The 144,179-nt window shown below is 41.6% G+C and overlaps 5 protein-coding genes across 9 annotated transcripts; 2 read left to right on the top strand and 3 right to left on the bottom strand.

Moving 5' to 3' along the window:
- Positions 1 to 2,484: 2,484 nt before the first annotated feature.
- Positions 2,485 to 5,075, top strand: LOC135555786 (nucleoside diphosphate kinase A-like). Its single transcript, XM_064988517.1, has 5 exons — positions 2,485 to 2,593; positions 4,014 to 4,143; positions 4,222 to 4,323; positions 4,481 to 4,593; positions 4,826 to 5,075. The coding sequence occupies exons 2-5, from the start codon at positions 4,018 to 4,020 to the stop codon at positions 4,941 to 4,943; spliced, it is 459 nt and encodes a 152-aa protein (XP_064844589.1). The 5' UTR covers positions 2,485 to 2,593; positions 4,014 to 4,017; the 3' UTR covers positions 4,944 to 5,075.
- A 906-nt stretch (positions 5,076 to 5,981) lies between these two features.
- Positions 5,982 to 21,473, bottom strand: LOC135555787 (MBT domain-containing protein 1-like). Its single transcript, XM_064988518.1, has 17 exons — positions 21,327 to 21,473; positions 20,067 to 20,268; positions 19,721 to 19,854; positions 18,036 to 18,168; positions 17,742 to 17,824; positions 16,346 to 16,463; positions 15,933 to 16,067; positions 15,469 to 15,557; positions 14,990 to 15,224; positions 14,616 to 14,671; positions 14,410 to 14,514; positions 14,140 to 14,287; positions 13,882 to 13,964; positions 13,266 to 13,500; positions 12,741 to 12,812; positions 10,854 to 11,048; positions 5,982 to 10,610 (listed from the first exon to the last, which is right to left on the bottom strand). Exons 1-17 carry the CDS (start codon positions 21,345 to 21,347, stop codon positions 10,486 to 10,488), a joined length of 2,169 nt encoding a protein of 722 aa, XP_064844590.1. The 5' UTR covers positions 21,348 to 21,473; the 3' UTR covers positions 5,982 to 10,485.
- Positions 21,474 to 27,517: 6,044 nt separating this feature from the next.
- On the top strand, positions 27,518 to 51,727 carry LOC135555788 (zinc finger protein 646-like). 4 transcript variants are annotated; one of them, XM_064988519.1, is made up of 7 exons: positions 27,518 to 27,890; positions 37,654 to 40,440; positions 40,896 to 40,970; positions 41,159 to 42,277; positions 43,392 to 44,299; positions 48,909 to 49,295; positions 49,417 to 51,727. In XM_064988519.1, the coding sequence occupies exons 2-7, from the start codon at positions 37,850 to 37,852 to the stop codon at positions 49,893 to 49,895; spliced, it is 5,559 nt and encodes a 1,852-aa protein (XP_064844591.1). In that variant the 5' UTR covers positions 27,518 to 27,890; positions 37,654 to 37,849; the 3' UTR covers positions 49,896 to 51,727. The 4 variants fall into 4 exon arrangements, with proteins under 4 accessions (XP_064844591.1, XP_064844592.1, XP_064844593.1 ...); XM_064988521.1 differs by having other exon boundaries at positions 27,519 to 27,890; positions 48,909 to 49,321; positions 49,417 to 49,503; XM_064988520.1 differs by lacking the exon at positions 40,896 to 40,970.
- Positions 51,728 to 53,836: 2,109 nt separating this feature from the next.
- LOC135555790 (syntaxin-1B) lies at positions 53,837 to 115,030 on the bottom strand. The gene is made up of 10 exons (XM_064988523.1): positions 114,734 to 115,030; positions 84,340 to 84,414; positions 81,848 to 81,947; positions 76,128 to 76,202; positions 69,777 to 69,850; positions 65,683 to 65,791; positions 64,068 to 64,141; positions 63,648 to 63,785; positions 62,081 to 62,191; positions 53,837 to 61,534 (listed from the first exon to the last, which is right to left on the bottom strand). Exons 1-10 carry the CDS (start codon positions 114,761 to 114,763, stop codon positions 61,454 to 61,456), a joined length of 867 nt encoding a protein of 288 aa, XP_064844595.1. The 5' UTR covers positions 114,764 to 115,030; the 3' UTR covers positions 53,837 to 61,453.
- A 4,424-nt stretch (positions 115,031 to 119,454) lies between these two features.
- LOC135555791 (perforin-1-like) lies at positions 119,455 to 123,724 on the bottom strand. Of its 2 annotated transcripts, none has more exons than XM_064988524.1 (4): positions 123,697 to 123,724; positions 122,182 to 122,701; positions 121,145 to 122,014; positions 119,455 to 120,806 (listed from the first exon to the last, which is right to left on the bottom strand). In XM_064988524.1, exons 2-4 carry the CDS (start codon positions 122,691 to 122,693, stop codon positions 120,500 to 120,502), a joined length of 1,689 nt encoding a protein of 562 aa, XP_064844596.1. In that variant the 5' UTR covers positions 122,694 to 122,701; positions 123,697 to 123,724; the 3' UTR covers positions 119,455 to 120,499. The 2 variants fall into 2 exon arrangements, with proteins under 2 accessions (XP_064844596.1, XP_064844598.1); XM_064988526.1 differs by having other exon boundaries at positions 120,659 to 120,806; positions 121,152 to 122,014.
- Between the last annotated feature and the right edge of the window lie 20,455 nt (positions 123,725 to 144,179).

Below are 144,179 nucleotides of genomic sequence, written 5' to 3' on the forward strand. Positions count from 1 at the left end.
CATGCAATTCTTCTCATTTTGCTATGGGACAGAGAGAAACTCCCCCACAGTCGGCAATTCAACCACGATTACCACAACTTTAGATAGATGTCCACGAGATTAATTTAGCCCCCCCAAAAAATGTTTTAACTAACATGGGCTAGTTGAGTGACTGTCAGTGACTGACATAGCAAGAGGAAAATTGCTGATGCAAAACCACATCTTTAAGTTGCACCTTGTGTATTCTACTGTACTAACTGTCAACAGTAAGTTGAGACCACGACAGTTACAAAAAAAAAAATGGATCCGTGGGCCTACACAAGGGGATCCGCGGCCGCCAGTTGCCCATCTCCGTGTCCCAAATGGCACCCTTTTCCCTATATAGGGCCCATAGGGTTCTGGTCAAAAGTAGGGCACTATGGAAAATGACACAATTTGGGATGCACTCAAAGTCTATTTTACAGTTTCCTTGATGTTAGAAATTCCAGAGCTAACACTAACTCACCCTTTCATGCATATTCTCAGTAAAAAGAATCCATTTCCTGCAAAAGGGGTAAATAGATGAGTACTGTTAGTTTTAATAATTATCTAACCCTTGACCTCTACAGAACTTTCATAGTTTCATAGTTTTTATGTCTTCACTAAAAAATATAAAGAAACACCCTGGAATGTGTAGGTGTGTCCAAACTTTTGACTGGTACTGTACATGTGTAACGGATGTGAAATGGCGAGCTGAGTTAGCGGTGTGCGCTAAATAGCGTTTCAATCGGTGACGTCACTTGCTCTGAGACCTTGAAGTAGTAGTTCCCCTGGCTCTGCAAGAGCAGCGGCTTTTGTGGAGCGATGGGTAACGACGCTTCGAGGGTAACTGCTGTTGATGTGTGCAGAAGGTCCCTGGTTCGCGTCCGGGTATGGGCGAGGGGACGGTTTAAAATTATACTGTTACACATGTACACTACAAACACACCTTCTGATTGGTTCTTTGCCGGTTGCAGAACATACAGTATAGGGAATAGGAGGCAAGCATGGGGAAAACAAAGAGCAACCTACTTCTCACTCATCTCCTCCCCTAAGAATTTGGGTTCTGAGGAGGAGCTTCTCTGGGCCAAGGATAGGTTGCAATGAGAAGTCTGATGTGGCTCCCATGTGTTAGATGGGCCGGCTAAGTCCTGATCACCCTTCTGCATCTCTCTCTCTTCTTCAGTCTCCTGTGACTGAGATGGGCCGGCAGATTCTGGATCAGCCTCCTGCATCTCTCTCTCTGCTTCAGTCTCCTGTGACTGAGATGGGCCGGCTGATTCTGGATCAGCCTCCTGCATCTCTCTCTCTGCTTCAGTCTCCTGTGACTGAGATGGGCCGGCTGATTCTGGATCAGCCTCCTGCATCTCGCTCTCTGCTTCAGTTTCCTGTGACTGAGATTTTACATATCACCTTCCTCAGACTCTCATTAATTAGCCTACATTATTTATCAAAAGGTTATTTAACCTTTGACCTCTGACCCTGGAATCTCTTCAGAAAGTCCTCTATGCATAATGTCACCTTGGTGATCACCTTTACCCAACTACTCACTATCCCTGATTTTTGCAGATGGCAAGGCTTACCTTGCCTTTCAAAATGTGTGATATAAAAAAAATCTGAAAAACAAAGCCTACCTCAACTTCTTTCTTCTCCATATTATCACCGGATGTATCGCCCCAAAACATTATGATGCAATTACATTGCAATAAAATGCAGATTAATACATTTTCGACCACCAACAACGCCAACTTGATGACTGAATGGATGGTCAAATGTCTGATCTGTTTCAAACATATGGAAGGCGTTCCATACGAACACGATCACTTATGACGTATTTGAAACACGTCACAAACGTAATTGTGCGGTAAATGCAACAGTCAACAGGTGGCAGCAAAATCAACAGTGAAATAACAGATACCAGACTAGACAACTGAGCGTTACAATACTTTTCCAGTCAAATCAATTCTGCCTCCATAAAAAACGTTGCTCCGCCTCGGACCTCAGAACAGCCATTGTCGCGAGTTGTCACACAATAATTCCCGGGTTCTCAAGCATTATTGCATAAATGCCAACAACAGATACTAGACTAGACACTATTCCAGTCAAATAAAGTCTGCTTCATAAAAAAAAAAACATATGTCTCGGCCACCACAAGCAGACTTAATTAAAAATGCGTAAAGGAAAATTGTTTAAAAGTGTGTTTGTAAAATGTGAGGCAATATATTATATATTTACACCTACGCCTGTTTACACCCACCCTTTGCAAAATATACCACTTTGGTTAGTCTGCTGATATCAACCTTTTGTGTTGCGATGGTACATCATTTGCACTTCCCATTGTCTAGACTCGAATATTTGACAGCACATGTCGATATCACCTTGAACTGTTGTGTGGCGCTAGAATGCACAAAATAACATTGGTGATTAATAGGCAAGCAACATGTCAATCCATTTTTGACCTCATCCAAGCCCCACCCATTCACTCGGCAGCCTTTATAAACTAGCTGTCATCAGTTCTTGTCCTTACTGATTGTTTCCCTGCCTTGAACGGTTGTCTCCTGGGTCTTCTGTCAGTCTCTTCATCTCAACTTTAAAGGTATGCTACTTGAATGGTGGCGCCACAACTCCCTTAATTTTGCATTAAATCACAGCGTTGTGTTTTACGCGTCTTATCGTTGTCGAGCTATTCCTTTTAAGCTTTTAGGAATTTGGTGGCTCAGTCTCGCCTGTGTTTTGCCTTTCACATTGATTAACGCTAGCCAACTGTTAGCTAGGATGCCAAGTAACGGCTTGGTTCTTCGCCCGTTTCGACCTAACTCGCTAGCTAATTGACATGCATTGTGTGACGCTTTAAAGTTAAGTCCCATCCTAATAGTAAACCAATGACTTGGATCAGTCATATATTAACTATCGATAACATGCTATCTCGTAAACACCGGGGATGTGCATTTCAGTTTCACCGGACGTGATTGGCTTGCGTGGTGTTATCAGTTCATTTACAAAGCAAACTAGTTAAGCCTTGCGGTTTACCTTAAGCCAATTTATTTGTCGCTTTCGTGTTACAATAAGCTCAGTTGTAGGTGGCAAGTACTTGACAATTCGACTTTAATCTACTTGGACTTTATTTCGATTAACGGCAGTGGCAAACCGGGCCATGTGGCATTTTACTAAATATGCCTGCTTTCAACAATGGGATGTGCTCAAGTTAATGTCTTTAACGTCCTCCGTAGCTCGCTTAGAAAGTTAATGTCAGTGTAACTCGGATTTGCGTTAAATCTGGACTTGGCCAGTTAACGTGAACTGCTTTTCGTTGGCCCTTCAAGCAATTTAACAATCTCGATGTAAGAATGTTAACTTCTGTCAAATTCGCTTATCTGTGCGCAGTTCGTGTGGTTGTGATTTGATTAGATGACTGTCATTTTAATGTACTTAAGTCGGTAGGTTATTGAATTTCTATTTTAAAAAGCTCAGAAGTGATGCTTGCGCTAGAGTTCAACACTGCATTGTCACACTGCTGCAGCATCTGGTTGCAGTCGAATATAGTGAACCGTACTTTTCATAGATCTAAACATAAAACAGCTCAAGCCTGAGCTCACTTCGCACTACCATTAACTAAAATACAGTACCAGTAAAACAAACCCCTCGTTTGCCCATGTATGTAACATGAGTTGCGCATTGGCAATGAAACAAATTCATACTAAATACCCCATAGGAATGGGCATGTGGGAATACTTTCCGCAGGATGGTGATAAGAATAGATTTGTACTGGCCTTGGCCACTATCCCACTAGGTACAGTACATCTGTTCACTCCATAGCAGTCGAGGTGACATTGAAGAGCTGTCAACTGGCGGTACATTGATAGAAGGTTGAGTTGATGTATTGTGCAGAGTGGCCTGGCTTACTCCATCCAATTCAGGGGCCATTTGTATATCCACAACCACAAATTAGGCAGTTTATTCATTGTTAAAGTGCATTTCTCTGATAGCCCACTAACATCTCTATCCTCCTGTTGCAGCACCATGGCAAACACCGAACGTACCTTCATTGCCATCAAGCCCGATGGTGTCCAGAGGGGGCTTGTGGGGGAGATCATTAAGCGCTTTGAGCAGAGGGGCTTCAGACTTGTGGCCATGAAGATGATCCAGGTATGTGAGTAACTGCATCTTTTCAGAGGTGTGTCTTGTATGGTTCAACGGCATTGAACTGAGTCTTTGTGATTGCAGGCATCTGAGGACCTTGTCAAGCAGCACTACATTGACCTGAAGGACATGCCCTTCTATGGTGGCCTTTGCGCCTTCATGCACTCTGGTCCAGTTGTTGCCATGGTAACTATCCCCCAGACACTACTCGCAGGCCTCTTCAAAATGCTCGCTCACTGCTAATGCCACCCTGAACACAATACTTCAGGTTCTCTTGAGCAGTGATTGTGATAGAATGTATTGTTCCACTCAAGCCTCAATTTTACCCTCCCCCTGCGTTCAGATCTGGGAAGGCCTGAACGTTGTGAAGAACGGCAGACTGATGCTGGGCGAGACCAACCCTGCAGACTCCCAGCCCGGCAGCATCCGCGGTGACCTCTGTATCACGCTTGGCAGGTAAGTGTCCACTGATGCCTGTCCATACAGAATCTCATATGGGAAGATACAAACCAATTTGAGTAGTGGGTGCAGCATAAAAATGTGTAGACCATCGTTGGCCAGGAATCTGATTAAAATATTCATGCTGTAATGGATTTTCTGTGTAGAGATGTCTTCCGCAGTGGCTCTAGTTCCAATAAACTTAAAGCCTGTTATCCACATGATGCTGATATGCCTTCTGCCATTACAGGAACATCATCCACGGCAGTGACTCCCTTGATAGTGCCAAAAAGGAGATTGGCCTGTGGTTCAAGCCAGAGGAGGTGGTTGAGTACAAGAGCTGCCAACATGGATTCCTGTATGAGTAAATAAAATGGACTTGGAACTGGAACCGTCTTATCGCAAACCATTCTGAATGCTGTAGATCTGGAATTGTTCATGTACCTTGTGACTTGAAGGCACTTAAAAATGTCAATAAAAAAAACAATCATGAAGTGGAACATGCAAGGCTCGCCTAGTTTGTGATTAAAGCGTTGATTTCATGAATTGGTATTATCCTCTGGCTTCTGTTCAGTTGGTGTGGGCCTCTATTGAAGAGGCTTCAACATTCATAAATGGCAAGGCATGCTGTTGGCTATCCTTCACAATTTGCAAGATGTTTACATGTCATTTGTCTAAGGTGTTACTGTTCAGGGTGCCCTCTAGTATAGCTGATAATGCTCTGCTGTGAGGGGGGGCTCTAACTGTGGGTTGACTACCTAATTGGGTCAGCTTAATTCTACAACCGTGATAGTTCTGATACCTGTTTTCCATTGGGCAAGCCTGACAGGTTTTGGTAGACGTTAACTGTTTGGTCAACATTACAGCATCTTATTGTGCAGAAAATATTTGCAATGTGATGGTTAGGTATTGTAGACTACACCCTTCTGGGTGTTTGACTTGCCAAAGTGGGATGTTAACCTATATGCCTGCTATATTGGTTCCCTGTTGAATTGGCTCAACTTGGTAACATTAACGATAGCAGGGGTATTCAACGCTTACCCTGTGAGGTCTGGCACCTGCTGGTTCTGTTCTACCTGAATTGCACCCACCTGGTGTCCCAGGTCTAAAACTGATTTTTGTGGGGGGGAGCAGTTTTTTTTAACTTCCCCAGTGTCCAATAAGCTGGCGGCTGAATGTTAGTCCAGTATGAAGCAAGTTGGCATTGGCTCAACTTTAGCTCAATGATGACCTCCATACCAGGCTGTATCAGGAAGGCCATAATTGTCACTCCAGCCACCCTAGTCATACTGTTCTCTCTGCTACATGGTAAGTGGTACCGGAGTGTCTAGTCTAGGTCCTCATTGCCATAACCCTGAAGTATTCCGTTAATGGTGTAGTTAAAACAATGGACGCTGGCATTTTTATGCAGTGTAGAAAGTAAATTTAATTTACAATACTTTTTCCACAAACATGCTGCAAAATTCAAACATGTTAAATCAAAGTAAACATCTAAACATTTCTTTACTTTTGTATTTGATATACTGTAGCTTAGTAAACTTCATGTCCACAACACATTTACCATGGAAACCAAGGAACAAAAACATACTTGGATGAGGAAAAAATAATTTCTCACAAGTGCCATGCAAAGAATGTTTTGGCAGTTAATACAAATCTTTCATAGTTGTATCCAAAATACAAGAGAACTGAATTTCTCCATGGCCACAGTTTATGAAAATCCTTTAATTCTTAAAAGGTTATGAATATCAAATATATATATATATAGCACCATAAAGACAATGAAGGGGTTTCACAATAGAAACAAGCACACAGACCCATGTTAGTGCAAAGACCAACAGTTACACATAAACCAAGATCAACTAGTTAAGCACAAGAGGACATGTTCACACTGCTGCATGCACATATTTTGGTTAACACACCCTCAAAGTCTTTTCTTATATTGATTATAATATTGATGAAATAATGCATTTGAACGTCATGATCAGAATAGTGTAGCCCTATATTTTGTGCGTTTCTTTTCTTCATTCAAATACCATTAATTCTCGTGTTTAACATTTGTGTTACAAGGACGATGGAGACAAGGTTTGTCACCTCAAAACAGTCATACCATATATTAACAATGTAATGTATATTTCCACCATTCAGTCTTTGATGCACAGTCTAAAGTTTGAGTGAAAGTACAGCTCAAAGCTTAGGATCTCACTGCATTAGGAGAGTACTGTGATAAGACGTTATTGCTTGACAGTGACCTTAGGCAATCTTTGGCATCACCATGGTCACCTGAGCTGGTTTACACCAGCCAATGCGTAAAATGTACATTTTCATTGAGACTAATACTTGTTTGAGTTTCACTCAGGGCCAGACATTGAAACAAACAGTAACAACAGTAAGACAAATCGACAAAGCTAACATTTAACTGAACTTTTGGAGAAAAAAAAATAGTTCAAGAAACACCTACACATGATCAAACAGTGACAGACAGTTAAATCCTACCTCTAGAGACAAAATATATGACAAATCCACTTGAAATGGGACCTTGTATCACATTCAGATAGGTCTCTACATGAGTGAGATGGTTTACCAAGTGACACATGTACTTTAAAGACCGATCTTGGACTAACACATTTTGTTAATATTGTTGACCACATCAATCTCTGAAGCCTAATTTCAGCATGCCAACAGCCAATGACAACACCTTTCTCAATAACCATAACGACGAAGAAGCCTATAATACAATACGCTAAGATTTCCTGAGAATAAATTGTCAACCTTACTGGTATATAAAGTGAGACAATGGAGTGCAGTCGGTATTTGATAAAGTATGTAGATTATAATCCCTCATATGGCACAAAATAAATCACCATATGTTTGTAAATTGGCTCTGTTATATACTGTATGCTTTGTTAATAAATATTTAATGTGATATATTTTGTTTTATAAATCAATATTGACATTCATTTAATATCTCCCAACGAAATGATGGCCTATGAATAACATGTGTGATCATGAGTCAGTGAGTGTGACAATTTAACACAAGCCCACCAATCACTTACTAAGAAATATGCACACAAAGTGATTTAAATTGTCATGGAAATCACCTTGATGTGTGGATTGACCAGAACCTGACTACCTTGCAGCAGGAGATTACATTCAAATTCTAAAAGAGGAAGAGCAAACATAGCATTATTTTGAAGATTTTCTTTTACAAAAGGCAGTACATTCTCTATTTAGATAAATGGTTCTCATGTTGTTGATGGTAGTGAAGTGATGAAACACTAATGATGATAATGATGAACAATAGCCCAACTCTTACAGTGGCTTGAATATTTCCTCGACTCACATTTATAGTATCGCTCTGAATTATGACATAATTCATGTAGAATAATGCTACATACATTAGATATAACACATTTCAGATAGATCTCTGTACTATTTGACACAAGAGTCAAGCTTTGCATATCATTGTGTAGTAAACTATGATAGAACTAAATATTACCACAGTGAATGACCTGTTTTTCATAGAGTAGAATTTTTAGATTTGACAAATTTGCCTGCAATCAACTGGCCAAGAGGAGTAATATTTGTAAACATACTTTAAATAAGGCATGGTAAATATAGTGTGGGAAAAAGATCGACCTGAGATTTGGGGTCGTCCACATTCTCCATGGTAAATGTCCCAGTGATAGCCGTCATTCATGATTGGCTATCACACAAATGGAACACAAGATCCAGAGATTGTGGTTAGGTGCTCAAATCTTAGTTGAATGTGTGCAACTGGTATGAAGCTGATTGGTGGGGTGTTTCTACTTTATATCTGAGTGATTGTTTTTTTTACCAGTAAGGTTTAGTCCATTCAATACCGACATACAGTTGAAGTTGGAAGTTTACATACACCTTAGCCAAATACATTTAAAACTCAATTTTTCACAATTCCTGACATTTAATCCTAATAAGAATTCCCTGTCTAAGGTCAGTTAGGGTCACCACTTTATTGTAAGAATGTGAAATGTCAGAATAACAGCAGAGGAGAGAATGATTAATTCAGCTTTTATTTCCATCATCACATTCCCAGTGGGTCAGAAGTTTACATACACTCAATTAGTATTTGGTAGCAATGTTGTTAAATTGTTTAACTAGGGTCAAACGTTTTGGGTAGCCTTCCACAAGCTTCCCACAATAAGTTGGGTGAATTTTGGCCCATTCCTCCTGACAGAGCTGGTGTAACCGAGTCAGGTTTGTAGGCCTCCTCGCTTACACGCGCTTTTTCAGTTCTGCCCACAAATGTTCTATAGGATTGAGGTCAGGGCTTTGTGATGGCCACTCCAATACCTTGACTTTGTTGTCCTTAAGCCATTTTGCCACAACTTTGGAAGTATGCTTGGGTCCATTTGGAAGACCCATTTTCAACCAAGCTTTAACTTCCTGAATGATGTCTTGAGATGTTGCTTCAATATATCCACATACTTTTCTTTCTCATGATGCCATCCATTTTGTGAAGTGCACCAGACACTCCTGGAGCAAAGCACCCCCACAACATGATGCTGGCACCCCTGTGCTTCACGGGTGGAATGGTGTTCTTCGGCTTGCAAGTCTCCCCCTTTTTCCTCCAAACATAATGATGGTCATTATGGCTAAACAGTTCTATTTTTGTTTCATCAGACCAGAGGCCATTTCTCCAAAAAGTATGATCTTTGTCCCCATGTGCAGTTGCACAAGATTAGTCTGGCTATTTTATGCCGGTTTTGGAGCAGTGTGGCTTCTTCCTTGCTGAGCGGCCTTTCAGGTTATGTCGATATAGGACTCGTTTTACTGTGGATATAGATACTTTGTACCCGTTTCCTCCAGCATCTTCACAAGGTTCTTTGCTGCTGTTCTGGGATTGATTTGCACTTTTCGCACCAAAGTACGTTCATCTCTAAGAGACAGAACGTGTCTCCTTCCTGAGCGGTATGACGGCTGCGTGGTCTCATGGTGTTTATAGTTGCGTACTATTGTTTGTACAGATGAACGTGGTACCTTCAGGCGTTTGGAAATTGCTCTTTATTTTCTGAGGTCTTGGCTGATTTCTTTTGATTTTCCAATGATGTTAAGCAAAGAGGCACTGAGTTTGAAGGTAGGCCTTGAAATATATCCACAGGTACACCTCCAATTGACTCAAATGATGTCAGTTTGCCTATCAGAATCTTCTAAAGCCATGACATCATTTTCCAAGCTGTTTAAAAAGGCACAGTCAATTTAGTGTATGTAATCTTCTGACACACTGGAATTGTGATACATCAAATTATAAGTGAAATAATCTGTCTGTAAACAATTGTTGGAAAAATGACTTGTGTCATGCACAAAGTAGATGTCCCAACTTGCCAAAACTATAGTTTGTTAACATGAAATTTATGGAGTGGTTAAAAAACTAGTTTTAATGACTCCAACCTAAGTTTATGTAAACTTCCGACTTCAACTGTACATACACCCTGTTTTTTGGAAAATCTGATTATATATACACTCAAACATCACATAGTTTATCCATCAAAAGATTACCCTACCTCAAAGTAACGAATACGAGAGATGCACAAAAAGATCTCGGATTTGAAAAAGTCGTACAAAAACTTTTTTTTTTAAGTACAAAAAACTGAACTTAAACTTGTTGTTGTCATTTACGCACCTCTTTTTTCCCCTTTATTTTCTACTCTCCCCGTTTGCGCTGTCTGTTTGGAACTAGTCTTTGAGCCGCTCTGTCCTGAATCTCTCTATGGGCACAGCTTGGAGCACTTGGTGACCTTCCATGTTAATGTTGTGGGGATGCCACCCAGGGCCCATGGTCTCTGGTGCTGTGGAGAGGGAGGGAGTGGACAGGCTCCTTCTTGCCCCCAGGCTGGCCCTCCGGTGGTGGGTGCAGCAGTGCCCCACGGAGGCTCAGGGCTCCTGTTTGATGTAGTAACTGCAGCCGGAGCCGTTGTTCTCTAGGTCAGAGGCTGTGCCCTGCGGGAAGTTGAACTCGTCCGTCTCCTGAACCTCCTCCTTCAGCTGCAGCGTTACCCCTTTAAAAAAAAAAGTAGAGTAGGAAAGATGGGGAATTTAAAGACAGGAAGGAGAGGAAGAATTATAAAACTCAGGAGATAAAGGAGAAAATAAGTTGCCTTATCAAGATGGTTGATGTTGAGATGGGGTAGAGTCCTTGGACAACGACACTTTTCAGTTTCAGCAGCGGACATCCCTACCCAACTACCAGGCTTAACATGGGTTTCTAATTTGAGTTCAGTTGGTAGGGTGGCTTCGGTTACCTGGCTTTCCATTGGGGCCGAGTTCCTGGGCTGCCGAGGGAGGCTGTGCGTTCCCCAGGGCAGATGCCGGCGTGGGAGGAGATGGGTAGTCTGGCGGGGTCATGTTCTCGTCTCCAGATAGGTTCCTCTGGGGCACTCCACTCAATACCACCCCCGACAAACTCACTGGCCGCTTGCCAATGGGGATCTTCCTCTCTAAAAAATCAAGACAACGGTAAAATAGTTTATCAGCTCTGCTGTTACCTTCATGTCTCTTATACCTTTGCTGTTTTTGACGTGTGACTACTTATTAATGATTAATAACATAAGGTAAAATTGAAATATTCAAATCTAGGTAAAAATGTCGTAGAAATGTAAGTTATTCAGGAAAGCTTGATGTTTATTTTTATTTATTTTTATTTTTTCACCTTTATTTAACCAGGTAGGCTAGTTGAGAACAAGTTCTCATTTACAACTGCAACCTGGCCAAGATAAAGCGTAGCAATTTCACACATACAACAACACGGAGTTACACATGGAATAAACAAAACATACAGTCAATAATACGGTAGAACAAAAGAAAACAAAAAGTCTATATACAGTGAGTGCAAATGAGATAAGTTAAGGAAATAAATAGGCCATGGTGGCGATATAATTACAATATAACAATTAAACACTGGAATGGTAGATTGGCAGAAGATGAATGTGCAGGTAGAGATACTAGGGTGTAAAAGAGCAAAATAAATAAATAAATAGCAGTATGGGGATGAGGTAGGTAGATAGATGGGCTGTTTACAGATGGGCTATGTACAGGTGCAGTGATCTGTAAGCTGCTCTGACAACTGGTGCTTAAAGCTAGTGAGGGAGATGTGAGTCTCCAGCTTCAGAGATTTTTTCAATTTGTTCCAGTCATGGGCAGCAGAGAACTGGAAGGAAAGACGACCAAAGGAGGAATTGGCTTTGGGGGTGACCAGTGAGATATAGCTGCTGGAGCGCGTGCTACGAGTGGGTGCTGCTATGGTGACCAGTGAGCTGAGATAAGGCGGGGCTTTACCTAGCAGAGACTTGTAGATAAGCTGTAGCCAGTGGATTTGGCGACGATATGAAGCGAGGGCCAACCAACGAGAGCGTACAGGTCGCAATGGTGGGTAGTGTATGGGGCTTTGGTGACAAAACGGATGGCACTGTGATAGACTGCATGCAGTTTGTTGAGTAGAGTGTTGGAGGCTATTTTATAGATGACATGACCGAAGTCGAGGATCGGTAGGATGGTCAGTTTTACGAGGGTATGTTTGGCAGCATGAGTGAAGGATGTTTTGTTGCGATATATGATGCCGATTCTAGGTTCGATTCTAGCCGATTTTGGATTGGAGATGCTTAATGTGAGTCTGGAAGGAGAATTTACAGTCTAATGTAATGTCTGGCATGACTAACAAAGACTGAAGGAACATAAAAACCAGCATACTATAAAAAGATCTACACTATGGGCCTACATAATCAAATTATTTGTATATTATTGCAGTCATTGAAGATTTTTAACAGCTTCACACTGGTACGAAAATTCAATCTGGTGTAGGAGGGTTTTGACTTGGTTTCAATGCTGTTTTAGTGTGAATAGAGATGCAGAGCAACAACCGTGAAGATCCACGGTGAGTGCAGCTTTGCCCTTAAATAAAGTGGCTCAGTCGGTAGAGCATGGCGCTTGCAACGCCAAGCGTCGTGGGTTCGATTCCCGCTAGGGCCACCCATATGTAAAAGTAGTGGCCCCAGCCGACTTGTAAGTCGCTTTGGACAAAAGCGTCTGCTAAATGGGATATATTATTATTATATAAGAAAGCAAGAGGGAAAGGGGAGGGTGCAGGGGAGGAGGCAGAGGCACGGGGCAAAACGAGGGGACGGATGACCCACTTTTCTTTTGGCCTTTGTACTGCTGGGATTTCTTCTTCTGCTTTGTCACACTCGGAGGGAGCTCTCTAGAGGCTGAAAAAAAGCACAAACCAGAGAACAACTCATTCATTCATACATTTGTCTCAACTCATTCAAAAAAATGCAATGCTTTAGCTCAATTTTCCTACATTACTAGAATTAGTTTCAGATTAAAGGTTTGCGTAGAAGTCACAGTGTTTTGGTTATCTGAAGGTTTCTGTGTTTTGCTTAAATGAAGTTTGATGTTTTGACTGTCTTGGTGAGTGTTTTTTGTATTTAGCAGTTCTACCTGTATTGGTAGTTTTGGTTATTTGGGAGATTACAGTCAAGGTCATTTGGGGGATGATGCAAATTAAAAATCTGACTTGGTTTTCAAAAAGGTTGTTTTGGGCTACACTAGAGCTAGTTCAAACCTTGCACTAAGAAAATGTATATCTTTGCCCATCTTTGTCTGTGTAAAAATGCTGAAAAATCCCAATAAACAGAATATTTAAAAAAAAAACTCACCTAGCACAGCTGGTGGCTGTAGTTGGTAGCCAGTCAGCTGACACCAACCCACAGGGTAGAGGTCAGGTGATTCACAATCCACCCACTGATCATACTCGTCCTCCCAGCCGTCAAAATGGATGCGCAGCAGTCTATATACAATACGTGTCACTGTGGCAACACACACCAGCCGGGGCTCCATCAGGTCCACAGCCTCCAGCTTCATGCCAGGGCGGAACCCATGGTTTGGAACCTCCTTTAAAGTCAACAAAGAGAAGGGGACATTCAGCTGGTGGACTCAGGGAATTTCTCATAACACTACAACTACAACCAAGCAAAGTTGTACATTGGTGGGCTACTAGTCTTAACTTCACTGCACTCAGATGCCATTGGTCTTTCTTATCCGGACTAATATCCTGTAACGACTACACTACTGACAGAAATCAAGAAATTTGAAAAAGCCAAGGTGCATCAACAATCAAACTTCAAATAGATGAAAAATGTAAAGGATTACTCAGACAGCAAGTAGTTGGTTTTGACAACAGATTCAGCCTAACTAACAGACTGAGAACAAAAGTAAAGAGTCAAAATGACTTAACAGGCAAAATAGCTAGCAGACAAAGCTGAACAAGGTTACCTTGTTAAAGAGCTTCACCGGAGCTGCCACTGAACCCGTTTCCCTGAGGTAGTCAAACCATCTGAATGGGAGTTTTGTGTACCCTGCAGAAAAGACTTACTCATTGAGGCTACAAGTAACAGCAACTGGCTGGCCAATTGAAATAGCCACTGTGAGGTAAGAATCAATGGTGCGCACTCTCTTGGTACTACAAATAAACTCAAATAGACAATTGTGATTATGCTTTTACCACACAATGTAATGTAATTCAGTATGTACCACGTGGAGGGGTGAGTTCAATTGTGTTGATTTCACAGAATCCAGCAGGAAAGATAGAGGGAGAGGTGGAGTGATAGCAGAACCAGTCAGAGCCATCAGCTGCCTCGGAACCATCAATTCCGATCATGAGGTATCCATCCGCCAAGACCTGGAAGAAGAGAAGACAGGGAGGGTGAATGTGTACAACTCTGTTACACGTGCAATGTCATTTGTCTTTATTTCCCTCATTTCTCTGTCAGTCATATTTCTCATCACGATTATAGTGCTTACCTTTCTAACAGTAGCAATACAAATAGCTGATAGATTCAGAGGGTCAATAGCCTCCAGCTTCATGCCGTCTTTAAACCACTCCCCGCTCTGGTCAACATCCTTCACCTGAGAGAGATTGTGCCACGTATCAAACAAATGTCAGAGACCAGAAAAATATTTGAATCAACCAAGTCAAGTGGCAGATTGAAACATTTATTTGAACTCACCTTCACAAAAAGCTGTCCTGGGGCATCTACTTGGCCATCAAGTTTCTTTGAAACATCTGAAACAAGGAAGAGTATCGGTCATTAATGGACAACAATCAAACCCTAAAAGTCCATATAAATCATACAAAAACAACTAGAATCTTAAAGTGCCTAAGTGTTTCACCCATGTTGAGATTTTCAGGATCCTTAAAACACTAAGCAAATATTTACCCTTATGTGTCAGACCCTCATGTGTCAAACCCTCATGTGTCAAACCCTCATGTGTCAGACCCTCATGTGTCAGACCCTCATGTGTCAGACCCTCATGTGTCAGACCCTCATGTGTCAGACCCACGTGCCTAGTCTCGCGTGCCCACCCCACTATGGTCACTGACCCGATCTCTTGAAGCGGTGTCCGATGCCGCGGGACCAGCCGATGCTGTGTATCAGTGGGCTGTACATGTGGCACCAGAAGTCATCCGAGCCGTCCGAGCACTCCTCGTAGACGAGCCGAAGTCGACCGCCGATCACCTGCTCTACCAGGGCCACCCGTGTCCGGCACAGGTGAGTCTTATCCACCACCTCCACACGCATCAGCTTCTTAAAGGGGAACTGCATGCTCTGCTGCACCTGGGGAAGGGCGAGGAGGTGAAGATTCTACAAGGATACTTGACAATCCAGTTAGGCATTATAGCATATGTCACTATATAATAATACATGCAATGCATGTTTGTACTGGTAGTGGCATAAGGTTATTAGCATTGCATTTGTGGAAATAATACAAGCCTATTCATCTTCTCATATTGATATTTGATGCATGTTTGTACTATGAGTGAGGTGTTGGAGTGTCTTGTGATGAAGAGTTGTAGCTCACCTTGGTGGAGAAATCAATAGGTAGAGTCTTTGCTCCTGTTAGGCATTTCACAAGAAACGCTTTCCAGTTGGTGCACTTGTGCTGAATGGCTAAGGTGAAACAGTCAGACAATGTTTGGGAAAGATGATGCCACCTGTGATGAAATGATTCTCTCAAACAGGTCAGAAATGATAAATGACTTAACACTTGCCCCACCACTTGTAACAGAGCATATATCCTTATCTTGGCAAAACAAAGTAAGGTACTATAATTTGTTCTAATTACCTTTCAGAGAACAGACTACGCATGCCGTGTACATAACAAAATACAGTACCTTGTTTAAAAAGAGTACTGAGCACTGATTTGGTGACCTTGAGCATAATTCAGGAAAGGTGCTTTGCAAAATAAAGGCATTATCATTATTATCCTTATGGCCACAAATATCCTGGCTGTGTTTTCTAAGTGACTCCCTCTGTTACTCTTACACTTGGGAGGAACCAGGGGCTTTCCTCCTGCTGCACACCAGCCCACCGGGTGGATGTCAGGGACACAGATGTTACACCAGAAATCCCTGCCAGAGTCACCATCAAACCCCTCGTACCGTAGCAGTGCCTTAAAGCCTGCGGAAAGAAACACAATGATGTATTAAGATTAGGAAAACCACTGATTTTCTGCTCATTTTGTTCCTGAAATACCATTAAAAATGAATCATAAGAGTAGTGTTGGATGAGAGAAGTATCTATGTTTCCAAGCATTGTGTGTAGGTTACATCTAAGTGTAACATGTCTATGTGTAAACAGAGTTTGATGAAAACAATGCAGAGAAAGTACCCCGTCATCTATGAATCCAACCAGGTACATTTCAGAGTGAAGAGGATTCTCTGGGGCTTCTTTGTTACCTGCTAATTTGATAACTCCTGCTATCCAGTACACTTTCATTGGCAGGCCGCTGTCTGTATTGGGCACCTCTACCCTCACCCCTTCTGCAAGGTCACCCCAAGAAGTTCCCATGGGAACCTAAGGCAGAGAAGATAACACACGCTGAACATAGAGAACGACATCGCAATACAAATATGTCCGCTCAAAAAGGACTGCTATTAATTAAAACAATCAATGGCAAGCTAATACTCTTCATTGTCACCTATCCTCACAATTAGTGCAGCTTCAACAATGTAAAAAAATGTTATACACACACACAGTTGAAGTCAGAAGTTTACATACACCTTAGCCAAATACATTTGAACTCAATTTCACAAATCCTGACATTTAATCCTAGTAAAAATTCCATCTTAGGTGAGTTAGGATCACCACTTTTTTTAAGAATGTGAAATGTCAGAATAATAATTTCTTTTGTTACATTCCCAGTGGGTCAGAAGTTTACATACACTCAATTAGTATTTGGTAGCATTGCCTTTCAATTGTTTAACCTGGGTCAAACGTTTCAGGTAGACTTCCACAAGCTTCCCACAATAAGTTGGGTGAATTGTGGCCCATTCCTCCTGACAGAGCTGGTGTAACTGAGTCAGGTTTGTAGGCCTCCTTGCTGGCACACGCTTATTCAGTTCTGCCCACAATTCTTTTATAGGACACACACACACACACACACACACACACACAGTGTCCGGTGTATGTGACAATAAAACATAAATATATATATATTTATTTATGTTTTATTGTCACATACACCGGAGAGGTGTAGTAAAATGCGCCTTGAGCAAATCAGGATTAAGTGCCTTGCTCAAGAACACAGACAGGTTTTTCACCTTGTCGGCTTGGGTATTCGAACCAGTGACCTTTCGGTTGCTGGCCCAACGCTCTAACCGCTAGGCTACCTGCCATCCCAGAGTCCCGCCCAGATGCAGAATGACACCGTATTTCCAAAACATCCAGATGAGCTATTCATCACACTGTTTGATTGGTCAGTAGGGATGAGGTATATTCTAACATACTTTCTCTGTTGAGTTTTGTTGTACTGGAGCATAAAACATCTTACAGGGTTACAAATCAACACATTCTAATATCTAGAAGAATCTACTTCTTTATATCAACCAAGAAAGGCCCAAGCTGAAATTCAATTACTTCGTATTTATTGTAATATTAGTCCCTTAAAAAGTAGTCGTCATGAGAGGCAACCATAGACGCTTGCATCTTTTATCCACTGAGTGTGATCGCTACTTTAAAAGTATAATGTTACTTAAGATATACCATATTGGCTGTGTCTACATGTTCTGACTTCCACACACTGTCACTTTTCACCAGCAACCATTTGGAGTGTTTGAGCTGAGCGTTGCTTACATGTTTGAAACAGCCGACAGGTGCCCCGTTAATGTCGCCGGTGCCTATGTAGCGTCCCCAATCAAAGCCTTTCACAGGAATCACTGCAACCACCACAAGTATCGTCATGAGAGAACACAACTCAATCAACGACCACCTTATTATCATCACCTTCTTTGTTTACAGTGAGAAAGATATCATCTCAATCTAGTCCCTAGTAGAATCATCTTTGAAGACTGTTGCACCTATACTGTAGTCATTTGTAATTGGTAATAAATACATTTCACGTGTCATGGACTTTTACATGGAACTTACCCGTTTTTGATTTGACTTGATTCTGTTGGTTGGCTTGGTACTGTTGGTTGGCTTGGTACTGGGCATAGGCAGCCAACTTCGCCATGAGAGGCTGCTTCTGTAATACTTTAGCCTTTTTCGTTGGTGGTTTACCCTTTGAAAATAATAATAAAGGAACAAATATTGGAGAGAGATAGAAGAAGAATCATACAAGCCAGGCAGGTTTCCTTTGTCCCAGGTTTATTCGACAAAAATAAATCATTGCGACGTGTGTAATGGAAACGGCAGATTATAGGATACATTGTCTGAAGATCAACAACACTTGTATCAGTTCGACTAAGATGGATATATTTTGTCTAACTTTCTTTACTGCAACAAATTATGATGGAAACGGTGTACCTATTGCTGTCTAAATCTATTTTTTAAACTATTAAAATTGTGTTTGTTTTTTTGCTGGACAACGATTGTCCTGAATTTCAAGAATGCCTGGACTGCTATACCTTACGTTACTGGTTGGCTGGATGCAAGTTTCACCATGACTATGCTAGGTAAAGTCCCGCCTTATCTCTGCTCGCTGGTCACCATAGCTGCACCAACCTGTAGCACGTGTTCCAGCAGGTATATCTCACTTGTCACCCCCAGAGCCAATTCCTCCTTTGGCCGCCTCTCCTTCCAGTTCTCTGCTGCCAATGACTGGAGCAAACTATAAAAATCTCTGAAACTGGAAACACTTATCTCCCTCACTAGCTTTAAGCACCAGCTGTCAGAGCAGCTCACATATCACTGCACCTGTACATAGCCCATCTGTAAATAGGCCAAACAACTACCACTTCCCCTACTGTATTTATTTATTTTGCTCCTTTGCACCCCAGTATTTCTACTTTGCACACTCATCTACTGTCAAATCTACCATTCCAGTGTTTTAATTGCTATATTGTATTTACTTCGCCACCATGGCCTATTTATTGCCTTTACCTCCCTTATCTTACCTCATTTGCTCACATTGTATATAGACTTATTTTTCCACTGTATTATTGACTGTATGTTTGTTTTACTCCATGTGTAACTCTCTGTTTTGTTATATGTGTCAAACTGCTTTGCCTGCCTGGTTCTCAACTTGCCTGCCTGGTTAAATAAAGGTGAAATAAATAAATAGAAATGACACGGACCATTGCAATACGTGGGAACATGATAGTTATTAGAATATGACAAATATTAGTAAATTGTTGCAGTATATCCATCCTGGCTTTTGCGGGCTACCTGAGACATGAAACACATAGTTGGGAGGGCATCCAGGCTGTCAACAATTTATTAATGCTCAATTTGCCTTAAAGGTTAATGGAAACACTAACTACTTCATTTGTATATATATTTTTTTGGTGTGACATCATTACGTCCAGCTGTTTTTATCGACAATATAGTTAAATGGAAACACAATGTAGCAGGCAATTGTTGCATCTATTTTCTATACAAACTTTCCAAATGTCAAAAAAATAAAATAATAATAATAATAATAATTACTGGACCAGTTAATGGAAACATAGCTACTTATAGATACACATAGGTTGATGCACAGAGGAAGGAATTAAAATGAAATAAATACAACCTGTTTACACAACTTTTCAATGTCAATTCAACTTAAAAATGGTGGTTATAGAGGAACATACAAGGACAATAGAAGTAGACTTAGTGCAGTTTGCTGTTACCTGCAGTCTGGCCAGTATGCTGGCTTTTTTAGAGTTGGATGAGTAGCTCCTTGAACAGGATACACTGCAGAAGCGCTTGGTTTTGGAGTAGAAAGCATCTCTCACTCCCACCATCCCACACATCTCACAGGTGGCTGTGGAGAGTGAAACACACACACACACACACACACACACGAGGGATAACGAGGTGTGAGTACTGTTCAGTCGAAGAGATGGCCATATCATAGAACGCTAAAATCTCAGTTCAACCCTGTAATAAGTGGTTATTTATTGCCTTTACCTCCCTGTAATAAGTGGTCACCAGTGATTATGTTCAATAGGCAGAGGCAGTCACAGTACTACTAACCCATTCCTGCCTTCCCATCGGGGTAGGTGTAGACCTGGCCGTTAGTCTTGATGATGGGCAGGCTGGCAGGGAGGGAGGGCACCTCTTCATCACTGTCCTCAGAGCTCGAGCTACTGCTAGAATCCTCACTGCAGCTGTCATAGCCATCGAACATCCCAAACGAGTCCCGCCTCTTCCTTTCTGAACGAACAGTCCGTTCAGCCTGTAGGAGAGAGAGGATTGTGTCAGATAGAGATAGCACAGTGCAGTCAATGCAGTCTCACTTATCCGCATGCCACTGCAGGTGGTTGCTTTGCATGATAACCTACTGCTAATTTTTAAAAAAAACTGAAAACGGCAAAGCAATCACTGCATCCATAAACCTTTTTAGATAAGTGTTTATATAGAGGTCCAAGAGGATATGTAGCCTATGTGTAATGTTTCCATGCAACACGGACAGAATTCAGATGAAGAATGAAGGGGATTTTGAAAGTATAACATGTCAATTCAATAGCTACATACCAATTAATTAATATATGAATAACACTGCATTGAACCAACATGGAAATTGCTGAGAGCTCAACATGTTAACCAATTATAACCGTAACACCCACCACCAAATATCTGGTGGTAGCTCACCTACCATTTTTACACTAAAACAAGTCTGTTCTCAGTGATCAAAATAGCGACATATTGTGACAGCATACAGCAAGTAAGCTACATGCCAAACGTTTTGCACTGCAGTAACCGATAGCTAATGTCATCGGTGGTGCACCGCCCCCTTTCTATTCAGAACCTCTGTTGCCAAAGCACAATATTGAAATGACAGCTGCACGCGCTGGCTCATGACCTGATATCCCAGGAATTAGTCTGCAAGACACCACAATACAGCGTCAAAAATCACTGCAGTGCGGTCTATTTAACATGACGGGCCTGCCTTCTTGCAATGATTTGCTAGCCAGCTAACGTAACGTTAATGGTAGCTGCTGAATCTTGCGCCGTTATACAAGCGGACAAGCTGCCCTAGAAGGTTGGAAGATTGCTGAAGATGCAGCACCACAGCTTGCCATCAACAGCGGCTAGCTGTATTAAACAATTGAAAGGCAGGCAATGCTGGAATAAAGCTGTCTGTTTTATTTTCTGCGGCTACAGTAACTAGCTGGCACTACTGTTGCCTCGCCTACCTAGCTAAACTAGCTGCTGCAGTCTGACAACCACAACAAAGAAAGGGGATATAGGATTACACCAGAGATGTACACAGAACACAATAATAGCGCTCACCAAATCTCTTGCGTTTTCCATCAGCCCTTCATGCAGAGCGTTTTCTATTTTCTCTTGATACAGTGGCGAGACAGTGAAGAGAGGAAAGTTAATGGTAACCTAACATGCAAAAATAAACTCCGCTAGCTAGCGAGCATAGCATATCAACAAAATTATCATATTTCAAAAACGCGCATGCGCGGAATACAGCCGCTATTTCCTGATTGGGCAAGAAACTCTTCTTCATCTATATAGCATGCAGGTTAGCCAAGTAAAAGTACTTTACCGCCATCTACTGTACTGTATGCACATACATACAGTATAATGCATTACAGTAAATACACTACATGGCCAAAAGTATATGACACCTGCTCGTCGAACATCTCATTCCAAAATTATGGACATTAATATGGAGTTGGTCCCCCATTTGCTGCTATAGCAGCCTCCACTCTTCTGGGATGGCTTTCCAATAGATGAGGGAACAATGCTGCAGGGACTTGCTTCCAATCAGCCACAAGACCGTTCGTGAGGTTGTGCACTGATTTTGAGCGATTAGGCCTGGCTCGCAATTGGCATACTAATTCATCCCAAAGGTATTCTATGGGGTTTGTAGTATCTGGGATCTACATCTGTTTATATTAGTTACTGTGCTGTTACTAAGCAGTAATGCACATGCGCACTGGGGTGCCGGGGAACTGTAGAGCACGAGGGGTTTTGACTAAATGAAAACTAACTGTACTCCCATCTCCTGCCTGGTCATTTCTCCACAACACAAATATTAAATATTATCCTTCCAAACCGATCTTGACAAACCATTTCTGTATGAACCTCATTTTGTGCATAGGGGCATTGTCATGCTGAAACAGGAATGGGCCTTCCCCAAACTGTTGCCACAAAGTTGGAAGCACAGAATCGTATAGAGTGTCATTGTATGCTGTAGTGTTAAGATTTCCCTACACTGGAACTACGGGCCTAGCCCGAACCATGAAAAACAGCCCCAGACCATTATTCCTCCTCCACCAAACGTTATAGGGCGGCAGGGTAGCCTAGTGGTTAGAGCGTTGGACTAGTAAGGTTGCAAGTTCAATTCTCCGAGCTGACAAGGTACAAATCTGTCGTTCTGCCCCTGAACAGGCAGTTAACCCACTGTTCCTAGGCCGTTATTGAAAATAAGAATTTTTCTTAACTGACTTGCCTAGTAAAATAAAGGTAAAAAATAAATAAAAATAGTTGGCACTATGCATTCGGGCAGGTAGCGTTCTCCTAGCATCTGCCAAACACAGATTAATTTGTCGGACTGACAGATGTTGAAGTGTGATTCATCACCCCAGAAAACGTGTTTCCATTGCTCCAGAGTCCAATAGCGACGAGCTCCAGCAGAGGCTTGGCATTGCGCATGGTGATCTTAGGCTTGTGTGCGGCTGCTCGGCCATGGAAACCCTTTTCATGAAGCTCACGGTGAACAGTTCTTGTGCTGACGTTGCTTTCAGAGGCAGTTTGGAGCTCGGTAGTGAGTGTTGCAACCAAGGACAGACAATTTTTACGTGCTACGCACTTCAGCGGTCCCGTTCTGTGCGCTTGTGTGGCTTTCCACTTAACGGCTGAGCCATTGTTTCTCCTAGACGTTTCCACTTCACAATAACAGCACTTACAGTTGACCGAGGCATGGCCGAAATTTGACAAACTGACTTGTTTTATGACAGTGCCACATTGAAAGTCACTGAACTCTTCAGTATGGGCCATTCTACAGCCAGTGCTTGTCTATGGAGATTGTATGGCTGTGTACTCGATTTTATACCTGTCAGAAACGGGTGTGGCTGAAATAGCCGAATCAACTTTTGTATATATAGTGTATGTCTGTACCAGTATGGAAATGTTGGTCATTATATGAAATGCAATATATTTCTGAATGATTACCCAGTGTACTCTATAAATCAATTAATGAAGAAATAAGGCAGAGTTTGGGAGAGGGGTATGAAAAATACTCAAAATATCCCTTTGAGCATGGTCAAGAATTAAGCAGTGGATGGTCTATCATCCTAGACCCAGTAGATCAGGCCAACATCACTGAGGTGCATGGCTCAACACCCAGTGGCCAAAACCTTCCATTGAGTTTGCAACAGAGTAGTGAAGTAATAAAGAAGTGCTTGATGGAGCAAAGAACTGTCAAACCTTTAGGCCTATCTAACCAGCATCAGCCAGACAGAAGAAAACCTTACCACTGTAGAGAAGATTACCTTTGACCTTGCTGGATGAATACATCAGCAAATGCCCGAAGCTATACTAAAGATATAAAATTTTTTTTTTTATCAAAAAGTATATATTACAGTATTTATCTTGGGAATCTTGGGAATAGACTGTTCGCTCTGCTAGTGCACAGCAAGCAGTACCTATGCACCAAGTCTGGAACCAACAGGACCCTGAACAGCTTCTACCCCCAAGCCATAAAACTACTAAATAGTTAACCAATAGCTATCCGGACTATCTGCATTTACTCTTTTTGCAACTCTCCTCATATACGCTGCTGTTATTTTTTATTATACATCCTGTTGCCTAGTCACGTTATACCTACCTAAATGTACATATCTACCCCAATTGCCTTGTACCCCTGTACATCTACTCGGTACTGATATCCTGTGTATTAGCAGTCATGGAAAAAGTACCCAATTGTCATACATGTGTAGGAGTATAGATATCTTAATAGAAAATGACTCAAGTAAAAGTGAAACATACCCAGCAAAATCCTACTTGAGTAAAGGTTCAAAAGTATTTGGTTTTGAATATACTTAAGTATCAAAAGTAAAAATATAAATCATTTCAAATTCCTTATATTAAGCAAACCAGATGGCACGATTTTTTTTTTTTTTTTAATTTACGGATAGCCAGTGCCACACGCCAACACTCAGACATAGATAGCCAGGGCCACACTCCAACATCCGGACGTAATAATTATGTCTGAGTGTTGGAGTGTGGCCCTGGCTATTCGTAAATGTAAAAAACAAGAAAATCGTGCCATCTGGTTTACAAACAACAAAGCATTTGTGTTTAGTGTGACGCAGTAGGGATGACTAGGGATTTTCTCTTTAAGTGTGTTAATTCAACCATTTTCCTGTCCTGCTAAGCACTCAAAATGTAACGAGTACTTTTGGGTGTCAGGGAAAATGTATGGAGTAAAATATCCCTTTGCATGTTATACCAGTTGCCCAAATTTGGTCATACCATATAGGTCATCATATGAGGTTGCAAATCAAAATAAAACATTCCCAATTATTCAAATGTAAAGCTATACATTTTAGGTAATTGACCCATTATTGTCTGTCCAATAGACTCTACATTTACAATGAAACTCGTAGGTGTGTTTAATGGGATGTGGAGCTTTATGGTGGGTGCAGGGCAATGGCGTCTTTCGCCCTGGGCTTCCGAGGCCGAAACCTTTTGATGGTCTCAAAACTGCACAATTGCAGGTTGTACGTCTAAAATTAGTTCCATAACGGTGCATCACTTACACACTAAGTAGTATGCCATAGAGAACAGCTTTGTGACTGTCATGGTTTCACCATTACTTTACTGAAAACCGCGTAACCCTAGCCCAAACCGTTCAAAGATATGATCCATTTTACTGGAGCTATATTGAGTGTTTTTTTTCTGTCGCGAATTTGCGAGATAAACAATGTCCCAGGCCATAATAAAACTAGGCTACTCGCAAACCGCTAATTCGTTTAGGGTGCACTCGGAAAGTATTCAGAACCCTTGACTTTTTCCACATTATGTTACGTTACAGCCTTATTCTAAAAATGGATTCAATACATTTTTCCCTCATCAACCTACACACAATACCCAACAATGAAAAAGTGAAAACAGATTTTTAGAATTTTTGCAAATGTATTAAAAACACAAAAAAACAGAAATACCATATTTATATACGTTTTTAGACCCTTTGTTATGAGACTCAAAATTGAGCCCAGGTGCATCCTGTTTCCATTGATCATCCTTGAGATGTTTCTATAACTTGATTGGAGTCCACCTGTGTTAAATTCGAGTGATTGGACATTATTTGTAAAGACACACACCTGTCTATATAAGGTCCCACAGTTGACAGTGCATGTTAGAGCAAAAACCAAGCCATGAGGTCAAATTAATTGTCCGTAGAGCGCCGAGACAGGATTGTGTTGAGGCACAGATCTGGGGAAGGGTACCAAAAGATGTCTGCAGCATTGAAGGTCCCCAAGAACACAGTGGCCTCCATCATTCCTAAATGGAATAAGTTTGAACTACCAAGACTCTTCCTAGAGCTGGCTTCTGGCCAAACAGAGCAATCAGGGGAGAAAGGCCTTGGTCAAAGAGGTGACCAAGAACCTGATGGTCACTCTGACAGAGCTCCAGAGTTCCTCTGTGGAGATGGCAGAACCTTCCAAAAGGACAACCATCTCTGCAGCACTCCACCAATCAGGCCTTTGTCGTAGAGTGGCCACACAGAAGTAAAAGACACATGACAGCACGCTTGGAATTTGCCAAAAGGCACCTAAAGACTCTCAGACCATGAGAAACAAGATTCTCTGGTCTGATGAAACCAAGATTGAACACTTTGACCTGAATGCCAAGTGTCATGTCTTGAGGAAACCTGGCACCATCTCTACGGTGAAGCATGGTGGTGGCAGCATCATGCTGTGGGGATGTTTTTCAGCAGCAGGGACTGGGCGACTCGTCAGGATCGAGGGAAAGATGAACAGTGCAAAGTAAAGAGATCCTTGATGACAACCTGCTCCAGAGTGCTGAAGACCTCAGACTGGGGTGAAGGTTCACTTTCCAACAGGTTAACTACCCTAGGCACACAGCCAAGACACCGCAGGAGTGGCTTGGGGACAAGTCTCTGAATTTCCTTGAGTTGCCGAACCAGAGCCCAGACGCTCCCCATCCAACCTGACAGAACTTGAGAGGATCTGCTGAGAAGAATGGGATAAACTCCTCAAATACAGGCGTGCCAAGCTTGTAGTGTACACAAGAAGACTCGAGGCTGTAGTCGCTTCCAAAGGTTCTTCTGTGTTCTTGGGGACCTTCAATGATGCAGACATTTTTTGGTAGCCTTCCCCAGATCTGTGCGTCGACACAATCCTGTCTTGGAGTTCTATGAGTAATTCCGCATGGCTTGGTTTTCATTCTGACATTCCAAAGCGTGTTTTTGCCTTGTCATTATCGGGTGTGCAGATTTATTTTATTTTACCTTTATTTAACTAGGCATTAACTAGGCACACCTGTTAATTGAAATGCATTCCAGGTCACTACCTCATGAAGCTGGTTGAGAGAATGCCAAGAGTGTGCAAAGCTGTCATCAAGGCTATGGTTGCTATTTTGAAGAATCTAAAATCTATGTTAGGTACTACTAAGTGTTAGGTACAACATGATTCCATGTGTTATTTCATAGTTTTAGTCTTCACTATTATTCAACAATGTAGAAAATAGTAAAAAATTAAAAAAAAACTTTGAATGAGTAGGGTGTCCAAACTTTTGGCTGGTACTGTCTATAACATAACTGGTTTAGATTATTAAATATCCCTACAATATTGATAATTATAATGATATACAATAATAATAATAAAACAAATTATGATAAATATTTTACTCAAATGCAGTATCCTATAACCAGGCTTATGTGGCTACCTCCAGGCTCCTAGGTAACTATACATTTTCAAAGCAAAAATAGAAATCTCATGGATGAAAGATTAATGTCACTGATTGAGCCATCATAAATGACTGCAATTGCTTTGAATGACGGTTAGGAAGGCTACATCTGTGGGCCAAGAAATATATATGCCTTAGAAATACTAATAGACTCACTAACACAATGGCATAAAATGTATTCGATGGCTGTGAATTGTAAACTGATACACGTGATTCTATTTTACATGCAATAATGTTGCATGTGAATCACTTCAAACTATATTTGGAACAGGCTAATAAAAAACAGATTAGATCACAGATCACAATGTGAAGCACATTGGACAGCCTGAGAAAATCAACTATAGGTTACCAAGTGTTGCAATCTAATAAACTAAATCATTTTGGAGTATTATACTATCACTCACAAACCATGAAAGAAACGATTATAGTAATTTACAATATCATATAGACATAGTGACCTCAGAATGTCATTTCCTTCATGATCCACGAAGCAAAGGCTGTTTTCACGGAAATCTATTCTGAGCAGCTCCTGCACCAACTGTGGACGTTTGTCTGATTTTGATTAACAACACGAATGAGGGCACCCGAGCAAAATGGACAAGTTATAGTTTCTGGAGAGCAAAATACAGTACAGCATGCAACAACGTAATCTGTTTAAAAAAGATAGGTGTTTGATGCAGACTAAAATGTTATTCTGCGCATGATGACGCGCAAAAGTACGTATGTCTCCGCTTCACACCGCTAGCTAGCAGGAAGTATGTTGAATCCGAGGAGAAAAAAATGACCGAAGAACCAAAGTCGGTTGTTGATCTGAAAAAAATAACAAGTCTCCTAAATGAGAACGCAAATGCTGCGGTTTTTGGATTCGGCATCATTCTCTCTGGTGCAAAGAACGTCATTAAACGGGTAAGTCGAGTGCGTAAAACGTATTTATATATATATAAAAAAACATGGTTTCCATCAATGGGCCAGAGTGTATTTGTCGAGATCTTTGTTGGTTCTAGGCTAGCGCACGTTAGCCAGCAAGCTAACCTTTGCGTGCCACGGTTATTTGGCTTGCTTAGGCATTAATTACCCCTAAAATAACATGGTCAGTGTATATAACAAGGGAATATACATACATTTATGCAGTGTGCGCATCAATTTATTTGAGCTTGAAAAATGTAGAGTTAACGACTTCCGTTTTCCTTGTATTTTTTTTTAGCATCGTGGGGGGGGTGTAACGTTACTTAGCTAGGCGGCCGCGCTAGCTATTTTGTTAGGTCGGTGCAGATTATTACATTAGTTTGATAGTTGGCCAGGTTAAATGCCCCTTAAGGTGAAGTAATGTCTCACATTTAGCTACACTTGTATAAAAATAATACTATGCATTTATATGATCCGAAGTAATGTATTTTCACGACTTTACCCAGCTAACAGGCTAATGTTTGCACAGCTAACTAAAATGCGGCTAGTTTACTAGCTAGTTGCAAATAGCTTCTAAGAAAGCAATTTATGGAAATTGAGTCGTTTTTGTTATTTTGGGGCAACGCGTATAAACGTTATATTTTAACATTGAATAACTCGATGTTTCAGTTAACTATGCATTTATGATTAAAATGTCTTAATAGTTTATGCTTTCTCGGTCCTCCGGCCTTGACGTTGCCTAATTTGGGGAGTCGTTCGATGGAAAAGAGCACGGAATGTCTCGCGGATCGGCGGTAAAGATGCCCTGCTTTTGTCCTGAAAAATTTACGCTGTGTGAACTCCGTGACAAGCCAAGGTCAGGGAGCACGTTAGAATCGCCTCCCACCACGAAGTCAGATTATACTTTATTAAAATGATTTCGAATTACAGGCTCTTGGGCCTCCCTATTATCAAAGAAAAACGTTAATTGTTGAAATGTGCTCCAGACCCCGAGCTCTCAATCAAAACAATGCACGTGTAAACATCGAGTCACACAGAAAGTATTTGTAAAGATATTAACCTAGCTGAACGGTGTATGTACAGCTATCTGAAATGTGTATATTGATATTCTTTCTTTTTTCTTTGTGGTTCCTTGCCCTCAGGCTGTTTATAGTATCCTGCAAACCGTTTTTGCACGGTAAAGATGTTTGTGATTTCACTGTTTAAAATAGTTTGATTTCCTTCTGCTATCAAATTAGTTTAGCTTGTTTGCTAGGCTAACTACTTTTGTGCATACTAGGTAGTTAATTATGTTTTAAAGTTAGACAGTGTAAATATATATTTTTCTGTTTGCATTTAGTTGCAAATGGGAATTAGTCAGTGAAGGTAACATTATTCCAAACTTGTTTATGCTTCACCTCCCCATTTCTGTCTCTTATGTATTAATAATTATTCTACTTGCATCATTTACACCACGTTTGATAATGGCCAATTGAACTTAAGTGTGAACATTCACATTATATTTTCCTCCCCAGAGAGAACCAGAAACCCTGGCTTCTACAGGCCAGAGATTTATGAATTCACTTTTTACACCATGGGCCCATTGTGATGTTTGTTGTTGTTGCATCGCATAAGTTAAGCAATCAAGGTTTTAATTCTCATGCCTTGCTCGCTGGATATTTCTATATAAATCTAGATCCCTCCCACCCTGCTATCTGAATAGACATGCATTTATTCCAACCTGGGCCCAGCTCAGCAATGAATATATAAACTCAGCAAAAAAGGAAACGTCCCTTTTTCAGGACCCTGTCTTTCAAAGATAATTCATAAATTCACGGTCATTTAGACACTAACAGCTTACAGACGGTAGGCAATTAAGGTTACAGTTATGAAAACTTAGGACACAGAAGAGGCCTTTCTACTGACTCTGAATAACACCAAAAGAAAGATGCCCAATGTCCCCGCTCATCTGTGTGAACGTGCCTTAGGCATGCTGCAAGGAGGCATGAGGACTGCAGATGTAGCCAGGGCAGTATTGCAATGTTTGTACTGTGAGACGCCTAAGATGGCGCTCTCCAGGGAGACAGGACAAACAGCTGATCATCCTCGCAGTGGCAGACCACGTGTAACGACGCCTGCACAGGATCGGTACATCCGAACATCACACCTGCGGGACAGGTACAGGATGGCAATAACAACTGCCCGAGTTACACCAGGAATACACAATCCCCTCATCAGTGCTCAGACTGTCCGCAATAGGCTGAAAGAGGCTGGACTGGGGGCTTGTAGGCATGTTGTAAGGCAAGTCTTCACCAGACATTACTGGCAACAACATCGCCTATGGGCACAAATCCACTGTCGCTGGACCACACAGGACTGGCCAAAAATTATCATCACTGACGAGTTGCGGTTTTGTCTCACCAGGGGTGAGTGTCGGATTCGTGTTTCTTGTTGAAGGAATGAGCGTTACGCCGAGGCCTGTACTCTGGAGCGGGATCGATTTGGAGGTGGCGGGTCCGTCATGGTCTGGGGCGGTGTGTCACAGCATCATCGGACTGAGCTTGTTGTCATTGCAGGCAATCTCAATGCTGTGTGTTACAGGGAAGACATCCTCCTCCCTCATGTGGTACCCTTCCTGCAGGCTCATCCTGACATGACCTTCCAGCATGCCACCAGCCATACTGTTCGTTCTGTGCGTGATTTCCTGCAAGACAGGAATGTCAGTGTTCTGCCATGGCCAGCAAAGAGCCCGGATCTCAATCCTGTTGAGCACGTCTGGGACTTGTCCGATCGGAGGGTAAGGGCCCCCCCCCCCGAAATTTCCGGGAACTTGCAGGAGCCTTGGTGGAAGAGTTGGGTAACATCTCACAGCTAGTACTGGCAAATCTGGTGCAGTCCATGAGAAGGATATGCACTGCAATACTTAATGCAGCTGGTGGCCACACCAGATACTGACTGTTACTTTTGATTTTGACGCCCCCCTCTGTTCATGGACACATTATTACATTTCTGTTAGTCACATCTGTGGAACTTCTTCAGTTTGTCTTGTTGAATCTTGTTTTGTTCATACAAATATTTACACATGCTAAGTTTGCTGAAAATGAACACCGTTGAGAGGACATTTTATTGTTTTGCTGAGTCTATATGCTTCAAAGTGTAAACAACAGATGACCGACAACCCAAACTGTAGAGGAAGTGCTATTTGTGACGTTAGACCCATCTGGTATTTCTCTATACAGATCTTGGTGAGCCTAGCACACCCAGATGGCCTGGCATCAGAGCCCCTGGGTCAGGGTACCATCCCAGAGGTTATGAGGCTTTCACTTTAACATTAGAGCTGTAAGACTAACCCATGCAGGTATAAAGTGTATTCTGTTGAGGTCACTTGACTACAGGAACAAATACTGGTAGGCCTATGTCAATAAGCCATTCTGGAATAGGATGCCTTATTCAAATATAGGTTGGGGGGGAATGGTGGAAGGCTCTAGTATAGTGGATTGAGCCTATATTAGACTACCAGGCCTATGTTACTGAAAATGACCAATGTGATATTTGACCCATTTTTTTTTATTATTTGAGTGTTGTGTGCAACTGCCATATCAATCTTGCATTAGCTTATTTTAGGGCCAACTTCTCAAATTTGGATGATATCACAGAGCTTACATTGATTTTTCACAATGTGAAATTATGAAATGGAAGTATTCCACAAACCTTTATATTGTCTTTTGTGCTGTAAATGTAAAAACTATAGGTGTGTGGTTCTCAAGATTCTGCAGGAAGAACTTGGCACACGACACATTGGACAGCCTGGATGCGAACACAAGCTGCAAACGTGCCACATCTAATAAAACTTAAGCCATGTCTAAAAGTTGTCACAACACAAGCCTTTATTTAGCACATATGCCTAAATACTAAGACTTTGAATCCACACTGACAATTGGCAGTAGATGATAAATCATATGTATGCATAAAATCTAGGTTAATTTTAACAAATGTATTATTCATCAAACATTGGCAAAACATAAAGCAATATAATCTATAAATGTGAGACAACATATCTTGAGGTTTTGAACTGATCATGTATTTTTACCCCACAAAGCATAAGTGTTGAATGTTAAACGGGTAGTACAGTTGAAGATGAGATTTTCCTTTTTTCCCCATTTATATTTCCACGCAGGTCAAAATAACACAGAAATTGTGATAATGCCCCTTTTGTTTAAGAGCTGTTTATAAAAAATAAAAAAAGCCTGGCATTTCAGCCTGTTCAGGTGGGATGGAACTTTTGGCCCACAACATGACGTCACAATGTGATCTGAGTATAATAGACCAATGACTGTTCATCTGATGTGGGTGGGCTCTAGACCATCCTATCAGCCTTTCAGGGCTGTGTATGTAAAAGTCGTCCAATTTGTTTCCTAACGCCTACATGATCAGACTGATGATTTCGAGACATACAGTTGTGGATTTAAAAATACAATTCCAAAGACTACATTAGGGCTTTAAGAATAATGATTGACTTCCTGGTAGATTTGAAATCTCCAAAGCCCTGTAAGAGATAATCTATACAATGATGAGTCTTGTTTCCGCCATAATAATAATAATAATAATATATCCCATTTAGCAGACGCTTTTGTCCAAAGCGACTTACAAGTCGGCTGGGGCCACTACTTTTACATATGGGTGGTCCCAGCGGGAATCGAACCCACGACGCTTGGCGTTGCAAGCGCCATGCTCTACCGACTGAGCCACACAGGACCCTAACAATGGCAGTTGTTGTCAGAAAGGTGGGTGAAGGGGGGGGTGGGACCGGTCAGGTGGGACCGTTCTAGCCAATGAGAGGGCAGATATGCGTGATCAAAACAAACAACTCGATACAATTTCATTCAGTTATCACTACATTCGTAACAACCTAAACATTATGAAACTTATTTTCAATCAAATACTCCTCACTTAGCAAATTAGCAATCACATTTTTTGTTGACCAAATCCACACACTCTCATAGATCTTGATACAAAAACTCCCCACTTGGTCTGCTTATCGCTGTATTCGCCTGTGGACCAAGTGATGGGAGTGGAGCCTCTCGCTTTGCCTGTTCTTCCTATCAGGGGTATTTTTGGAAGAGCAGATTGTCGGGGTGACGGAGCATAATGATTTTCAATGCAAATTGAACACAACTTAGCCCCCCCATTGGCCCGCGGGCCACCTGTTTTCGACCCCTATCCTGGACACGTGATCTGAGAGGATTGAACAGGTGGAGGAAATATGGCAATCTCTTGGTAGATATTGCCTCTTAGATCTGTGTCTAGGGCAGTGATATAAAAAATTTAACTTTGAGGTCAGGACTACTGTTGGTTTTCTGTTCGACCTGATAATTCATTGCATACACATGGTGTACCAGGTCTAAATCAGTCCCTGATTAGAAGGGAATAATTTACAAAAGCAGCAGTACTGGGTCTAGGGACCTCAAACTAAGCTCTGGACCTTCAAAGCCATTGTTTCCCTCTAATAAGGGACTGATTTTGACCTAGGACACTGTGTAATTATCAGGTAGAAAAGAACCAGCAGCCTCTAGACCCTGTAGGCATGTGGCCCTGGTCTAGGGGAAATGGGGCTAGGGGTTGGCCCAATCCCAATGCACTTGTGGATATCTGAGAAGATTTGATTGTCATAAGAAATATGGTGAAACTTACCCCTGGTCTATCAGAGGCCAAAGTGGAGCTATTGCCATGTTACTTACAGTACACCTATCAAATCAGATCTCCACAGGTGTATAGGGGCCAATTTGGGATTGGGCCATTGTTTCTGGACAAAATCTAAATTTCAGGACCATTAAGCATGAAATGCAAAGAATCAAACTGCCGATAGGTAGGTACCAAAATGAGAGGCGGTTCCTTCTCTTGCTAGAAGAAAAGCGGTACCTGCTGCATGCTGACCCGGTAGCGACGGACCTGCCGTTTTCTACTTGTAGAATCGCAATGCTCGTCAGTGGCCAACAACTTTAAAACCTACCCCAACCAGGAACCGTAGCTAGATGGCAGCATTTGCACAACACTGAAAGCACAAACCACCGCATTTCACTATGGCAAGGTGACTGGGAATATGGCAGAACACAAACAGTAGTCATTCCCTCTGTAAGGGAATCAAACAGGCAAAACGTCAGTATAGAAACAATGTGGAGTCACAATTCAACGGCTCAGACAGGAGATGCATGTGGCAGGGTCTACAGACAACCAAGGATGACAAAAGGAAAACAAGCCACACCGCGGACACTGACGTCTTGCTTCCGGACAAGCTCAACACGTTCTTTGCCCACTTTGAGGATAACACAGCGCCACCGACGCAGCCCGCTACTGAGGGCTCTCTTCCGTGGCTGACGTGAGTAAGACATTAACCCTTGCAAGGCTGCCAGCCCAGATGTCATCCCAAGCTGCATCCTCAGAGCATGCGCAGACCAGCTAGCTGGTGTGTTTATGGATATATTCAATCTCCCTATCCCAGTCTGCTGTCCCCACATGCTTCAAGATGGCCACCATTGTTCCTGTACCCAAGAATGCAAAGGTAACTGAACTAAATGACTCGCCCCATTTCACTCACTTCTGTCGTCATGAAGTGCTTTGAGAGACTAGTCAAGGATCATATCACCTCCACCTTACCTGTCACCCTAGACCCACTTCAATTTTCCTACCACCCCCATAGGTCCATAGACGATGCAATCGCCATCACACTGGCCTATCCCATCCGGACAAGAGGAATAGCTATATAAGAATGCTGTTAATTTACTTTAGCTCAGCATTCAACACCATAACACCCTCCAAGCTCGAGGCCCTGGGTCTGAAACCCACCTTGTGCATTTGGGTCCTGGACTTCCTGACGGGCTGCCCCCAGCTGGTGAAGGTAGGAAACAACACTTCCACTTTGCTGGTTCTCAACACTGGGGCCCCGCAAGGGTACATACTCATCCCCCTCCTGTACTCTGTTCACCCATGACTGCGTGGCCAAGCACACCTCCAATTCAATCATCAAGTTTGCAGATGACTCAACAGTAGTATGCTTGATTACCAACAACGACGAGACAACCTACAAGGGGGAGGTGAGGTCACTCAGAGTGTGGTGCCAGGAAAAGAACCTCTCACTCAACGTAAACAAAACAAAGGCTATGATTGTGGTCTTCAGGAAACAGATGATCGAGCACCCCCTATCCACATCGACGGGACAGTGGAGAAAGTGGAAAGTTTTAAGTTCCTCGGCGTACACCTCATGGACACTGAAATGGCAGAAGAGGCATTGAAGCGCCTCTTCAACCACAGGAGGTCAGTACAGGTGAATCGAAGCTGGGACCGAGCAACTGGGAAAAACAGCTTCTATCTTTATTTTTTTTTCACCTTTATTTAACCAGGTAGGCAAGTTGAGAACAAGTTCTCATTTACAATTGCAACCTGGCCAAGATAAAGCAAAGCAGTTCGACACATACAACAACACAGAGTTACACATGGAGTAAAACAAACATACAGTAGAAACAAGTCTATATATGATGTGAGCAAATGAGGTGAGATAAGGGAGGTAAAGGCAAAAAAGGCCATGGTGGCAAAGTAAATACAATATAGCAATTAAAACACTGGAATGGTAGATTTGCAGTGGAAGAATGTGCAAAGTAGAAATAAAAATAATGTGGTGCAAAGGAGCTAAATAAATAAAAAGCTAAATAAATAAAAAGCTAAATAAATACAGTAGGGAAAGAGGTAGTTGTTTGGGCTAAATTATAGATGGGCTATGTACAGGTGCAGTAATCTGTGAGATGCTCTGACAGCTGGTGCTTAAAGCTAGTGAGGGAGATAAATGTTTCCAGTTTCAGATATTTTTGTAGTTCGTTCCAGTCATTGCCAGCAGAGATTGGTTTTGGGGCTGACCAGAGAGATATACCTGCTGGAGTGTGTTCTACAGGTGGGGGATGCTATGGTGACCAGCAAGCTGAGATAAAGGGAGACTTTACCTAGCAGGGTCTTGTAGATGACATGGAGCCAGTGGGTTTGGCGACGAGTATGAAGCGAGGGCCAGCCAACGAGAGCGTACAGGTCGCAATGGTGGGTAGTATATGGGGCTTTGGTGACAAAAACGGATGGCACTGTGATAGACTGCATCCAATTTATTGAGTAGTGTATTGGAGGCTATTTTGTAAATGACATCGCCGAAGTCGAGGATTGGTAGGATGGCCAGTTTTACAAGGGTATGTTTGGCAGCATGAGTGAAGGATGCTTTGTTGTGAAATAGGAAGCCAATTTGAGATTTAACTTTGGATTGGAGATGTTTGATGTGGGTCTGGAAGGAGAGTTTACAGTCTAACCAGACACCTAGGTATTTGTAGTTGTCCACGTATTCTAAGTCCGAGCCGTCCAGAGTAGTGATTCCATCATACTGTTAAATAGCCATCACTAGCACACAAAGGCTGCTGCCTATATACAGACTCGAAGTCATTGGTCACTTTAATAATTGGAACACTAGTCACTTTAATAATGTCACTTTAATTTTTACATATCTTGCATTACTCATCTCGTGTATATACTGTATTCTATACTATTATACTGTATCTTAGTCTATGCTGCTCTGACTGCTCGTCCATATATTTATATTGTCTTAATTCCATTCCTTTACTTAGATTTGTGTGTATTGGGTATATGTCGTGAATTACTTGTTAGATATTGCTGAGCTGTCGGAACTAGAAGCACAAGCATTTCGCTAGACCCGCAATAACATCTGCTAAACACATATATGTGACCAATAAAATTTTACTTGATTTTGAGCCAATCAGAGAGCACGAACCCCCACATGGGGGAGTCAACAGGAGTGATAACAAAAAGGGCAAAAAATTGCAATTTCTCTGTACATCCATGGATGAGCCAGTCACACTTCATTTGCAATGTAGGCTATGGGATGGTAGCTAGTTAAGTACACAGATGCAATGCACACAACACTAAATACTTCCCCCAAGCTAGCTAACCAGGATAGCTATATTCTAATTTAATCACAATGGATTCTTTTCCATGAAACAGCTTCCTGTGTTAGCTGCCGGGTTAATACATTGTCCTGAGCTAGCTAGCTATGTTGCGCTGGTTAGCTAAACATTTGGCTATGGGCTGGCACTGGCCATATGGGATTATGGAGAGTGAATTGAATTGTTTCATCTTGTTAGGTAGTTATCTAGCTGTGGCCATCTGGCTAGTATCAACAAGGGCATTCTACAAAATAGCAACATCAGCGCAGCTAGCTAGCTAACATTGGAATCTAGTCCATAAACTAAGCAACACACACAGACATGCATTGCCAAACAACGCTACTGCCTTCTTCTGGTTTGTAGTATTTTAAGGCTTTGTGGCTGATGACTTCGAGGTTTTTGCTCTGTCTACACAAAGAGATTGTCTGCCGACACTGATAAGAAGTGCAAATTACTCTCGGCTGGCGAACGGTAAAACAATCCTGTGTGTGTTCCTGCTCTTACATGTAGGTGTGCGAGATTTACCCTGCCCAGCACCCTTGATAGGTAGAGTTTCAATGTTGGGAACAATTAATTGGTCTGAATGTCTGATGTGGGGATTTGTAGCCTGTGTTTGCTTTTGCCAGACCATTATTATTCCAATGAAGGTGTTCTTTGTCATATTACTTGCAGTATAGAATAGATAACCTTTCCACATTTCCACTAGATGTACAGTATGTCTAGTCGTTTCTGGTTTGAGTCTCTTCTAAATGATTAAATGCCCCCTTTTTTGAATGTTTTTCCTATTTCAACAGTGCTCTTCCATTGCCTGCTCCGTGTCCAGATCCTTCCGGTGCTGCCCTGACAAGGTGGCATTGAATGGCTGAAAGAAGACTTTCTTCAGCTCCGGGAAGAAAATGGCTGACACCACAGAATCCAAGAGCTAAGACTCTCTCTTTTCCCCTTGTCTGCTTTGTTGATTATCTTGAGACTTGATTTCCCCTTCCTTAAATGTATACGCCTACTATGGCAATGCATGATATGAGCCGTGTCAAGGGTTTCCCCTGTAAAGAGTGTGATATGGTTTGCCCCAGTACCCCTAGTCTGTTAGAACACATGAAGGCTCACTACCAGCAAGAAGAGAATGGCAGGTTTGAGTGTGAGCAATGTGGCCGCATCTACAAGCATGCTGGCAGCCTGGCCAACCATAAGAAATCCCATGAAGTGGGTTCCTTTCAGTGCCCAGTCTGCACCAGAACCCTGCCCAATGCTGTGGCTCTGAAGAACCACCTCCGTATCCACACACTATCCCCAAGCAGTGCCCAGGCAGAGGAAGACGGTGGTGACGAAGGCGCTGAAGACGGACATGATGAGAGGAACTATGGTCTTGCACAGGACCTGTCTGATGGCTTTGCCCGCAGTCACCTGAACAACAGTGGAATGGGTCATGGTGTGATGTCACATGACCCAGATGATCATAAGAAGTCACCTGTAACTGATGATGCCTGGGATCGTCCATTCAAGTGCGATCAGTGTGATAGGACCTACCGCCACCATGGCAGCCTGGTTAATCACAAGAAATGTCACCAGGAGGGGGCGTTCAAGTGCACCGTCTGTTACAAGCAGTTCAACAACCTGGCTGCTCTCAACGGCCATGAGCGAACCCACTCAAAGTTTAAGACTCCTGGAGCATCGATGGTTAACAACAACATACATGATTCTGTGACTGATCAGCGTCCGTCTGCTCCCCAAACCGATGATGCGTCTAACTGCTTCTGCCACCTGTGCCAGGTAGCTTTGCCCAACAAGAGTGACTTCCAGGAGCACATCCTATTGCATAATGCAGCCTCCTCTTCACTGGGTCTTGCCCGTAGTTTCCCTGGGATAATGCCGCACAATCTCAGCGCTGTCCGCTCCCCAGCATACACACCTGCCCTGGGTGACCCTCTGCCGCTTCCTCATTTGCCAAATGATAAACGTGGACCCTTTGACCCAATGCTTGGCCCTCCTGTCAATAACCCCATTTACACTTGTGCATACTGTGGGGCTGGGCATCCTGATCTGGAGAGTCTCAAAGTTCATTACCTGACCCATGACCCCCACCCAGGCTCCCATGGTCAGGATGGTATCCTGAGCACTGATGGGATTGGCTCGAACTCTAACCCATCTCCATCTGGAGAGAGAGCGCAATCTTCTTCTGATGATGGTGAACGTCGTTTCAAGTGTCAGGATTGTGGGAAAAGCTACCGCCATGCTGGAAGCCTGGTCAACCACAAGCGCTCCCACCAGACTGGCCTCTACCAGTGCACCATCTGCTGCAAGCAGTATCCGCATTTGGCTGCCTTGCATAGCCACCTCCGCAGCCATAAGGGAAGAACATCCAACCAAACATCCCTCAACACTGAAGGCGACTGGCTCTCCTCGGAACCCCTGACACTTGACTCTCAGAATAGTTATGTGCAGGAGGGGAGTGGCGCAACCACCCCCATCTCCCTCCCTGGAAATCTTGGTGACGCTGCTCACTTTGTACCTGATGGTGGCCACAGCAGTGGTTTGGATTCACTGGAGTTCCATGATCGATTTGATGGCTCCCTTGCCCAGAGCAACTCTGGGCACTCCCCTCTTCCCCAGAACCACCGCCAGGCTGATAGACATATGTGCACTGACTGTGGAGAAATGTATGGGGACATCTCTGGCATCAAGTCTCACATGTGCCCCCAACGGCGACAGAACCAGGGGATGTCCAATGGATTCATGGGGAACATGAGTAGCTACAACAGTCCTGGAGGCGCTGCTCTCCCTTCAGGTGGAGGAAATGTGAAAGAGAGCAATGGACAGCGCTCTCAGTATGGTTCTCAGTCCCATGCCCAAGGAGGGGGGAAAAGGATGAATAAAGAAGATGAAGATGATGGTGAAGTGTACCAGTGCTCAGTGTGTGGGAACCATTATGCCAGCCTCAGGGCCCTGAGGAGCCATCTGCGCAGCCATGCTAACAATCCCACAGGGCCTGGGACTTCAGCGCTTTCTCCTAACGGTGAGGCAGATTGGAGGATTATCTGCAGCACCTGTGGCCAGAGCTTCTCCAGAAAGCAAGACCTGTTGAACCACCAACTGATTCATGGGCCACAAAGGTCTGATGCAGCAGCGCAGAGCATGGGGGCCGATCCTACAAATACTAATGGCAAAATGGATGGTGATGGGAGGAATCACATTTGCGTTGACTGTGGCATGTTCTTTGCTGATCGCCATCACCTGATCACTCACCTGTGTCCTGGAAAGGGAAGAGGTGGAGTGCTGAGCAAAGAAGGATTGAATGGAGCTAAAGGGATGACTGGCGGAGATGGAGTTAGTGGCGGCGGAGTTGGAGGACCTGGAGGCAGTCGTGATATGGGAGGACAGGACCGTAGACAACAGATGCCAGATTCTGAGGATCGACCCCACAAATGTGACCAGTGTGGAAGGGGTTACAGGCACCCTTGCTCCCTGCTCAACCACAAGAAATCTCACAAGACCGGAGTCTTCAGATGCCTTGTCTGCCAGAAGCGCTACTACAACCTGCTGGCCCTTAAGAACCACCAGAGGACCCACTTTGATTTAAAAAGGTAAGCTTTTGTTTGATGCTTTTCCCCATTGAGACTTGTTTGTCTTTGTGGGCCTATTAATAACATAAGATCTGTTTGCATTGCTTGAATTTGGTCCAAATTTGAAATTGACATCAATAGGACATTTTACACTAAAATCAGGATTGTACAGTACCTTCATGGATTGGTCTTTTTCTCTGCGCATCGATGTAAAAAAATAGGCATTCGATTTTGTTGAAGAAAACACCGCTTTTCCCTCACTGTACAGCGGCACAGCTGGAAAACGAACAACATTGTCATTGAATGTAAGAGTCTACTCTGTGCTACAGTCCAATCTGTACAGCTAATTAAAAACAAAACACCCCTTAAGCAACCCTGAGGAACCCAAGAAATGGCCAGGCCATGACATCTTTGAATCCATTCTAAACATAAAATGTATTTCTGACTGGTGATTTCCCTTTATTGGCTTGCTACAGCAAGGCTGCCGCTGGCACAGGGAGAAGCGGTCCCCAAGTGGCACCCGATTCCGAAACGATGGCTTTACTTGAATGGTAAATAACCTTACCCAAATGTGCTTTTATCATCATTACTAAACGTAGCTAGTGCCTGTTCAGCCAGTAGGCTGTCCATTCATGATGTCAGGAGCGAGTTGAATGGCTGGCAGATCGTGGAATAGGCGCAAGGAGTGTTTACCAGTTCCTAACCCATCTTTTAATTTGGTCCTCACTTTCTTTTACAGGCACAAGTGTGAGGAGTGTGGGAAGGCCTTCAAGATCCAGAAGCAGCTGGAAAACCACCTTCGGCTCCATGAAGAACACAGAGCAAAGGCTCACGCCCAGCTCGCAAAACTAGGCAATGGGAGGTATCAGGGAGGACCCTCTGGCATGCAGGCCATGAGAGGAGAATCGTCCAAATCCCAGAACCCTGGCATGGGGGAAGTCAAGTATGGACAACAACAACAAGGCTTCAAGCAACCCTACTCAGAGGCTGGTACTTCAAGGGCTCAGAATTTTGATCTACAAGAAGGGGGACGAAGACCCTTCGCCTGTGATGAGTGCGGACGGAGCTATCGTCATGCAGGCAGCTTGGCCAATCACAAGAATCTTCACAAAATTGGCGAGTATCACTGCAATGTCTGCAACTCCACTTACCCCAACCGCCTGGCCATGAAAAACCATCTGCGTCTTCATTTTGCCCTCAAGAAGCACACTTGCCAGGAATGTGGCAAAGGATTCCGTACCCAAAAGCAGCTAACCACCCACCACTCTGCACAGCTCTGCAAGGGGGCTGCAGGAGCTGTTGCTCAAATGGATTACGAGTGTGATGGGTGCTGCGAGGGTTTCGCTACTGCAGATGAGCTGGCTGCACATGACTGCCCTGCTCAGCAGCTCCCTTCGTCCTCGGCCTCCCTCAACAGCTCAAGCCTCAGCATCGATGGGGCTGATCTTGTACCAGATGAACGCCCCTACAGCTGTGACATCTGCAACTGCTCTTACAAACATGCCAGCAGCCTGCTGAACCACAAGCACACACACAAGACGGGCACTTTTACATGCACCTACTGCGACAAGCCGTACTCCAACTACATGGCGCTGCGCAACCACATGCGCATCCACACGCAGAAGAAGAGGCACATCTGCCACCACTGCGGGAAAGCGTTCCGGCTAGCCAGATTCCTCCGCAATCACCAGAAGGTCCATGAGGAGGGCCACACACGCTTTGGCTGCACCAGCTGCGGGAAGAGCTTCCAGGGGAGGTCAGGCTTGGCGAGGCACCGCTGCGGGGAGAACCAGGTAGGCAAGGAGGGCAGGAGGATGGCCACTGCAAGCACGACAGGGGGAGAAGAGTGCCGGTACACGTGAGTTTTCGTCTGTTTGTGATTCTTGAAGTGAAAATAGTGAAGATCATAGGTTTCTACATGTCTATTACAGGTATATGATCTCCAATCCGGCTTCCTTGGGACCATACGTGCACCGGAATTCGGCTATTTCTGAAGTTTGGACAGATTGATTAGTGGAGACCAGATAAGTCCCCCCTTTTGCTTTCAGTTAGATATACATTCGTTTCGTAGGCTACTATGCATCAGAATTGATTTGATTGTTCAGTTGGATGTTTTATTTTCTGCTTTTACAAAGAATACTGACATTAATTGATACCAATTCAAAGTAGCTGACGTAGTATAATAAGTAAGATTTATGATGTTCTTTGTACTTGTTTGAATTGTAGTGCTCCTTTGTTTGTGCTTCCCTGTCTCTTTTTATAGGTACATTGTACATTTTTAGGTTGTTGATAGTGTAAACCTAGTTTAGTGGGCTTCTTTGTTTGACAAAGTCATGGCACAAAAGCTGGTTAAAATGGTGAAAGACCATAGAAGTGAGAAGGTTCTTGTTAGTTTTTTGCTGATATTACAGTGAAGACTACATTGATACAGGGCATGGGCCTATCCTTAGACTTAGATCCACAGTAAGTATTTGGAGCTTGCTACACTGCACATGCTTTGTTGTAAATTAGATATTTTGGGTGGGGGGGTGTAAATCTGCACCAAGCCAACATATTTCACCACAGTTGGTGAAAGCCAGAATAATTTCAATAACTATGAAAAGTGTGATATGGAATTGTTGTATCCAAATGTGCAAGGAGCCACACATACCTTCCAAGACTCTAATTAGTTTTCAATTATTTGATTAAGGACAGTCCATATTTTTTCCCCTTGTTTCCACCAAAATGTGTTCCCCTTCTTATTATGTGTATAAATTGACTATTTCTTCTTGCAGGACATGGTAAACCACTTTTAGTCATCTCCAAAGCTTTAAGCCGGATTCCAGATCATATACCTGTACAAATTATTTTTAGATGGATATATAAATATATTAAAGTTGTATCTAATGGAAAAGTGGTAACCAGCCAATTAGATTAGTGAAAAAGGACCGCAAGCAGTTACTAATTTCTTCTTCTCTTCTGTCTCTCCACAGATGTGACCAGTGTGGCCGCTCCTACGCCCATGCCAGCTCCCTTCTCAACCACAAAAACACCCACACCGTCGGCATTTACCACTGTGCCGTGTGCCTCAAGACCTATTCCAACCTCCTGGCCCTCAAGAACCACCGGCGCATTCATTCAGAGATACGGCGTCACCGCTGCCCAGAATGCGGCAAGGCTTTCCGCGTCTCCTCCCAGCTCAACAGCCACCGTCGCGTCCACCTAAAGGAGAGGGAGCTCACTTGTGGCCCTTGCCAGCGCAGCTTCCCCAGCCAGGCCAGCTTCCGGCTCCACCAGGAGATCTCCCACGGCCAAGCCCCCAGGCCCCCCCAGCAGACACAGGCCAGGGCTGGGGGAGCCTCTTTGGGCACATCCGGGGGCGGGAGCTCAGGCCTTAGCTGGGGCTCTGGCCTGGATCTCACGTTGTTGCAGGCCCAAGGACTGGACCCCAATGGACTACCCAAAATTAACTCCCTGTCCTTCCAAGGCCCCAGTGGCAGCAGGAGCCGTGGGGCGACGGGGACCAAGTCGCACATCTGCAACCAGTGCGGCCGCACCTACCTCCACGCCAGCTCCCTCCTTAACCACAAAAACAGTCACAAAACAGGCGCCTACTTCTGTAACTCCTGTCAGAAGGAGTTTCCCAACCTGATGTCCCTCAAGAACCACCGGCGCATTCACACTGAGCCCAAACGTTTCCAGTGCCCCGACTGTGGAAAGTCCTTCCGTGTGTCCACCCAGCTCATCTGCCACAGGCGCATCCACACCAAGGAAAAGCCCTTTTCCTGCCAGCAGTGCGACAAGCGCTTCTCCAGCAAGTCCAACCTGCGCCACCACCAGAAGGTGCACTGGAGCAGCTCAGCGCCCCCTACCATGGCCATGGGCGCTGCCAGCTTCTTGGGTATGCCCTCGGGCCCATTTCTATAAGTATGGGGGGGGGGTGAGATGCATTGAAATGCCAAGGTTTTAGAGGTGCCAAAACTTAGTCCCCATCTCATTCACCACCATCTCCCTTTTGTTGTGGAGTGTGAGGTTTATGTCTTTAGATTTTCACAGAGCAGGTTATGTGTTTTAGACACACAGGCCCTGCATGCAACCTTAGACAGGGGAGGGGGAGAGGACTGACTTGGCATGGACGACCTCTACACTGGTTAAGACAGTCTGGTTGCAAAAGCGTCCCCAATCCGCTTCATCCCAACCAGCATGGCTACTCTTGCTTGCATTCACTCGATGGCCTTTGCTAGGGGACAAGAACCCATTCACCTGTAATGGTACACATGGATTACTGCTCACTCAGTGTAGGATGTGTGCTAGACGTCTCTGTTCGGCCCTTTAGAAACCTTAATGATATACTGTTGTCATAGCTCCCCGTTGCATGTTACACAGTAGACGATTCTAGATTTCTCAGTGTTTTATTGACCGTTAAGCCCAGTGTCAATGAAGTCATAACAAACGGGTCACAATAGGAACAACATCCTGATGCCATGCCAAGAGTGTGGCGTGACGCTCACCAAGTCAACCACATTGATGAATTTGACCAATGTTAAGTTTTTTTGTGTGGCATCTTTGCAGTTTGAATGCATTGCACATCATGACATCCCATTCCGTATCTGTTGATTTTTGGATAAAGCCTTTGCATGCGGCCTTTGTCATGTTATACAAAACATCTTAACCAGTAAGAACATGTATTTCAAACAGTATCTCTGAAGTGAGCAATATGTTGGAACAAATAGTTGATGTACTTTGACATTGTAAAAATGTAGTTTTAACGGTGAATGTAGTGGTTGGCGATTTCTGTAATCTAGAACTGACCTGAGGGTGTATTGCTCTCTTGTGAGGTTCTAATCGTTTTCTAACTTGTGTGTTTCTTGCAGCACGAAGATGAGCTTCAAACCTTATTTTTCTGCAGATGACAGCAATACTCTATCGGTTGCTTCTTTCTGGCATCACATTTGTGTTTTCCTCTTTAAAAAAAAAAATGTTTCTGGGCACCCATATTTTCAACACTGCGCCTCACGAGTTAACATGTATAGACAATAAGTTGTGTTTTTAGAAAAAGGAAGAAAAATGTATATTGTTAGGCCCATGCCGGCATTTTGATTTTATCCTGTATCGTAATCGTACTTCTGACTGTATTATTTACAGTTAAACTTTTATAAGACAGATCATTGTAGAATGCATTTATTTATTTATATTAACACTTTAGGAGCTTTGTTGTTACCACCCCTTTCCTTACACTTACCCCTGACTACTCATCCTGTATGTATAATTGGCATGGAGTTGAGTATGAAGGACTCCCAAAGAACACTTGTGACAAGTACTCCATGTTGTCTCAATTTGTTATGGTTTAATAATAATAATAATAATAATCAGTCCCTTGTGCAATAAACAGGGAACTTGTATAATGTGTGTTTTGATTGCAGTATGAAGACGAAGGAAGTATTTCTGAAATGTTTGCCTTTTACAAGTAATGTTGTGACCGTCTCCCCTCAAGTCAGACTGGACTTCCTTCTGTTTCACAAAAAACTCACACTCAAAGGGGACAACTTTGAATTGTTTGTGCATTCAGACCTCATTCTCTTAAGATTTTGTTATACCTTATCGTAACCCTTGTATTTATTTAGTATTTCTTTTTATTTAATTGCGTTTGGACTATTCAAAGCTCTGTGTGAACACCTTTTACTGGGAGAGCTGGTGCTAGTAAGTGAAATATAAAGTGACAGTGAAGTGATTTTTAAGAGCAATGTGATAACTAGACCACGGGACAACTAACTATATTTTAATGGAACTCTTGCGTTTTCTCCAGAATTGGTTAAAAGTGGACACTTCCAACCATCATTACGGATATATTAGAAATGATTGGTTTGAACAACTATAATGAATAATTTTCAGTTCTAACTTTTTGTTTCATACATATATGTAATGCTTACTATACAGTTTTATAAGCTGTTTTGATAATTAATTTCTTAACAAAACCTGTCCATATTATAACCCCTAATGCTCAGTATTTGAAAATAAATAGCTGGAAAACTAGTGAAGAACATTGTTGTGAATCCATTGTCCTTTCACTCCTCACTTTTAATGTACTTTTGAAAGTGTTAAGTGTTTTAATAATCAACACGTTTTCACACAGGCAATTTTTTAAATCTGTGATGAAGGCGAAATCAATTTCGTTAACTCAACCTTGTTAAAGACTTGGCTTGAACATTTTCACTTCAGTGAATTGGTCAAATTAATGTGTCTAGTTGAGGGGCCAAATAATTGACCTGTTGGGATTTAAGGAAGGGGGGTATACAATTGTAGATCTTTAAGCAAATGATGCAGACTGAGGATGAAGTTTGATAATGTGATTTACCTTGTTGCCTCTAGAAACGCGGGTGCCCTCATATCATACACCTAAACTGTGTACACACAGGCAGCCCAATGCTGATATTTTTTTGGACTAATTGTTCTTTTGACCAATCACATCAGATCTTTTCACATCAGATCTTATTCAGAGCTGATCTAATTATTGAACAAAAATATCAGAATAATGCTGCCTGTATAAACACATCCCTAGAGGATATGACCTCTGAAAATGTCATTTGCTCATGTTAGTCCAAACAATACATTTAAAAAATGGACACTAATGCATCTATATGTAATCTTTAAAGTGCAATGTTTGAATGAGTTCCATTATCTTGATGCTAGAATATTGAGTTTTATGCAACACATACAAATCACTAAATGATATCAAGTTTACAATGTGGTTGTTGAAAATATACATTTTATTTTATAACCAGCCAAATAGGTTTGGAGTTATTTCATCCTTGGAGGAAGAAGAGTATCCTCCCAAAACTAATTTCTTTAGTTTTTCCAGTGATATTTAGACCAACTTCATTGTTCCACGTAGCATTTTTTTTTTGTCAACCCAGACAAGTTTGAGTGCAAATTTGCTGCTAGTTAGCTTAGCACGCTAACGCCAGTGTCCATATGGAATCTGAGCTGATGCCAACGTCTAGCAACCACAGAAGCATTTCTGTTTATAATACATTGTTCAAGAGTGATGTGGTCACTATACACGTTGGAATGGAGTTTCTGCATGGTGGTTAAGTGTGTTTTTGGATGTTCAATCGATTCCTGTGGACTCTTGGATTAGCATGCTAAACTAACAAGTGGCTGTTCCAAATAACTAAATAAATCAAATATTTTTGTTTGGGAACACTCAAGTACTGGGAGAAGCCAAAGAAAATTAGTTTGAGTAAATTGTCCTAAGGGCTGTAGAATCATCAACATTGCAATATGACTCTCCCAATTTGTGTGTATTTGTCACCATGAAGATGAAACTAACCCAGATATTGAAGATACAAATCTCTCACCCTTAATCCTACACATGTAGCTCTGACTTATGCCATATTTGTTTTGTTTTCATGTACATTTCGTCTTTTCTATATGCATGATAGTTTGTGCTTAATAAAGGTCCATCCGTGTTGAATATAATTAACTGTAGCTATACATTTGTTACCAAATTGAAGCATCAGTTTCTTCTACCAAAATCAAGGTACAGTTAAACTATGTAAACGACCATATTAAATACTGGTAGCTAGTGGAAATGCATAATAAACCCATATATACCTGCAGTGTACAGTGGGAAAGTGACATTTACAACATGTCGCCTCATCATTTGACTCGAGGCTCAGTACACCATCAGCGTAGGGAAGGCCCATTTGATTTGCCCAATGGTTTGATTGATTGAAAAGGCTCCGGTGAATTGCCCGAAATAAACAATTGATTGTTAAATGTGCCGTATTTAACATTTCAGTAATATTTTGACTCCCTCTCTGATTTTGAAGAATATTATTAAGTCCAAAATATTATTTTGTAGAGACAATATTTCAACTTCAGAAAACTACATCCAATATTGAATCAAGAAGACGCATTTTGTATACACTAAGGGTGGCCAGGACGTGCCACTCTGACAGTTCTTTTTGTTTTTGTCTCAATTAATAGTATTCATTTATTACTACCGTGACATATCAAGATCTATGTCCATGTGGAAATGTTACGGAATGCACTTTCAATTGTTGAAGAATTACTTTTTTTCCCCCCATGGCTGAAGCTGTTTCTAATGCAACGTTTACATGCTGTCACAGTTATCAGAAGCTTTTAGTTTCACTTGAAGGACTGTCAATGTTGGAATTACAAGAAGGAAACTCAGAGACATTTTTTGCTACCAAGTTGTGACGTTTCACCATTGACCCTTTACCTTTGACAGCAAATCTGTTTTTGACAATTACAATCTTATCAGTATGTATAATGTAGCTAGTCTGACCATATTGTTGATGTTAAGTAAGCTAGTTTACTTCATTAAGAATTGTTCCAACTTCAATAGCACTTGAACACAACCATGTCGAGCATATGACTTCCCAGTTTCCCCATTTTCCACGAGCATGTGAAGCCAGCATTAATGTGTATACAAACGAAATATCAGAATTATGGCATGACACAATTCCTACATTTTACATTTTCAGGTCATCCACCAATTGGCGCAGGGAGACCACCCAAGTCGCATGTCTGCGACCAGTGCGGCCGTGGTTACCGCCATGCCGGATCCCTCCAGAACCACAAGAACATCCACAAGACAGGCGCCTATTTCTGCAGCTCTTGTCAGAAGGAGTTCTCCAACCTGATGGCTCTCAAGACCCATCGGCGCATCCACACTGAGGTCAAACGCCACCGGTGCTCAGATTGTGGAAAGGCCTTCCGTGCGCCTAGCCAACTCATCGTCCACCGGCGCATTCACACCCAGGAGAAGCCCTTCTCCTGCCAGCAATGCACCAAACGCTTCTCTAGCAAGTCCAACCTACGTCACCACATGAAGTTGCATTGGAGCGGCTCAGCGCCTTCCAGTTTCCTGGGTATGCGCTCAGGCCCATTTCTATAGGTGGGGGAAGGGAAAGTGCTGCTGTGATTTACATTGAAAAGCCAAAAGGTTTCTGAAGGTTTGGTTTAATACAAGTTCAACGTTTACATTTTCAGGTAAACCGGTAATTGGTGGGGGGGCCAAGTCGCACGTCTGTGACCAGTGTGGCCGTGCCTATCGCCACGCCAGCTCCCTCCTCAACCACAAGACCATCCACAAGACTGGTGCTTATTTCTGCACCTCCTGTCAAAAGGAGTTTCACAATCTGAACGCCCTCAAGAACCACCAGCGCATCCATACGGAGACCAAGCGCTACGAGTGCCCGGAGTGCGGAAAGTCCTTCCGTGTGTCCACCCAGCTCATAATCCACCGGCGCATCCACACCAAGGAGAAACCCTTCTCCTGCCAGCAGTGTGACAAGCGCTTCTCCAGCAAGTCCAACCTGCGCCACCACATGAAGTTGCATTGGGGCAGCTCAGCGCGCCCTGTGCGCACCAATGTGTCTGTGGCTGCTACCAGTGCCACCCTCTTGGCTCTGCCTCAGACCCATATCTCTACAAAGTATGGGTGGGGTTGGGGAAAGGGGAAGCATTGAAATACCAAGGTTCTGGAGGTGCCAAAACTTCTCTTCACCCTCCTTCACCACCATCTCCCTCTTGTTATAGACTGTGATTTTCAAAGAGCAGGTTACGTGGTCTAGACACTCAAGGCCCTGCATGCAACCCCAGACAAGGGGAAAAGTGGACTTGACATGGACGATATCTACACTGGTTAGGACACGGGTTGCAAAATCCTCATCTATCTGCCTTCATCCCACCCAATTAGTTAGCTGTGCTTGCTGCATTCACTGGGTAGCCTTTGCTAGGGGACAACAACCCTTCCGCCTGCAATGGTACACCAGGATTACTGGTAAAAAGAAAAAATTCAATATTAAGGTTTTGGGATTGTTCCTTTTTGACTGCTACACATCATAACGTCCCATCTGTTAATCTTCAATGAAGCCTTTGCTTGCAAATAAGAATTTGTGCTTAACTGACTTGCCTAGATACATTTTTAAAAAAAAACATGTGCGGCTTTTGTTGTGTCATACAGTATTGAAGAGTAAATAATGGATTTTAAACGTATCCGCAAGATGTTGGATTAAAGAGTAGATGTACTTTGACATTTGACATTGTAAAAATGTAGTTTTAATGGTGAATGTAGTGGTTGGAGATGTCACATTTCTGTAATATAGAACTGACCTGAGGGTGTATTGCTCTCTTGTGAGGTTCTAATTGTTTACTAATTTGTTTGTTTCTTGCAGCACGAAGATGAGCTTCAAACCTTTATTGTTCAGCAGATGACGACAATGCTCTTAATGGGTTGCTACTTTCTGCCATTTCTGTATTCCTCCCATTATTTCAAAATGGCTCTTGGCACCAATATTTTAAACACTACGCCTAAACCAGCAAGAGCGTATAGATGTCGTTGTCTTTTTTAACGGATAAACGTAAAGAAATGTATATTGTTAGGCCGCTGTCGGCATTTGGTTTTTATCATGTATCGTAATTATGACAGTATTATTAACATTGCAGCTTTTATAAATCATTATAGTATGCTTATTTGTAGCAGCATTTGTAACAGAAATGCTAGTTTTAGGATTTCTCAGTTTTGGAGAAGTGTGGTAACCACCCCTTGTCCTTACACATACCCCTGACTATTCCATCATGTATGTATAATTGACATGGAGTCAATGATGAAGGACTCATTAAATTGACAGTACTTCCTGAAGTTTCCTTTGTACAACAAACAGGGAGCTGCTATGTGTGTTTTGTTTGCCGTATGAAGTTTAAGGAAGATTAAGGATTATTGTTGACATGTTTGCCTTTTGAGTGATGTCACTGTCTTCCCTCAACTCAGACTGGACACTTCTGTTTCACACACACACACACACACACACACAAAAGAAAAGAAACCACACTTACAAACATAACTTGTAAAGGTTTAGCGCATTTATTATGTTCAGTTTGTTACTCTTGTATTGTAACCTTTGTATTCATTCATTAGTGAGTATTTCCTTATACACTTGTGTTTTATTCAACTATTCAAAGCTCTGTGTACATATTTTACTGGGAGAACTGCTAGTAAGTGAAATAAAGTCACAGTGAATTGATTTAGTAGTAATGTGATAAAACTAGACCACATTTATATTTGAGTTAAACCTATAAAAAATATATATATACAAAATGGACACTTTTGAACCTAATTTAGAAAGAATTGCTTTGAACAAGTATTCATTTCAAGTTCTTACTTTTTGTTTCAAGTATATATGTAATGTTTACTATACACTTTTATAAACTATGTTTTGATAATTAATTTCTTAACAAAACTTGTCCATATTATTATCCCTAATGCTGAGTACTGAAAATAAATAGCTGGAAAAATGTGTTCTGAATCACAATTGTCCTTCAGCTCCTCACACTTTTTATGTATTTAAGTTTTTAATAACAGTCACAATTTCTTGGAAGGTTGCTTCAATATTTCCAAAAGTCCTGTAGTATTTCATTTCTATTAAAAGCAGGTTTAAAGTAAGCCTGTTTTGGGGGCTCTTTTCTATGACAGTGCATTCCCTTCAGTCAGGAAGGTCTGTCATAGAAAATAGAACACATATATTCACCATCATGATCCCTAAGGCTTTGTTCGTTTGTGCTCTATCAGTCAGTTTCCCTGAGCAGTCTGCAATGAATCCCACATCCGTTTCCCAATGTACATGCCCTTTCGGAATGATGGATTTGACCCAAGCCCCATGTACCATGGGAGAGCAGAGGAGTCTAGCATCAAGGCAAGTCCCCCTGGGGAACAAGGACTGTGACTGTCCTGAGAGTCCAGTCAGAGGAAGCCATTCATCACTGTCTAGGGCCTTGTGTCCCTGGTGTTTTGTTCATGCCATGAGGGGGGCACTACAGATTCCCAAATGGCACCCCTTTCCCTACAGTGCACAACTTTCGACGAGGGTCCATCCCACTGGGCACAGACATCAGTTCAACATCCAGTTTTAATTTACATTTGGTTTAGTTGTCAACTAACGTGAATTCAATGATGTGGAAACAACATTGATTCAACCAGATTTTGCCCAGTGTGTAGGGAATAGGGTGCTATTTGGGATATAGACAGAGTCTGGGTGTACAGCCATGAGGGAGTAGTGGGGGAGTACAGCATGTGGATGTGGAGGTAACAGAGTATTGAATCCCTGCACAAAATGGAGTACAGTATTTATTTAGGTGTTTTTTCAGTAATGTTCAAATTGGTTGTTGCCATTTTCCGTTGTTGATTGGTGGAGCTAGATTAGTGTGGCTGACACAGATGGGAATGGTTTAGTTAATCAAAAACAGGCCTTTTTGTTTGCATTTCCTTTTATCCCCATCTTGAATTTCCTACTTCTCCAGATTCCCCATTCAGTTCATTTCATTGTGGTTTTGTGTCAGTCTTTCACCAAAACCTTGTGTAAAGTATTGTACATTCAAATGTTAAAGTATGTGCTGTGTCATTTAACAGATGCCCATACTAACTAATTAGAATCAGCACATAGCAGAGGACAGATGAACAGCAGCGTACTGTACATTACATTCATCCCACCTCAATGGTAAGTAGCCATAATGAGGTGATGGGGATAGAATTTGCACCAGGGTGAGTGATCAAAGTGGGGATGTCTTGCATGCCTTAATGATGAGGTCATAATGTGTAGACTGGACCGTGAGTCATGGATTCCTAATGGTCCTTTTGGGAGGCTGGGAACCAGATGGGCAGAGTGCTGGAGGAGCTAACCCACACAACATGGCTGAGCAGCTGTTCAAAGGGTCTGAGCAGGAGTGCTGATATCGGATCAGATTTGTCTATTGTATTTTAATGAATAATATATGGACAGGGACGGATCATAGATCCGCACTGCTGCTCTGAGATGCTTCTTCAATATGGCCTAGTCCACCTTTAAAAACACTGGATGGCAGTGGGTCCTTTCAAGGAAAAACACTGACATAATACAATAATGATGGATGACATTTATATTGTGCATTTCACTAGGTGTCAAAATATGTTCAATTGTAAGGAGTGAACTCAGTCACCTCACCCACTACCAATTTGTAACACTTGACTTACCGGAGTGACGCACAGCAGCCATTTTTGTGTCCGAATGCTTGCCAAGTCTTGCATATCACAGTGACGAGTTGTCTGAGATGTTGCTAACCCAGTGGAGGGCGATCAGGGTCTACAGAGATACTCACTGTGACTTCATCCCAAACCCAGTGAATAGGCCCCAGGGAGTTCAGACCCACTTAATGCTTCATGACAAGGTGTTGATAGGATAACATGAGGATGCTTAACACAAACTAATATCCCATATTCCTAAATCAAAATAACATTAAATAACATTACATTGCCAAATGTTTGGTAGATTATGATCTAAGAACATAATTAGCAAATAATACAATTGAATTTGAGCCATTGTGTACAATAGCGATGGAGACTGACAACAGTAATGAAGACCAACCACTGTGAGGGTACACTGAACAATCCTTTTCTTTATTATTTTTTTATTATCATTTCAATATGTCTGTCGGGTTAGGTTTTTTTTGTAATAGTTTTTATTTTAAATTAAAATTTGACACACTTATAAAAGACAGCATCTGCATAGAGTTGTCATCTTAAAGATCCATGGAGAAAAGGGAGCGAGAGGAGGGGAGATAGCGAAGGGTGGGGAGGGGAAATACTGGCACGTCACACTAACTAAACAAAACAGCAAACAGCAGTACAAGAGAGGGAGAGAGAGGGACAGATAGTTTTTTACATTACGGTACGCACACATACACACACACACAAAAAAAACGGGACACAAGTTGCATTTCCAGTCAAAGTTGCAGCAAACGATCCAACTGTCCTCTTTTTTTCAGTCTCTTTCAGTGTCATTCTTGTTTCACTCCGTTCTCGCCCACCCTGACAACCCCCTCTAACTGACTTTCACTGAACAAGATGGAGTTGTTCTCTTCTGTCTGTGTTGTTACAGATATCAAATCACTTCCACCAACTGTGGCTTTCGATCTGCAACCAAAACTGTGTTGTGGTCGACCGAGGTTTGAAATAATTTAGTCTCACTTCTGCATGTTAGAGAAAGCCCTTTTTCTTTTGTATTGCACATACAAGTGGATTTCTATATTGTCACAGGCCAATCTTTCAGTATGGTCCACAACTTTCCCTTTGAGGATCAGACCTCCTTGGGTTGCCTCACAATTGGGACAAATCCTCTCAAACTCCTAAGAAGGTGATTCAGTTGTTCGCATCTTGACGCGCTAAGATTTCAATACAAAAGAGGACAAAACTCAACGCAGAGCCTAACTAATTTCAAAAATGGAAATCCTTCTGACAATTTTGACAATGGAAATCATTTTCTCTCCTATGCACATGAACATAGGAGAGTTGCAACACTTGCCAGTCATTAAAGATCACACAAATGAGTACTTAATGACTCTAAATGTCATGACCACTACGTTATGGCGGGTTCAATTAAGACAAAGACTTATTTCACCACAGTATACTTTCCACAGCGATGAGAGACCCTGGGCCCATGAGAAGAAGCCCAAAGCCAAGTGACAAGGTTGACATTGTCATTATACAAGACAATACCAATCATAATGACAGGGCTGTTTTTGGCTGACTACCGGCTAATAATTGGAGACAAAGAGAGTGTTTGAATTCATATTTGGCCTGGAAGCAGGAAACCGAGACAAAATGGCAATATGTACATTTTGCCACTCCCTTCTTACTACGGATGGAGGGAAGCACTATTCATCAGAGACGGATGCCTCTGAACGAAATCAAACTGGTTGGTTTTTGACTGATATGGTTGGTCACACAAATGATTCTTTCGTTTGTCCAAACACTCTCCAAACACGCATTAAAACTGAAAGAACATATATGTACAGACAGTCAGTCCAAAAGAGGGGGGGGACAGTGGGGATAGGGCAGAGATCGAACCACTTCACAACTTTGACAGGAACACGTTTCTCAGTAGTTTTATACATGGACATGCAAGTCATTTTTTCTCTCTTTGAAGTATTTACAATAATTACAAGACACAAAGATCCACTTCAGTTTGACAAAATTGCGAGCATTTCAATATTACTATTATTATTTTTGTTAACATAACTCCTTTATTTCTTTAAATCATTGTTATAATAGAATCACTCACTTTTTTTAGTTTAGCATCTGATCATTTTTGCCATCTCCCTCAGTTTGCAAATGTTACCGCATTTCCTTCTCATTATAATAATATATTTAACATCTATTCAGTTTTCTGTTAACCTACTGTTATGACCATTCAGATAATAATCAACTTTCCAAAGTCACAATTTCGGGAGAACCATTCCTACACCACCAACCCCAATCCCAATTAGAACACTGATACAAAGGAATACTGTTGTGAGATATGGTGAGTATGTTCCAGAATAGGACCATAAAGCAAAGGAAACAACAAACGGTTTCATTGTGGCAAATAACAGTAGCACATTAGTAAGCCACAATAGAAAGTAGCACCTCTGAAGAGGGTTTCGTTGGTTGTTGAAATGATTTCATTCCAAGAACAACCTCTTCTGTGAAAGCAGTTTGAATATTGACATAATGGTGAGGATAAAGCCAGTGGCCATTGCATAGGGCCTTGAATTTCTTGTGGCTACAACAAGCAAATAGGTAAGGGTGCCCATATATAGGAAGGGAACCCCCAAATATGAACCATGATATTATAAAACAGATATTTTGTTTTGAAAGATCTAACTGGTTATATTTGCAGTTCAAGACCATATTCGAACCCTTTCCAGAAGAGGTTTTCCTTTCCATTGGTTGCACTGATAAGGCTTTGCACTGACAGAAGCTGGACGGCCAGGCCATTACCGTCATTCATTCTCCACTCATTTACAGAATGCTTCCTCTATGCTCACTACGTTCTGAGGTCATTCCGATGTTCCGCGCACACCCGATACATCTTTTCATTTTCAAAACAATACAGGAATAAAAACAGAATACTTTTGGTTCATCCAGGTCAGTGCCCTTATATTCACCAAAGTGGATCTGGTGAACGCTCAGTTCAGGTGTGTTGCCAGCACAGAGAAAGCAAAGCAAGTGAGCGTTGAATTGGGTGTTAAAGAGGCCATAACCAAAAAACATGTAGATTTTGTGTGCATAAAAACAGGTGTATAGACTACACAGACATTTGGATAGGGATATGTATCTCACCAAATAATAATCGCCACTGTTGTCTCCTTTGGACTCGCGTGTAAGAGGACTCCGTGTACATCATATGACTATGCATCTCTTCTCACTGTTACAACCACGAAGAGTACAAACTACAGATGATTAAAGGACAATTTGTGAAGTCTTTTCAACAAGTCAACTCAGAAGTTTGAATCAAGTAGCTGACAGAACAACATACAATGATTGGGGGGGGGGATAATCTGGATGATAACTATAGATTACTATTATTATATTATAAGCATTTTTTTTGTAAACTTGACTTTCTTTGTGCTCTTTGATCAGGTGACTGAGAACACGTGGGGCAAAATGCTTTGGTTTGAATTTGGTGACATATATAAATAGTGTATTTTTTGTTGTTGTTGTTTTCAACATAAAACTGGAACTCAACAGCTACAACCCATGGACCTGCTAAACCCGAACAGCCCTTACACCTAGTCGCGTGCTCAGAGTGGTCTGCGTCGATCGCAGACGTGCACACACATACTGTACACAAACAAACGTTCATGCTCACACACAAACACACACACGCACCATCTTTTTTTTTTTGCCAGGGACGAGGGGCATGCACACAAGGCCTAGGAGCTCACACGTTGCAGTCGCAGCTTAAAGACTCACGATTAACGTTTCCTCACAAAGGACGCATACGCCACCATAGAAGCACATGAAGCACAGTGGGATAGATGCTATGGGAGAGAAAGGGGTACAGGATGGAATGTATCAGAATTACTACTAGGGGTTCTGCCATGGTGAGGGAAAACCGCACACTACAGTACTCTGGAGGAAGGGAGGGACGACATTTTGCACCAAACAGTACCCGGACGTTTACACACACTCGTACATACGTAGATCACCCCTCTGGACGTACCAATGTCAATATGGTGTCTCTGTAGACTTGCGATAAAACAGACACCAGGAGCGATATAACTACAACCCCTCACTCCGTCCCCAGTGAGTAAATATAAATAATTGATCGATAAATAAACCGTGAACGTGATAGACAGTGTTTTCTTAAGAGTGTAAAGTGCGCACATGATTGAGAGCAGAAATCACCATGCAAACTCACAAAGCCGATAGTTGCATGCCTTAATAAGAATAAGGGTTTCCTAGCCATATTCCTTTTAAAAAACAACAACGACATCAATATAACCCCATTTTAACTGTACATGTAAGTGGTTGGACACAATTAAATACACAGAAGCTTTAAAAAATAACATGCTGGCCAGTCCTGGAATGACTTGAGGACTACAGTCAGATTCCCTCCTGGATCTGTGGGTGGAGATGTTGGTCGAACGAACCTAGATTTCCCGTTCGCCATTCCTATGCCCTCAATATCTCTTGCTGCAGTGAGACATTCTTGCCATGGAAAGATACACATTGGACTTGAGGCTCACCAAAGTAATATAAGAGCCGTTATGTCATGGTGGGACTGAAATATCACGTCTCGTGGTGATCGAGATTGTACAGAACTCAAAAGTGGTTACCGGTATGCACGTAGAAAACAGTGACATGGGTTAGTCCTGAAGTGAAATCATGTTTAAATAGAGGCCATGTTTTGTTGTTTCTTGCTCACTGTGTTCCAAGGTGTAAGTCAGTGCCAATCTCCCAAAGTTATGTGGTTGTTCATGAAAAAAGTCAGCAATGCAAACTCACATTCTGTAAGGACAGCCCACTATCAAAGGCCACTGTTTCACACTCAGAACCAAAGAGCCGTTTGCATGGATATGTGAAATGACTGAACATTTCATTTAAGGTTTCAGCTTCCTATTTATTGCAAGTATTGTCCTTATTTTGATATGGCAGGCTTTAGCACAAAGCATCAGCTAACTACTACCTAGCACTTGAAAGGGCCATGATTTGATTGGCCACCAAGCTGAAAGTGGACCATAACTTTAATGTAGTTACTATAGTGTAAAGTTTGGACAACAACAGAGGCAGTTCAATGACAGTCAGTCAGGGATGACCACCACTTGACTTAGAAGAAACCAGTGACTTAGAAAATGATGTTCCTTGCTAATGACAATGACAGGGGAATGACCATGCAACTGTAAAAGGGTGGATAGGTGCGTATTGATTTTGCAGCAGCCAATAGGTAAGATGAATTTGGTATGCTAACTCTGAAATATCCTATCCAATGTCCTGTGAGATTTGTATTAATAGACAATTCTGTGTCAGAAGGTTAATCGAACGTGATTCTCTGTGTTGGGGCACTCATGAAGGAAAATCATGCGCCTTTGGTTTTACACTGAACAGAGTCACTTTTGGCATTTGGTAATGTTGAATTTAGCTATATTTCCATCTTAAAATCCAAGTTCAGAAAACTGAGAGCTGGTTCCTCCCTTTGAATATACAATATTAAGGACATTTTCAACACAAAATTAGGATTTTCCCGAAAACATTTGACAACATTGTTTTTTCCTTACAATTATTACATATACAGTCAAAGTATCAATGACAAGAAAAAACGAGTTCATGTTGCGGTAACTAGCATAGTCTGTTTGGGCACACATTTAACAGACACTCTTATCCAGAGCGTAGTACAGGCGCGTTAGGGTTAAGCGCCATGCTCAAGGGCACATAAACAGATTGTTCACCTCGTCAGCTAAGGTATTCGAACCAGCAACCCTTTCAGTCACTGGCCCAACGCTCTTAACCGCTGGGCCACAACTTATATCCTATGACGTTCCTACATATAGGAAGCTAACGTCAAAGGAGAATTGGGTTCATCTTTAAATGGACTATATTCAAATCAAATCAATACACCAGCAACAAAGTTGTTGCTTTGTCAACATCTATTGATCGTAGAAGGGTATATTCTCCATTCGGATTAGGTCCATGTCCAATCTAGATCACAGGGGGTAAGGCCTTGTCATATGAACTACACCGGGACACTATTCCATGAAGGTGACCCCAAACAGTCGGAACGATTTAGTTCATCCAGTCGGGGGCCAACACTGTCAACGCAAGCCAGGGAATTGGGACTTTGAGGGCAAGGCTCACGAGTCATGATTTTGATTCAGTTACTCCCTCGATTGGATCTTAATCTGCGACATTACAGTGCTGGCTTCAACAGAGTCACTGTGACATCCGTGTCACGTTGCCATGCATATTTCCTTGGCAAGGTGGAGCTGTCTCTTTCAGATAAATGTAGCAGCATTTATATCTGTTCTAAGCATGAATTCAAATGGCATTCTTTTCTTAGAATGTGCAATCATAGAGCACAGTATTCTCTCCTAACCTTGCTATTCTGAACTGGTAATAGTTCAGCACCATCAATGGGCTATTAAGAGGGAAACACCCATCTTCATGAAATAGCACCCAAACAACTCAAGCAGAGGGTGGAATAGGTTCCCTAAAAACTCAACATGACCGACCGATTGCTCAGTTATTAATACCTAACATGTTTTATGAATAGATTCTATAGTTGCGTGTTTTTTAAGATTATATCTTTGCTTAGTAAAAAATACAATTTCACAAGAGGGGCACACAAACGTGTTCCATTCACAGTACCCATTTGCTTATATGTTTTTGAATCTTTGAAAATAAAGTAAAGCAAACGGCAAAATGCAAAATATAGCTGAAGGTCCATAAAGGAAATATGAGGCCAGACTCTTTGTCACAGGACACGTCACACACTACACGACCACAGTAGAACTAACCACTTCCAAAGCAAGACATGAGACTCGACACCAGGGCTCGCCAGCATTTCAAGTTTTGAGATTCCGTTGTTCAATTTTCATATTTACTTTTTAATAATGCGTTCCTAATCTGTAGAACAGGCATGACGGCTACAGGTCTTTCTTTCTTTTTACCTCCCTCTCTTCCTTCCCTCTCTGGTGTATCTTGCAACCTTTTATAATATCCCCCCCCCCCGTCTGTTCTCTCTTAACATCCTTGGGAAAACTCGATATGGTCGGCTCTCTTTGTCAAAACTGCATAGTTCGACCGTCGGGTTTACCCCCCCCCATCTTACCTCTCTAATCTCTCTCTGAATTTGGTTTCTGCCACAGGCATATGGAATTAGCTGAAGGCCCGGAGACGTTCCTCTCTCCAAGCTCCTACCGTATGGAGAAGAGCAGAGAAGGGCCTAGATGGAGCACCTGCAAACTGTCAGTTGTTTTTCAAACCTGCTACTGCAGTGCCACGCCCTAAAGGACACGCCTCCATCTGTCTGTCAGCCAGGGCCTTTCATCTGCCGTTGTAACAGCTCCATGGGTTTAAGCTCTTATCCCTATTGGTCGAAGTAAAGACATTGTTGCCTATCTAGGAGATTTGATTAGGCTATCGCCGGGTTACTCAAGTTGACTACACTAATTGGTCTGGCTGATTTACGTGATTGACAGGAATAATCAACCCATGAGAAGTCTCTAAAAGTCACGGTTCAAGCAAAACCAAAGTCAGTCTCTCCCAACGAAACGTGATTATTGTATCTATGAAATAAGGAACACCGATCATCCTAATCCGTCTCCAGTTTTGTGCATTATGTTCTAAAATCGCATCCAAGTAAACTACCTTTGCTGGAACAACACACAATTTAGCAGTCATTGGCACTGTCCTGGAGACCCCCCCCCCCCCAAAAAGGAAAGATACGTTTAAAAAAAAAAGTTTTACGGCATATTTCTTTCCAGGTAGCTAACCCATGTGCTGTTTCTTATGTTCAATACATTTACATGTACATTGCAAATTGTTTGTTTATTTGTACCCTCTTTTTTTGTATATGTTATGTTTTTAGTCAGCTATAATGTCGGTTTAGTTTTTTTGTCTTTGTTTGTTCAACCCCACCCCTTTTAGAACATTTTCCTTATCTGATATTGTATATGATATTTTTCTCTCTGTGTGTTTTTTTCTTCTTGTGGCCGCCTTTCGTAGTTGTCGTCATTAAAAGCCCAGGTATCCGCCGATAGTGGATGCCAAGACGACTCCCAAAATAGTACAGCAGACGATGATCATGAGCTTCTTCTGCATGGGGGGGGGGACAAGGCGGTGATGGTGTTAGCAAGACACAGGGAGACTTGTGATTGTATACATGCTACGGGACAGTTTTACGGTAAGGGACAATATCATTTATCTATACAACACATTAGTATGGACATTGTTCCCCCAACCTATCATGTGTCTGTGGAGGTTGGTCGCTTGGTAATCACTGAGGTACTGTGTGATTGAGGGTGGAATGTGCTGTACATGAAGATGTGGTGGATATTATTATTATTTGAGTGTGTGTGTGTATACTCTTTAATAATATAGTTATGAGGGGGTGGTGGACATTAACCTTTTATGATATGATTGACTGTAGGAGGATGCTGTGCCTATTTTAGTATGCGTGTCTGTGTGTTTATATGATGGCATAGGTATAGTATGTATATTAGAATGTACAGTATGTATACATCCTCATGTTGGTGGGGGATGTGGGTTACAGCAACGTAACAGTGATAAAACATGTGGAAGACTATATGCGTATACACAATATATGCGTTAGCCCTGTTAAATGGCGAGCCTGTGACTTACCTTGCGAGCCTGGCTCTGGTATTTGACAGCCTTCTTGGTGTCAGACACCGCCCGCTCCACAAAGTCCACGGAGTGTTCCACGTTGTACTCAATTCTGTCAATCATCTCTCCCTGTAAACAGCAAAAAGCACCGGCATCAAAATGCAAGAGGAGTGAGGGGAACACCTTGTCTATTACCAATTTAAGTTAGCCTCAACCACATTGTATGCACATGTTTCCGCCCCATATATCTTTTTAAGGCTCAAGTGTGGTATCGTATTTCTGTTCTTTCGAATCCAAACAAAGCTTCTAGCACAAATATCAGCTGTTTTCTATTCATTTTTATTCTCGTTACAAAGTACTGTGAGTGATATTGATGAAGCCACTTATCGTCTACATGTTGTCTTCCATCTAACGGATGGATTTTTAACATTGTGTGCTGCATAATGTTGCCAGAGGAAACAACAGTATTGATATATAAATGAGATGAGCGTAGCTAAGTACCTATATTTATTCATCATACACAATTGCATATTGTCCATGAGGAAAAGCCCCCAGAGAAAGAGAAGAATTGTCACTCAAAAGCGTTTTTCCTCCCTATTGCAGTTTGGATGAAATAATCCAACTCACAAACGGTTTACAGTGCGTGAGCTAAACTTAGAAACCATATTTCCCTGTTACCCAGAAGCAATTTTCTAATTTAGGTGGTCCTGATGAGATTCATAGGCTCTTAGTGGAAGTCAACGGTCATTTCTTCACAGTGAGAATCAAAATTGGCAACATAATATTCTCATATTGTATCTCACATATCGAGATTCTATGTAATATTAACAAATGTTCTGTAAATATGAAAATATTTGAAAATGTAACTTCATTAAGTTGTCATAATTTTGGGAATAAAACACATTTAAGACAAAACAAGTATTCATGTGAGGTATTTTGTAATGCATTTTTAAAGTGCAAGTCTTTGCTATACCATTTCAACTTAAGTGCAACCACTGCGTACAGCCACAACCCTGAACATACTGTAAGAACCCATTAATTAAGATAACTGAACACTAGCAGCAGAGAGCTGATGAAGCCAGGATGTAAAAAGGCTACAGTTGTAGCCTGAGCTTGAGCCTGAGCTTATCTGAATGGCTACACAGCATTTCTCATTGGTGTGGAACTAGTCTAGGCAACAGTGTGTTTACTTCCAGTCTCAATCTAAACATATAATAATAACAGGGCACTGCATGCAACACTTCTCAAGTCTCAAAGCACAATTACTCAAATATGCCTGTGAACCCACATGCCTGAGGCTAAATGTCATATGTTCAACTCTCAGCTCCAAATATCTGCCCCGTTCTCAGTCAATCGTGGCAAAAACCAAATCACAGTTGGATGGATTTCATTATGAAAGATGTAAGACTCAGTTTGAAGATACACAGATTGCTTCAATAATTTCATTTTAACATCACAAAAATGACTCAGATTCAAGGCCGTTTCAAATCCATTCTGTTCTCAACGTAAGGCTAATGGCATAACACTGGGCTTTTATTGATTCCTTCGTCTTTTAAAAACATTTCAAATAAAAACAAAGCTTTACCTGGCTCTCGACCAGCATGGCCATGTCCACAAACATGTCGTGCAGCTCACGGATGCTGTTCTCCAGTTTGATAATCTCGGTGTGTCGGGTCTCAATCTCATTCAGAGCCTGCTTGTCTATCTGAGAGTCCATCTTGATCTAAGGACCCAAAACAGAGGGTTGAGAAGGAGACCGAGGATGAGGAGAGAAGAGGATTCGATGTGTTCTTTTGCCACCTGTAATAATGAACATTCTTCTTCTGTTAAACATCATATCAGGACTAATAATAGTCAACGTAGCAGTAGTTTATTGAATGCAAACGTGACAGATGTAGCGAGTTAGCTATGACTAGCCACACAGGTTAATGCCTGTGGTCCCCATGCCTTCACTGTGGATATATGTCTGCCATGGGGAATGGCCAGGTTCAGATGTTGTACTCACATCATCGGTGAAAATGGCAAGCTTGCCACTCTCCAGCATATCCTCCAGCTCCTCGTTGGTGGTTGTTCTCCCAGCTGCCGAGCACACACACACACACACACACACACACACACACACACACACACACACACACACACACACACACACACACACACACACACACACACACACACACACACACACACACACACAATGAAATATATTGCCAACAAATTATCATAATGCTTTGCCTGATGCACTTACAGTTTAGTTATTTAAATCAACACATTTCCACCGTTTTAGTGCCAATTTGAAGCACAGCACAGATTCTGGGCAGTAATTAAAAAAGAGCATGTATCTCTAACCAGATGTCTAGAATAATCTAGATCAATTTAAAGCTCTAAGGTATCCTAAAAATATGACTAAAAATGAAATAATATGAAAGAAAATACAGCTTTTAAATCAAATGTGCGAGCTGAATTACAATGAAGGAAAGTCTTCTGTTTTTGCAATCTGCATGATTATACAAATTATCATTGGCTAATATGTGGCCATTCAAATCCCTTGTCTACCAAGTATCGTCTCAATAAACTTCAAATGCGTCTATTCTGTTAAGTCTGTCCCAGTCTTTGAAAAATACAGTGTCTGTGCATAATATTGGTTGATGTCTGGATCTCAGATGTCACTATGGCTTTGAGTTGTGTATGAAACACTTGCCAGTGTCTGTATCTGTGTACTTCAGTATTAAAAGGATACTCACTGTCTGTGAATTCCAGTCTGTCTCATATGAAGGTCAGTGATGCTGCCTTGAAAATATCCTTACGTCTGCAAAGGCCATTTTTGTGTCTGCGCTGTTGGGTACCAGTGTATATTTAGTAAGAACTCTGGCTATTTCTTGTGTAAGATACTAACGTACCTCCTTGTCAGTCGGTGTTACCCTGTCTGCTGTCAGCGTGTGTGTGTATGGCATTAGTCTTGTTGATTTATTACCAATCACTAAATCAATCAACCAATCAATTGTGTTGTATTTGTGCAGCCATTTTAACAAAGTAATTGACAAAGAATGCTAAACTAAGTCTAGGCCTAACCCACCCTAAAAGAGAGAATCTATGTTGATAATGTCAATATACTGTAATGTCTGTGTATGGTTCTATTCACTATGAACTGTACTTGTATAGTATACATAGATACTGTATAGATACTGTATAGTATACATAGATACTATAAAGCGCAGGGTTCCCCAACTGGCGGCCCACGGACCGAATTTGGCCCGCGGGTTGAATCATTTGACATAAAAAAAAAAAATGGATATAAAAGACTGTAAAAACACCATGAAATCAGCTCTAATTCATTTTAATTGAAGAAATCTCTTCCCAAATATCCCCACGCATAATAGAGAGACACATGATTGTATACAAGTGTAAGCAAGGCTTGAAATGATCTGTTTGGGCTTCAGGAGATCAATCTGCAGTCCCACAAATGATTTGTAATTATGTTCCGGCCCCCCAACCATCCACTCAACAGAAAATCGGTCCGTGGCTGAATCCCGTTGATGATCCCTGATATAGAGTATAGTATCTAATGTCAGTGGTGTATTAACTGTGCCCTATGATGGTGGTGGGCTACAGATACTCACTGATCTCCAGCTGTCTCTGGATACGGTCCTTGCAGCGGTCCCTGTATTTGGACTGCGTGGTGTTGTACTCGGTCATCACCTCTACAAACTTGCGTGACAGCGTCGAGTGCTAGTGGACAGACACGGGGAGAACAGATGGGAGGGGGTTAGGGAGTGGCCACTGGAGAAAAGAAAATCCCAAATAAGGTCAATCAACACCATCTGATACTGTGATGATGCCTAATTGGCCATTTGCAGTGCACATCAATCTTAGCCTTGATGAAAATGGCAGAAACGCCTTCATATGTATGCACACATGCACCTCCATTCAAATAATGGCTGCTGCGTTAGAGATTTTGCTGATGCTGCAAAGTCAATGACAGTGGCAGTTGAACGTTCCGACCACCAGAGGGGATCCTAGAGTATCACTGAGCCTTGTGCATGGAATTACTGCTGCAAATAATACAGGCAGGGGTCAAAGCAAGGATGGCTCAATTCTGTGTGCTGGAGGGAAGGCCTGAGATTCAGCCCAGCAGTGTCTACTTCTCCGCGTGCCTGAATAACCCACTAACAATGCAAGGCAGAGAATAAGGGCAAGGTACACTCTTAGAAAAAAGGTGCTATCTAGAACCTAAACGGGTTATTTCGGCTGTCCCCATAGTAGAACTCTCTGAAGAACCCTTTTTGGTTTCAGGTAGAACCCTTTACACAGATGGTTCTACAAGGAACCCAAAATAGTTCTACCTGGAATAAAAAAGGGTTCTACCTCAAACCAAAAAGGGCTATCCTAATGGGACAGCCGAAGAACCCTTTTGGAACCCGTTTTTTCTAAGTGTAGCTATGGTGAGGATGAAAGAGGGGCTGGATTAGTGGCAGTGAGTCAGAGGATCAGGTGGTTGAGAGAGTCAAGAGCCTACAATGACAGATGTCCTTTCTGGCCACCTCTGAAGAACATTGGTTCACAGTGAGATGATCTGAATTTCAAATGAATAAACATTTGGGTGGTTTAAAAGAAAGTGATGTGTTGTTTTGAAAAAGGCACAATTCAGTGCACAGCTTGATTGAACGTTTAGGTTGGCTATACTGAGTGTCTAGAGTTGTTCATGTGATTTGATATGGGAAATGTCACCTTTGCCATTGTACTTGTATTGGCATACTGTGGGGTCTGAAATGATTGACACTCCTTGATAATAATTCAAATACTGAACTATATTATATGCTCAAAATAGGTGGGAATTATATTATTTTATACTAATCCAATTGCTCAGAGAAAGAGATGACTTTGTTTAACAAGTAACATTATTTTTTTCTCAAAAAGATAGGGGTCAAAACTATTGACACGCCTAAAGATTCTTATAAATATAGCAGTCAAAATGTATTATATGGTCCCATATTCCTAGCACACAACGACTACATTATGGATAATCCTGAATGAATCGTGAATTAATGATGTCACAGAGGGTCAAGAATCTTATACTCCTCTGCTATTGGTATGATTTTTGACCTTCTGTGACTTTCTCGCTCATCATTATTCCCAATTCATTCAGGATTATCCATAATCATGGTAGCATCCACATTAATGAAGAAGTGTTTAGAAACATATTCTATTCTTATTTATAATAAAAGTGAGTCCAAAATGGCACAATACATTATTTACCATTCATTTCTATCGGGCACAAAATGAACACAACCAAACGGAACTACAAATGCATCCAACACGTTTGTAGAGTCACAAGTTTGATGTAGTTATTGCTTGCTAAGAATATTGGACCAAATACTAAACTTTTGACGACTTTATTCATAAGAATCTTTAGGGGGTGTCAATCATTTTAACCCTTACCGTTTAGAGCAATTGTATTAGTATAAAATAACATATTCTCCAAATGTTTTGACCACACAGTACAGCTTAGTATTTGAATGATTTATTTTATACAGTCATTATTGCTCATCTTTATCAAGGGTGTCAATCATTTCAGACCCCACTGTATGTGAATAATGTTGGGTCGTTTTGCTGTGTCGCTCCTTGTTATACCACCTCCTTTTCACACTGCAGGGCAGTGGTGCGGCTTATTCAAAGGTCCCACAGCCGTTTCCAGCAGTCAAATGACTAGTGGCCTCGTGGGTTAAATGTTAACACTATTTTTCATTCATTCATCATTCCTAAACATTTTTTTTTTACCTGCTGAAAATCTGGTGTTTCTATGTCAAACGGTTTTGTTATAGTTCAGTCTTCTGTGATGTCCACGGAGCAAAAATATTAACGCAACATGCAAAGTGTTGGTCCCATGTTTCATGAGCTGAAATAAAAGATCCACGAAATGTTCAATACGCAACAAAAAGTTTATTTCTCTAAAATGTTTGTTTATACCCCTGTTAGTGAGCATTGTAGCATTTAACCCATCCACCTGACAGGTGTGACATATCAAGAAGCTGATTCAACAGCATGGTCGTTACACAGGTGCACATTGTGCTGGAGACAATAAAAGGCCACTCTAAAATGTGCAGTTTTGTCACACAACACAATGCCATAGATATCTCAAGTTTTGAGGGAGCGTGCAATTGTCATGATGACTGCAGGAATGTCCACCAGAGCTGTTGCTAGAGAATTCAATGTTCACTGCTCTACCACGTCGTTTTAGAGAATTGGGCAGTATGTCTAACAGGTCTCAACTGCAGACCACATGTAATCACGCCAGCCCAGGACCTCCACATTTGGGTCCTACACAAGCGGGATCATCTGAGGGGAGGGGCACGGGAACTGAGGAGTATTCCTGTCTGTGATAAAGCCCTTTTATGGGGAAAAACTCATTCTGATTGGCTGGGCCTGGCTCCCCATTGGGTGGGCCTGGCTCCCAAGCAGGTGGCCCCTGCCCAGTCATGTGAAATCCATAGATTAGGGCCTAATGAATTTATTTCAATTGACCGATTTCCTGATATGAACTTTAACTCAGCAAAATCTTTGAAATTGTTCCATGTTGCCTTTATATTTTTGTTCAGTATATAAAATGTGTAATTTTAGGGTGCAAACTCAAAATTGAATACATTTCAACTCTATATCTGACAGGATACAGGTGTCTTCTTTTTTAAAGCCCAGAACATGTGTGTGTGAGGTGTATAATTTGGTTTCAAAGTAGATTTGTTTAAACTACCAAGAAACACTCTATGTGACCCTGATTTAGCCCACCACAGTAAAAGGTAAAAAAAGGACTCTCCCTCCTGCCACAACTGATAACTGTTTGTCATTGAGCAGTTTGACAGTCTTTCACAATTCCATTCAGAGAATGTGGGGCCATCATAATTTCACTTCATATTCAAAGAATATACCTTTTGGTTTTTGTGTCACTCTAAACAAAGGCTTTTAAATGTGTTTCTATGTGAAAGATAATTAGTCCTCATACAGACGTCAAAACCTAATGAATCTTTATCTGAGAATGAAGCTTCATTCACCATCACCGGTTAATTCGAGAACAGGTTACAACCTAAGCGGGAGAACCTACCCCAAGCCAGTGGAACATTTATCTTAATCTTTAATCATTACATTCTGTAATCAATCACATTTCGACTCTAAAACACTTGATATATGCCAAGTTGTTTAATCTTAAAAGTACATTTGAATATATCTTTCATAGGGCCTTTCTTATGTGCTACATAATCACTTAGTTCATCAGTCATTGAAATGACATGAACAATTTAACATCTTTTCTATCATGTCAAAAGATAAAGGGATGTCAATGAGCGTTTACATTCAGTGGTGCATGACAGTCCATGGTCATGAAGGCCTTAGGAATTCCCGCTTCATAGAGGTATCCCTTAAGTCTCCTACTATATGAAGATTTATACTCTAGTACTAAGTAGTGGTGTTATGGGTAGGCATCAGGCCACATGGTACAATAACAATATGGTTTTAAATCCAGACTTGTATTCAAACAGTATTTGTTTTAGTTTCTTTTTCAAAGCCAGGTCTACAAAGTGTAGTTGGCAGAAGGCTAAAGTTGTGGTGAAGCCGTGTATTCTCTGTCTTTATGATACACCAGCAGCTTTATGTTTGATCAACACATTTTTGTTACTTGGCATCTCCTCAGTGGATGTGCAGAAGATACGAGCGAGTGACTCACCTGTGTCTTACGAATTCGCAGGTCTGCAGATGATCTGTTCAGCCCCTCCTCCTGCTCAATGCTCTGCTCGATTGCTGGGAAAGAGGCAAGAAATTGTGAGAAATAAACAATGGAACCGCCAAACGGAAAGGAGATTGCCCATCTTCCACTGAACTTCAGTCAATTACATCCCCATCACAGTCAGGTAATATAGCTAAAGTGCTAATATGCTAACATTTCGCCATCTTGGGTGGAGCAATTAGTATGTCATGGGCAATGTGCTAATGCTACAATCACAAAAAGACCCTGGCCTAATGATAAAAGTATGCTGTTTTACAACAGATAGAGAGGTATTTTACTTAATGGGTCATTATACCTTACCAAACCTGTTAGAGGGAATTCAGACCCGAGTTATGGTGTAAATGGAACTTAATTCCCTTTTTATGCACTTTTCCCTCTAAGTGGATATATTCTGACCTTGAACTTAAACCACCTGTTCGTTTGGGGGAAGATCATAGAACCGGAGGTGTGGCAGAGGTGTGTTTACCGATACGCTGTATTCTGACCTTGACTTAATTCCCTTATAATTCTGCCACCTTTGCGTGCAAGGAAATCATTAATTAGGTCGAGCAACTTGTCGGTTCCAAGTGGAAAAATATCTACTTTACGATAGAAATAACACCAATCTCCATGCACTGTAATTCATAAATTGATAAGGGCTATTGATAAGACCTAGGTAAATTAATAATCAGTTTGGATAAGGGGATTATAATTATACAGTACCTTCAGAAAGTATTCACACCCCTTGAGTAATTCCACATTTTGTTGTGTTACAGCCTGAATTCACAATGGATTGTGGGTTTATTTTACACCGAATACCAATAATGACAAAGTAAAAACATGTTTTTAGACATTTTTGCTAATTTATTGAAAATTAAATAATGAAATACCTCATTTACATAAGTATTCCCACTGCTGAGTCAATACTTTGTAGAACCACCTTTGGCAGCGATTACAGCTGTGAGTCTTTCTGGGTAAGTCTCTAAGAGCTTTCCACAGCTGGATTGTGCAACATTTGCACATTATTATTTTCAAAATTCTTCATGCTCTGTCAAATTGGTTGTTGATCATTGCTAGACAACCATTTTCAAGTCTTGCCATAGATATTCAAGCCGATTTAAGACAAAACTGTAACTGTGCAACTGAGGAACATCCAATGCCGCCCTTACAGAAAAAAACACGATTTCACATGTGGAAAATCACATGATTTCATATAAAATGTAAACAATAACACCTGGGTTCATGGAACACTTCACCTGTGATCACATTTTCACGTGTAGTTTCATGTTATCACAGGTTGCTTTACAAGTCGTCACGTTATCACATTAACTTCACATATGATCACATGAAAACTTTTTTTTGTAGCACTTCACTTAGGGCCTCTTGGTATGCAACTCCAGTGTGTATTTGGCCTTATGTTTTAGGTTATTATCCTGCTGAAAGGTGCATTTATCTCCCGGTTTCTGTTGGAAAGCAGACTGAACTAGGTTTCCTCAATGATTATGCATGTGCTTAGCTCCATTCTGTTTCTTTTTATCCTAAAAAAAATCCTTAGTCCTTGCAGATGGCAAGCATACCCATAACATGAAGCAGCCACCACCATTCTTGTAAATAAGTAGAGTGGTACTCAGATTTGCCCTAAACATAACACTTTGTATTGAGGACAAAAACGTTAATTTCTTTGCCACATTTTTTGCAGCATTACTTTAGTGCCTTTTTGCAAACAAGATACATGTTTTGGAATATTTTTTCCTTCTTTTCACTGAGTGCATATCTCCACCTCTGAATAATGATTTAGGAAGGGTGCCTGTATCTTTGTAGTGAGTGGGTATATTGAAATCCCATCCAAAGTGTAATTAATAACTGCATCATGCTCAAAGGGATATTCAATGTCTGCTTTTTTTACCCATCTACCAATAGCTGCCCTTCTTTGAGAACCATAGGAAAACCTCCCTGGTCTTTGTGGTTGAATCTGTGCTTGGAATTCACTACTCGACTTAGGGCCCTTACAAATAATTGTATATATGGGGTACAGAGATGGGGTAGTCGTTTAAAAATCACGTTATGTGACTTGTTAAGCACATTTTTAGTCCTGAACTTATTTAGGCTTGCCATAACAAAAGGATTGAATGCTTATTGACTCAAGACATTTCAACTTAAAATGTTATTCATTTGTAAACATTTCTAAAAAAATTATTCCACTTTGACATTATGGGTATTGTGTGTAGACACGAAATCTGAATGTAGTTCATTTCAAATTCAGACTGTAACACAACAAAATGTGGAACAATTCAAGGGGTGTGAATACTTTCTGAAGGCACTGTAAGGCCATTTTCAAAACGAGAAGTTGCTTTTTAGGGGCAGTTGCTCTTTAAATCAAAATGCGTCAAAAAGGAATAGATTTCCTAAGTGTGAATCGGGCCCATAGTGTTGCTGAACACAAACCAAACATTATTTTCCAGTTGTGTTCTAAATGTGATGTAACTGTGTAAAATGCCCTTGATGCATTTAATTTGGATCAGCATAACAGAGAAATAGCAGGATTTTGGGATGTCAAACTGTCAGTTTATGACATACCATCTCCTTTTGAACAAATACAATGTTCCCAAAACTATAAAATATTGATCCCAAATAACACATTCGGGGGATTCTGACAAGACCATTTTAAATAGAGGCAGTGCCCTTAAAAAGCTTTAGAAAACAAAGGTAATTCCTCATCCATATTTATGGACAAATGTTGGGTTTCTCACAACTACGAGATAATGTGATTCCCAATATAATCTATTGTGTACTGTATGTGATTATTCAAACATCTTTTGTGCACCATCGTTTAACATGGGTTTTCTCTCGGTCTCTGTGTGACCTTCCCCAAGAGCATTTTCAAAAACAATAAAGAGAAAATGGAGAAATAAAAGAATGTCAAACGAAAGCACCAGATTATAGGACCTATTATATCACCCATAGTATAACATTTGCATTTGTGAATCATCTATGTAGGATTTGTAAAGGCTTCATTAAGCTTCATAAGATTGTCAATATAACTGTACAACCCACCTCACAATATCTCCACCTCTTAACCTCTTTTAGGCTCCCGAGTGGCGCAGCGGTCTAAGGCAAAGCAACGCAGTGCTAAAGGCGTCACTACAGACCCTGGTTCGATCCCGGCTGTATCAGCCGTGATCAGGAGTCCCATAGGGCGGCACACAATTGGCCCAGCGTCATCCGGGTTAGGGGAGGGTTAGAGGTAGGCCGTCATTGTAAAATAAGAATTTGTTCTTAACTGACTTGCCTAGTTAAATAAAGGTTAAATAAAGGTTAAATAAATACACTTTTAATAAATAACATAGAGTTCCCCTGTTATATTCCAGATTAATTGCCTCACCATATGGCGCATACTCTTCCTATAAGCTAGGCCAACTTTGAACCCAATTTAGATCAATAACAAAGGAGATTTCCATATTGCTGATTGGATGCTTTGTTGCTACTGCATGGTGCCCAGATGCCAATGTCCCATCACCGTTCATTACCTTTGATAGAGGAAGCCCTCTCTCAGCATCAAAGTATTTTGGGATGCAATTTAGAAGAAACAACTAGATGAGTGGGAGTCTTCTAGATTATTGGACTAAAATAAAGAACGAAGCTAGAGGAATGTGACTCAGCACCTTTGAGTGAGCGGTTTCCTATCTGTCTTCAGAGGGAGCTTATACATCAAATGAGATTAGTCTAAAACTCCTACCGGTATTTGAATTCAAGTCCCAAAAATCAGACCTCTTGTGCACGTTTGTATAGTATCTTAGTAGTGGTCTATCAGCAGCGAGTGGGTTGTACACTGAGACGTTTGAGATGTGCCTTGTGGTGCTTCAGGTATATTGGTATCAACTACATATAATAAGTATGATTTGTTTTAGTTTGTGTCTCTGAAAATATCCATTTTGTATTACGTATTCTTGACCTATCTTTGGTCTTGTGTCTTGTGTAGTGCACGTGTGGTAATGTGGATAACGCAGGGCATCTATAGTGTACTTACCCACAGCATCTATGAGGTCATACAGTATCTCTCTACGATGGTTTCCCTATTGTTGCATAACATCCTGACCAATCCAGAGATGCTACAGTATAGTTGAGCATCTATCTTTAGTGGTGGATCTACGGTTGGTCAGCTACCTAGCTACAGTACAGCAGCGCTCCCCGGTGAGGCACTTCCTCTGGCTTGCTGCCTTTTCATTTTCCACTGTGTCATGACTCAGCTGATTTGCATAATAATGCCAAGGGGGGTGGGGGGGGGGGGGTCTCCTTAATGTGTTCTTTAAACAAGGGGTTTACTTGTCTTTCAGTAAATATCAACACTCTACTTGGCTGGTTGAAAGGGTAATTTGATCATTGTTGTTCTGCTGGTTAAACACTTTGTCTGGCTGGATGAGACAGGATCTGCTTCTCTCTCCTGGACTGCAAAGCTACCGCATGACATACTCTACAAAGAAGCAGAGTAGTGGCATAGTGTAGCGGTCGCCTGTCAACCTAAGTTGATCTTTCACACGAGGTCTGATGGAAAATGGTGCATTTTTGGAGCGCAGTGTATAATGCAGCTTGGCATTCAATTCATCTGAATGTTATTACTTTTGCTGTACTGATGGTTGTTTGAATGCACCATTCAGTGTATTGGGAGTCTAAAGGGGTTGCTTCTTCATTTACAAACTAGACTTGTGAGCAACTATAAATGGCAGTTCTTACAATTGTAAAAAAGCATTTTCAATAAAATTTTATGAGGCACAGGACAGCATTCCTAAGAAGGCAAAAATATAAATTGCTACACCATCAAGACCTATTACAGTTTTTAAAGGGTTGGTCAATTCTCACTTTATTAGTTATTAAGAAATGTTGAGCAAAGCAACATATTGCTCCTAGAACCCGGTGTCAACTGATATGCGACCTGACATGCTGGCAGTCTGAGGGCAGAGGCTGGAGGCAGAAGGCGTTTGGATGACAAGAGTGATGTCTGCTCCATTGCGACTTTGCTTTCTACAATATGCCCCTCGGGGGGGGGGGGTGGTCACCAGAGACAACCTATTTTCTATTTTCCACAACAAAACCCCTGAAGTATATTCTCTGTTCTCTACTGTATGTATAACTAGGCAGCTGTCGAGTTGATTTAATTGCCAAATGATTTGCATATATTCACGTGTTCACAGTGGGTAGGGTTGAAATGTACAGTAATGGTACTGTAAAAAAAAATAGATAATTTGACCAAGATTGACCAAAAGTGTCCAAGATTTTTGTATGCTCTCTATTGTGACCCTTACTTCCTACTCACTTATATTATAAATCTACCACATGAGAGAGGCTATTGTACTTACAAACGATGTCGCGGCTAAGGTTCAAACAAACACACACTTGCAAGACTGCAGAATGCTCTGTACACTCAACATATTGCAAATATTTGTCTGTGCGTTCGAGATACATATGGAAAACTAAAACATGAAAAGCAGATCCATGTTTGTTGAAGTACAAAAACAGAAAGACATTGTGGGGATTGCAATTATAAACCGATATGCACCATGAAAGCAGTTTTCAGTGTGCATGTGCGAGCGTGAATGGGATGTGTGTTGGGGCGAATGGTTGGTTGGAACTCCCAGATAGATGAATTCACTGCTCGACCGCCACACATTAATGCAGGAATGTCCTTGAACCGTTAACTCTCAATGCAGTTAACATTTAGCCGTCTCAGCTTTGCTCTTAGCTATAATTCTCCCCTCATTAAAAATACAATTGTTGGAAATGATACACTGACCCCAGTTGACTCTTGTCCTTAACAAAAGTCCCTGAGACGCTCATTTGACGTTATTGCAGGGGGCCACTAGATGTAACAAATATCTTTCTTTTTGTCCATCGTAACCATTTTGTTTTAGTATGTTGGGCCTGAAATCATGGGGACTCCCTTGAGGCCAAACACACTCTGATTTAAGGGGCTGATAAAGACTAAACATTGTCTTGTGTTTTTATTTGCGCTATAGAAATCGGCTGTGTTGCCATTACATAAATGGCTTTATCTGTCCATCAGTGTTCTAGTCAGGTAATCTAGTGAAGCAAGTGTTCTGGCTCTGAGCAAGTGTTTTAGTAGCGAGTTCAGATTGAAAATGGAAAAAATATATAGGGTCGGGTTGACATCATTTCCTTCATAGCCAAGAGGTTCTAATCTTGTGTTCAACATCTAGCTGAGGCGTGGACAACTTAACACCGTGCGGTATTGGTCGACATGGTGTTTTTCAGATGCAATGTTTCACACAACATTTTCCATTTTCATTTTATACTTACCTTTTAATTTTGAGCGAACTTTATTGGCTGTCTTCTTGATGTCAGCTGTGAGGTCCTCCAACTCCTGCTTGGTCTCTGAGATACAGAAAGAGAGACAGAATTATGCAACGCTCAACATTGTGTTCCATGTTGTAACATTACGGCAACGATATTCAGATATCGCAATTCACAACCTGTGTCAATTACAGTACCACTTGTAAAACAACTTAGATTGTCAGTAAATGAATGTACCATATCTGAGTGATATTGCAAATACTCTCATATATGTAACAGTATGCAAACATACAAGTGGGCGAATTGAGAAGAGATATTGTATGTGTATAATCAGTTTATTCATCAGTTTTATTATCTTGACTAAGAATATGGGATTGTGTAGGTTGGAGTGGATGAGTGTGTGTGACAGTGTTTTAGTCAGTGTGTTAATAAGCCTGTGTGTGGGACTCAGCTGCAGTGTTTGGGCTGATTTATTACCGCTGCAGTGCCATTCATTCAGTCACTGGAAACCAGCTCAGCCCTTTCTGTCTCTCCTCTCTTCCTCGCCTCTCTTCCTCCCTCCCCTCCCTCCCTCCCTCCCTCCCTCCCTCCCTCCCTCCCTCCCCCTCCCTCCCTCCCTCCCTCCCTCCCTCCCTCCCTCCCTCCCTCCCTCCCTCCCACACACTTCACTTCCTACAGTACCTCATCCTCTCCTTCCTTCGCACCCGTAATTCCCTCAATCACTCCCTTCTCTATCGCCCCACCTCCGCAAACACCCCAACACTCTCATCTAGTCTAGTGCAAAAGTCTGTTTTCCAGAACACTCCACCAACAAGAAGACTATCTCCTAACACATAATTAACTGGTAATAGAAACTCATATGCATAATTTGTTTATCTACAATAAATGTATAACGTCTACCCATGATTATACATAACTAATGAGTTAATTGCCGGCATGTTTCTCTCGTGTTGTAATTTGGCTGTTGGCTCAATAAGATAGTTTGCGCTTTACCTAAGATAAGAGTTTTCACAAGAGTGCAGCACCTAAATCCTCTGGTTAATCTTAAAACATGGGCCTTGTAGCCTCGTACCTCGTGAACCATAAATAAACAACATATCTAATTATGTGAAGCCAGGAAGTACACTCTTAGAAAAAAAGGTGCTATCTAGAATCTAAAAGGGTTCTTTGGCTGTCCCCATAGGAGAACCCTTTGAGGAACCCTTTTGGAACCCAAAAGTGTAACCAAAAAGTCAGAAATGAGTCGGAAATTGGAAATGTTTACAATGAATCATTCAACACGCGAAAATAATATAATTTAAAATCACATTTTTGTGGTAGAAAAGGATATTCATCATATAGACAACAGTAGGCTGCTACAGTCATACAGTATTCTAACACTGCTCTCTAGCATTATTATGTGCATTGAAATGTAGGGACTGTTCTGTCCATCACAAGTAAATCAATGAGATATTTACAGGAAAATTAAGATAACCAGTCATTTCTATACAGAAAACACAGATAGGAGAATTACTTTTCAATGTACTGTATCAGCAAGGAAAGCCATTGTAGTTTTGTGATATTTGATTGGGGTATATTTAGAGTTAGTTAGTGCCAATTAGTCAGTAATTACTGGGCAATGTTTAGGTGCTATCAACAAACCAATCAGATGCTAACAAGCGCCTGTCTGGTACTTCAAGCAGTAGGTAAACACTGGAAGCCTTGCTTGCTGGGTTGTGTTTTGTTTTGAATCCTGTGCTGTTTTTGAACTAAATGTTTGTGTATTACATGTGTCCTGTAGCTACTCTATGCCTCTGCACTTTACCTGTCTATCGATTGTCCCAAAAGCAAAAAGTGTCCTATGTTACTGAACTGGCAACTCATATTTGCACACCATGACACCTCCTTGTGGGTCAATACTGTTGTCTGGGACTAGCATCCGTGATTTATATTTCAAAACACATGAGCTAGCTACAACACAAAGCCATTTCAGTTGAAAGATGTAGCTTTTGCCCTCTAAGAAAAAACCCTGAACCCTAACCTATAAGGCATTTTATGTGTGTACGTGTAACTGGATGTAGACTACAACTAAATAGCTTACTAAATATTTTGGCTGCTGTGTATTGCCTTCCATTGACAGGTCCGCCCTGTCCTTGTGTACACCCTGTGTGTAACGTGATAAGTGAATTCAGTGCTCAACTCAAATGGAGGGATTCCTTGGGATTTCACTATACATTATGGAGATGCCCTTCGGCCATGATTGGAGAGAGGCATGAGATTTAAACATGTCCCCGTTGCCAAGTCCACAGTGCATTCTGAATAACTACAGGCTACAGCTTTGGGTTTCCAACTGATGATAAATGAAGATGGTTTCTCTCCACGGATTTCTTCAGTAAGCAACTACACTTCCCAGCATGCATTATCCAAGGGAGTACACTAGAATGCATTTTGTATCGTCCACTGAAAGCCAAACATTATTTGGAATGGCTTGACATAGGGATTGGCCAAATTTAAGCTTTTGGTTCATTTTGAGGACATACATGTAATATTAAGCTAGAACACATGAATATAATAAAAAAACATAACAGAAACAGAAATATGCCAGCAATTGTGTAGGGACAACATACTTACTGTCTGAGTTGGAATATTTAATATAATCAATAATTACAGCGAATCTAAAGATATTATGTTTCTGTGAATACACTATAGTTTTGGCAAGTCGGTTAGGACAACTACTTTGTGCATGACACAAGGAATTTTTCCAACAATTGTTAATAGGCAGATTATTTCACTTATAATTCATTGTATCACAATTCCAATGGGTTAGAAGTTGACATACAATAAGTTGACTGTGCAGCTTAGGAAACTCTACAAAATCAAGCTTCTAATAGGCAAATTGACATAATTTGAGTCTATTGGAGGTGTACCTGTGGATGTATTTCAAGGCCTACCTTCAAACTCAGTGCCTCTTTGCTTGACATCATGCGAAAATCAAGAAAAATCAGCCAAGACCTCAGAAAAACTTTGTAGACCTCCACAAGTCAGGTTCATCCTTGGGAGCAATTTCCAAACGGCTGAAGGTACCACGTTCATCTTTACAAACAATAGTATGCAAGTATAAACACCATGGGACCACGCAGCCGTCATACCGCTCAGGAAGGAGATGCGTTCTGTCTTCTAGAGATGAAAGTACTTTGGTGCGAAAAGCACAAATCAATCCCAGAACAACAGCAAAGGACCTTGTGAAGATGCTGGAGGAAACGGGTACAAAGTATCTATATCCACAGTAAAACGAGTCCTATATCGACATAACCTGAAAGGCCGCTCAGCAAGGAAGAAGCCACTGCTCTAAAACCGCGATTAAAAAGCCAGACTACAGTTTGCACATGGGGACAAAGATCGTACTTTTTGGAGAAATGTCCTCTGGTCTGATGAAACAAAAATATAACTGTTTGGCGATAATGACCATCGTTATGTTTGGAGGAAAAAGGGGGATGCTTGCAAGCCGAAGAACACCATCCCAACTGTGAAGCACGGGGTGGCAGCATCATGTTGTGGGGGTGCTTTGCTGCAGGAGGGACTGGTACACTTCACAAAATAGATGGCATCATGAGGATGGAAAATTACGTGGATATATTGAAGCAACATCTCAAGTCATCAGTCAGGGAGTTAAAGCTTGGTTGCAAATGGGTCTTCCAAATGGACAATGACCCCAAGCATACTTTCAAAGTTGTGGCAAAATGGCTTAAGGACAACAAAGTCAAATTATTGGAGTGGCCATCACAACGCCCTTACCTTAATCCTATAGAAAATGTGTGGGCAGAACTGAAAAAGTGTGTGCGAGCTAGGAGGCCTACAAACCTGATTCAGTTACACCAACTCTGTCAGGAGTAATGGGCCAAAATTCACCCAACTTATTGTGGGAAGCTTGTGGAAGTCTACCTGAAACGTTTGACCCAAGTTTAAAACATTTTTAAAGGCAATGCTACCAAATACTAATTGAGTGTACGTAAACTTGACCCACAGGGAATGTGATCAAAGTTATTCTGACATTTCACATTCATAAAATAAAGTGGCGATCCTAACTGACCTAAGACATGGAATTTTTACTAGGATTTAATGTCAAAAATTGTGAAAAACTGAGTTTAAGTGTATTTGGCTAAGGTGCACGTAAACATCTGACTTCAACTGTATATGTAAGCAATGATCTTCCCACTCAGACACTTTAGTTACAAAGAAATGTTCCAAATGGCCAGATTCCCCACGTTTATCAAATAAAGAAATTCGACAACACACACACACACATAGCACAGCAACCACATACTTACTAGTTAAACCACCTGGGTAGATAACTAGTAACCAGCTAGCTCACTCACAAAAACTGAACTCCGACAACTAGTCCCCAGGAGAAAGTCCTTCGTGAAGCATGCATGACAAGAAAAAAAAGGAAGGGAAAGGGGGGGGGGACAAAAGACAGACAGAAAAAGACAGAAACAGTCCAACAACATTAAATAAGATAAAACATGCATGTGTAGAAATTCAAATCAAATATTGAAATCATAAGGCAAAAAAAAAAAAAACGGTGTGCAAAAACACATTGAAGAGCTACAATAAAAGTGATTGGGCAATAAAAGGGATGTGAACGTGTGAGAAAAGGAAGTGACATCTGAAGGATTCCGTGATGAGGGTACAGTAGGTATTGTGCCACTGCCTGCCCTGAGACTCTGGGTTAACACAGACTAGAGGTTGTCTGACAAGGCCTAATATTAGCAATGAAACATTCATTCACTCCAGTTGAGTCACTAGCAGTCTGGGTCACTGTGAACTCGGAAGAACATACTACACTCATCTCCTAACTACCGCTCGGCCCTACAGCAGCACGGCAACAATGAAGGGGCCATTTTCTGAAACATCTTCCACTGTACATTTTTGACTGATTGATTGTGGCATATTTTGGGCCCTATTGAGGTTTTGACAAAATGCCAGACAGTCATCAGGGCCTAAAAGCAGTGGTTGGAGGTTAACAAGATTGAATATCAATCAAATTATTGGAGAAAATACAATATTATTTAAATATTTATACACATCTTCATGTCTGTTTTATTGTACACTTATAAGTGCTATGCAAGGTAATACCTTAGTGCTCTTCTTTTTTTGAAAGCCTGCCTAAAAACAACTTCATTTGTTATTAGGGCAAATTTAAGTGCTGTCTTCATTGACCGTAAGATTAAAATATGTTATAATAGTGATAATATTGTCACAATAAACACAACAAAAACTTTTCCTTGAGTATTCAATGAGTGTGGTGGTGAACCCTCATCAACCAGTGGGTGGAGTCCCACCCTTGCAAATGAATTTGTTGAGTCGTGTGTGTTGGCCGGGTGTGTGTGCGTGGGCCGGGTGTGACTCAGTAAGAGATGCGTGGGTGGGGTCACATTCACTGGGTGCGTGGGTGGAGTGCCTCCCACAGGTATATCGCCAGGGTCACACACACACTTAAACCAATCTGTCTCCACTATCCTCAGGCCCTTCCTGACTCCCCCTCACACAGACCTGAAAGGATTTGATACAGATAGTAAACCGGAAAGCAATATTGAATTTTCTGGCATATCACTTCTACCTATCCAGTCCTGTCAGTGCTGCAAGGTGGAGTCCATAAGGACTGAGGGAAAGCAGTATGGAACTGGTATGGAATTGGCCCCATCTTAAAAGTATCCATTTGGGCTCATGGATGTGGCGAGACTTACTTTCGTCAGGGTTGGGCGCTGCCAGGATGGCGCTATGCTGCTTCTTGACCTGCTCCACATCTTCTGACAGCTTATCTATACAGACTCGGATCTCTTCCACCTGCACAGGGAGTGAGAAGGAGGGGGCAGAGGCAACATACACGAGGGCTTAATTCCTGTACCCTTTAAATGAGTGTACTGTCAAATGGCCGTGGTCTAAGGAGCTTTTCCGTTCTAGTAATTATATTTCTATGGAATCGACCAACCGCAGCCACCCACGGAGAGCATGTGTGTACAGCATGGGAGAGCTGAGAGCCTCTGAACCTCATCATGGACAGGACTACCTCACATACTCAATCATCGACTGACATGACGACCCAATGGAAGCACTTTCTGATGGGTGGGAGAGCAGGGAAATCTCCATAAGACGACATAAGTCAATTACTGACTGATAATTATCATCTCGGCTGCCTTAGGGTTTGGAGGCTTGATTCTTAGCCATCGTTGGGAGAATTGCATGTTATAAATGGGTTTCACACTGAGACATGACAGCGAGACCTGTTTACATACATACACCCGCAATAACATCTGCTAAACACGTGCATGTGACAAGTAACATTTGATTTGATCGTTAATACCTTATTAAAGTATTAGCTATATATCGTCACTCATTGTGGATCAATATCTCTATCTAACATTTGTATGATACAAGATGGTCGCTGTTTTAATAGTGGGTGTTCAAACTCCTCCAACCCCACAGAATGTGCAGAGGCGCCTGCAGATAATACATTTACAAAAACTTCTGACGATCCCCTGAAAGCCTGTGCAAAGTCAGACTCAGCAGCCTAACCACACATTCTGCATTCATTCCACTTCTCCATCTGAATGTGTTATGTAATCCAATTCCCAATACAGAAGTGTTTTGGCACTGTTTGTGGATTATGCGGATACTTTTGCATTGACTGTATGGATATGAGCATATATGTGCTCTTCATTCCTATTCATTCTCTACTCAATTATTAAAAGCTCTTCCTATTTTTCTTTCTAGGGGACAGAGAGTTCAATGACAATGGCTTGTGAGCTACTTCCTCAACGAAGCTTAGGCATACCGAATCAACTCATTCTTTATAGTGAATCATTGTTTAGCCCAGATTGAGCCAATTCCCCTTCCCCTATAGTGTTCACTTAATAGTTTTAGAGGAGAGCGTTGTAGAGCAGACAGATTCGTCTCCACTAGGACGGAGGAGTTGAGCCACGGCTCATAAGATAGTGAGGAGCACAGCTAAGCCAGGCTCAATAACTGCGCCCTGCCTGCAGCAGCAGCAGAGCTCTTCAAAGGCAGGTGTCCTCAATCCCAGCTAGCCCCTTAGGGCCCCACTAACAGTGTCTACTGCTTCTTGATGGGCCAGAGAGTCTGCTTACCTGGTCTTCCAGGCTTGATAAGATGCTGATCAAAAGACAAGGACCAGAGTTGTGGATTTGGTTTGCGATTCCTGGTGCTGTATTGCAGATAACTGTGTATCTGTTCCAAGGTTTTTGCTTTAACAGCCTTTTCAAAGAGAGAAAACAATTCCTCTGTGTAAAAAAAATGGAGGCCGCGTTCTGGGCGTCTTGCACAAAAGAAAATCAACTACTGGACATTTTAAGCCACAGATTGTCTGTACTCCCATAAATGCTGGGGCACTCTGTAGCCATATTGTCAGACATCCAGGGTGTTAATGTCTTCGTTCAGACTTAACACTCAGCGATAAAGAGTTCTGGCAGCATCTCCAACATATAAAATATACCACTGATAGAGTTGATTGATTCACTGCAGTCTTATTATGGTAGGAAGAAGAGTAAGGTCACCCAATTTTGGTATATTAATCTAAATAAATCACATGAAACCCAGGGGGAGGGAAATAAAAGCTGTTACATCCTCCACACCTTGGTCTTTAATTAGCTTTCCCCCGCCATTGGATCATCAATTAGTATGCAAGTCATTCTCATTTCTTGTGTTTGAACACACCAAGCATAATGTTGCTCTACTTGCATATCCTGCCCCTCCTCCTTTTCCTCTCAAAGCATGTTCCTGGTTGCATAGGATGCATGTTGAAATAAATTATTCTTAATCACTTTCAATTTTGAAAGATAAAGCTGAAGGGAACATGACCTGGGGATAATGTAGCCAGTAGGCCTATTTTCTTTTATTGTTGTTACATTATGTGGCCTGATTTCACCCTTAATGATATGGCATTAATATGTACTGCACTTGGAAACACTATTAAATGGGGAACACATTTACAGTAACACCTTAACTTGAGATATATGGCACTAATAAGGCACTTACTACCAGTTAATCAGCAATTATGACACTAAGTATAGACCTTAATTAGCCCTTTGCCCCCTTTTATTAAACATGACCCGAAGATGTGTGGATACAGGAACTACCAGGTTAAGTTTGTAATAATGGTAATTAGGATGTTTCTTATACCATTCAATGGCATGTATTACAGTTGTTTTGTTGCACTGACCTGTTCGAAGAACTCATCCATGAAGTGATCCCGGTCAACCTGGACAACTTCTTCATCATCATCGCTGTCCTTAGCCTGAAACAGAAGAGGTGAAACACAAAATCAGTCCCCCATGCACTGCACTGGCATATTGCTATTTATTGCTGATTGCGTATTTGTGACCTGTGCAAACCGCAGATAACACAGTACCACACTTGGCTATAGATCTCTCCTAACTGCTGGAAGGGTAATGAGTAAGGATGGAAGGGTAAGGAGTAAGAATGGAAGGGTAAGGAGTAAGGATGGAAGGGTAAGGAGTAAGGATGGAAGGGTAAGGAGTAAGGATGGAAGGGGGTAAGGGGTAGAGAATAAAAAGGAAAACCCTTGTATCCATACTGCTTGGTGACATGCATGGCAACCATTTTAGATAAAGCCACAAAAAAAGGCTTTGAAATATGTGTTATATTTGCGCTGTCACTTCAAACAGTTCATGATATGAAGGGAGTGACTCTCAGGGGCTCCAGAGTTGCGCAGCGGTCTAAGTACCTGGTTCGAATCCAGGCTGTATCACATCCGTCCGTGATTGGGAGTCCCATAGGGTGGCGCACAATTGGCCCAGCGTCATCGGGGTAGGCCGTCATTGTAAATAAGAATTTGTTCTTAACTGACTTACCTAGTTAAATAAAGGTTAAATTATAAATTCTATATATTTAAATAACACAAACCCTTACATAAATCCTCTTCGACTTAGTGTGATGCGAGCTGTGTGAACCGACCTCAAAGGGGTCAAGGACTAAGAGACAGTGAGAAAGAGAAGCTGTATACGAAGCTGTTGAAAATGGCAGGAGAATCGATGGAACACCTTACATTTGCGCTAAAATAATAAAGATGTGTCCTCGGCTTCTTGTCGCGCTAAGCGTTGATGAATTGCCAGAGGCCCATGGAGAGGGCCTGAGGTGTGCAGTGTTGGCAAAGTGGAGCGTGGGCCGTCTGCCATAGGGCAGCACACAGCTCATTATGTTGCTGATACAGTATTATGGGCACTACAAATTATACACCCAACGAAAAAGGTGACACCAGGCAATAGATAGGGATAGATCACCTCATGTGTATGCTGTATGGTCAAATTGATGAACTGTTTAGGCAATAGCTTGATGGGTATTTTTCCTATTTGCGTCAGAGAAGGGCATAGTATTCATGTTAATTAACAGACAAGCAACAGTTAGATCTAGGGCTCTATTTAATCCGTAGCGCTGAAGAGCTGCACTATAGTGCGATAGACATTTAAAGGCAATGTTCCCGCGTTAGCTAGGACTGCATTCACAGAAAACGCTACATATGTCGGCTCAATCTGAAATTACCTTTACATTTCAATCGCGCTATAACGCTAAACCTCAACGATACAGATTAAATCGAGCCCCTAGAGTGTTTTGTGACCTAATGGCAGTCATGTTGAATCACATTGTGAGGGGGAGAGAGGTTGACAAATCCATTTCACCTGGAGAAAAACAACAAATCGACAAGACCTCTACAGTGTTGTCTACTAAGTCCACACTACAAGAACAGTCATTGCTGAACAGCTTAGTCATAAACACAGCTAGTGGACACCTATCTATAACTGTTGGCAAACAGAGAAATGTACAAAATGGCAGCCATCTACTTGGGCACACTCTAGTCAACATATTCCCTTCACTCTTCATTGCTTCCTGTTTGCCTTTTGGCCAGAAGAATACAGGAGAGTTAAGTCATCTAAATCACATCTCATGCCAAAAGATACAGCAGCAGACAAGTGTGTCAGGGAGACAATGTTTTTTCATAAGGTCATACGGGAGGGGAAAATAGCTCCAAGGAAGAGGCTGGATGCGTTGGGAGGCCTAGTCAAGTTGCTAGGTTTTTAACTAACGGACAGTTAACTATGTCTCCAGCGGTTGGGGCTGGCTTTGCCTTGTTTAGGGTTTAAAACATTTCCCTCCCGTGCCCACTTCTAACTAGCTAGCTCCACATCGAGGATGTGCAGTTCATGTTCCTGCCCTCAGTGCCCTCGGATGAGAGTCCCCCACTCTGCCTTGTATGGTATGATGAGAGACGGTTCCTGGTTGGATCCCTCACTGTCCAATGTAATGTGATGTTAGTGTATATGGAGTGTGTGACAAAGGATTAATATACCTTCAGTGCACGGAGCTTTGATATTGATACACGCTGCAGTTATTGGACACAGCGCCATTTAGCCACTTTTTGTTTTGTTTTTTCTCTCACCCCATTGTATAGATTTTTTGTCATTTAAATACTTTTCTGAAAAACATTCATTGACAAATGGACCTTTTGTAAAAAATGTTGCTCCATTTAAGCACATAATAGACTGTAATGTGTTGAGTTTCACAGTAGCTTTCAGGCAAATGAGCGGTGACTCACATTTGTGCTAATATTCACACAGGCAATATCAATGACCTACCATATTCGTATCAATTTCTCGCAATTATTTTCTGAAGCTTTTAGTACCGGCTCAATTTAAATGCCCATTGCGATGCAGAAAAAAGTTGCTGCGGTTATTTGATTGAATGAGATGTTGCTCAAATTTGGGTTAATGAGTAATTGGTTTCACATCTCCATATGATCATCGAAGAGAAAGACATTTAGAATGTTCAATCAGAATAAACAACCGTCAGGCTTCCACAGAGAACTGCGATTCTGACAGGCTCGCCTGAATCAGTTTAGGTTTCCCTTGGTTTTTATCAAAGGCTACAGATCTGGAACTGTGGTTCATCTGTCTGGTCCGTTTCATTCAGAAGGCCTTGGACTGGAGCATGTTGGAGTAAGATATGAACACGACTGATTGTGTGCAGTCGTGGCTGTGGCTGTGGTCATATGTGCATTGTGTCGTCCTCCAAGCTTTCATTGTGAAAGGGTATGGTTTCAACATACAGTCAATCAAAGTGTTGATTATAATAGGACTACAGATACCACCAATGTGGATAACGCGGTAGATGTTTTTATATGTGTAAAGTAGCAAGTAAAAACCATATAGCAGACATAGTAATATACTATGCTTGCGATATAATAGCAGTGTTGCAAGTAAATAATTCATTTGATAAGAGATAGTGGCCTATTCCTAGATCATTTCCAATTAAGATAGCTGATGCAGATTTAACATTATAATCCATGTTGAAACTACCAAAAACTCGACCATTTCTTTCAGGGATCCCCCAATGGTTTGTTCACGATCAACTGCTCAGATTTCCTCATTCTCAGAGCTGAAATATTCTGTCCATTTTCTATGTATTATTCATGTAATGATGGAGCAGCTTCTGCTGCATATTGCCCAGCCCACCATCTTCATGGCTGCCTGACTGTTACACTGCACAGATGCACACAATCTTAGCTGGGCTTATTTTATATAGATCATGATGATGTAAGAGGTATCAATGTGTGTTAAATCCTAAGCATATAGCCTACACCTACGTATTGCACAAAAGGTGAATGTTTTTAAACTCATCAATCTACACACAATACCCCATAATGTCAAAGAAAAAAAACAGTTTTCTTGAAATGTTGCACATTTTTGCAAAAAGCTGAAATATCACATTTACATAAGTATTCAGACGCTTTACTCACTACTTTATTGAAGCACCTTTGGCAGCGATTACAGCTTTGAGTCTTCTTGGGTATGACACTACAAGCTTGGCACACCTGTATTTGGGGAGTTTCTCCCATTCTTCTCTGCAGATCCTCTCATGCTCTGACAGGTTGGATGGGCTTCAAAGGCATTTTCAGGTCTCTTTAGAGCTGGGTTCAAATCCGGGCTCTGGCTGGGCCCCTCAAGGACATTCGGAGACTCGTCCCGAAGCCACTCCTGCATTGTCTTGGCTGTGTGCTTAGGATCGTTGTCCTGTTGGAAGGTGAACCTTTGCCCCAGTCTGAGGTCCTGTGTGCTCTGGAGCAGGTTATCATCAAGGATCTCTCTGTACTTTGCTCCATTCATCTTTCCCTTGATCCTGACTAGTCCCCCAGTCCTTGCCGCTGAAAAACATCCCCACAACATGATGCTGCCACCACCAGGCTTCACCGTATGGATGGTGCCAGGTTTCCTCCATACGTAACGCTTGGCATTCAGGTCAAAGAGTTCAATCATCTTGGTTTCATCAGACTAAATAATCTTGTTTCTCATGGTCTGATAGTCCTTTAGGTGCCTTTTGGCAAACACCAAGTGGGCTGTCATGTGCCTTTTACTTAGGATTGGCTTCCTTCTGGCCACTCTACTAGAAAAACTTGATTGGTGGAGTGCTGCAGAGATGGTTGTCCTTCTGGAAGGTTCTCCCATCTCCACAGAGCAACTCTAGAGCTCTGTCAGAGTGACCATCGGGTACTTGGTCACCTCCCTGACGAAGGCTCTTCTCCCCCGATTTCTCCGTTTGGTCAGCTCTAGAAAGAGTCTTGCTGGTTCCGAACTTCTTCAATTTTAGAATGAGACCACTGTGTTCTTGGGGTCCTTCGATGCTGCATAAATGTTTTGGTACCCTTCCCCAGATCTGTGCCTCGACACAATCCTGTCTCAGAGCTGTAAGGACAATTCCTTCAACCTCATGGCTTGGTTTTTGCTCTAACATGTACTGTCAACTGTAAGACCTTATACAGACAGGTATGTGTGTGCCTTACCAAATCATGTCCACTCAATTGAATTTACCACAGGTGGACTCTAATCAAGTTGTAGAACATCTCAAGCATGATCAATGGAAACAGGATGCACAAGAGCTCAATTTCAAGTCTCATAGCAAAGGGTCTGAATACTTCTGTAAATAAGGTATTTCTGTTTTTTTATTTTAGCGACCACAATTTCTAAAAACCCGTTTTTACTTTGTCATTATGGGGTATTGTGTGTAGATTGACGAGGAACATGTTTATTGAGTCAAATTTAGAATAAGGCTGTCACAAAACAAAATTTGGAAAAAAGGAAGGGGTCTGAATACAAATATGTATATAGTAAGCCACACAAATATGTATATAGTAAGCCACACAAATATGTATATAGTAAGCCACACAAATATGTATATGGTAAGCCACGCAAATATGTATATGGTAAGCCACGCAAATATGTATATGGTAAGCCACGCAAATATGTATATGGTAAGCCACACAAATATGTATATGGTAAGCCACACAAATATGTATATGGTAAGCCACACAAATATGTATATGGTAAGCCACGCAAATATGTATATGGTAAGCCACACAAATATGTATATGATAAGCCACACAAATATGTATATGGTAAGCCACACAAATATGTATATGGTAAGCCACACAAATATGTATGTGGTAAGCCACACAGATATGTATATGGTAAGCCACACAAATATGTATATGGTAAGCCACACAAATATGTATATGGTAAGCCACACAAATATGTATATGGTAAGCCACACAAATATGTATGTGGTAAGCCAAACAAATATGTATATGGTAAGCCACACAAATATGTATATAGTAAGCCACACAAATATGTATATAGTAAGCCACACAAATATGTATATGGTAAGCCACACAAATATGTATATGGTAAGCCACACAAATATGTATATGGTAAGCCACACAAATATGTATATGGTAAGCCACACAAATATGTATATGGTAAGCCACACAAATATGTATATGGTAAGCCACACAAATATGTATATGGTAAGCTACACAAATATGTATATAGTAAGCCACACAAATATGTATATGGTAAGCCACACAAATATGCAAACGCTAACACACTTGCAGCATCACACAAAAGCATGTTGGCTTTATTTGAAAAGGCAAACACACATCGATGGCTAAAGGCACCTTAATCCTGATATGTGACAGAGATTAAGTGAGAAATATATATTTCCGGACTTGTTTATATGTTTATATGACAAGTAGCTTTGATTGTAAAGGAGTCAGGTAACAACAAAGATATTCAGAATGTCCAAGATAGCTGACCTCTTCAGAGAGGCAATATCTTCTGATATTCCACAATGTCAGTGTTGTATTACAACTTGGAGTCTTTTCACCATCTCTTATCACATTAGCATCTTACCTACACACTAACACAGACCCCTGCTAAATCAATACAGCCATAAATAGCTGCGCTTGAATAGCTGCATTTGTTTGCTAGCGATCACCCTACAACACTGTGCATTGTTTGTGTATGTGTGTGTGCATACATGCTGGCTTTGAACTATGTGTTTAGCCAATAAAAGAGAAGGATACCAATCATGCTTTTCACCCAGGGGTGTAGAACAGTCCTCTAGGACAGCAGTGCTGCAGGTTTTCCATTTCGCCCTTGCCCCTAATTGATCAGTTAATGTCACTGATTTCCCGGAGAGTCCACACACCTAGTAACACAGGTCTAAATCTGCCACTGATTTAAAAAAGCAAGAAGGAAAACCAGCAGCCCTTCATGACTCGAGGTCAGGCAGCACCTCTGTTAAACCCGTAGCAATTATTAATTAAATATGGCAAATGTTATGCAGAAGTATTATGTTACGATGTGAGTAGCATATGTACCTCATTCACCCACTGGTGTCACTACAAGGTAGATATAATCTGCAATCAATACTCCTGGCGTCGACCTAAAGTAAGATCGGAAGCACCCAACTTGTGTATTAAAATGTGTATTCAAATGTGTAGTGAAATGTGTATTCAAATGTGTAGTAAAATGTGTATTAAAATGTGTAGTGGAATGTGTATTAAAATGTGTAGTGGAATGTGTATTCAAATGTGTAGTGAAATGTGTAGTAAAATGTGTATTAAAATGTGTAGTGAAATGTGTATTCAAATGTGTAGTGGAATGTGTATTCAAATGTGTAGTGAAATGTGTATTCAAATGTGTAGTAAAATGTGTAGTAAAATATGTATTAAAATGTGTAGTCAAACGAGCAGCAGGGCTAATGCTAACTCGTCGCTAGCTCTGTTGCCAGATGCTTCTGAGGGGATCCTCATCACAAGCTGCAGCTATGTCGGCTAGGCTACAGCTATCTCATCCTGAACTGGTCAGCGTTTTTACATTTCCACGTTTGTGTGTGTGTTGTCTACTCAATGTAGCTATATTTGGCTGTTTTCTTCCTTTACTCCTCCCAGGCTCTCCCAGCACTCCACCTGCATCCGGTTTCACCCGGCGGGGGGAATGGCAGCCTCTCTCGCCCTTGCTTGCCAATGGGCAGATAAGCTAGTTTTACAGCTCATATCTTCCATATGAGAGGTATGCGCATACTAATGATAAGTGGCCAAGGGGCAAAAAAACATTCCACGAAAACAGATATTCGTGAGGAGAGAGAGCACGTAGGTAGGTATGGTATGAGTAGTTGCATATATGAGCAGGTAAATCTGCTCGGACTGTGTGTTTAATGGAATGGAGTTAAGACGGAATTCAACTGACGATAGGAATGTGACGACAATAGTGCACAACATGTCTGGGCTGCAGAGATAAGGTTTGAGAGAGGTTTGCTGCAGTAACATCAGCAACAGGATCTATATAAAGAATGAATATCTTTAGATTGTGTTACAGCTGGTGCTAGATTGATCAATCTAGTATTAAAATTCACATGGACAACAATGGTACAACATAGACACTGGTTCGTTTGAAGGGTTTTTTGAGGAAATGAAATGCTAATTATTTAGCAGAGAATAGACATCAAAAGATGCTGTGAGGTAAGATATGGTTGAATACGGTTAGACATGGTTGGTGGAATCAGATGGGGTTCCAGAACGATCAACAGAAGTGTACCGCTCACTTGCTTGTGGCAATGGATTGTTGTAACAGCTGGACTAAACAAACCATCACGCTAGCCTGTTACACTGGACAGGCTAAATGCCTAGACAGGCTAATCAGGGCTTGAACCAAATCATATTTAATCTAATGTTAAGTAGGGCCTATAACTAATGTAGACCCTTTAGCTGAAGCTAACCCCAGACAACCTCATCTTCACTGTACACATTATTCTGAGTTACAACAGGCAGAAGAAAGGATTTGATAGCAATGTAAGGGATTCACAGTACTTCCACCACTGCCCTCCCTTCAGATTTACCAGAACATTCAAAAACACATTCATTGCTAGGTGTGAATGCAACCTCATTGTGTTCAGAGCAGTACATAAAGCATTGCACATCTGGGAGATAGGCCTCTTGAGGGCACCACATAGAAATGCTGTCGCTCTGAGCAATGTAGGGCATGCCTAATACACCTGCCATGTGAGTCTCAGTTAGTCTGGCTATAGAATATAGAACCGTACACGGTTCTAAACTGTTTAAGGATCTATAAAGTCGCCCTAGTTAAAAGTGTGTGTACTCTGCGTGTGATCCAACGACGTACACAATCGCATTTCAACTGGGTAACCCACATGAGGAAGCCCTGTCTGTGTCCCCCTCATCCCCTTTAAATAGCCAGCCGCGTCCAGATGCATGCCAGCGACTCGTGACACAATGAAACTTTTAGCGACCACAAAGCTAGCCGTGGGGGTTATCTGTATCGCAGACTGTAACACGCCTTTTCAAGTAGTTCATTCATTATATTCATGGAGATACAATGCTAGGCAGGAAGCATGAATTTAAATGTTGTATCACTGGATGTCGTGTAAAAAAGAAAAGGCTAGCCTTCAATGGGATGTAGTAATTCTTCAATAGGCCTATCCCTCACACCAGAGAAATGACTATGTACTGTACAGTATGTTGTACTACAGGCAATGTTACCCTTATGGAGTGATACATAAAGGCAAATCATCTGAAATGTATACTAAAACATTTTAAACAGTACAATTAATTACCTCCAATACGTCTTGTGTAATAAATGATCCCCGCCTCATTAGAACACCACTACACATTTTGGTCGAACGTAAACGCGGAAAAATGTACACCATCTCACTCGATATTACATACACAAATATTGAATTTATCGCTTATTCATCAAGCCGTTGACAGCCTAACCAGCTGTTTTGGATCTAGTGGCAAGGGAGCTTCCCTCTACGGATATTGTTTTATTGGTGGAGGAGAAGGGAAGTTACAATGCCGTTGTCCATGGGATCACACGAAGCTATGACATTTTGGCCCTGCAGTAAAAATGTCTACATATAATATAACATGCAATATCACTCTCTGCTTTGCTTTTGTGAGTGGAAGGATGAGTGGATGGATGAGTGGATGGATATGTGGATGGATGAGTGGATGGATGGATGAGTGTATGGATGAGTGGATAGATGAGTGGATGGATATGTGAATGGATGAGTGGATGGATGGGGGAAGAGAGTATGGATGCATAGAATGTGAGTGTTATGTATGTGTGTATATGTGTACCTTTGATGTGTATGTACATGTGTATGTGTAGCATTATAAGTGTGTATTTATGTGGATGTGTATTTGTCTGAAGTGTTATTCACAAAACTCCAGTCTGGATCTCTGAGAATGCCTAAACACACAAGTATTGGTTATCTCCTAAAAAACACACACCCTAGAAAACAGCCCAAGCACATTTGAAATGCAGAATTATATTCTTGCAACGTTCTTGAAAACCATTTGAAACTGAAGGCTCGCAATACGATCATATTGAGTAAATCATATTTAGCAGCCCAAAAAACAACAACTGAGACTTTTATGGGAGATATTGCAGCAACCATCATCCGTGATCGCCTGCTAGCCTGCGGACAGCATAGGATCCACCAGGAATAATGTGAGTAGCATCCGGACAGCTACCAAACAGAGGCAGTGAGTGTATCAGTTCAACCACAGAGGAAGGATGCATACTGCTGCGATCCCTGCTGCTGATGCTATAACAAACGGGCTGCTGGGAGGATGGATGGATTGATAGGGCCCATGTATGTGCAGATGTTTGGTCATACAGCTTATAAACCTATTTGTGCAAATATGTACACATATGTGTATATGAGTGTGTTTATGTGCATATTAATTGGATTAATTTGACTGACTGCACTTTGACAGCTAAAGCCCTGCGGCAAAGATGGAGCTATGGTGAGTGTGGATGAGGAGGATGAGGAGCAGAGGGGATGGGATGAGAAAGATAGAGTGAGGCAGAATGTGAGAGAGAGATCGAGAGAAAGGGTCAAGAGAAAAGAGAGAGCGGCTGTGGGGGAGGGGACAGAGGAGAGAGAGAGAGAGAGAGAGAGAGAGAGAGTGGGGGATGGGAGGAAGAGGGAGGGAGAGAGAAGGAGAGGGAGATGGAAAGAGGGAGGGAGAGAAATTGGAAAAGGGGGGAGGGGAAGAGAGGAGAGAGTCTGTAGCTAGCTAACACACATGATGCAGGTTAAACAGCATCTGTTACCTACAAAAAATCTCATTGCTCCCAGCACAGGGGATCAAACATCCGTTGTGACCCTACCAGGGGTCGCTCATTTCATACGTCCTCCCACCCCCAACTCCATCCTTCTGCATCCACGACATACAACTCCCTGTCAGGGAGAATTACATAAGCCTGGGTGACCTCAGGTGTCGGGGTGAATACAAATGCCATGAGCACCTTGCCCAACCCTTAGCCCGTCTGTACTGGGAGAGGAAGAAGCCATTGTAGAGAGAGAGAGAGAAAGAGAGACGCCCCCTGTCCGCCGTTACTGCCCATGTCTTTTGGGCCTGGTAACAACATTAACTAATGTCCCAATGTAGTACACAGGGGTTAGGGTTAGACTTGGGGGGTTGAGTGGTGGCAGGAGAGGTAGAGGGCACGGAGAGGAGAGAGATGAAATAAAGAGCCCTGATGTATACACACGTCAACCCTCATCCACTTCATGTCCATCTTTTGTCAATCCATGTTCGCTTTTCCACTTCCAGGGCTATAAAAAGCATAGATTGTCCATGTTCCTTTATCAACCGTCATTCTGATGCTTTGAGGGGGCCAAGGGAGAAAATGGAAGCGAGCTGTCTTTTTTATGGCTCATAATGGAGGGGGGAAGGATGGAGGATGGAGGAGGGGATGTTTAGATAGAAATAGATGCTGTGGCTTCCAGACTGACTCAGCGAAAACTCAGGGGAGTGTCTTAAGTGAAGTAACAAACAAGGTCAGGATGTGATGAGCGAGCTGCACTGGCTGCCAAACCTGGGCTACAGGCAGCACCCACAGGCTCACAGAGAGAGAGAGGGAGGCTCCAGTAGAGGGACACAGGTTCTGTCCCGATTCTCCACCCTTCTCCCAAAGTGTGCACTTCACACACACCACGGTAGAAACTCCCGCCAGTCTACGTTTACACCACTCCAATGCTTTTCAGTCCATTTTCACTGTAAGATCCACTGTACTGCGCATCCCCCCAGAATCCTGAAATATAACTAGTGACAAATGGTAAAGTATTAATCTTATATTTAAGCAATAAGGCTCGAGGGGGTGTGGTATATGGCCAATATATAATGGCTAAGGGCTGTTCTTATGCACGACACAATGTGGAGTGCCTGGATATACCCCTTAGCCATGGTATATTGGCAATACACACTATATATACAAAAGTATGTGGACAACCCATCAAATTAGAGGATTGGGCTATTTCAGCCACACCCATGTATAAAATCTTGCACACAGCCATGCATTCTCCATATACAAACATTGACAGTAGAATGGCCTTACTGAAGAGCTCAGTGACTTTCAACAAGTCAGTTCATCAAATTTCTGTGGCCGAGCAGCCGCACACAAGCCTAAGAATCACCATGCGCAATGCAAAGCACTGGCTGGAGTGGTATATCAAGCATCACCATCTGGCTGTCTGACCGACAAATCTGGGTTTGGCGGATTCCAGGAGAACGCTACCTGCCCCTAGGCATAGTGGTTCTGGCCAGGCCCCTTAGTTCCTGTGAAGGGAAATCTTTACACTGTGGAAACAGTTTGGGAAGCCGCTTTCCTGTTACACCATGAAAATGCCACCGTGCACACAGCGAGGTCCATACAGAAATGGTTTGTTGAGATCGGTGTGGAATGACTTGACTGGCCTGCACAGAGTCCTGACCTCAACCCCATCAAACACCTTTGGGATGAATTGGAATGCCGACTGCAAGCCAGGTCTAATCGCCCAACATCAGTACTGGCCCAACCTCACTAATGCTCTTGTGACTGAACGGAATCAAGTCCCTGCTGCAATGTTCAAACATCTAGTGGAAAGCCTTCCCAGAAGAGTGGAGGCTGGCTGATGTAGCAGCAATGTGGGGACCAACTCTGTTTAATGCCCATTATTTTGGAATGAAATGTTCGACGAGCATGTGTCCACATACTTTTGGTCATGTAGTGTACCACAAACCCCAAAGGTGCCTTATTGCTAGTATAAACTGGTTACCAACGTAATTAGAGCAGTAAAAATACATGTTTTGTCATACCCGTGGTATACGGTCTGATATACCACGTCTGTCAGCCAATCAGCATTCAGGGCTCGAACCACCCAGTTTATAATTGACTTTGTGGAACGTGTTAGGGGTTAAAGTAACTAATGAAAAAGGGCTAATCGAAAGGTTGAGTGTCGGCTGAGCCATATCTCTAAAACCCTATAACACAAAATGACAATCTTCTAATTCCCCTTTAAATGAATTTATAAAACCTTAATGACTATCACTATCAGTTTTATCAGACGTCTGTCTGTTATCAACAAGTATGATAAGAGGAGTAGAAATATTGCCAGAGGTGTTTTTGGAAACATGTGGCACGGTGCTAAGTTCAAACTCAATTTAGACCCTCTCTGAACTGCACGCAAAGCCCCCAAAATACATTTAGACTTACTTAAATTCACTTCATCACCATTTAACCAAGTCTGTGGTCTCCCTCAGGGAATCACAGCTGAGAAATGGAAACAGGTTCGTGAGGCTGCCAGGACGTTTTTGTTTTGGGGCATTGTACATGACCAATTCCCAGAATTCAATGAGCCATGTAATCAATATAGAAAACGGTGAATGATGGGAGGATTTAACAAATCTGTGATTGCGTGTTTTAAATGATCTTGCATCACGTAGCCTAGGACCTAGTGTCTACCTAGATTATACTTCATCCTGTTGTCATATGCTCTAATGTCCACTGTTAATAACAACTGCATGACCACTTCTGTCATATGTTATTACATGCTTCATAAGAGTCTACATACCAGATGATATTACAGGGTGTTATGTCATTTACTGTACTAACCTCTGTGTCACATTGTTACATTGAATGGAATGATGGGCGTCATAAACGTGTCGTATGCCGTTATAGAGCGTTCACAGACACCTTAAGTAAAGTGAGCTTCATTCGAGGTGTTATAAAACAGTTGCTCCACAGGATAAATTGAGAATCACCAAGCGTTACCATTCAAAGGACCTCCAAGAAACTATGGCAAATGGGAGCACAGATGTATTTAGGATTATACATTTTTGTTATATATAGAAATAAAAAAAGAAACATAATACCAACAACTTGCCAAAACACAAGAATGTTCTAATAAAACGGAAGCAAAAGAATTTTACAACATCAAGGTTGCTGGAGCACACCAGGATTTGTGAAAGGTGTGAAAAAAAGGAAGATGTGCAGGCTACAGTAACAATGGCTAGTTAGGCAGGTGTCGAGCTAGCTAATTAGTTGATGTTGCAACTGCAACATTTCGTTGACCCTCCGATGGCTTAGATAGATTACTATCTAGCCATCTGTCAGCACTAGCAAGTTAACTTCACTAGCTACTGGTGGAAATAAAAACACATACTCTGTGGCACATTGCACGTTAACATCCTCTTTCACATTTTAAACGCAACGTTTTCATCTTAATACACATTATTTTACACAATCTAATTAATGCCATTAGCTATTAACCATGTTATGTGCTTTGGCTAGATTAGGGTTAGTGATATCAAGTATCCTTGGGACATCCCTACCCTAAACCCTAACCTTAACCCCTACCCTTACCTCTAACCTAACCTTAACCCTTACCTTAACCGTTTAAAATGTATATTTCAATTGGGTGACATCAGATTTAGGACATCCCAAGGATTCCATTTAGACTTTCCTGCTAGATTTGCACCTTCTTCACCACGCTGTCTTTGTGGGTGGACCATTTCAGTTTGTCCGTGATGTGTACGACGAGGATCTTAACTTTCCACCTTCTCTACTACTGTCCCATCGATGTGGATAGGGGGCTGCTCCCTATCCTCGCATTATAATGGAGATGGTCCCCACTCTTATGGGACGGCTTTCCACTAGATGTTGGAACATTGCTGCAGGGACTTGCTTCCATTCAGCCACAAGAGCATTCGTGAGGTTGGGCACTGATGTTGAGTGACTAAGCCTGGCTCGCAGTCAGTGTTCCAACTCATCCCAAAGGTGTTAGATGGGGTTGAGGTCAGGGCTCTGTGCAAGTGTTAAGATTTCCCTTCACTGGAATTAAGGGGCCTAGCCCGAAACATGAATAACAGCCATAGACCATTATTCCACCTCCACCAAACTTTACAGTTGGCACTATGTGCTGGGGCAGGTAGAGTTCACCTGGCATCCACCAAACCCAGATTTGTCCGTCAGATAGCCAGATGGTGAAGCGTGATTCATTACTCCAGAGAACACGTTTCCACTGCCCCAGAGTCCAATGGCGGCAAATTTGACTCCACTCCAGCTGACGCTTGGCATTGCGCATGGTGATCTTAGGCTTGTGTGCGGCTGCTCGGCCATGGAAACCCATTTCATGAAGCTCCTGACGAACAGTTTGGAATTCGGTAGTGTTGCAACCAAGAACAGATGATGTTTATGCGTTACGCGCTTCAGTACTCAGCGGTCCCGTTCTGTGAGCTTGTGTGGTCTACCACTTCACGGCTGAGCCGTTGTTGCTCCTAAATGTTTCCACTTCACAATAACAGCACTTACAGTTGCTGTTATTGTGTTTTTATTGCTATAGCCCCACGACAACTACCTTGGAACCTGAGACCATCCTCCAGGCTTTCCTGCCACAAGGGATCCCGTTGGACCCTGGCTTTCCTGTGACAACATTTTTGGTGGCCTACCATGGTTACTGATGTCTCCACATTTGTCGCCGTTTGCCCGGTCTGTGCACAGAACAAGACTCCTCTGCAAGTTCCGGCTGGTCTCCTCCTACCTCTGCCGGTCCCTCACTGTCCCTGGTCTCACATCTCCCTGGACTTTGTCACAGGTCTCCCCCCCGTAGGATGGCAACACCGCCATCCTGACCGTTGTGGACTGGTTTTCCAAAGCCGCTCACTTCATTCCTCTCCCCAAGCTACCCTCTGCCAAAGAGATGGCCCAGCTCATGGTGCAGCACGTCTTCCGGATCCATGGACTGCCAGTTGACATGGTCTCCGACCGGTGTCCTCAGTTCTCATCCTGGTTTTGGAAGGCGTTCTGCACCCTCGTTGGGTTGTCGGCCTGCCTGTCCTCCGGGTTCCACCCCCAGTCCAGCGGCCAGCCCGTTTCCCATCTCCTAAGTCATTAGCCCTTCTGCTGTTCATCTTCTGTTGCCCCGTACCCTTTGTATACATCCCACCATTCATGTGTCCAGAGATAATCCATGTCTCACAGCCCTTTGTCTCCTGTTGCCAGTTTGTTTTGTTTGTGAAATCTTCTGGCGTTTGTTCCCCTGCTCCTGCCTGTTTCTTGCTCTTGTTTTCTAGTCCTTCCCTGTTTTGACCGTTCTGCCTGCCCTGACACTGAGCCGGCCTGCCGGTCTGTACCTTGCCCCACCTAACTGGATTATTGACCCCTGCCTGCCCTGACCCTGAGACTGCCTGTCATTCTGGACCCTTTGCACCCTCTATGGAGTATTGATCCCTGCCTGCCTTGACCTGTCGTTTGCCTGCCCCTGTATTAGAAATAAACGTTTGTTTCTACGACACTGTCTGCATTTAGGTCAAACCTGAAATGTGACAGTATCAGGCTGGGTGAAGAAGGAGTTGGGTTCTGTAAATTCGGTCAAAGTATCCAGAGGTGGACATGTTGATTGTTTGTGTGTTTGCTTCCCAAAGGAGTGATCTTCCTGAGTGTTCAGGTAGATCCACTGAAGTTGAGGATCCCCTGTGTCTGCCATGCACGCCGTTTGGCACAACACAGACTCAGTGGCGAGCACGAGACTGAGGAGACTCTGTCTAGATGCAGAGTGTTTGCCGGATAAAGTCATGCTAGGGTATATAAGTTATCCAATGAGAGCTTTTGTTCTGAACACACCACAGTGTTTCGCTGCCAAGTTTACGGTCATGATGCAGCAGTATGTAGGAGGGAGATTCCGAGGTGTGAGAAGTGTGCAGGTGGACATGAGACAAAGTGGAGTGCTTCAATTGTGGGGGGTGGCCATGTAGCTGGGGATTAGAAATGTCCTGTGCGACTGAGACCTTTTTTAAGTTTCCAGGGTGAAGGTAGTGCAGAAAGTGTTAAATGCTGAGGCAGTGAGGAAAGTAGAGGATTGTGGGCAAAGGGTGAGGGAGCCTGAGAGTATTAGGTAGTAGGCCAGTACAGAGTGACCCAAACAGTTTGCGCTTTATTAAAGTTGGTTCTTGGCGTTTATTGCAATGGTCATTAATTGTACCGCACAGATGGAAAAGGAATCCCAGATTGAATTGGTAGTAGCAGCAGCAGAGTTTTTGGGTGTCATAGATTTTAATGCAGAAGAACCACAGGGGTTTTGAGAGAAGGGGTTCCAGCCTCCCAGGCCGACGGGCCTGGTGTATGATCTGTTAGGGCAATTGTAGTGGAAAGGTGTGGTGGGTATAGTGGTATGTATGTAGGGTTAGATGGTGGTGCAATTTCCTTTTTTATTTTTTTTTGCGAACAAATGGTCAATGCACTTTCTGAACTGTGAAAAGCAGCAATTCTAAACAAAGCGTCTCGTCTGCCGGAAAAGCACACAAAGAAGAAGACAGTTTGCAGATCCTGTGAAAAGTTATTTAGCTTCAGCTCTTGTGTCAGCGTATCATATCTCTGAAATTGGAAGACTTAAAAACAGAACAACAACACATGAGAAACGATGAAATTAAAAAGTAATTGTTTAAAGTGTACTGAAAGAGAATGTATCGTTGTGATGTGCTGCAAAATTTGCTTCATAATTTGAAATTCCTCCGGTAGCTAGCAAGCTAGCTGGCTAACTATCTAGCTATGCATAGATAGGGGCACAGTGGGGCTGCTTGTTCTCATGTCGTGGCCCTACGTCTGCGGCTAGCTAGCTACAGAAAATATTTGGATTGTGAGAAGCATGGCTCTCCAACTCTGTTCCTGGAGAGCAACATGTTGCAATTGCACCATCAACTACTTAGTTAGCTAGCTGGCAACCTGACTAATTACCAATCTCCTTTATAATATAGCTGCCATTTATATTGTAGCCTGCTCATCTTCCTTTTTTCACAGCTGTCACAAATCCTGTTGTGCCCCAGAAACCTTGATTTTGTTGTAACATTTCTTAGCTTCTGTTTCATTTTTTTTTTTTGGGGGGGGGGCAAGTTGTTGGTATTATAATGTGTCCTTTTTTATATATGGACGTGGTCCAATTTGTACAACTCAGCAGTTTATCCAAATAAAAAAAATCCTAAGTACATCTGTGCTCCCATTTGCCCATGTTTTTTAAATCCTTTGAATGGTAGAATGTTGTGATACTCTCAACTCATCCTGTGGTATAATCACATTCATAACTGTTTTATAAGACCTCAAATGAATGTCACGTTACTTAAGGTGTCTGTGCACACTCTATAACGGCAAATTACATGGTTATGACGCCCATCATTCCATTCAATGTAATAATGTGGCACAGAGGTTGGTAAATGAAATAACACCCTGTAATGTCATCTGCTATGTCGACTCTTGTGTAGCATGTAATAACATATGACATAAGTTGTCAAGCAGACTGTGTAATAGCAGTTGTTATTAACATTGACATGAGCACATATGACAACAGGATGAACAGTCAACTATATAACGCCCATTATACCTAGTTTTATAAAATCTTATTCGTTACTCATAACTATTTTAAACTACTTTGTAACAGCTTATGACAAATGCTATAATGTGTTATATAGTTGTTATAAAGGCTTTATGAATGTATACATAAGGACACCTACAGTAAAGTGTCAACAATTTGTCCCTTGTGTTAAGCAGTGAGCTGCATATTTCCTCACCTCCCCTCCCTCCTTCCATCCCTCGCCTCATGAATGAAAGAGGAAGTGGGTGATCAATTACATATTCAACTTACACATAAAAGAACAGTCTGAACTATATGTAAATGAGCATACCCACTTAAGTATAGCATCTAAAAGCTGTTTCATTGTAATTTACATAGTTATGTCCAGACTAAAATTCAATGGCTACAACTTACTATGTAATGTGGGAGCGTACTGCTACTACCACCATACCAATGTGAGATCAGCGATACTTGTAAACTAGGTAATTTAAGGATGCGAGGGGCATTGTGCCGATAGAACCAGTGATCCCACCTTTTAGAAAAATAAACACACAAATGAGGATGGATATTCGGAATGAAAGTGACAGTATGGACAAATACATTCAAAGCTGTTTCTCATATCAGGATTTGATTGTACAGTTATAATGGTACTATCAGCCCTGGATTTCCTCCCTAAATGCAGGATTCAATTGTTTGATTATTTCATTGTCAGCAATTACAATGTTGTTATAGTATGGTTTCTAAGTAAAAGGATAGTATGAGGGCTTTACATCAGCCATAAGTAGCTTCTCACCCATCAAAATGCTTTAAGTGCTTAACTTATTCATGTACTGTAGTCTGTAGCTTTATCGATAGTTAGGCTACCTGCAGGCATGGGTTCTTGAGGATGTCAAATACACAGTACATCAATCTAAATCGATCATATAAACATTTTGTCCTTCTGTTGTAAAACTATTTTACTCACTTTAGTGGGTGGATTGATATATCTGGGAGCACCTTTTAAATGTGTTTGTCATCAGGGTGTATGATTGCTCCACAGTGTAGTAAATCGATCTGACATTTACCCTTCACAATCCAAACCGACGTTGTATCTCCTCGCCCCCAAAAATGGCAAAACTCTGACCTCTAAAAGATCATACAACACAATCAGACCATCTGACATTCCTAGATTGTTTCCAAGACAAATTCCCCGAGCAATAATATTCTCCTCCGATAACATGGTGATCATGAAAACTGAGAGAGCAGGTGATAATCCAACTTCAATCTCCCCAACATAGTGGTCCTTAAAGGGACATGTTGCTGCTGAACTCTTGTCTTTCCTTTGTCCTACCATTGTCCCGAGTCATTTAAAGATGTTAGATTAAAACCATATCACGTTGATGTAGTCCTTTACAATCACACACAGGATTGAAAATGGCAGATTTGGGCACTGATAAGCTCCTAAATTGAAACAAAGTAGCTGTACAGTAACATGCTATAAATTACATCGGAGCTCTCGCTCTAAGCTTCACAGCGCTGTATGCGTTTTGATTGACAGCCGTTCTGAACTTCCCCCGTCTCTCCCGCTAGTTGAAACTTTTGCCGATGTTTTGTTGTCTGAGTAAGGGAAATGCTTTAAATTAAGAGGACTCTGTGTATTTTGAAAGATGAGACATTGAGGATTATAATGAATGCTGTTTTGATGTCATACAAGCAAGCCAAACACCTGTGAGTCCAAATGTGCACTTCACATTTCCATAATCATAAAACTCATGTCACATACAGTGTCAACGTTTTTGATCACTATGTTTGATGTACAAGTTACAAGATGACATGATGTTATACCCCGTGTTGTTCTGAACAGAATGAGCCTATGTTTGTCTATTGTGAAGAATATTTAAGGCGGAACACACACCTGAATGCACTCACGACTCCTTTCTACACTCAAAGAAAAAAAGGTTCCAAAAGGTTTTTTTGGCTGTCCCCATAGGAGAACCCTTTTTGGTTCCAGGTAGAACCTTTTTGGTTCCAGGTAGAATCCTTTTTGGTTCCAGGTAGAACCCTTTTTGGTTCTATGTAGAACTATTTTGGGTTCCATGTAGAACCCTCTGGGAAAGGATTATACATGGAACCCAATATGGTTCTACCTGGAACCAAAAGGTTCTTCAAAGGGTCTCCTATTGGGACAACCGATGAACCCTTTTTATTCAAGTGCATATGCGCACCAAAGTTACAGTCTGTTTCGCTGAATTGCCTTATGAAAGCCCTACACGGTAAGATAGTATTTTATAACGTATCTAGTCTAGCTTGGCAATAGAACAAGCTTTCAAATGATGCCCACCTGACCCAGATTGTGATTTATAATGGGATGTTTTTGGATTGTGTAAACAACAGTAATTGTTTGATGGCGAGGATGCAGGGTTGTTTTCCAATCAGAACAACTACAATTGTACTTGCTCTAGTTCCTCAACGGCACAGCTAGGAGAGCTCAAAAAAAGCACTTTATAGTTGACAACTCTTCTTTGAGTCATTGAAGTGCATTGAATTGACTTAGTAACTGTGCACACTTTGAAGAGGAGTGTGGCCACTTGAATACACAAGTTAGTCCGCTCACTCGAACCCTTGTAATCTTATGTTGCACCTACCCCACATTCTCCAAGAACATTCTTATCATGTTACTGAATGTATTCAGAGTATTTTCTGATATTGTCATCAACAAACACGGCAAAAATGTCAGTAAATGTAAAATGTACATAAAATCAATAGTGTAATGTTTGGATTCAGTCTTATGTCAGGTGAACTGTTGTGTCCTAAGCTTTGGTCTAATAATTTTCCCATAATTACATTTTGCAAACCCTTTCAATGGCAGCCATGCTTATACATATGCTTTTCATATTTCTTCCGTAAGAAACATTTCAATACATCCCTATCCATATAGGTCCATTTTCACAAGTGTAAAATGTTCAATTAAAGTCTGCATTTGTGGCAAAGAGTTGGCATACACAACACTTCGGATTCCGTGTTTCAAAACGTACAAAAACGGACTTGAATGATCATGGGCATTCAATATACAAAGAGATTTACATTCTACAGAGCTTTAACGATAGAATGATAGTCCTTGGAACGTCTTATTACTTAAAGGAGTGTGAGTCACAATAAATTCCAACTGTACGACATTGTGCGCATCCGGAGACGTCTCCATGTGGTTGGTGGTGATCTCACTTCCACCTGTGTTTAGCTTTAGGATGTGAGGTAGGCTATGAACAGTATTCCACTAGACAGCCACATGATCTCACCTGACTGATCAACCCGCTACTCTCTGACTTGTATGGGCACAGTCGGACACAGAATTCTCACAAAAGTAGGATGGATGCCAGAGCGAAAGTAATTATTCAGCGTGTTAATTTAGTGGCTAAAATTGTTGACGGGAGTAAGTGGTCTGGCCTGGAATGGCCAGTCAGCATGTCTTTCTTTAACCTACGTTGACATTTTAAAAATGCAAGCTATTCTTTATATAGCACATAGTAAAAACAATCGAGTAAAAGTGGAGTAGGAATTATCAGATGGTTTTTGGACTTTCTGGAACTCATTTGAAGTTATAACACCTGGGAAAAATGACTAGCTGTACTGAGGTAAACTTAACTATATCACAAAAAGGGGGCGCAGACATCCAGGTAGTTTCTATATAATAGATAAAGAACATGTGACAGATTCACCAGTGTGAGGTGAGTAAGACTCAAAGACAGAGACCGAGGCTGTTCCTGAGTACCCTAAGCCTACTAGACTAGGGTTAGCCTTTAACCATACCCCCAAACCCAATCCACACAAAATACATACTACACTCGGAGCAAAGGCTATTTGTTGTCCACCTCAAGTGATTTCTCCCTCCATTGTCCAGTTCATTGCCATTGAGAGGAATTTAGATGCTAAAACATGCCTCGGAGGCGTATTTGTACTGTCTAATGTGTCCACCACGTCAAGGGCACATGTACCAGTCTGTAAGTACCAGTTGGCAAACCGATCCCTCGGTCAGATGAAAGACGTCTAGCTGGAAGAAATCCGTCACATTCCCTCCTGCTATTTAATCCTGATTGGCATTTTTTTTACTACATTGTTGAACTTTTGTGTCTCCACGACTACAATTTCAGGCTTAATTACTTTTTGGGTTGACAGAGTGCAAATAAGATCCCTCTGCTTAATTGACTTTGGAGGACTCAAATACACATATAACTCATTCAGCTTGGGTCTGCGCAACCTTGTTTATTGGGGAATAAATACAATTTAGGACCTATCTACCAGTAGTTCTAGGTTTGTGTTTGTATTGTGTGTACCACTGAAAAGCACTGTGGTTTTGAATATAGTGGCTGTCTCTGCCCTTGGTTGCATATGACCTCTCAGAACACTGCGCCCGTCCCACATCATCCCCCACTCTACCACAGACAAGCTCGACTTTAGGCTAAACCAGGAAACTCTGGCTTTTCCTGGGTCATTAATTTCCAACATGGCTGCCGTTATGACTCACCGTTTGATACAAACACATCTTTAGAATAGATAATGCACATCCTTGACCTCTCCTGGAATCTACTCTCCATCCACAAAGCATCATGCCTTAAGGAAAATACTCAACACGGAGCGACCAGTATTCTCTGGTGCAATCCGCTATTACATTGATGTGGCATGTAGTCAGAGGTGGTGCTCATACATAATGTATTACTAGCTGCGGTAATCACTCATGGGGAGTGACTATTGGATGGCCATCAAATGGAGATGCTCTGCGAAACATTTTATGACCCCATTCCTTTTGAAAAAATTCCACTTAAGGATAAGAATCATTTCATCATTTCAAACAATGTGTTGGGGGGGGGGTAATGATAGCCTATACATTTACTAACTGCATCAAATGCAAATCGCCACTGTGGTCTCTGATATCATTTGTTTAGCAGTGAGCATGTTGACATTTTAGGGTCAGGTAGGATTACTGTCTCCTAGAAACTTTATAGAAATGTTCTAATATGGAATTGTGTAACATAAAAGATGCATACTTCAAATAAAAGACAACATTAGCTTCAAATGTGCCAATAAAATCCTTTACAAAAGCCGCTACAAATAGATGCAAATATGTCAAATGCATTCAGTACAGCAGAACTGCTAGGCCATGGCTTTGAGTCGGAACTTCCCTCACACAGATTTTAACATGCCGTTATTTACCTAAATATGATCATTTCTGAAGTACATCCAACAGAATTCAGTCATACACTTTGACCAAACCTCATTCAGCATGTATAATACGCTAGTGTCTCTGTCCACTCCTCTGTACACAGTTCTGCTCTGCGTTTTTTAAGTGGTGGTTTGTGCCATGCCCTTCAATGACTCAATGACAGCTTAAGGCACAATAGAGGCAAGATATATCGCAAATTTCATGTGGCATAATCTTTATTACAGCTGGCAAATTGTGCTTTGCTATCATTTGTATTCTACTATCATTACACCACGTTAGCCCTATTAGCTTTAGTATAATTTTGTACTGAGGGAGCCTTAATTAACCCTTGTTGTCAAAGGTCAAAAGGTTATAGAAGGTTCACTCGTTCATCAGCTGCTATCTGTGTTTGCTTGTATCCATTTCGATGATGGATTGTCATAAAACGTAGGCTTTTGATTCAGAATAGATGGCTACAAATGTCTCCTCTTCCAGCCTAATTCTCAACAGCCTTGATAAAAATATGAACAATGTAATCTTAAAGTTGTTTCATTGTTATATCACTGCAATAACAATATTTTGCAACATTTAAGTATGTTACTGTATAATTTGAGCTAAACGTGTTGCTAACGTAGACGTGTGGGACATGTTTGTACAGGTGAATGTTTCAATATACAGTTCCTTCAAAAAGTATTCACACCCACTTTGACTTTTTCCATAGTTTGTTGTGTTAGAAAGTGGAATTAAAATGTTTGTTCGACGATCTACACAAAATACTTTGTAATGTCAAAGTGGAAGAAAGATTCTAACATTTATGAAAAATGTATGAAAAATAAAACACTAATATATCTGAGTTAGATAAGTATTCATCCCCCTGAGACAATACATGTTAGAACCCCCTTTGACAGTGTGAGTCCTTCTGGGTAAGTCTCTAAGAGCTTTGCACACCTGGGTTGTACAATATTTGCACATTATAATTTTTTAATTTCGTCAAGCTCTGTCAAGTTGGTTGTTGATCATTGCTAGAAAGCCATTTTCAAGTCTTGCCATAGATTTTCAAGCCCGATTTAAGTCAACATTGTAAATAGGCCACTAAGGAACATTCAATGTCATCTTGGTAAGCAACACCAGTGTATATTTGGCCTTGTGTTTTAGGTAATTGTCGTACTGAAAGGTGGATTCATCTCCCATTGTCTGTTGGAAAGAAGACTGAACCAGATTTTCCTCTAAGATTTTGCCTGTGCTTAGCTGTATTCAATTTATTTTTATTCTAAACCCATAACATGATGCTGCCACCACCATGCTTGAAAATATGAAGAATGGTACTCAGTGATGTGTTGTGTTGAATTTGCACCAGACATTGAATTCAGGACAAAAAGCTCATTTCTTTGCCACATTTTTTGCAGTATTACTTAAGTACCTTGTTGCAAACGATGCATGTTTTGAAATATTTGTATTCTGTACAGGCTTCCTTCTTTTCACTCTGTCATTTAAGTTAGTATTGTGGAGTACAGTAACAACAATGTTGTTGATCCATCCTCATTTTTCTCATATCATAACCATTAAACACTGTAGCTGTTTTAAAATCCCCATTGGCCTCATGGTGAAATCCCTGAGCAGTTTCATTCGTCTCCGGCAACTGAGTTAGGAAGGACGCCTTTATCTTTGTAGTGACTGGGTGTATTGATACACCATCCAAAGCCTAATAAATGACTTCACCTCAAGGGGATATTCAGCTCAGATGTTTTTTTTTACACTACCATTCGGTGATGCTTGTTCTGTCCCAAGAAACAAAGAGATCTTCTGTTGAACCTGACAATTTCTTAATGTTTGTCATCTCAAATAAAACTTTCTTTGCGAGGCATTGGAAATCTGTTCTTGAAATTCACTCCTCGATTGAAGGACCTTACAGACGTGTGAATACTTATTGACTCCAGACAATTTTTTTTTTACACATTTCTAAAATGTTCTACAAACAAAATTCCACTTTGACATTATGGGGTATTGTGTGTAGATCAGTGACACAAAATCTAAATGTAATCCATTTTAAATGTAGGCTGTAAAACAACTAAATGTGGAAAAAGTAAAGGGATGTGAATGCTTTCTGACGGCACTTTATATACATTACCACAGAACTCTACAGGAAAAAGCCTGTCAATGCAAATAAAGGTGTGCTGTCTCGGCCGGAGACGGAAGTCAAACAGTCCTTTCCTCTGACGCAATCAGGGAGTTCCAGCTTGTGTCTTACTAAAATCCCTGTTTATCTGGGACACATTGCATGGTAGGGAGGTGAATGCTGTTTTTCTCACTCTTAAACTGAACGCTAAATACATGTGGTGAATATGAACGCTAAATACATGTGGTGAATATGAACGCTAAATACATGTGGTGAATATGAACGCTAAATACATGTGGTGAATATGAACGCTAAATACATGTGGTGAATATGAACGCTAAATACATGTGGTGAATATGAACGCTAAATACCTGTGGTGAATATGAACGCTAAATACATGTGGTGAATATGAACGCTAAATACCTGTGGTGAATATGAACGCTAAATACATGTGGTGAATATGAACGCTAAATTAAATCAAATCAAATCAAATTTTATTTGTCACATACACATGGTTAGCAGATGTTAATGCGAGTGTAGCGAAATGCTTGTGCTTCTAGTTCCGACAATGCAGTAATAACCAACAAGTAATCTAACTAACAATTCCGAAACTAATTTCTTATACACAGTGTAAGGGGATAAAGAATATGTACATAAAGATATATGAATGAGTGATGGTACAGAGCAGCATAGGCAAGATACAGTAGATGGTATCGAGTACAGTATATACATGTGAGATGAGTATGTAAACAAAGTGGCATAGTTAAAGTGGCTAGTGATACATGTATTACATAAGGATGCAGGAGATGATATAGTACAGTATATACGTATACATATGAGATGAATAATGTAGGGTATGTAAACATTATATTAGGTAGCATTGTTTAAAGTGGCTAGTGATATATTTGACATAATTTCCCATCAATTCCCATTTATTAAAGTGGCTGGAGTTGAGTCAGTGTGTTGGCAAGCAGCCACTCAATGTTAGTGGTTGCTGTTTAACAGTCTGATGGCCTTGAGGTAGAAGCTGTTTTTCAGTCTCTCGGTCCCAGCTTTGATGCACCTGTACTGACCTCGCCTTCTGGATGATAGCGGGGTGAACAGGCAATGGCTCGGGTGGGTGTTGTCCTTGATGATCTTTATGGCCTTCCTGTAACATCGGGTGGTGTAGGTGTCCTGGAGGGCAGGTAGTTTGCCCCCGGTGATGCGTTGTGCAGACCTCACTACCCCCTGGAGTGCCTAACGGTTGTGGGCGGAGCAGTTGCCATACCAGGCGGTGATACAGCCCGCCAGGATGCTCTCGATTGTGCATCTGTAGAAGTTTGTGAGCACCTTTGGTGACAAGCCGAATTTCTTCAGCCTCCTGAGGTTGAAGAGGCGCTGCTGCGCCTTCTTCACGATGCTGTCTGTGTGAGTGGACCAATTCAGTTTGTCTGTGATGTGTATGCCGAGGAACTTAAAACTTACTACCCTCTCCACTACTGTTCCATCGATGTGGATAGGGGGGTGTTCCCTCTGCTGTTTTCTGAAGTCCACAATCATCTCCTTAGTTTTGTTGATGTTGAGTGTGAGGTTATTTTCCTGACACCACACTCCAAGGGCCCTCACCTCCTCCCTGTAGGCCGTCTCGTCATTGTCGGTAATCAAGCCTACCACTGTTGTGTCGTCCGCAAACTTGATGATTGAGTTGGAGGCGTGCGTGGCCGCGCAGTCGTGGGTGAACAGGGAGTCCAGGAGAGGGCTCAGAACGCACCCTTGTGGGGCCCCAGTGTTGAGGATCAGCGGGGTGGAGATGTTGTTGCCTACCCTCACCACCTGGGGGCGGCCCGTCAGGAAGTCCAGTACCCAGTTGCCCAGGGTCTCGAGCTTGATGACGAGCTTGGAGGGTACTATGGTGTTAAATGCCGAGCTGTAGTCAATGAACAGCATTCTCACATAGGTATTCCTCTTGTCCAGATGGGTTAGGGCAGTGTGCAGTGTGGTTGAGATTGCATCGTCTGTGGACCTATTTGGGCGGTAAGCAAATTGGAGTGGGTCTAGGGTGTCAGGTAGGGTGGAGGTGATATGGTCCTTGACTCGTCTCTCAAAGCACTTCATGATGACGAAAGTGAGTGCTACGGGGCGGTAGTCGTTTAGCTCAGTTACCTTAGCTTTCTTGGGAACAGGAACAATGGTGGCCCTCTTGAAGCATGTGGGAACAGCAGACTGGTATAGGGATTGATTGAATATGTCCCTAAACACACCAGCCAGCTGGTCTGCGCATGCTCTGAGGGCGCGGCTGGGGATGCCGTCTGGGCCTGCAGCCTTGCGAGGGTTAACACGTTTAAATGTTTTACTCACCTCGGCTGCAGTGAAGGAGAGACCGCATGTGGTGAATATGAACGCTAAATACCTGTGGTGAATATGAACGCTAAATACATGTGGGGCTAAATAAAGCAACACAGGGAATCGAGGCACACAAAGCTTTAAGCAAAACGACACAAAATATACAGTAACTGGAATAACAGAATGTTTTGCTAATTCTGCATTGGACTCCAATATGTCACTGATATGTTATAGACCTGTTCTCAATAAGCTTACCAGGTAGGTACAAATTGGATGCATGTATTGAATTTATGGCTCTGCCAGTCAAGGCCATAAGTAATGTTACTGATATTCAAGACAGTATAAATGACATAATGCTCTATAGACTACCAATATGAGAGTGGTTGGCAATGCTATAGGCCTATACATAAAACAGTCCAGAAGAGTATCCACTTTGCAACTAAAATGACACTTTGGCTGCATTAAGAAAGGCAGCCCAATTATGATATCTCACTAATTAGTCGTTTGACTAATCAGATCAGCTCTGAGAAAGATCTGACATGAAAAGATATGATGTAATTGGTCAGAAGACCAATAAGTGGTAAAAAAAAACAATATATCAGAATTGGGGTGCCTGTCGAAATGCAGCCATATAACCAATAAAAATAAAAATACACACACAATTTTGCACTGAATAAATGTATTGTGTCATCATGCAGAAATATTAAGGACATTGGGTGAGTGATATATTTTGGTATTGGGAGAACAAATCAATAATGTGTGTGTGTGTCAATGACAGAGAGCAATATTAATTTTATGACATCTGTAGCCTATAATGCGTAGAAATATGTTTTAGAATAAGAAAACTATGCCTGTGCCTTTTCAACCCCCAGAATTTGGCTCAAGGTTTCAGTTTCATTTGAGGTATATGATACATAGTGCGATTGAGCTTCGATTATGTCCCTTTTTAGCAACCCCTACCCCAGTTTATAATCAATACAATTGGTACAGATACCCTCAATCGAAGGTCTATCAGCCGTCTCTTTGGATTACACCGGAATAGTCGGTATAGACATGGTAAATATAGCCGGCCAATCTTTTGCTCACTCACACATGTAGCACATTCGGTAAAACCCGTGCAGACACGGCTTGCTCAGAGTAGGACGATGTAGCGCGCAACGTATACGTCACTGTGATGTTGACGATTACATAAAATGTAATTATTACCCAATCATATAACATCTGTTGCCAGAATTACGTGATATTCGATCATTACAATATAACATCAACAATATTATTTTCATAGAACTTAGACTGACGGTAGTGATTATTTATCCATTTCACTTCAGATGGCATCCATTATTTCGGGTACGTGGGGGGGGGGGGGGGGGGGGGGGTACAAAACCATAAATTACAGGTAAAGAAATAACGAAAATCCGTCTCAGAGAGAAAGGTAATCTACAAAATGAACACGTCTAATAAACGCTCTTATGGTTCGTTTGGACATGAAAGCATCATAGCCGAGAGATTTCTGTAGCCTCGTCTCGTTGAATCTACAGTGGGCAGTGAGGCAAGTGCCTAGTGTCTGACTGAGTATGGATCTAGCTGTGTTCAGCGTTTCAGTGGGAAGGCACAGGAGGGGGCACAGAATTCATGCAAGGTGAATCCGCTGACCATGGGCTATCTCAGGAACAGTGGCACAATCACAATCATGTGCTATAATGTTCACAGCAGTATAGCCTGTATTGGCTCTACATTTGGATATAATAATCACACACAGGCACACACGCACACGCACACACCCGCTTTAGATATACGTGCAGAGCGGCAGTGAGTCCAGGCGTTTCCTCTGATATTTTATTGATCTCCAGCCGTTGGAGGTTGGGCTACGCCAAAAATGCCATGCGTGCTTCGGGCCTCATATCGATGTTATTGCCTTGTTTTTCAATTAAACCTAGACAGACAAATTGCACAAACATATGACAGTGGCTATCCTCATGGCATATATCTAGTCACCGAATGTGTTGTAAACCGGTATGAATGTGGTTTTCCAATGCAGGGAAAAAATGAAACCCTGGTGCAGATCATGCCATAGCATGGTGTCGCCAAAGCAAACCCAATTGAACCCTACAGACGCATAGTTGGGAGAGAGCTACAATTCTGTCCTCCTTGATTGAATTTGAGTCTAATACAAGGAATAGTGTAAACTATACCCCATTGTAGAGGCCAGTTATAACAAAATGTACAATCTCATATGACCCCCCACCCCCACTTTATTCGACCCCGTCCTACTCCTATTAAAACGCTCTCTCCATCAACTATCTAGAAAAAGGTAAATCCGGCTGAGGTAATTCTGAACAAATATTTCGTTCTACCAAGGGTTGAAGAACAATCGTTAACGGTGTTTGCAGGGATTGCTTGGCTAGGAGGACTATGGGCTATGATAGCTTTCATCCACTGTATTTTACCACTGTTAAGGGTAGCTGTCCATCCATATTAGCCAGCAATAAGAATTCATAAGCTTATATTGATTTGGGTGACTATCTATGGTAGAGACTATCTATGGTAGGTGTGTTTGTTTTATATTATTGCCTGTCTGCCTGCCTGTAATGCTAATAGCCCTATACTATTTTCTCAAATCACTGCATTTTAACGGACCATTAATAGAGAAGTCTTATTTTATCCTGCTCATGTTACGTGTATGATCATCAGTGCACGCATGCGGGCACCACTAGGCTATTGACACTGATGGGAAGACACATTCGAATGCGTAAAATATAAATGAATAGCCTAAAGATATCCGCCTCTGTATTTTTGGTAAGAACCGAAACCTCACATATTTGTTATGTTTGCGGTGAAGTAGCGCTCAGCAAGGAGATGTCAGACGCTGACGCCCGATTGCGCTGAGGATTCGGAAGGGAGGAGAGTGTGGAACCAAGGGAAGAGGGCAGGAATAGTATAAATATATAAGCTTACACTTCGTAGTTCTTGTGTACGATCCTTCATTGTTTCCCCGCCGTGCTGGCTAAAATATAATCGCCTGGGTTTTTCCGCCTCGTCTTCTTATGTCCAAAGGTCCGACAATTTGATATTTTTTTCTAGTATTCAAATGAGGGGATATCTTATGAGTCTCCCCTGTTAGCTACCTTCTCTGCCTTTTTTCCTTTTCTCTAGTCCCCCCTCTACCGTGCTTGTGCGTCCTCCTTGGCGGTGCAGTGTCGCCCCGCAGCGCGCTCCGACTCCAGCAAACGAATGCGATACGAGCGCGGTACCGATGCTGCAAAAAAAAAAAAGGATGAAAAAAGAAGCGATGCGGAGGGATGGAACTCTGTGCGCACGCGCGGTCTCCCTCTCTCCATCTCTAACACTTTACCTGCTATCCCTCCCCCTCCGCCCTTTTTCCCTTCGGTGTCTATCCGCAGCGCGTAATCGGTCGGCGCTCCAAGCCAACCAGTGAACTGTAGTTTGTTTTAGGTGAAGTAAAATAATTTGGTGGAATTCAATCCACGCGTATGGAGACTGGGTAGGGCAACGGAAACCCCAGCCCCCCTTCCCAAAGGAGCGGTTTCCTCAAGGGGCTCAGGGTGGTCTATAGCGGCAGGCAGAAGGAAGTGATATAATCAGAGGATAAGGTGATGTTACCCCCATTAAACACGTTTTTTATTATTATCGGAAGCCACCCACTTCAATGCACAATAGCTCTATTTATGAGCTGTCCACCACAAACTGGCAAACGCCATCACAATGACTGGAATAGAAGTCAGCTGTAGACTAAAAGGCAATGTAGCCTAAAGATTTAGAGAATTCAATATCATACTTTACTTTCTGTTTTAATATTAGGCTAATGCAGACTATTTTACTGATAGGCCTAGATTTTGAAAACCTTAACAAAATTGTATAACATTTTTTTTTTAAAGTTATTCGATTGTTATAGATCCAGACCTGCTTTCTAATAGCCTATAACCTGAGGCAAATGACATCAAAGTTGTTTCAACATTTCTTTGTTTAATTCAATTAGAATAGGCTACCATGTTAGATTTCTTTATGAGTCTACATCTTGTGTCAAAGTTATCTTATTGTATACTGTATTCAGTGGCCTTTCCCCCCAAACCAACAGAAGGAGTCATATTACTAAACATAACATGAATATTGTCTTCAACCTCGTGTTACAATTCCATTTCCTCACATGTTGACTCAATTGATCAGTTGTGCACTCACCTTCCACATTGACAGTATCCCTGAATGGCCCCTGACAGTCTGAGTATAGCCTACTGCAAAGAAGAATCAATAAGAGCTCCTAACATTATTCAATGCCTGTATTCAAGGCAATGTATAGACTTCATGTCCTAATAATGCACACAATGTCCTCATTCAGTGGAATCCTTCGTCTAGCCCAGATAAGCCAACCTGTGGCTTGGCATGGTCCAGTACTATCTGAAATACTTCTCCGTTTTAATTACAGTAACATGTACTGAGGTTAGACTGAAGTTGTTAGGCTACCAATATTACACGTGAGAAATTCAAAGGATAAACATATAGTATCTACCAATGAATCAGTACCTATGATATGCAGTGTCATCTTATATCCAGTAAGATAGTTAATAAATTGGGCCAAGGTGCAGATTCATTTCAAATAAGAATTTTATGATTGTGATGAACTCACGCTCTACTCTAATTTCCTTGGAAGTGGCAGCATACCCAGTGACGAACTGTCTTGTACTGTATAACCCACCTTGATGTCTTCCATTTAGCTGGCGTCGAGTAGAAAGAAAAAAGCAGAGATGAGGCAGGTTTAAAACATAGCCGATAGAGTGGGGGTCCATCTCACTAAAAAGGGGTTATATCCTGAAGGAGACCCTGATAGTCATTACATGTCACATATGCCTGATACACACTATAGGGCCGACCTGAACTATACCCCGCTGGCTCGGATCATTTCTTTTCACATTGTCCTGCAGAGTTACAGTAACTACGGTGGATGTGTAACCAGTTCTGCCCAGTATAGTTTGGCTTGGCTCAGCACAGTTTGGCTCAGCTCAGTTTGTCTGAGTAGGCTGAAATAGATACAGTAATGAAATCCACTGTGCCCATTGCTCTGTTTTAACTGGGTAACTGGGTAACTGGGTAACTGGGTAACCTGTTCTTTTCCTTTCTAACAAATTCCCAGCTGTCCTCACAAAACCAGGACTCGGAGTTAAGGCCTACAACTGAAAAAAAAAAAAAACATGATCTGGAGGAAGTTAAGTCAGAGATTATACCTGTCGTATACATCCCAAATATCTCTGGCAGTTTAAGTGCTCCCTTCAAAAAGTGGTCAAAATATTTCACTCCAGGAATTCATCTTTAGGGGTGATTATCCTTTTCCAAATAATCAGCCGTTATAATTAGAATTCTAAACTGTCATCACAAAACCCTTATGGAAAAACAACATGAATTTCATGTGAACACATGATCTTATATGAAGTTGATGTGATAACATGTGACAATATGTAAAGCAACGTGATATCATGAAACTACACATGTGAAAACCTGATCACATGTTAAGTGTTCCAAAAACATGTTTTCGCATGATTTCACGTGAAATTTCAGACAAAATCATGTGATTTTCCACATGTGAAATATTTGAGTTTCTCTGTAAAGGAATACAGGGCCAAATCCTACTGTAACTTGGTATCCATGAATAACTTGAATTCTCATGGCTACCGAAGGGAACGTTTTATATACATATATATATATGTATATATACCCATTCCTTATGGGATTAATTGACACATAAACAAACGTTACAATCATTTACAATGATAATTAAATGATAATTCTTCTTCCGGGGTTCTCTGCACTCACTGTGCATTGCATAAAGAGTGAAAAAAAGAAAGAAAGAAAATCAATACATATTAGTAAATAAGGTTATCCAAACAATAACTACATCCCTAGAGCAGTAAAATAATATACAAACATATATACAGTGGGAAGAAAAAGTATGTGAATCCTTTAGAATGACCTGGATTTCTGCATGAATTGGTCATAAAATGTTATCTGATCTTCATCTAAGTCACAACAATAGACACACACAGTCTGCTTAAACTAATAACACACAAACAATTATAATGTTTCATGTCTTTATTGAACACACTGTGTAAACATTCACAGTGCAGGTTGGGAAAAGTATGTGAACCCTTGGATTTAATAACAGGTTGACCCTCCTTTGGGAGCAATAACTTCAACCAAACGTTTTCAGTAGATACGGATCAGACCCACACAACTATCAGGAGGAATTTTGGACCATTCCTCTTTACAAAACTTTTTCAGTTCCACAATATTCTTGGGATGTCTGGTGTGAACTGCTCTCTTGAAGTCATGCCACAGCTTCTCAATCAGGTTGAAGTCAGGACTGACTGGGCCACTCCAGAAGGCGTATTTTCTTCTGTTCAAGCCATTCTATTGTTGATTTACTTTTGTCTTTTGGGTTGTTGTCCTGTTGTTTCACTTAACTTCTATTGAGCTTCAATTGGTGTACAGATAGCCTTACATTCTCCTGCAAAATGTCTTGATAAACTTGGGAATACATTTTTCTGTCGATGATAGTAAAGCTGTCCAAGCCCTGAGACAGCAAAGCAGCCCCAAACCATGATGCTCCCTCGACCATAGTTTGCAGTTCGGATGAAGTTGGTGTGCTGATGTTTTGATGTTGGAGTGCTGTGCCTTCTTTTCTCCACACATAGTGTTGTGTGTTCCTTCCAAACAACACAACTTTAGTTTCATCTTGTCCACAGAATATTTTGCCAGTAGCGCTGTGGAACATTCAGGTGCTCTTTTGAGAACTTCAGACGTGCAGCAATGTTTTGAACACCATTATTGTTTAGTGTTTTACATATTGTAGACTCGTCAACAGAGATGTTAGCATCTTCCAGAGTAAGTCTTTAGCTGACACTCTAGGATTCTTCTTAACCTCAATGAAGGAAAAATACAAGATTTTTTTGAAGGAGTAGCAACAGTGCTGAACTTTCTCCATTTATAGACAGTTTGTCTAACCGTGAACTGATTTTCAGAGATACTTTTGTTACCCCTTCCAGCTTTATGCAAGGCAACAATTCTTAATCTTAGGTCTTCTGACATCTCTTTTGTTCAAGGCATGGCTCCCATCAGGCAATGCTTCTTGTGAATAGAAAACTCTATCTTTGTGAGTGTTTTTTAATGGGGCAGGGTGGCTCTAACCAAAATCTCCAATTTCGTCTCATTGATTCTTCTCCGGGTTAGTTGACTCCTGACTCCAATTAGATTTTGGAGTCATTAGCCTAGGGGTTTGCATACTTTTCCCAACCTACACAGTGAATGTTTCAATTATGTATTCAATATAGACAAGACAAGAGAAATACAATAATTTGTGTGTTATTAGTTTAAGCACACTGTGTTTGTCTATTGTTGTGACTATTGTTGTGAATTTTATGTAAAATTTATGCAAAAATCCAGGTAATTCCAAAGGGTTCACATACTTTTTTCTGCCACTGTGCATACAGACACACTGTATACAGTATATACACATACATACACACACACACACACATACATACATACATACATACATACATCTACCATTGACCCCAATACATGGTTTAAATGAAAGTATGGGTTAACACGTATAATTTGAGCCCACAGGTATCAAATTATTGATTAGTTAAATAATCACTGGCACCACGATAGGTCTACTCAGTTTATTGAATGACAGTACAAGCAGAAAATAGAAAATGCAAACAAATGTGAAAGGAAAGGAACATAAACATACAAAAAAATTATAAATACAGTGAAAACTAAATGTAAGTTACGTACTGTATGTAAGCCACATTTGCTTTCTCAGCTATTGCCAAGTGTCATGTCAATTGAGGAATGTGGTCATGTTCCTGTTACCTTGGTCTAATGCAGAGGATGAGTCCCAAATGGATCCCTATTCCCTATATAGTGCACTACATTTGACCAGAGCCCTATGGGCCCTGGTCAAAGGAATGCACTAGAAGTGGAATAGGATGCCATTTGCGACACATCCAGAGTCAGTGGTCTCACCCACTTCATCTGGGTGGTAATGAATCAGCAAAAGCACTTGGGTAATGTTCCTCTTCAAGCAGGCCTCAAGTAGACCTAAAATCCCTCCTTTCACGTTACTTTCAATAAGTTGTTTTTTGTGTGTCACAGTTATACGAGTAATACTGAAACCCCAACTCTTTGGATGTATCAGACATTACATAGAATTGTGCAACAAAAAATACACAAAAAAAAAGGTCAATATTGAGAAATAATTTAGTTTTGTGACAGAAAGAAAGAATATATGAATGTAGGCAACCCTGAAGCAATGAATAATTTTATCGCCTTGGAAAGGAAAGACCGAGCTTGTCAACGCAAGCTAATTGGTTGACCTATCGATTTAATGCATTTAAAAAAAAAAAGATTTACCATTAGCCTCATGTCACAAAGGTGAAGCAGAGAGAAAACGGCAAAGGACCGTCTGGCATGGCATGTGTTGTTGCGGCCTTATGCTCCACAGAGTGTGAAGAGGAGAAAATAGTCCTATGAGACTCAGCTGGTAAGAGCATTGGTTAGAGGTTGTCGGTTTGATTCCCGCTTGGGGTCACATATTCTAAAAATATATGCACCGTACTGTAAGTCCTTTTTGGATAAAAGCAACTGCCAAATGGCATATGTTATTATATTATTATAATTAAGTAAGTAAATTAACGTGAGGGGCACCGTTCACAGGAAGGTCCTGTTCCGAGTACTGTGAGAACCCTGGAAGAGGGTGGGTAACGTCTCTGTCTCTCTGTCCCAGTCATGGGCGTAACTCAGCCTACCCTGGGACCCAGGTGAGGGGGCATACTGATCACAGAAGGCTCCTTTAAGGCTGGGGCCACAAACCACAGACAGGGAGACATAAAACGTGCCGTGTTTCAACTTGAAACTTTGTTTGACATTCATGCCCCTTTGAGGGGTTATGGAGCCCTTTCCTAACAGGTTATCGTTCCATCTGTTGTCGCGGTCCCACACCTCAAAGCGCAAGGTTCTGTTAGGGAACACAGAGAGTGGGTGAATGAGATAGAGCACTCTAAGTAAGAGCAGTAGTAATACACAAAATATTCACAATGCTGGCTAAATGTAATTGTTTTCCGAAATGTTTTTTTTTTTTTTTTTTTTTTTTTTTTTACTCTTACAAGGTTTTATAGAATAGGGAGCATAATTAGCAAACTGGAAACTACCCTGGAGATCTCACCGACAAAGACACAGAGAGACCAAAACACCCCTTATCATATGTCTTTTTGCTCCACTTATTCCTTTGCACAGGATGCCTATACATAGTAACCCTCAAGAGACTATTTAAAATAAAAATGGAAAAAAACTCACTGTTTACTTTTCAAATCCACTGTTCCATACTGAATCCTATAGTTCCAGTAGGGGAAGTCATTGTCCCAGATCACAGGAGTGGAACCGCCTTGCTTTCCGTAGAGGACCTTGACATAGCCGTCTGTCTTAGAGAAGTAGTCGCCCCAGAGCCCCGTAGCTCGGACCACAGTCACATTCATCCTGGCCACGCCCGGTTTACTGGAGCAGCAGTTGGAGTCCACATTCCTGTGACCGCTACAGATACAGGCACAGCCTTTGTTGCGTCTCCCTGTCTTGCAAGCAGAAGGGCAGGAGGTGGACACAGAGTAATTTTGGATGTAGTCTCTGATGGCATTGCGCAGGTTGGCCTTAAGGATGGGGTTGTCTCTGGCTAGGAAATGCAGGGAGCTGAGCTGGTAGGAGACCACACCAGGGACCTTTTTCAGGGACTTAAGCCAGGTTTTATAGCCAGACTTCTCGTCAGGCTTGAAGAGGATGTCCTCAACCTCGCCATTGCCGCCCTGCACTTCGGTGACGCGGTCCGAGAAGGTGGCTCCGAAGCTTATGCCTGTCTTCAGTTTTTTGCTCAGGGACTTGCAGTACTTGGTCTCGGCGCTGATCGTGACACCTTTGATGGTGCCACTGGCTTCCACCCCCAGACAGTTGCTGACAGAATGGAGGGAGAGGCCGCTCATGGCCATCTTACAGGTGCGTATGGCTGTGGTGGAGTGCACCCGGCCCCCCAGTTGCACGTTGCGGATGTAGTGGGTGCCATAGATGGAGATGAATCGGCTGTAGTTAGGGTTGGTGTTTGTGGTGTACTTGCTGGGCAGGTTTTTTAGGGAGTCCTGAAACTCCTGGCTCAGAGGGGGTTGGGTTCGGATGCGAAAGCTAAGGACAGAGAGAGAGGTATGATGAATAAAAACAACTTCAACAACATGGAGAACACTGTTTTTTGTCCCGTACACAATTTATATAAATAGCTGTCAGCTTTTTTTTGTTGCTTTAGCCCGCCTTAATTTACATCCTATGGCACTAAAATCAAAATTTCCACTCACGTGTAATATTTGCATTTGAATTCATGGCTGGTAAAAGAGAACTTGTCATTAGTGGAGTGGCCTCTGGCGAACATGGCAGTTTTGGAGTGTGTGCCTCCAACAGCAACCCCAGCAATGCCCCGAATTCCCAGGCCAGCCTTCCAGCTGATGCTGGCAGCGTTAGCGGTCTCCTTTAGAACGGAGGTGCTCGACTCATACATCTGGCTGCTGAGGCTCCGACGACACTTCACCTTTGTGCGCCAGTCCAGTACGGAGAGCGGTAACTTCTGGACCTGGCTGTCCATCAGAGTGTTGGTGCACAGGGTGCAGTTACCGTCGTGCCCACCCACCATGAACTTCTGCACATCCACCACAAAGGCGCCGGAGGTCTGCATCTTGACGATGTTGAAACCCTCTCCGACCAGGTTGTGGCCGGGGACGAACGGAGCCTTCTGGCATTCGGTGAAGGAGCCAGTGTGGCAGCCGTGACACACGGGGAGGAAGAGGAGGAAGAGTAGAAGGTTGACAGGCATGGCAGGTGCTGGGAAGAGAGACATTTGGCAAATGTGGTGTGACAAAGGCAGGGGATAGACATAGAAAGAATATCATGAGGGATTTTAGAAATAAAGTTATACGATTTTGCAATTGCCGTCCCACTGGGCAAAGACGTCACATCAACATCACAAAAACGGGTGTATTTACTACATTTGGGTGTATTAATAAAGGACAAAATCTATAAAATGTCTCAGGTCACTGTGAAAACCACACGGAAGTTCAGGCATTCCAAGTTTTGTATTTCCCACATTGCCTTTAAAAGGTCACTAAAGTTAATGAATTGGAAAACAACATAACATAAATCATACATTGGATATAAGAGGAGTTACTGATGCAAACATCTTGGATTCAGATCTAAAGCCACGCAAAGGTTGACATTTAATGGGAAGAGTTTGCTGTACATACTGTATGAGAGAATCATTTTGATAAAGTATATTTTAAAATCATTTTCAACGTGAATATAAGTTATTTTATGTTTCATGTTACTTTGAGGAGCAAATGGATTGTTATTTGATTTACTGATCTGCCATCATATCCTAAAGAGGACTTTCTAGTAATAAATAAATACATGATTTAGTACTAACATTGTTTCTCTATCTCTCAATTTCTCCGTACTGTGCAACAATGATTACAGTATTCATACTCTTCACTGACTGAATGGTGCTCTCATTTGAGCGGTCTTTGATCATCCAAATACCTAAACCTTATATTAGGCAGTATGGTCTTTTGGACAATCAAGCTCTTTTAATTCTCTGGATTGTTATCATTTCTCTTATTAACTGTTGGAAATAGTCAAGTGAGTTAACAATAGTTCAAGGGTTCACAATAGTGACTATATGACCATCATATAGATGACGAAAATAGAACTGAAATTCAGAATAACGTCACTTAATTTTGAATACTTTATATCAAGTGTGATGATTCATAGTGCATATAGTGCATTTTCTACAAGAGGAATGCAATCAAATTATTTGGACTCACCTTACACAGAGATGTTGGTATTTTGAGGTGAAATATATTGGACAGTAAACATACTTATATCTTTATATACCAACATTCAGATTGGTGAATGGGGAGTGGCTAACAGAGATATACCCATTTATGGAGTAGCCTGTGACAAACCAAACCACCAACTAAGCACACACACACACACACACACACACTTTCTCACAACCTCTAACACCCAAATATACCCATACACACAACGCAAATACAAGGGGACAGGCAAACTTCTTTAAAAAATAAATGTTTTAGCACAATTTGTCAAACCACGACACACAATTAGCACAACCCTACACCAAAGTAGCACAACACTTCAGATCATTTGCAAAATGGAACCCTTTTTTCAAAACTATACACAACTTCATAAAAAAATTATTTTGTTACCACGAAACACACACATTTCATATTCAATCTTTTTGAACCAGTTACACACTGCTGGTGCTAACCTAAAATACTTTTAGCAAGTCTAATTGTCAGTGATTAGAGTACTGTAAATTAAGTACACAGAGAAAGTGCAACTATACACACACTACACAAGACCAATGCTGCAGACTGAGGAAAATGTAATTTATTTCTCTCCATATACCCAAATCAGTCAACATGTCAACATGAAGAAACACAACAAAACATGTCCCAGTTTTCATGCTACTACAGTAGTGTGCATAACACTTAGCTAAGCAAACAGACAAAATACTGTATCCAGTACAGGTTACAATTACAATAAATAACAACAACAACAAACATAAAAAATAATCTGAAAAAAAAACTGACAATATTGTACAGAAAATACTACAGTAAACATACTATACATCATCTCTTCGCCTAGCTGGATCTGGCCAGAGAACTTCATCAAGATCACAAGCAATATCGTCATTAGCAAGACAACGCGGGAAGAACCATCTTGAATGTCGAATCCATCCTTGCACAGCTGCGGCGTCGACTTGGTCACAGGCGTCCTCCATGGCCTGAATGAGGGGTACCTGAGCCTGGGGCTGGAGATCATAAACCTTCCTGGCCTGAATGAGGGGTACCTGAGCCTGGGGCTGGAGATCATAAACCTTCCTGGCCTGAATGAGCCTGGGGCTGGAGATCGTAAACCTTCCTGGCCCTGAGCCTGGGGCTGGAGATCGTAAACCTTCCTGGCCTGAATGAGGGGTACCTGAGCCTGGGGCTGGAGATCGTAAACCTTCCTGGCCTGAATGAGGGGTACCTGAGCCTGGGGCTGGAGATCGTAAACCTTCCTGGCCTGAATGAGGGGTACCTGAGCCTGGGGCTGGAGATCGTAAACCTTCCTGGCCTGAATGAGGGGTACCTGAGCCTGGGGCTGGAGATCGTAAACCTTCCTGGCCTGAATGAGGGGTACCTGAGCCTGGGGCTGGAGATCGTAAACCTTCCTGGCCTGAATGAGGGGTACCTGAGCCTGGGGCTGGAGATCATAAACCTTCCTGGCCTGAATGAGGGGTACCTGAGCCTGGGGCTGGAGATCATAAACCTTCCTGGCCTGAATGAGGGGTACCTGCCTGGGGCTGGTAAACCTTCCTGGCCTGAATGAGGGGTACCTGAGATCATAAACCTTCCTGGCCTGAATGAGGGGCCTGGGGCTGGGGGAGATCATAAACCTTCCTGGCCTGAATGAGGGGTACCTGAGCCTGGGGCTGGAGATCGTAAACCTTCCTGGCCTGAATGAGGGGTACCTGAGCCTGGGGCTGGAGATCATAAACCTTCCTGGCCTGAATGAGGGGTACCTGAGCCTGGGGCTGGAGATCATAAACCTTCCTGGCCTGAATGACCTTCCTGGGGTACCTGAGCCTGGGGCTGGAGATCGTAAACCTTCCTGGCCTGAATGAGGGGCCATGGGCAGAGAACAACTCTTCGACAGGGTTTAGAAACAGAGAGTATGGTGGAAGGTATAGTACTGTCAACTGTGGATGGTGTTGAAACCAGTTCTGGACCAAAGCAGAGTGGTGGAAAGACACATTGTCCCAGATGACCGTGTATTGCATCTGGTGCATTTCATTACCTGCTGTGACGATGTGGTGCAATCGGTCCAAAAATGTGAGAATGTGTTGTAAGGGCCCATTTTGGCATGACGAAGGACAACCCCATGCTGTGAAATGGCAGCGTAAAGGGTGATGTCACCCCCACGTTGCCCTGGGACATTGATTATAGCCCTGTGGCCAATGATATTTCTGCCTCTCCTTCTTGCTTTTGTGAGGTTGAACCCTGCCTCATCAATATATATGAATTCATGCAGGATTTCCTCAGCATCCATCTGCAAAACTCCCTGAAATACAGTGAAAGACAAGATTGTGTAGTTCAGGAAAGGTCTAGTATACAGTCAATGTAAAAAAAAGTAATGTGTGCAGTATGCAACATCACAGTGCTAAAGTGAACAATACAAACCTCCACATACTCATGCCGCAGCCGTTTGACCCTCTCTGAACTCCGCTCAAAAGGCACTCGATAAAGTTGTTTAATTTGAACCTGATGTCTTTTCAGGATGCGTGCCAGTGTTGACTGAGACCTGATGGACATTATTGACAATGGGATGGTCACCGATAATGTTGGCTTGTAGTTCTCTGAGCCTGATGGCATTATTGGCCAAAACCATGTTTATTATCTCTCTCTCTTGTTCTTCCATGAATATGGGCCCCCTTCCTTCTTGTTGTTCACGACCCCCATGTAACTTACTGTACAATGTCACAGGAAGGGGTATCACAAGTGCTGATATGGTGCAGACAATAAGCAGCTGATTACTGTAACTGTAGACAGATCTTCTTTTACCTGTTTTCCTGTCGAAAAGTCCTTATGACAGATGCCACTGTATATCTGCTAAGATTTGGCTGAACTGTCAGTCCAGCCTCCCTCAGCGTCAATCCGTGGTTCACAACATGGTCCACTAGTGTTGCACGAATGTCATTTGATAAGTTTGGTTCTCTTCTTCTTTGTTCACGTTCTCCTCCTGCTTCAGGACTTCCTCGACCTCTGCCTCGGCCTCTGCCTCTTCCTCTACCTCCTTCTTCTCCTCTGTGTACTCCTCCTCTCACCTTCACTCTTCTTCTGACTCCTTCCATTTTGGTTGAAGGCAGATGAACCTACCTGCTGCATTTTTATAGTGCTTAAACCTGATTGGTGTGTCTACAATGGAATTGCAAGGAAGTGACATCATGATATAGTTCTGTGTCTGATGTATACAAGTGTGTTTAGCGTTTTGCAAATCACTGTGTGTAATGTTTTGCAAATAGTGTGAAGCTGACAATGTGCTTACAGTTGTGCATATCTAGCCTTGTGTTTTGCTCCTTGAGTGTAAGGCTTTGCTAATTGGGGGAAAAGTTACATTTTAGTGTGTAAACAATCGTAAAAAACTGTAATAAAAAACATATCACTTCACTGCTTTATTTAGCCTTATTTAGTTTGAGGATTTCCCATTGACAGACCAGTAAAATTGTTTTGACACACACTCTTTCTTGTTCCCTCCAAATGCATATTTTATGACAGTCCCAGCCCTGAACATTGAGAGTTCATTTTTTTTATCTGATGAAAAATTAATGCTCAGGAGTATAAAACCAGATGTGCCAAATTGACATTAAATGTTGCATCCTTCAAGATACCCTTTGGAGTGTGCACATCAGTAACTGTTGTTTTCCAATCCATTGCACTTTGCGCTTTTGCTCCACCATTTCCTGGTTGCTAAACCTCTAATAGTTCACCTTCAGTTTATGTGACAAAATAAGGGTAGAGAATCATTGTACCATCTAAAATATATTTTCCGTAACCAAAAATATTGTTATTTCTGCTGTTTGAAGCTGATGTGCAAAACAAGTAACAAAAACCAAACTTAAGAACAGGAAGCGTAGGAATAGTGCACATAGAACAGATCCGCTGTTTCTTAGACTTGCTTTCAAGTAGAATGATAGATCTATAACGCACATATCTATGTGAATTTGGTTTGGTCAACCAAAAAGTTGCATATTGGCACTTTAATGTTGTGTCTGCAGTGAACTTGGGTAAATACTGTAGACATTTTAGACAGATTGTCCTGTATGTGTGACAAATGGAATCCAGCACATTGTTTAGTAGGCACACACAAACATGTAATACGACTTTGTATGAAAATGTGTTACTATTATAAATGTGTTACATGAATTACGCAACTAATATACAGAAAATTAATTGAATATGGCTCTCAACATTGATTTCAGACACAGGGTTTGTTGAGCAGCAGATACTTTATGTCCTTGAGTCATTTTCACTCATGGTGCATTTCCCCAGTGTTTTACCCAAAAGGCTCAGACTTCTCTAGTTCCGTCTACGCGTGATGTCACCCGTGTCTCACTGGGTCATGGCTCCAGCGGACCTGCTCTATCTAGGAGCCAAGTGGCGCAGCTGTCTAAGGCACTGCATCTCAGTGCTAGAGAGGTCAAGACCCTGGTTCAATTCCAGGTTGTATCACAACTGGATGTGATTGGGAGTCCCATAGGGCGGCGCACAATTGGCCCAGTGTCGTTAGGGTTTGGCCGGGGTAGGACGTCATTGTAAATAAAATAAAATTCTTAACTGACTTGCCTAGTTAAAAAAAAGGTTAAATACAAAATAAAAAAATGACATAACATTGGCTAACTGTCAATGTTAACACCTTCTCAGAAAGCAACAGTCTTGCATGATGCAGTTGCACACTCCTGATGGAACCACACTCTCGATCACACTCCTGATGGAACCAAAATAACACTAGAGCTTACATTAACACGAAACACTGGCGGCCCACTGGTGTGGCGGTAAGTTTCAATGGAAAAGCACCATTAGTGATGGGGTACAACTTGTTTCCATTGGCTCATTACAGCAGCTGTGATGCTGGTACAGTAGAGATAGGAGTTTTATTGTTAGGTTCCAAAATGGTTGTTTCATTTATTTAGTAGGCCTAGTAGTGTAGTAGTAGTGGTAGTATTAGTTGTACTAGTAGTGTAGTAGTAGAAGTAGTATTGGTAGTATTAGTTGTACTAGTAGCAGAAATGACTACCGTCGACACATTGCTTGGGTATGCTTTGTGAGAGTGTAACTGTGTGTGAGAATTTGCATGTGTGTGTGTGTGTGTGTGTACAGAACAGCCTCAGATGTGTTGAAAGGGAAGAAGACAAATATATGACTCAGCAGAAAAGTTGGGAAAAGTCACACCTCTCAAATGGCTCTGCCGAGACGGCACCTTCTCTTATAACAGAAAGAGGAACTTAGTTCCCTTTTTTTATGGCAAGTCAGTCAAAATTAGCTTCATCTGCTTGTCTTTACTTCTCACTTCACCCCAAGTGGCCTCAGGGTTGTCGGCCAACGGACAAATTGCCTGCCAGCATGGTTTTTGCTGAGCATGCTGTAATACCTGTTGCGTATTGCTGTCTGCATGGCCTGGTTTAAACAAGGGTGTGGGTTTCCATGTTTCCATGTCCGTCTACTGTAGTCTGTCTGTTGCAGTAGTGGTTATTGATATGTAGCCTAGTAAAATGGGTTGTTCAATCCTTTTGTGGGGGGAGAACCTTGTCACGTTCTATGATGATACAAGACTGATGATTAAAGACCTCAAAGACTTCCGAATGTACAGTGAAGCTCAATTCAAATTCAGACCACAATGTTGTAAGCAATTTAAAATATGAACTACATATGCACCGCAGCCCTTGTCATGGAACTAATTAACGCAACAGTTTTAGCACAGGAGAATCCTCTAACCGTCTGAGCAGTCAGAGGAAATCCCAGATGCTTACATGGCCTGAGACATGACCTCAGCAGATTTACAATAAATATGTCTATTTATAAACGTAGATATTTTTGTTAAATGTGCCGCAATTAAAGGTAAACTATGTTTGATGTGAGGAAGTGTACTTGGTTACAGATTAAACCGAGATCCGAATCTAACACATAAGCACTCAGGTCCTCTGAGAGATCAAATTATGTTCAGTCTAACCGGCAGGATGCAGAGGCGTAAGGGGACTGATGACGGACATATAAATTTACTGTTTCAGGTGGAAGCCAAAGCCATCAAACAATGTCACAGAATGCCAAAATAAAGGCCAGGGCCTGGTGCCCACTGCAGTACATTACTGACACCTCAGCACTCTGCGCAAGACGCTGCCAGGACAAGGAAACAAACCAGGAAGTGAATGGAAAAATCCAGAATGAGACTTAAATTCTTAGTTCTTCAACATGCGTTCCGATAAATCTCTGATACTGCTATGATGATGTACTATTTGACATTGTCATGGCAGAAATGGGAGGCTATAAAAAAGCCTTAGACTCATTGGATTTATTCCAAAACGTCTTGAGAAAGGGAGAATTCTAAATTTAATTTGTGACAGTGCAAGATGGAACAGTGCCTTGAAAATAATACTTGTCATGCAAAAGAATGAGCAGAAATTAAGGATATATATATTTTTAAGCCCTCCCCATCTAAATCCAAATAACAATTAGTGATTGTAAACACCAAATTAGGGCCTATGTCAACATACTTGTCTAATCCCTTATCACCTCTCCACAGTGTAGTCACAGGCCAGCTGGGCCCACAATGCACTGCAACACTTTACGCTTAACTGACCAACAGGCCAATTGTATGTGTGGGTGAAATGGTGTTATATTGTCCCATTACAGCTCCCTGGCATGCCTCCTTGGCCACAGTCATTCTTTCCATCCCTCTGCTCCTCTGGCCCTTCAACTCAAAAGTCCACTGAATCATGCTGCTGCAGGCCCTGCTCCACCTAGAGGCTAAAGACGGCAAAGACACACTCTGCCGTGTGCTAAAAATGTAGATTTTCACCTTGGGTTTGAAGGTTTAAGGTCAGGCGATAGCTTTAGATGGAAATTGTGGTGTCCATCTCATGTTTGATTAGCGAGGACATTTTATCTGGGTTTTTCTTTTTGGCAACTCACAGAAACAGACATTCTTGCTGCATTATTAGCTATTAACACCAAGAAGTCATTAGAGGCTGACAATTTGGATCCTTCTTTGCTTACGTATGCAGCACCCCCGTTGCTGGCTCAGTAACACACGTGTTTTATTTAACTTGAGTATCAGGAAATATTCCAAAAGTGTGGAAAGCAGCTTTTGTGTTGCTACTCAACTCCATAAGGGCGGGGATAGTAGTGATCTCGATTATTATCGAGCCATTTCCAATCTCGCTTGTCATGCGGAAATCCTAGAATCATTTGTCAACAAACAGCTACATTATTATCTATCTGTAAATGGTGTTCTTAATGTTAATCAATCCGGATTCAGACCTAAACATAGTACCACGACGGCTACCGTGCTTGTTGTCAGGGCTGGGGAGTAACGGATTACATGTAAGGGATACAAAAAAAACGGTAACTGTAATCTGTTACGTTACCAACAAAAATATTGTAATCAGATACTTTTGAAAAACTAGATGATTACTTCTTGGATTACTTTGAAATTCAGAAAGGATGTTTGCGAGAAAAAAAAAATCTTCTCTGTTTTCTCAATGACATTCAAATCAGCATTGAAAAAAGGCGCAAGTTTAAAATGTGTCTTCCAATGGAGCGACTGCTGTCGGCATCCAAAGATTGTCCAACATGAATAAACTGCAGTGGTGTAGTCTACAGTGATATGGATATCACTTATTATTGATTTCTACATAGCACATTGATGTGAATCACACAGCTGCTCTCTCGTTTAGCTATTTGTGCCTTGTGATTGTTGTGGGTGGCTGTTCACAAATCTAAATGTGTATTTGAACCGAATAATGGCTGAATTCAAGAAGTTTAAGCTGCCTATCAATCATTGTTTTTGAAATCAGTGGACAGCCAGTGAAAAATGTGCTCTTGCAACAGCTGCATAGTGCGGATCCCAGCCAATGGAATAAAAGTGGGGCTTTTATTGCTCAATCTAATTCATGCTGATAAAATAAATAAATATATAGGCCGAATGGAGACATGCTCAAACTCACACACGTTTGAAAGACTTAAAGGGGCAATCTGTAGTTGCTACATCCATTTTTGACTTTTATTTATATATATATATATATATATATTTATTTTCACAGTGGGGCAAAAAAGTATTTAGTCAGCCAAAAAATTGTGCAAGTTCTCCCACTTAAAAAGATGAGAGAGGCCATCATAGGTACACTTCAACTATGACAGACAAAATAAGAAAACAAATCCAGAAAATCACATTGTAGGATTTTTAATGAATTTATTTGCAAATTATGGTGGAAAATAAGTATTTGGTCACCTACAAACAAGCAAGATTTCTGGCTCTCACAGACCTGTATCTTCTTCTTTAAGAGGCTCCTCTGTCCTCCACTCGTTACCTGTATTAATGGCACCTGTTTGAACTTGTTATCAGTATAAAAGATACCTGTCCACAACCTCAAACAGTCACACTCCAAACTCCACTATGGCCAAGACAGAAGATCTGTCAAAGGACACCAGAAACAAAATTGTAGACCTGCACCAGGCTGGGAAGACTGAATCTGCCAGATGTGTCCCCCTGCTTAAGCCAGTACATGTCCAGGCCCGTCTGAAGATTGCTAGAGAGCATTTGGATGATCCAGAAGAAGATTGGGAGAATGTCATATGGTCAGATGAAACCAAAATATAACTTTTTGGTAAAAACTCAACTCGTCGTGTTTGGAGGACAAAGAATGCTGGGTTGCATCCGAAGAACACCATACCTACTATGAGTCATGGGGGTGGAAACATCATGCTTTGGGGCTGTTTTTCTGCAAAGGGACCAGGACGACTGATCCGTGTAAAGGAAAGAATGAATGGGGCCATGTATCATGAGATTTTCAGTGAAAACCTTCCATCAGCAAGGGCATTGAAGATGAAACGTGGCTGGGTCTTTCAGCATGACAATGATCCCAAACACACCACCCGGGCAACGAAGGAGTGGCTTCGTAAGAAGCATGTCAAGGTCCTGGAGTAGCCTAGCCAGTCTCCAGATCTCAACCCCATAGAAAATCTTTGGAGGGAGTTGAAAGTCCGTGTTGCCCAGCAACAGCCCCAAAACATCACTGCTCTAGAGGAGATCTGCATGGAGGAATGGGCCAAAATACCAGCAACAGTGTGTAAAAACCTTGTGAAGACTTACAGAAAATGTTTGACCTCTGTCATTGCCAACAAAGGGTATATAACATAGTATTGAGATAAACTTTTGTTATTGACCAAATACTTATTTTCCAACATAATTTGCAAATAAATTCATTAAAAATCCTACAATGTGATATTCTGGATTTTTTTTCTCATTTTGTCTGTCATAGTTGAAGTGTACCTATGATGAAAATTACAGGCCTCTCTCATCTTTTTAAGTGGGAGAACTTGCACAATTGGTGGCTGACTAAATACTTTTTTGCCCCACTGTATATATATAATGAAGCTGGTGAGAGAATGCCGAGAGTGTGCAAAGCTGTCAGCAAGGCAAAGGGTGGCTATTTGAAGAATCTCAAAAAGAAAATATATTTTGATTTGTTTAACACTTTTTTGGTTACTACATGATTCCATATGTGTTATGTCATAGTTTTGATGTCTTCACTATTATTATACAAAATATAAAATAGTAAAAATAAATAAAAAACCCTTGAATGAGTAGATGTTCTAAAACTTTTGACCAGTAGTGTATATATTCATTGTTTATTGAAGAACATATCTTGTAAATGCCTCATGAGCTTAGTTCAATTGTCACACTCCACGAGAACCCAAAATATAAGCTTGTTTTTCTCCAATGTTTGTAAACATTGTAAAAGTAAACAAACGCTGTATAGCCTCATATCATGGCTAAAACAATCATTTTGATATCATGGATGGTCAGTCCTGGCATCCATAGCTCTGTCTATTAATCTGAGAGTGATTTCATTTCTAAGAGTGGTTACATTTCACCAGGCCCTCAGCTTTTTACCAAAACAGAGGAGGGGCGACCATTTTCTCATTGTTTGGAGAAGGGTCTTGGTTAGGGAGGTGACAAAGAACCAGATGGTCACTCTGACAGAGCTTCAGAGTTCCTCTGTGGAGATGGGAGAACCTTCCAGAAGGACTACCATCTCTGCAGCACTCCACCAATCAGGCCTTTATGGTAGAGTGGCCAGACAGAAGCCACTCCTCAGTAAAAGGCAAATGACAATCCTCTTGGAGTTTGCCAAAAATAATCTGGTCTGAATGCCAAGCATCACGTCTGGAGGAAACCTGGCACCATCCCTACGGTGAAGCATGGTGGTGGCAGCATCATACTGTGGGGATGTTTTTTCAGGGGCTAGAACTGGGAGACTAGTCAGGAATGAGAGGAAATATGAACGGAGCGAAGTAAGGAGAGATCCTTGATGAAAACATGCTCCAGAGCACTCATGACCTTAACCTGGGACAAAGGTTCACCTTCCAACAGGACAACAACCCTTAGCACACAGCCAAGACAACGCAGGAGTGGCTTTGGGACAAGTTTCTGAATGTCCTTGAGTGGCCCAACCAGAGCCTGGACTTGAACCCGATCAAACATCTCTGGAGAGACCTGAAAATAGCTGTGCAGCAACGCTCCCCATCCAACCTGACAGAGCTTCAGAGGATCTGCAGAGAAGAATGGGAGAAACTCCCCAAATACAGGTGTGCCAAGCTTGTAGCGTCATACCCAAGAAGACAAGGCTGTAATTGCTGCCAAAGGTGCTTCAACAAAGTACTGACTAAAAGGTCTGAATACGTATGTAAATTTGATATTTTCATTTTAATATATTTGCAAAAATATCTACAAACTTGTTTTTGCTTTGTAATATTGGGGTATTGTGTGTATATTGACGAGGGAAAATAACAATTTAATCAACTTTAGAATAGTCTGTAACATAACAAAAGGTGGAAAAAGTCAAGGGGTCTGAATACTCTCCGAATGCACAGTATATACAGTATGTTTGATATATTTATACAGGGTTCATCTGAAAAATAGACCTTAGTCTCAGTATGACTTCTCTGTCAAAATAAAGGTTTAATAATAATAATATCTACAAGTGGTATGGTTTTAAAAGGTGAATCTTTCAAAAAACGCGGATATGTGGAGGATCTTAGATTGCCGCGATGACCCTGTCTCTCCCTGTTGAAGATTAACTGATGCCAGCCAGGAGATACCACTGCTACATTTAGCAGAATGATCCAGCACATTTGAGATAACGAAAAAGAAGAAAGAAAAAAAAAACACTCATGTCTTAGGTTGTGTCCTTTTCTGTATGCTCTAACCAAAACAGAGGTAGAGGCTTGGTAATGTACTGTAGGTAGGCAATGTTCTTTCACTCACACAGAGAGTGGGCCTATTTAGAAAAATACTGCTACAGTGATGCTATTGCTTGTGTATCAATCACTGCACTTAATCCCCCTATCATACATAACTGTACTAAGTACACATTGGCTTACGGTGTGTTTGTAGGTAACAGAGATAAATAATTACATTAGGATGCGAGGGAGGCCATCCTACAGAGTTTTTGTAACTGAGGCCTGAAGCTAATTATAGTACAGTATATGACAGGAACAGCTAAATCAATTCCTTGAGGGCTACAGTATGTGTAGGCTGGTTTGGCAGGAGGAAGCCTTTCTCCACTCTAAACAAAGAGTTAGCTCTATCACTTGGTCAAGATGTTTTTGTTGTTGTGAGTTTTACATGTCGGAAATAATTATAAATAATCAAGTTTAGCCTATATTTGGCTTTAAAATAGGGAAATCAACATAATGGCCTCACATTCTTGCAAAAACAAATCAGCCTAAAAGTAGAACTTCAAAGCAGGCTCTGTAACACCCTTGACAGGACAACTGTGTAGATAATATTATGTAAATGTTTAAATACTATATGTAAAGTAACCTCTATGCATGACAAAGAGTCAAATGTAAGTATTTGACATTGTGGTCACGCATCCATGTCCATTTTCTAAGGATTCAGGAACATATGTGAAGCAACTTGCCTCTGCCGGTAAGGGGATGATAGCTACCAAAGTAATGTTTTATTTTCATATATTACAAGTACACTAAATTTACTTCAAATACGAGATATACTTTTGTAGTACATACAATTGACATTAAATGCACTAAGTGTATTTAAATTGTTCCAATTTAGATCATTTTAAATATACTTAAGTATATTTATCACACACCTACACACCTACTTAAATATATTCAAATATATTAATTAAGTTTGATTTAAGTGTACTTAAATATATTTATTTTTTGCTTGGGTTAATCAGATGGGAGCTCTTAAAACTATTCAATTGTCAGTTATTAAAGAGCTCAGGTTTATAAAGTAGGTATCCAAGGGCAGACAGTATACAATACAATTCCAATAGTGTTGCAATGTGTTGCTTCTTATACAATTGAATCCTATTTGGGGAGGCATTATGTTTGTCTCTGGTGAAGGTGACCTGAGGCTCAGACAGACATGTTTGGGAGATCCCTGTCATTAAGTGTGCATGTCCCCTCCAGCTCTCTGCAGGTACAGCAACAGACCCTGAGTACAGTAAGGGAGCTTGCTAAGGCCAATGACGTCATTGTCTGTCCCCCTGGATCAATGAAGATGTTCGATCAGGCTCTTGAGGAAGAGGCCTGGTCTTTACTTTGAAACATCACTCCCGTCTTCCAGCATTTCTGTGACATCTGAAAGACAGGAAGAGAGACGACCGGCTGCCAGACAGCGACCGACAGTGTGTGTGTGTGTGTGTGTGTGTTTCTGCAGGTGTGTGTGTCAGGTCCTCATTAACTAAGGAATTCCTGTGGCATCTGTGTGAGAGGACAAACGTTCCCTAAGAAAACTTCCCAAATGCCCTGTAACTTTTTAGCTCTAAAACGGAGTACAAAGCTCAATTTCAATGAGCTTTGTATGCAGGATGCATACAATATTAACTTTTCACAATACAATTCCTCCAAACAGCACCACCTTCTGGTCGAATCATGTATCACAGTATCACTTGGCTGAATAGAGGTAATATAGCAACAACAACAAAAAATGACAAGATCATCTTCAAAATAAATATATTATTGTTTATGTCTGACAATAGATTATCATTCTACATTTGATTTTACGTTTTTATTTACTGAATTTACAGATTTTGTGGGGGCTTTTCAGTATAATTAAACTGTTATTTCCTATAGATATCAGATTTTTTAATTGTGTCAAACATATATTTGATGTTAGTTATTTTTGGGAATGGCGATACAAGGATTAATGATGGATACCACATCATATCAATGTGCAGTGCAGTGCTCTCTCCAAACCCCCAGCCCTCAATGCATTCTAAACTGTCAAGATAGCACTGCAATTGGGATGACAAATCGGGTGAGAAATGAGAACCTGTCGTATTTTGGGACTTGTAAAGGCGAGTGTGGTAGAAAAAGTAATCCCTGCAGCCTTTCAACATTCCTACTATACTTACACCAAGTTATCTTTGCCCTGTTATCTTCGAGTTTGCAATCGAAAAATAAGTCTTAGTACTTGATTTACCTTTATGACAACATTGCAGCAAAGAATATGCTGTAACATAAAACTAATATCTGTGCAGTGTGTGACTATCACACACTTAATTCTTCCTCATTTATTGCCATAACCCTAACAATGTTGTAAAGTAATTAAGTAAAAATACTTTAAAGTACTACTTAAGTCGTTTTTTGGAGTACCTGTACTTTACTTGACAATTTATATTTTTTACTACTTTTACTTTTACTCCACTACATTCCTAAATAAAATATTATACTTTTTACTCTTTACATTTTCCCTGACACCCAAAAGTATATTTTGAATGCTTATCAGGACAGGAAAATTGTCTAATTCACGCACTTATCAAGAGAACATCCCTGGTCATCGCTACTGCCTCTGATCTGGCAGACTCACTAAACAAAAAATGCTTTTTTTGTAAATTATGTCTGAGTGTTGAACTGTAAATTTAAAAATAAAAAATTGTGTCGTCTGGTTTGGTTAACACAAGGAATGTTTTGTGATTTATACTTTTTGTGATTGATACTTAAGTAAATGTAATACTTTTAGACTTTTACTCAAGTAGTATTTTACTGGTGACTTGAACTTTTACTTGAGTAATTTTCTTTTTATGTTACATCTGCTCCTGCCATGCCCTCTACTGCTCATCTTGAGACTCCTTGACCTGCTGCCACTCCCCTAGTGCCCTCTCCCTCTGTGTGTGTGATTGTGTGGGCAGAGACAGGTGTGCTGGAGTCAGAGCAGATCCCCACCAGCTGCAACCTGTTCCATAAGCAAGACCTCTACAAATACTCAGTCCTGCCACTTCCACACTGCCAGATTGTAATCTCTGCTCAGTCAGGTTACAGTTCTAGCCGTTTGTTACTATTTAGAGCCTGTTGTGCCGGTTTTCCTTGCCTGACACAGTTTCCCTCTCCGCTACAGTTCTAGCAGGATAAAAAATGTGAATTTGTCTCCTAGTGTCTGTTGGAAAGCAGACTGAACCAGGTTTTCCTCTAGGATGTTGCCTGAGCTTAGCTTTATTCCATTCATTTTTATCATAAAAAAACTCCCTCGTCCTTGCCAAGCATTCCCATAATATGATTTAGCCACCACTATGCTTGAAAATATGAAGAGTAGTACTCAGTGATGTGTTGGATTTGCCACAAACATAACACTTTGTATTAATTACTTTGTCACACTTTTTGCAGTTTTACTTTAGTGCCTTATGGCAAACAGGATGGACATTTAAAAATATTTTTATTCTGTTGATCCATCCTCAGTTCTCCTATTACCGCCATTAAACTCTACTTTGTAGTGACTGAGTGTATTGATACACTAACCAAAGTGTAATAAATAACTTCACCATTCTCAAAGGGATGTTCAATGTCTGCTTTAATTTTAGGTTTTACCCATCTACCAACAGGTGCCATTTTCTGCAAGGCATTGGAAAACCTACCTGGTGTTACTAGTTGAATCTGTGTTTGAAATGTGTGGGGTACAGAGATGAGGTTGTCATTCAAAAAACATGTTTCAACAGTATTATTGCACACAAAGTGAGTCGATGCATCTTATTATGTGACTGGTTAAGCATATTTCTTACTCCTGAACTTATTTAGCTGGCCCTAACAAACGGGTTGAATACTGACTCAATACATTAAAGCTTTTCATTTCTTATTTATTTGTTAAAATTTCAAAAACATCATTCCAATTTGACATTATGGGGTATTGTGTGTACGTAATTTACAAAAAGCTAAATGTAATCAATTTTCAATTCAGGCTGTAACACAACAAAATGTGTAAATACTTTCTGAAGGCACATGAGTGTATGTGAGTGGGTGAGTCTGTGTGTGTGTGCAAGAGTGTCAGTTTAGGTGTGTGTGGGTGTGTAGGCGGAGACCTGTGAGTATGTATATAGTCCTTGGTGGGGGTGGGCACCTATTGTCTGTTTAAAATTCTCATTGCTTGGGGGTAGAAGCTGTCTCTGAGCCTGTTGGTCCGAGACCTGATACTTTGGTTCCGCCTACCGGACGGAAGGAGAGAGAACAGTCCATGGCAGGGGGGACTGGAGTCGTTGGACATTTTTCAGGCCTTCATCAGACACTGCTTGGTGTGTATGTCCTGAATGAGTGGGAGCTCAATGTGCTGGGTCATCCGCACCACTCTCTAGGGCCTTGCGGACGAGGGCGGTGCAGTTGCCATACCAGGAAGTGATGCAGCCAGTCAAGATACTCTCAATGGTGTATCTGTTGAAGATCTGAGGGGCCTTGCCAAATCTCTTTGGCCTCCGGAGTGTGAAAAGGCGGTGTCGCGCCTTCTTCACGACTGTGCCGGTGTGAGAGGACCATGTTAAGTTATCAGTGATGGGGACACAGAGGAACTTATAGCGCTTGACCCTCTCCTTTCCATTCCACCCTGTCAGCGTGGATGGGGGTGCCCCCTTTTCACAATTAGCTCCTTGGTCTTGATTGACATTAAGATGGAGATTTTTTTCCATGGCACCACACTGTCAGGTCTCTTACCTCCTCTCTGTAGGCTGTCTCATCACTGTCGGTGATCAGGTCCACTACCGCCGTGTCATCAGCAAACTTGATGATGGAGTTGGCCACCCAGTCATGGGTGAAGAGGGAGTACAGGAGGGGACTAAGAACACTAAGTACACAACTAAGTGTTGTTGGTCAGCGTGGCACAGGTGTTGTTACCTACCCTCACCAGCTGGGGGCATCCCATCAGCAAGTCCAGGATCCAGTTGCAGAGAGAGGTGTTCAGTCCCAGGGTCCCAATCTTGGTAATGAGCTTGGAGGGGACTATAGTGTTTAACACTGAGCTGTAGTCAATAAGCAGCATTTTCACATAGGTATTTCCCCTCTTGTCTTGGTGGGTGAGAACAGTGTGGATTGCAATTTAAACTGAACAAAAATATAAAACGTAAAGTGATGATAACATGTGCTGAAATAAAAGATCCCAGAAATGTTCCATATGCACAAAATTTTGCACAAAAGGGTGTTTACATCCATGGTAGTAAGCATTTCTCCCTTGCCAAAATAATCCATCCACCTGACAGGTGTAGAATATCAAGAATCTGATTTAACAACAATATCATTACACAGGTGCACCTTGTGCTGGGGACAATAAAAGGCCTCTCTAAAATGTTTTTTTTTCACATAACACAATGCCACAGATGTATTAAGTTTTGAGGGAGCGTGGAATTGGCATGCTGACCGCAGGAATGTCCACCAGTGCTGTTGTGAGAGAATTGAACGTTAATTTCTCTACCATAACCCGCCTCCGTCATTTTAGAGAATTTGGCAGTACATCCAACCGGCCTCACAACCGCAGACCACGTGTATGGTGTCATGAGGGCGACCGGTTTGCTGATGTCAACGTTGTGAACAGAGTGCCCCATGGTGGCAGTAGGGTTTTGGTAAGGGCAGGCAGGCATAAGCTAAGGACAACGAACACAATTGCATTTTATTGATGGCAATTTGAATGCACAGAGATACTGTGATACGATCCCGAGGCCCATTGTTGTGCCATTCAGCCGTTGCCATCACCTCGTAGGACTTTACCTTATTCCTTTAGTCTTTTTTCACTTACTTTACATAAGTGTAGCAAAGCACTCTTTACCGGTTCAAACAGCCCCAATCAGCCTTCTTAGTAAACTTTTGAAAATTTCTTTGACCAGATACAATGTTATTTCACTGTAAATAGATTAATAGACTTTCAGCATGCTTATAGTGATGGGTACTCAATATGTACGGACTGACAAAAATAACTGATGATTGGTTGAAAGAAAATGATAAGAAGATTGTTGGAGCTGTATTGTTAGACTTTTTATATTTTCGATCATAATCTGTTGCTAAAAAAATCTATATGTTATGGATTTACATCCTCTACCATATTAATAATGATTGAGAGCTACCCATCTAATAGAATACAGAGGGGTTTATTTAATGGAAGCCTCTCTAACGTAAACCAGGTAGAGTGTGGTATACCTCAAGGCAGCTGCCTTGGCCCGCTACTGTTTAGATAAAACATTTTTTTTACTAATGACCTACCACTAGCCTGGAATAAAGCCTGTGTGTCTATGTATGCTGATGCCTCAACATTGTACAGAACAACTACCCAGCAAGTGAAATCCCTGCAATCCTTAACAAAGAGCTGCAGTCAGTTTTGGAATAGGTGGCTAGTAATATGCTAAACATAAATATATCAAAAACATTGTGTTTGGGACAAATCAATCGCTAAACCCTAAACCTCATCTAAATCTTGTCATGAATAATGTGGTGATTGAGAAAGTTGAGACTAAACTGCTTGGTGTAACCCTAGATTGTAAGCTGACATTAAAAACATATAGATTCAACGGTTGCTAAAATGGGGAGAGGTCTATCCGTGACAAAGCTCTGTTCTGCTTTCTTGACATTACAATCAGCAAAACAAGTCCTGCGGTTTGTGGTTTTATCAAACCTGGACTACTGCCCAGTATGTATGGTCAAGTGTGGCAAAAAAGGACAGGCAAATTACAGTCAGTCTAGAACTGTCACACCCTGACCATAGTTTGCTTTGTATGTTTCTATGTTTTGGTTGGTCAGGGTGTGATCTGAGTGGGCATTCTATGTTGGATGTCTTGTTTGTCTATTTCTATGTCTGGCCTGATATGGTTCTCAATCAGAGGCAGGTGTTAGTCATTGTCTCTGATTGGGAACCATATTTAGGTAGCCTGGGTTTCACTGTGTGTTTGTGGGTGATTGTTCCTGTCTCTGTGTTTTCACCAGATAGGACTGTTTAGGTTTTCACACATTTATTGTTTTGTTAGTTATTTTATGTCGAGTTCCTTTTATTAAAGAACATGAATAACCACCACGCTGCATTTTGGTCCGCTTCTCCTTCACCAGAGGAAAACCCTTACAAGAACAGAGTAGGTCTAGCCCTTAAATGTACTCAGAGGGATAATATCAACAGCATGCATAATAATCTCTTGGCTCAAAGTAGAGGAGATATTGACTGCATCACTACTGGTCTTTGTGAGAGGTATTGACGTGTTTAAGGTACCAAACTGTCATACATACCCCCTAAGACATTCCACCAAAGGTCTCTTTACAGTCCCCAAGTCCAGAACAGAGGCTAGGAAACACACAGTACTATATAGAGCCACAAATACATGGAGCTCTCTTCCACCTCAGGTAACTCAAGCTAGCAGTAAAATCTGATTTAATTGAAAAAACAGATAAAACTGCACAACACAGACTGTGAAGAGACACTTACACACACACAATAAAACACACCTAAACATTATTCTTAGTAATGTAATGTAGTGTTGTAATATTATAATTGAGCAATGTAAATTTGTATAATGCACATTGCTTTGTTTGATTAAATGTTTTCATCTCCGTTTGGACCCCAGGAAGAGTAGCTGGTGCCATGGCAACAGCTAATGTGTATCCTAATAAAATAATAAAAACTAAGTGGGTAAAGTCTTCTGGTGGGGGAAAAAAACATAACAATCACATTAAAAGACATGATGAAAAAAAGTAACTGTTTGAAATGGGGTTTTTCAAGGAAACTTTATGATAACCACATATTGACATTTGATTGGAAGAAACCTGACTCTATTAATAGGTCTTCCTCATCTGACCTCCACTGAATCACAGATTGTTCTTTAGCAGCCACTCCACTGCTCTCACTGAGCCTACTGAGAGACTATTTAAATGCCAAATGCCATCTGTCCACCAGAGACAAAAGATAACAGATTGGGAATGGGTATATTGCATGACGGGCTGTAATACCCTATTAATCAAAAGAGGAAACACTCCTCAAGCCTAATTGAAAAAAATATGCTATTAAATCAAAATCTAGTTGACCATTTGAATATTTATAGGATCTACATTAGATGTGACTCCTAATTTCCTAAATGACAGATTTGATCAAATTAAATGACAAACGTATAAAGTTGTAGGCTACTCTATAGAGACAAATGACACATTCATCTGCAAAACACTACTGCAGGTTGTAGTATTCAGACCTCTTGACTTTTTCCACATTTTGTTGCGTTACAGCCTTATTCTAAAATTGATAAAATATTACTTTTTTCTCAGCAATCTACACAAAATACCCCATAATGACAAAGTGAACAGGATTTTAGAAATGTTTGCAAATCTATATAAAAAAATAAAGAAATAACTTATTTACTTAAGTATACAGATCCTTTGCTATGAGACTTGAAATTGAGCTCAGGTGCATCCTGTTTCCATTGATCATCCTTGAGATGTTTCTACAACTTGATTGGAGTCCACCTGTGGTAAATTCAATTGATTGGACATGATTTGGAAAGGAACACACCTGTCTATATAAGGTCCCACAGTTGACAGTGCATGTCAGAGCAAAAATCAAGCCATGAGGTTGGTGAGATGGGAGAACCTTCCAGAAGGACAACCATCTATGCAGCACTCCACCAATCAGGCCTTTATGGTAGTGGCCAGATGGAAGCCACTATTCAATAAAAGGAACATGACAGCCGGCTTGGAGTTTGACAAAAGGCACCTAAAGACTCGCAGACCATGGCCTGAATGCCAAACATCATGTCTGGAGGAAACCTGGCACCATCCCTACAGTGAAGCATGGGGCTGGCAGCATCATGCTGTGGGGATGTTTTTCAGTGGCAGTGACTGGTAGACTAGTCAGGATCTAGGCAAAGATGAACGGGGCAAAGTACAGAGAAATTATTGATGAAAACCTGCTCCAGAGGAGCACTCAGGACCTCAGTTTGGGGTGAAGGTTCACCTTCCAACTGGACAACGACCATAAGCAGACAACCAAGACAACACAGTGGCTTCGGGACAAGTCTCTAAATGTCCTTCAGGGCCCCAGCCAGAGCCTGGACTTGAACCCATTTCTGGAGAGACCTGAAAATACCTGTGCAGCAACACACCCCATCCAACCTAACAGAGCTTGAGAGGGTCTGCAGAGAAGAATGGGCGACTCGATGCAGTAATCACTGTCAAAGGTGCTTCAACAAAGTACTGAGTAAAGAGTCTTATTT

This window comes from Oncorhynchus masou, chromosome 15 (assembly GCF_036934945.1).
Source record: "Oncorhynchus masou masou isolate Uvic2021 chromosome 15, UVic_Omas_1.1, whole genome shotgun sequence".
Classification (NCBI taxonomy): Eukaryota; Metazoa; Chordata; class Actinopteri; order Salmoniformes; family Salmonidae; genus Oncorhynchus; species Oncorhynchus masou.

Excerpts from the sequence above, each read along its gene's own strand:
- LOC135555786 (XM_064988517.1), top strand. The coding sequence starts at position 4,018 with ATGGCAAACACCGAACGTACCTTCATTGCCATCAAGCCCGATGGTGTC. Across the intron at positions 4,324-4,480 it reads CTGGTCCAGTTGTTGCCATG|ATCTGGGAAGGCCTGAACGT; the intron begins GTAACTATCCCC and ends CCCTGCGTTCAG. Across the intron at positions 4,594-4,825 it reads CTCTGTATCACGCTTGGCAG|GAACATCATCCACGGCAGTG; the intron begins GTAAGTGTCCAC and ends CTGCCATTACAG.
- LOC135555787 (XM_064988518.1), bottom strand. The coding sequence starts at position 21,347 with ATGGAAAACGCAAGAGATTTG. Across the intron at positions 15,225-15,468 it reads CTATTGATTTCTCCACCAAG|GTGCAGCAGAGCATGCAGTT; the intron begins GTGAGCTACAAC and ends GCCCTTCCCCAG. Across the intron at positions 13,501-13,881 it reads CGGTGAAGCTCTTTAACAAG|GAGGTTCCAAACCATGGGTT; the intron begins GTAACCTTGTTC and ends TTGACTTTAAAG.
- LOC135555788 (XM_064988519.1), top strand. The coding sequence starts at position 37,850 with ATGTATACGCCTACTATGGCAATGCATGATATGAGCCGTGTCAAGGGT. Across the intron at positions 40,971-41,158 it reads ACGATGGCTTTACTTGAATG|GCACAAGTGTGAGGAGTGTG; the intron begins GTAAATAACCTT and ends TTTCTTTTACAG. Across the intron at positions 42,278-43,391 it reads GGAGAAGAGTGCCGGTACAC|ATGTGACCAGTGTGGCCGCT; the intron begins GTGAGTTTTCGT and ends GTCTCTCCACAG.
- LOC135555790 (XM_064988523.1), bottom strand. The coding sequence starts at position 114,763 with ATGAAGGATCGTACACAAGAACTACGAAGT. Across the intron at positions 84,415-114,733 it reads GTACACAAGAACTACGAAGT|GCTAAGGACAGCGATGATGA; the intron begins GTAAGCTTATAT and ends CTTCTGTTTCAG. Across the intron at positions 81,948-84,339 it reads TGGATGAGTTCTTCGAACAG|GTGGAAGAGATCCGAGTCTG; the intron begins GTCAGTGCAACA and ends CTCCCTGTGCAG.
- LOC135555791 (XM_064988524.1), bottom strand. The coding sequence starts at position 122,693 with ATGCCTGTCAACCTTCTACTCTTCCTCCTCTTCCTCCCCGTGTGTCAC. Across the intron at positions 122,015-122,181 it reads TTCAAATGCAAATATTACAC|CTTTCGCATCCGAACCCAAC; the intron begins GTGAGTGGAAAT and ends CTCTGTCCTTAG. Across the intron at positions 120,807-121,144 it reads GTGGATTTGAAAAGTAAACA|AACCTTGCGCTTTGAGGTGT; the intron begins GTGAGTTTTTTT and ends GTTCCCTAACAG.